This window comes from Mustelus asterias, chromosome 3 (assembly GCF_964213995.1).
Source record: "Mustelus asterias chromosome 3, sMusAst1.hap1.1, whole genome shotgun sequence".
Lineage (NCBI taxonomy): Eukaryota > Metazoa > Chordata > Chondrichthyes > Carcharhiniformes > Triakidae > Mustelus > Mustelus asterias.
In genome coordinates, this window is record NC_135803.1 from 9,696,112 (window position 1) to 9,836,676 (window position 140,565).

General features: G+C 42.8%; 2 protein-coding genes and 1 pseudogene across 5 annotated transcripts; 2 read left to right on the plus strand and 1 right to left on the minus strand.

The window, feature by feature from the left end:
- The first annotated feature begins 12,880 nt into the window (after positions 1–12,880).
- On the plus strand, positions 12,881–80,837 carry LOC144486625 (ski-like protein). Of its 4 annotated transcripts, none has more exons than XM_078204676.1 (7): positions 12,888–15,299; positions 64,373–64,465; positions 65,664–65,764; positions 70,673–70,914; positions 73,191–73,456; positions 74,740–74,967; positions 78,671–80,837. In XM_078204676.1, exons 1-7 carry the CDS (start codon positions 14,184–14,186, stop codon positions 78,851–78,853), a joined length of 2,229 nt encoding a protein of 742 aa, XP_078060802.1. In that variant the 5' UTR covers positions 12,888–14,183; the 3' UTR covers positions 78,854–80,837. The 4 variants fall into 4 exon arrangements, with proteins under 4 accessions (XP_078060807.1, XP_078060802.1, XP_078060804.1 ...); XM_078204678.1 differs by having other exon boundaries at positions 12,893–15,299; positions 64,376–64,465; XM_078204680.1 differs by having other exon boundaries at positions 12,910–15,299; positions 70,745–70,914.
- Positions 80,838–117,031: 36,194 nt separating this feature from the next.
- On the plus strand, positions 117,032–132,134 carry LOC144482838 (extracellular calcium-sensing receptor-like). The gene is made up of 7 exons (XM_078201690.1): positions 117,032–117,061; positions 123,070–123,170; positions 125,913–126,204; positions 127,560–128,396; positions 128,497–128,724; positions 130,845–130,968; positions 131,230–132,134. The coding sequence occupies exons 3-7, from the start codon at positions 125,947–125,949 to the stop codon at positions 132,132–132,134; spliced, it is 2,352 nt and encodes a 783-aa protein (XP_078057816.1). The 5' UTR covers positions 117,032–117,061; positions 123,070–123,170; positions 125,913–125,946.
- Positions 125,252–125,785, minus strand: LOC144485807 (NADH dehydrogenase [ubiquinone] 1 alpha subcomplex subunit 5 pseudogene; annotated as a pseudogene).
- Positions 132,135–140,565: the final 8,431 nt, after the last annotated feature.

A 140,565-nucleotide genomic window follows, 5' to 3' on the forward strand; every position in this document is an offset into this window, starting at 1 on the left:
TGGGTGGGATGGGTAGATTCTCCCCAAGGTGTTCAGCTCCTTTCCGGATGCTTTACCTCCACTTTGGATGGTTTTGGGCCTGGGATTCCAAGGTGTCAACAGGGATATTGCACTTTTTCAAGGAGACTTCGAGGGTGTCCTTGAAGCGTTGCCTATGCCCTCATGAGGCTCGCTTGCTGTGTCGAAACTCCAAGTAGAGCGCTTGTTTTGGGTGTCTCATGTTGGGCATGTGGGTGATGTGGCCCGCCCAGTGGAGCTGATCCAGTGTGATCATTGCGGGCATGTTGGCCTGAGTGAGAACACTGATAATGGATTTTCAGGATCTTGCGAAATGCCATCTGATCTCACTGTTGCAGGTTCCATTCCCGGGCCTGAGCACAAAAATCAAAGCTGATTTTGCTGGTATTGAAGGAGTGCTGCACTGTTGATGGTGCTGTTTTTCTGATGAGATGTAAAACTGAGACCCCACCAATTTACTCAGGTGAATGGAAAGTTCCATGGCACTGTTGTGAAGCAGAGTTATCCCCAGTGTCCTGGCCAATATTTATCCCTTAATCAGCATCACTAAAACCAGATTATCTGGTCATTATCGCATTGTTGTTTGTGGGAGTTTGCTGAGCTCTTCTTAAGTTATAAGTGACGACATGTTACAGGTAATTAATTGATTGTAAAGCACTTTGAGACCTCTGGTTGTTGTGAATACCATTATATTAATGCAAATCTTTTTATTTTTATGCAGAAAATTCTGCACCAAACTGTTTATTTGCTTTATTTTCTGCACCTTTACTTGCCAGACAGATTTGTCTTTTTCACTGACACACTGATTTTATCCTCCCCTCACATTTTAATTTAAGCACAGCTAATAAGAACAAAGACCAAAGAAAATTACAGCACAGAAACAGGCCCTTTGGCCCTCCAAACCTGCACTGACCATGCTGCCCAACTGAACTAAAACCCCCTCCCCTTCTGGAGACCATATCCCTCTATTCCCATCCTATTCATGTATTTGTCAAGAGTGCAGGCTGTTTGCTTTAGTTGCACCCACAGATCTTTCTCAGTCACTGGGAAAACTTTTGGAGTTTATTTTTGTTTAAAGTTGCAATTTCTTTTATAATAAAAAAAATTAGAATATACTTTACAGCTAAAATGGTGATTAGGAGCTTTACAATTGGTTGGAATACATTTGGAGAAAGTAATGAAGTCAGTTAGTCTTCTGTCTGCTGACTGTTACAGAGGAACTCTATCCAGCCCAAAACATCAATGTGTGGATACCTGCTGAAGGAGTAAAATGAAAGGAGAGGCTTGCATTTATAGCGCATCTCTGAATGTCCCATAGTGCTTGACAGCCAATCAACTCTTTACGTAGGAAACACGGCAGGCCATTTGCACACAGCAAGATTGCACAAATAATCTTCATGACAAGACAAGGCGGCATGGTGGCACAGTGGGGGGCATGGTGGCGCAGTGGTTAGCTCTGCTGCCTCACAGCGCCGGGGACCTGGGTTCAATTCCGGCCTTGGGTCACTGTCTGTGTGGAGTTTGCACATTCTCCTCGTGTCTGTGTGGGTTTCCTCCGGGTGCTCCGGTTTCCTCCCACAGTCCAAAGATGTGCGAGTTAGGTTGATTGGCCAGGATAAATTGTCCCTAGAGTCAGGGAATTAGCAGGGTAAATATGTGGGGTGATGGGAATATGGCCTGGGTGGGATTGTGGTCGATCCAGACTCGATGGGCCGAATGGCTTCCTTCCGCATTGTAGGCATTCGGTTAAAAAAAAGATACTGGGCAAAATTCTCCAGCCCCCCAGCCGTGGGTTTCCCGCTGGCGGGAGGTGGCACGTTGTTTGCTAGTGGCAGGATTTTCTGGTCCTGCCGCTGTCAATGGGATGTCCCATTGAAGTCACCCCGTGCTGACGGGAAACCCACGGGCGGGCGTGCGCTGCTGGTGGCACCAGAGAATTCTGCCAGCGTGGACATCTGGAGAATTCCGGCCAGTATCTCTTTTGGGACATTTTGCACAGCCCGGATGGTTGATGGAATTGAAGTTGGATCCTCTTAACTGTTTGTCGGAGCCGGGGAGGACGACTTTGTTTTTTCCGATAGATTGAGGACATTTCATGGGACTCAGTCTTGTGACAGAACTGTAAGACACAACTAAATTCATGGGAGGTTAAAGCGCTCTTTCAGGTGTTCAGAAGCTTTGAGATATCAAATCTCTCTGTTTATCGATTAAATCAAAGTCATATGAGTAAATTAAGATGCAAAATTCCAGCGAGATTGTAACAGTTTAACAGCTGAGACGGAAAGTTCAAATCCCAAAATGTCAATTTGTGAACCTGAATTCTGTTAATCTACAAGTAAATCTATGGGCCAGTACCAGGAAAAATGACAATGAATACAGCACTGTGCTATAAAACCCAAACTGCTCTATATATTTTTGATGTGGAGATGCCGGCGTTGGACTGAAGTCTCACAACACCAGGTTAAAGTCCAACAGGTTTATTTGGTAGCACAAGTCACAAGCTATCAGAGTGCTGCTCCTTCGTCAGATAAGTGGGAGTTCTGTTCACAAACAGGGCATATAAAGACACAAACTCAATTTACAAAATAATGGTTAGAATGCGAGTCTTTACAGGTAATCAAGTCTTAAAGGTACAGACAATGTGAGTGGAGAGAGGGTTAAGCACAGGTTAAAGAGATGTGTATTGTCTCCAGCCAGGACAGTTAGTGAGATTTTGCAAGCCCGGGCAAGTCGTGGGGGTTACAGACAGTGTGACATGAACTCAAGATCCCGGTTGAGGCCGTCCTCATGTGCGTGGAACTTGGCTATCAGTTTCTGCTCAGCGATTCTGCATTGTCGTGAAGGCTGCCTTGGAGAATGCTCACCCGAAGATCAGAGCTGATTGCCCGTGATTGCTGAAGTGTTCCCCAACAGGAAGAGAACATTTCTGCCTGGTGATTGTCGAGCGATGTTCATTCATCTGTTGTTGTAGCGTCTGCATGGTCTCCCCAATGTACCATGCCTCGGGACATCCTTTTCTGCAGCGTATCAGGTAGACAACATTGGCCGAGTTGCAAGAGTATGTACCGTGTACCTGGTGGATGGTGTTCTCACGTGAGATGATGGCCTCTGTGTCGATGATCTGGCATGTCTTGCAGAGGTTACTGTGGCAGGATTGTGTGGTGTTGTGGTCACTGTTCTCCTGAAGGCTGGGTAGTTTGCTGCGGACAATAGTCTGTTTGAGGTTGTGCGGTTGTTTGAAGGCAAGAAGTGGTGGTCTGGGGATGGCCTTGGTGAGATGTTCGGCTTCATCGATGACATGTTGAAGGCTCCGGAGAAGATGTCGTAGTTTCTCCGCTCCAGGGAAGTACTGGACGACGAAAGGTACACAGTCCGCCGTGTCCCGTGTTTGTCTTCTGAGGAGGTCGGTGCGGTTTTTCGCTGTGGCGCATCGGAACTGTTGATCAATGAGTCGAGCGCCAAATCCTGTTCTTATGAGGGCATCTTTCAGCATCTGGAGGTGTCTGTTGCGATCCTCCTAACTAAGCAGATCCTGTGTATATGGAGGGCTTGTCCCTAGGGGATGGCTTCTTTAACGTGTTTAGGGTGGAAGCTGGAGAAGTGGAGCTTCTTAGGTTATCTGTGGGCTTGTGGTAAAGTAAAGTGCTGAGGTGACCATCCTTGATGGAGATGCATGTATCCAAGAATGCAAGCGATTCCGGAGAGTAGTCCATGGTGAGTCTGATGGTGGGATGGAACTTGTTGATGTCATCATATAGTTGTTTTAGTTATTGTTCACCATGAGTCCAAAGGAAGAAAATGTCATCAATGTATCTAGCGTGTCGCATCGGTTGAAGGTCCTGTGCGGTGAAGAGGTCTTGTTCGAACCTGTGCATGAAGATGTTGGCATATTGAGGTGCGAATTTGTTCCCCATGGCTGTTCCGTGTGTCTGGATGAAGAACTGGTTGTTGAAGGTGAAGTCATTCTGCACTCTCTCGTTTCTTTCTCTATGAACGGTATGTTTTGTCTGTATATCGTGCAAGAAACAGTCGGGGCGGCAAGGTGGCACAGTGGATAGCACTGCTGCCTCACAGCGCCAGGGACCCGGATTCGATTCCCGGCTTGGGTCACTGTCTGTGTGGAGTTTGCACGTTCTCCCCGTGTCTGCGTGGGTTTCCTCCGGTTGCTCCGGTTTCCTCCCACAGTCTGAAAGATGTGTTGGTTAGGTGCATTGACCTGAACAGGCGCTGGAGTGTGGCGATGAGGGGAATTCCACTGTACCTTCATAGCAGTGTTAATGTAAGCCTTACTTGTGACTAATAAATAAACTTTAACTTTAATAGTTTTCACTGTATACTAATAAATGTGACAATAATAAATCAAATCAAATCAAATTCTACAAGAATTTACACTGCGGCAACTCACCAAGGTTGGTGAAAACCTTCCAAGCCTGCACCTATGACTACTTAGAAGGACAAGGGCAGCAGTTGCGTGGGAACACCCCCACCTGCAAGTTCCGCTCCAAGCCACTCACCATCCTGACTTGGAGCTACTTTGCCATTCCTTCACTGTTGCTGGGTCAAAATCCGAGGACTCAGTTTTGAACAACTCTGTGCGTGCACTTATGCCTCATGGACCTGAGCGGTTCAAGAAGGTGGCATCAACGACTCAAGGGTAATTTGAGATGGACAATATATGCTTGTGCGCAAAAAAGAAACAATATCTTAAAGAAATGTTCAGGTCATTATAACATTGTTGTTTTGCCAGGATGACCAAATGTCTCAGTTTTCTGGGGATAGTCCCTTTCGGAGGTACTGAGCCTTCAGGCAAACAATGTCCCTGATTCACAAAATTGGTCCACTAATGAATGGTTATGACTAATTGGTAATTAGCTATTGCCTACAAATAATCAGAGGCAACTGTTTCTGTTAGGGTGAGACAATGTTATATATGGGTGGATTTTCTGGCCCACCCCCATGGCATGTTTATTGGCAGCAGAAGCAGCCTACCGTTGGTCAGTGGCGGGATCTTCTGGTCTCACCACTGTCGATGGGATTTCCCATTAAATCCATGCCCTACTGTTGGGAAATCTGCAATGGGATTGTGCCATCAGCGGGACAGGAAGATCCCGCCAGTGCGGACAACCAGAAGATCTCACCAATAGCTTCAAGAGTACCCTTTCGTGTCAAGCATGGGACAAGACAAGCCTCCACGAAATACCACAGCTGGTATAGGGAGTGAACCTGTGTTGTTAGTGTCCTTTAAAAAAATTTTTTTTGAACCAAATTAACTCAGGGACAAAGTAAAAGGGGCAGATCCCCAAAAGGAGCGGGAACAGCTCGATCAGAACAGAAGTACAAAGGAAACTTAAAACATCAAATCATAATATGTTATTGGGGTCTATGATGCACCCCAGCCCCTGCGGTGCCCAACGGGCACAGAAGACATCAACTGCGCCCGTGGGTTGTTAGTGTCCTTCTAGGACCATGTTCTAGCTAACGAGTCAATTGAGCTAACCGATCTTAACTATTAATTATCATTACTTTAACCATTGATAATCACACAGGTACAAATCAGGAACCATATGACTGCAAGCTCCCGACAGGTCAGTTAATAATGTGGGTGGAATGGCAGGTTCTGATTGGTGGGATTGGAGGAATGCCAATCAATTAACCAGGACAAAGAACAAAGAACAATACAGCACAGGAACAGGCCCTTCGGCCCTCCAAGCCTGCACCGCTCATGTGCCCACTAGACCATTCTTTTGTATCCCTCTATTCCCAGTCTCTTCATGTGGTTATCTAGATAAGTCTTAAACGATCCCAGCGTGTCCGCCTCAATCACCTTGCTTGGCAGTGCATTCCAGGCCCCCACCACCCTCTGTGTAAAATACGTCCCCCTGACATCTGTGTTGAACCTTGCCCCCCTCACCTTGAACCTGTGACCCCTTGTGTTCCCACTGTTCACTCTATCTATGCCCTTCATAATTTTATACACCTCTATTAGGTCGCCCCTCATCCTCCGACTTTCCAGAGAGATCAACCCCAGTTTACCCAATCTCTCCTCATAGCTAAGACCCTCCATACCAGGCAACATCCTGGTAAACCTTTTCTGTACTCTCTCCAAAGCCTCCACGTCCTTCTGGTAGTGTGGCGACCAGTACTGGACGCAGTATTCCAAATGTGGCCTAACCAGCGTTCTATACAGCTGCAACATCATACGCCAACTTTTATATTCTATGCCCCGTCCAATAAAGGCAAGCATGCCATATGCCTTCTTCACCACCCTCTCCACCTGTGCTGCCACCTTTAAGGATGTATGGACTTGTACACCCAGGTCCCTCTGTGTGTCTATACTCCTGATGGTTCTGCCATTTATTGTATAGCTCCCCCTTACATTAGATCTCCCGAAATGCATCACTTTGCATTTATCTGGATTAAATTCCATCTGCCATTTCTCCGCCCAACATTTCAGCCTATCTATATCCTGCTGTATTCTCTGACAACGTTCATCACTATCCGCAACTCCAGCAATCTTCGTGTCGTCCGCAAACTTACTGATCACACCAGCTACATCTTCCTCCAAATCATTTATATATATCGCAAACAGCAGAGGTCCCAATACAGAGCTCTGCGGAACACCACTAGTCACAGACCTCCAACCGGAAAAAGACCCCTCCACTGCTACCCTCTGTCTTCTATGGCTAAGCCAGTTCTCCACCCATCTAGCTAGTTCACCTTTGATCCCGTGAGATTTAGCCTTTTGTACCAGCCTGCCATGAGGGACCTTGTCAAACGCTTTACTAAAATCCATATAGACGACATCCACGGCCCTTCCCTCATCAATCGTTTTTGTCACCTCCTCAAAAAACTCAACCAAATTTGTGAGGCATGACTTCCCTCGTACAAAACCATGCTGTCTATCGCTAATGAGATTATTCAGTTCTAAATGTGCATATATCCTATCTCTAAGAATCTTCGCCAACAACTTCCCTACCACGGACGTCAAGCTCACCGGCCTATAATCACCCGGGTTATCCTTGCTACCCTTCTTAAATAACGGTTGTTATCCTCCAATCCTCTGGGACCTCACCTGTGTCCAGTGAAGAGACAAAGATTTCTGTTAGAGGCCCAGCAATTGCATCTCTCGCCTTCCTGAGGAGTCTAGGATAGATGCCATCCGGCCCTGGGGATTTGTCTGTCTTAATGTTTCCTAACAAACCTAACACTTCCTCCCTTGTAATTGAGATTTTTTCTAACGGGTCAACACATCTCTCTAAGACACTACCAGTCAACATGTCCCTGTCCTTTGTGAATACTGATGCAAAGTATTTGTTTAGGATCTTACCTACTTCTTTTGGTTTTAAGCATAATTCCTCTCCTTTGTCCCTGAGAGGTCCGATTCTGTCCCTAACAACCCTCTTGTTCCTAACGTATGTATAAAATGCCTTAGGATTCTCCTTAATGCTGTCTGCCAAGGACATTTTGTGATCCCTTTTGGCCCTTCTGAGTTCCTGTTTGAGTTCTTTTCTACTTTTTCTGTATTCCTCCAGTGCTCCATCTGCTTTTAGCTGCCTGGACCTCATGTATGCCTCTTTTTTCTTTTTGATTAGACCCACAATTTCACTGGTTATCCACGGCTCTCAAATCCTACCTTTCCTATCCTTCCTCTTTACAGGCACATGCCTGTCCTGCAGTCTTATCAACTGCTCCTTAAAAGACTCCCACACACCAGATGTGGATTTACCCTCGAACAGCCTCTCCCAATCAACAGCCACCAAATCCTGCCTAATCTGGCTGTAGCTAGCCTTCCCCCAATTCAGCACCTTACCCATAGGACAACAGTCATAATTTTCCATTACTATCTTAAAGTTTACAGAATTGTGGTCACTATTTGCCACATGTTCCCCTACTGCAACTTTGATGACCTGACCGGGCTCATTCCCCAGTACTAGGTCCAGTATAGCCCCCTCTCTAGTTGGACTGTCAACATATTGTTCCAAAGAGCCTTCCTGTACGCATTTTATAAATTCTTCCCCGTCCAGGCCCCCAGCCCTATGCGATTTCCAGTCTATGTGAGGGAAATTAAAGTCTTCCACTACAACAACCCTATTTTTTCTGCACCTCTCCAGAATCTCCTTACATATCCGTTCCTCAACTTCCCCTGGGCTGTTGGGAGGCCTGTAGTATACCCTCAGCATAGTGACTGCGCCCTTCCTGTTCCTGAGCTCCACCCACAGTGACTCGTTACCTGACCCTCCCATATTGTCCACCCTCTGTACCGCTGTAATATGCTCCCTAACCAGCATTGCTACTGCCCCACCTCTCCTCACCCCTCCTCTGTCTCGCCCAAAACACTTGTACCCCGGAATATTCAGCTGCCAGTCCTGTCCTTCTTTTAACGAAGTCTCCGTCACTGCAACCACATCCAAGTTTCGCGCAAGCATTAAGGCTCTAAGCTCGTCTGTCTTGCCCGTGACGTTCCTTGCATTGAAGCAGATGCACTCCAGACCTCCAGGCCCACTGAGGTCATCCTCTCCCAGAATGCTCTTCCTCTTAGATAGCCTTGTCTTGGCCCCAACCTTGTCCCCAGCCTCTATGCTTATTGACCTATTGTTCTGATCCTCAACCCCCCGCCACATTAGTTTAAACCCACCCGAACCACACTTGCAAAACTCCCAGCTAGGATATTCGTACCCCTCCAGTTTCGGTGCAACCCGTCTTTCTTGTACAGGTGCATCCTCTCTTGAAGGCTTCCCAGTGATCTACGAATTCAAAACCCTCCCTCCTGCACCAGTCCTTTAGCCACGTGTTCAGCTGTGCAGTCTCCCTGTTCCTAGCCTCACTATTTGTGGTACTGGGAGTAGTCCAGAGATCGCTACCCTAGAGGCTCTGCTTTTTAGCCTACTACCCAACTCCCTGAATTGCTCTCGCTCTTTCTGCCTACGTCATTTGCACCAATGTGGACAATGACGTCTGTCTGGTTACCCGCCTTTTTTAGGATGCTTCCTACCCGCTCAGTAGAAGACAAGTACAAAGGAAGACATAATGTAAAAACAAAACTTGCTGCCTGGCCTGCTGAGTGTTTCCAGCATCTGTACAGTGAAACAGTGTTAAAATTTCAGACCGATGACCTTCCACTAGAAGTGAAGAAAAATAGAAAGATAAGAGTTTTTTAAGCCAGGGGAAGGGGGCAGGAAGAACAAAGGAGAAGGTCTGTTATAGGCTGGAGGTCAGTGGACTTCATAGCATGAGATTTCATGATGCAACATCAAAAGAGGGTGGTCATGGGTGTAGTTAAAAGACAAAGGTTATGTCCACACAAAAAACAAGTCAAGTCGTAAGATCATAACCTCTGCTTTCATCTTGTTCTATGTGTTTTTCCATCTCTCCTTTTTGGTGTTGCTGGGTTGGTCTTGTCTTGTTTCTTTCTTTATTCCTTCATATTTCATTCAGATGGTTTTTAAGTAACCATTCACTCACACCTCTTTTAGACAAGACTTTTACTTTTTACCCCTCTCTCTAGGTACCATGCACCAAGACAGCATTAGCAACCATGGACTTCTAATGTTGACCCTTGCTTACGCTTGGCAAGGTACTGCAGTGGTTTGCTATTACCTCCTGGAGGTTCTGGCTGACCAGGAGACAATTTTGCTTTTACTGTGGGAGTATTGGAAGGATTTGCAGTTGATAGTCAACCTTTTTGTTGGCTATGTTATGGGGCACTGGGTTTTTCCAGCATTGTTTGTTTTTATTTCAAATTTCCAGCAGCCACAGAATTTTGTTTTTATTAAAGAAGACATGCTCACAGAAGAATATCATGTAGAGGCCATACTCTGTGGTCATTCCACAAACATCATACTTGCCCACCCTCAGATAGTCAGATAATTCTTAGATAGTTCCCAAGTATAATTCATAGAATTATACAAGAATTATATAATTATACAAGAATTATATAATTCTTGTAGTGCAGAAGAAGGCCATTTGTCCCATCAAGTCTGCACCGACCACAATCCCACCCAGGCCCTATACCTGTAACCCCAACTATTTGCCCTTCTAATCCCCTGAGACTAAGGTGAAATTTAGCATGGCCAATCCACCCAGTCTGCGCATCTTTGGACTGTGAGAGAAAACTGGAGCATCCGGAGGAAACTCACGCAGCCATAGAGTGCAAACTCCACACAGACAGTCACCTGAGGCCAGAGTTGAACCTGGCTCCCTGGCGCTGTGAGGCAGCAGTACTAGCCACAGTGCCACTTCAGCTGAAGCTGAAACAGCCTCGGAATGAACAGGGGCCTGTGTCAACCAAACTGAGGGGCAGTGACTGGAACCAGTCTTTGTGGGCTTCCCAGGAATATAAGAAACAGGGAAAGGCTATTTGGCCCTTCAGAACTTCTCTGCCATTCAATAAGATTGTTGCTGATCTGGTTGTGGTATGATCTCCTTTTTTCTGTCTAGCTCTCATGACACTTAATTCCCTTGTGTATCAAAAATCTGTCTAACTTTGCCTTGAATGATGATTCAGCTTCCATTGCTTTTGATGGAAAAAAATCCACATAGGAGAAATCCTCTATGAAGAAATAAAATCTCCTTACCTCAGTGTTTAAAGGTCTTATTCCTAAACTCTGTTTAGAATAGAATTAAAAAACCTAAACTGGGAGGGGGATTAGGGCCAGTCAGAGACTCAAATGGTATGGGTACATGTGAGCTGTGTGGTATTTTTAAAAGATAGGTTTCCAGACCACAAAGGTACAAACAAGAGCTTTATTAGAAATGTGTTTACTATACAGACTGTTTGGATAGACTGCCCATCTGTCTGCTTAAACAGCTGATGATGTCATCAATATGTCATGTGATTGGACTCTTAAAGTGACCTTGTTTCAATGAGGAACAAACATGAAGACACAACAGGCTGTGTTTCCATGTCCCCTCCCCACAATCCCACCCAGGATTCAGCTTAGAAAAAAGCAAAATACTGCGGATGGTGGAATCTAAAACAAAAATGGAATATGCTGGAAAATGTCAGCAGGTCTGACAGTGTCCATGGAGAGAAAATAGAGCCAACGTTTCGAGTCAGCTCTGACGAAGTGTCAGTGCTTCCTGTTCTTGGGCAATCCCTTGGGATGGAGGTTGACATTCTTCCACTCCATTCTCAATGGGTTCAGAGCTGGCCGATAAATTCAATCCGATAAGCGATCTGCAGATCCCACCACATGCACGGCAGGCAGTGCTTGAAGGACTGATGGATTGTTTGGATGCTCCCTCCAACACCTTGAGTTTATCTCTGTGAATTTCAAAATTGGCCACATTACAACGAGTTTGAAGAAAGTGGATTGTAAAGCTTTTGGGACATTCTGAGGTGGTGCAGGACACTATATTTTATTCCTTAAGGGGATGTGAGCATTACTGGCAAGGCCAGCATTTTTTGTTGTCTATCTCTCATTGTAGTCAACCACATTGCCATGGGTCTGGAGTCATATATAGATTTCTATCTGTAAGGGGGCATTAGTGGACCAGATGTTTTTCAAAAATAAATTCCAAATTTTTATTAATTGAAGTGTGGCATGATGTCACAGTGGTTAGCACTGTCGCCTCACAGCACCAGGATCCCGGGTTCAATTCTAGCCTTGGGTATATGTCTGTGTGGAACTTGCATGTTCTCCCTGCATCTGCGTGGGTTTCCTCTGGTTGCTCTGGTTTCCTCCTACAGTCCAAAGATGTACAGGTTAGGTGAATTGGCTATGCTAAATTGCCCTCAAGTGTCCCAAGATGTGTAAATTAGCGGGGTAAAGACGAGAGATTACGGGGATGGGTAAGATAAAAAGATGGGTTGGTGTAAACTTGGTGGGCCAAATGGAGTATGAAAGTAGAGAAGCGTTGTTGCAATTGTATAGGGTGTTGGTGAGACCACATCTGGAGTATTGTGCCCAGTTTTAGTCTCCTTATTTGAGGAAGGATGTGGTGGCATTGGAGGCAGTTCAGAGGAGGTTCACCAGATTGATTCCGGAGATGAGCGGGTTGACCTATGAGGAGAGAATAAACTGTTTGGGCTTACACTCACTGGAGTTTAGAAGGCTGAGAGGGGATCTGATCGAGGTATATAAAACACTACAAGGACTTGATAAAGTAAATGTAGATCAAATGTTTCCTCTTATGGGGCAATCTAGAACAAGAGATCACGGGTATGGGTTGAGAGGTGGTAGATTTAAAACTGAGATGAGGAGGAACTACTTCTCGCAGAGTGTGGTGAATCTCTGGAACCCACTGCCCCATAGAGCGGTGGAGTCTGAATCATTAAACGGTTTCAAGGAGATAGGTATATATCTGATTTTTAAAAATTGGTTAAAGGAATATGGTGAACAGGTGGGGAGGTAGATTGAGACAAGGGAGAGATCAGCCATGATCTGAGTGAGTGGCGGAGCAGGCTCGAAGGGCCGAATTTGTCTAATTCTGTTCCTAATGCCTATGTTCTTACTTCTGGAGTGTGGCGACGAGGGGATTTTCATAGTAACTTCATTGCAGTGTGAATGTAAGCCCGCTTGTGACACTAATAAATACACTTTAAACTGTAGGGGGTTCTATGAATTTATATTCCACCAGCTGCCAGAATATTAGGTCAGGCCTGGAGGTTGTCAGTCCAGTGATATCAACATTGCCCCACTCCCTGCAATTCCTTATTGTGAGTGTCCCTTTAATCTGTGGGGGAGGGAGGGGGCGGTGAAGGGGGTGGTCACGTGACAGGGCCGGCGCCTGTGAGTCAGCGCTCCGTCTCGCCGCGTGACGTAGGCGTTTTCTGCGTGGGCGGCGCTGACGTCAGTGCTTTCTGTGTGGCGGTGACGTCATCGGTGTCAGTGCACGGCGGCGGCTGGAGGGAGCAAGAGACAGAGAGCGAGCCGCTGAGGAGACAGACAGACAGACAGACAGACAGAGAGACAGTGTCTGTGTCACAGAGCCGGCGGTCCCACCATTGTTAAAGACTCAGAGGATCCGGAGAGAGGAGAAGGAGGAATAGTGCCCATTAAGGAAAAGCGCGTGTGTGTGTGTGAGGAGGAGGAGAGGCCGCCGGAGTGTGGGGCTGCCTGGCCAGGCTCGAGTGTTGACAGGTTCTCCCCCGTCCCCCTCCCCCTCTTCCTGGGGGACAAGCCAGCGACCACCACCACCCCCCCCCGCGCGCGGGCCTGTCAGCCAACACCAACCACCCGCCGCCGCCGGGACTTTACAACCATTTTTATACCTCAGATTTTCCACACTTCTACAGAGAGGGGAGAAATTAAACTAGGAGCGGGCCCCGGAGTGTGGGATCTGTCAGCCCTCAATCTCCAGCACTTCCCCTCCCCCCACCGCCACTGGGATTGACAAGCTGCTCTCTCTCTCTGTGTGGAGGAGAAACGCCACCGTCATTATCAACAGCCCGGGCTGACTCAGGGGGCAAGGTTTCGGTCGGCAGGCACTCCCACACGTTGATGCAGCAGAGGAGGCAGACAGGAGGGAAGAAAAATCATCGTCGTCTGTGAGGAAAGTACAGCAGTGGCTCCTGTTCTCTCTCTCTCTCTCTGACACCCACACTCTCCCAAAGTAAGGAGCCCAATGTCAGTCTGCTGGTGAGCCGCATCAGACGTGTGCCTCGGACTGGAAATGTACTAACCTCCCAGCCGCCAGAAAGGGAAGGGAGGAAGATTTAAATTGAAGAGGGCAGGAGTGAGGACGGTTTGCCGTGCATTTTGGCACATCCCCCACGTGAAATGGTGGTTCGGATCCAAGTGCTTTCTGGTTAGAAAGGTGTATTTCCTCCCCATCTGGCGAATGATCAAATCAGTGCTGAGGAATTTCAAATAAGGAGAGGTTGTTGGTTCGCCACCTGCCGAGCAGATAGTGTGTGCCTGTGTGGTCTTGGTACTCGTCTGAATATTGGCAAGGAAATGGGACTGCACAACTCGACGCTGTGTACGTGGGATTAATTCGACAGAGAAGTATAAATGTGGAAGCAATCAAAACCTCGTCTTTTGCCTTAAGTAGCTTGGTGATACAGAGACTTCTTCACAACATTCTACTCTTTGTCAGTGGTGTGTGATCAGAATGTGTTGAAATGCACGAAGAAGACCATTCTGTGGTGATTTTTTAGGAGAAAGTCATTTAATCTAAAATTGAGCTGGAAAAAAAAACATCATCTGGCAGTTTTCCCAGCGATGATGGCAAGTGTACAAAGAGCTTTTAGAATGATGGATGGAGTAAGCTTGGGTGAAGTAATGGTGAAAAAAGAACCAATATGCGATGGAATGGGAGAAAGAAGCAATGCAGGAAAGGATTTTGATAGAATTACAAATGTGCTGAAAACCCCAGGAGTAAAACAGGAAAGTGGGCATGGCCTTGGACTGGAGGGGACAGTACACACAGACATGGGTGTATCCAAAGCTTGTCTGATGTCAGGAGTTCGTCCATTGGACCTTAACCCTGCCCTCAAACACACGTTGGCACAATTTCACTTGAGCAGTCAGAGCTCACTGGGTGGGCCAGCAGCATTCTCAGCCCGTTGTACCCAAGAATGTATGTCACCAGGAGGGCTTGTGCCCATGGCATCACCCCCTGTGCTGCCAGGACCGCTGCTTATACCCTCAGACAGTTCAACTGAGCTCACGCACACTTTACTGGAGGGAGAGACCATCTCATGCTTCATGGTTGGTGGGGAAAAGAGGCTGTGTTTGCCACAGGTCCTAAATTCAGTGCTTCGAGATTTCTCACTTCAACAGATCAACACTGTCTGTGATGAATTGTATATTTACTGCTCAAGATGTACAGCAGAACAGCTACAAATCCTCAAGGTCCTAGGCATCTTGCCGTTCAATGCTCCCTCTTGTGGACTTATAACCCAGACTGATGCTCAGAGGTTATGTAATGCCTTGGTTCATCCAGGCATCCTGCCTCCAGATACCAACAAACTCCCTGGCAAAACATACCTTTCCCAGTTACAGAGCACTGGTTCCAGCTTTGAGGTGGAACATTGGTGTCTTGGGAAATGCCAAGGTCTGTTTGTGCCACAGTCTTACAATCACCCTGATGCTGCCTGCATTCAGTGCCTGGACTGCCACATGATGTTTTCTCCCCAGAAGTTTGTGCTACATTCGCACAGGTCTCCAGACAAGAGAACCTGCCACTGGGGCTTTGATTCAGCTAAATGGCGCTGCTATGTGCAGCTGAGTCGTAAATATGCAGAAACATCTGATGAAAAGTTCCTGCAGCAATATCTGGAAGAAATGAAAGAGCGATTCAACATCAATAACCAGCGAAAACGAATGCTTGCTAAGGTAAGTTCCAAAATTGATTTGAAGGCTAAATTTGCGAATGATATAGGTTTTAATGAGCAAATATTTACTGGTCAATGTTTATCTCTTAACCAACATCATTGAACAGGTTACCTGACATGAATCTCGTTACTGTTTGTGCAGTTTCTTATGCTTTAATACGAACTACTACCACTGGACATAGTGAAACATAATGCTTTGGGATGGCTTGATGCTGTGAAGCGAGGCTGTATCAACTTAAATTGTTCCCTTTTTCTTAAGATGACATAATTCTGCACTGTGTGAACCTGAGTGGTACCTTTAGACACTTAATTTTAACTCAGACCAAGTTAAAATTCAGCCCAGATGGATGGGACAAAATTTGCTGCCGAACTGGTCACGATTGAAAAGAGCTTGGATAGTCTCAAACCGATTCTATGAGCTGAACTTTGAAACAAAACTGGCCCTAATTTGGCCCTATAACACACAATGCTGGAAAACCTCAGCAGGTCTGACAGCATCTGTGGAGAGAGACCAGAGCTAATGCTTCAAGTCTGGGTGACTCTTTGTCCGAGCACTGATTGGCAATCTCATTCTGGCTGTACAATTACTGGTTTGGGAAATAGGAAACAAAAGTCACTCTGCGGTAGCTGCCGATGCCATGTTGGGGCTGAGGCATATTAGGGCAGTGTAGAATTATACAAAAACAAAATATTGCTGATGCTGGGGAATAGATTTTGGAGCTAAATTTGAGGCTGTTAGTGCTTGTATATGATGTATGGTACCGTTGGACATGGTGAAACATAATTGAGTGTAAGATTATGTAGATGTGTACAATGTAAACTTGATCACTGGTGCCAGAATAAAGTGTAATTTTATTGTCTATTTTTCTCATCAAATCATAACTTATAAAAATTGTACCGAGATAGACTGAATTTCATCACCTTTGTGGAGACATTCCGGCTGTTAAACTGTGTGTAGTTAACCATGTGAACAAGAAATGGTTGTTCAGTTATTGTCAACCTGTATAAGAAGCTTCAATTGAAGTAACCTGCTTTTGACTTGCAGTCTGGCTTGCAGTGTAAGCTGAACTTTGTTTGGAAAGAAAGGGGTTTCAGTGGTGATCCTGGTTTCAGTGAATTTTATGGCTAATTTTCCCTTGGATTGTTTTGGTAGGAGATAATTGGGGGAATGGCTTTGGCACTGAGAAATGGAAGGAATGTTTAAATTTTAGATTGTGATGACTGGCTCCATAAACTTCTGAACTGGGCTAATGCTGACAGCAATTGTATGTTTTATGCTGCATTTGCTATGTTACACTCAAGCTCTGTGCTGATGAAAGTCTGAATATGTCAGCTGTTTTCAAACCAGTAGCTGGTAGCTAAATGTTAGGACTAGGTACAAAGCATTGAGGCAATATAGAAAATTATACTCGCCCTTAGAGTTTGTCTGAAAGATGCTGATTAAAAATATTTCTTACACTTCCATCTGCAAAGTGAAAAATGTTGTTTTGGCCTTTAGTGACCTTTGCCTTACAGGTCAGGCCTGCTGGAGTCAAACTGCTGAGTCAAACCTTTATGTTTGGGATTTGTTCTGAGTTGGATTATTTGATTCTGTTCAGGCTTGTATTCCACTATAAGCATTTGAATGATATTTGGTGTACTGGTATTACAAATCTTGAAAATGTGATTGTGTGACACATTTTTCTTTCAGCATTGTCTATTTGTCAAGGCAAGCCTAGGACTACCAACTGGTACATCTAAAATTAGTAGTTGGGAGGGTCAGTTTTTGCCAGGCTTTCCCAACTGCTGCTGTACCATGTGGTTTCAGTAAATGCATTGTTTCAGGTGAAGTCCAGCCTTTTTATTGTGATGCCATTATATCAACATGCTGACACACTCAGTGGTTAAGTGTGATGGCTTTTGTCCATGCTCTGCTGCCCAAATGCTGATATCATGGCCTGAATACTTTGCAGATGGACAGTTGCAACCAATGTGTGCGCTATCTAAATACGAGGATTTATATTTTAGGTTGTTATGACAGCAGTTGCATTAAGAATGGTATGCATGAGCCATTCTGCTGTGACCTGATGATATAAAAACAGCATAGGACCTATGTGCCTGGCAGTACAACTGCCAGTGGTGGGAAAGAGAGGAGAAATGAAAAGGAGTTTTTTTTTGTAAGGGTGGAGGATACACACTAGAATATAGAGGTGAAAGTTGCAGATATAGGAAGGAAAAGACTATGCAGGGAATTGTAAATAAGAACAAAAAATTTCAATTAGTGTCTTTTCAATTTAGTGAAATTATGTTGCTGATCAGGTGCTTGGTGCAGAGATCATGGCATATTGAAAGTGTCTCTGCATTTGAAGATGGAGAGCTAATCTAGGTCAGTAAGGATAATGTTGATAAGAGAGCAAGACTTTATTCAGGGTAGGCTGTGGGCAGTGGATCGTTAGGTAAATTGGGGAACAAAGCATTTAGGAAAGGCACAACCTTTGGCCACAGCAATAAGTATATCACTTTATTTTCCCGATAGTTACTATAAAATTAACAATTTCACTACATTTTATGAACTACAATCTTGGAGGAGGAAATGTGGACAGAGTTTGTGGTAAGGGGTGAGGTGTGGTGCCTATTGGTAATACGAACGCTTGGTTCTTGTAAACTGTAAAGTTACAGCTATAATTTTGACCATAGTTGGCCTCCATGACCAAATGTGTGGCAGACATGACTCATTGGGCTGCACTCTTGTCTCCAAGTCAGAAAGTCAAATTTGACGTTCCAGTGCAGTGATGAGTAAATGCTGCACTGTCAGAGGTATTGTCTTTTGAATGAGACATTAAACAAAGGCCCTGTCTGACCCCTCCGGTGGATGTAATCAACCATATGGCATTATTTCAAAGAAGAACGTGGGAGTTGTTGCTGATGTTGTGGTCAGTATTTATCCCTCAATCCACATCGCACAGATTATGTGGCCATTATCACATTGCTGTTGTGAGAATTTGCTGTGGGTAAATTGGCTGCTGTATTTCCTAAATTACTGCAGTGTCTACACTTCAAAAGTAAAAGTATATGTAAAGCGCTTTGAGACATCTGATCGTGAAAGGTAGTAAGTTTTTCTTTTTTTATAGATCATTGCCATTTGTAAATTTTATGAAAATACATGCTTTTTCTTGTTTGAGAAGTGCAGACCTAGTGAAATTAGAGGGGTGGGGGGTGGCGGCAGATGGCTAGGTGATGATGGAGCAAACTCGATTAATTTTGGATAAAGGCAAAATACTGTGGATTCTGAGATCTGAAACAAAAACCAAAAATGCTGGAAAATCTCAGGTCTGACAGCATCTGTGAATAGAGCCAACGTTTCGAGTCAGGATGATCCTTTGTCATGACTCAACATTGGCTTTATTTTCTCCACAGATGCTGTCAATTAATTTTGGACTTCATTCTAAGAAATAATTTGTATTTACATAGCACTTTTCAAAACTTTAGGTCAGAAAAAAACATTTTTGTGGGTGCTTTTATAGATCTGGCTGAAGATACCATAATTCTGTTTTAGAAGGTACTTCAAGTGTGTCACAAAGTTCTTGTGGTTGACTATACGAAAGAACAGGAAGCACAAATGTCAATAAGTAATCTCTGTGGGCCTGATGTGAATCCAGCGGTTAGGGCTGTGACAACCACATTTTATTTTCTTTTACTTGGAACTGTGTGAGTCATAACTGTCCTTTCCCACTCCTACCTGTATCACTGGCATTTCCAGCTCATAAAAGGGGATTGTATCAAGTGTTTCCCTTCCCCTCCCCATCCCGTGGTAATTTGTAGCTGGAATTGGTGACTAACTAATAGATAACTGAAAGATTGGCAGTCATGTCGATTCCCAGCTTGGGTCACTCTGTGTGGAGTTTGCACATTCTCCCTGTGTCTGCGTGGGTTTCCTCTGGGTGCTCCGGTTTCCTCCCACAGTCCAAAGGGTTAGGTGGGTTGGCCATGCTAAATTGCCCCTTAGTGTCAGGGGGACTAGCTAGGGTAAATGCATGGGGTTTTGGGGATAGGGCCTGGGTGGGATTGTGATTGTGCAGGCTAGATGGGCCGAATGGCTTCCTTCTGCACTGTAGGATTCTATGTGAGAGATGAGCAGTACTATCCAATGTGTGGTACCATTCGTTCATGCTTTTTTTTAATAACAGACTTCCCAGGCTTTTGCTTTTAATTAGAATTTCTTAAGTATTCTGCAATTAGACAATTGAAATCCAGTTTTATTTGTTTGACTCGAACAAATTTTGGACTTCATTCTAAGAAATAATTTGTATTTACATAGCACTTTTCAAAACTTTAGGTCAGAAAAAATCATTTTCTGTGGGTGCTTTTATAGTTCTGGCTGAAGATACCGTAATTCACTTCAAAAGAACTTTGGCTGTAAAGTGCTTTGGCATGCTATGGTCATGAATACACAGTTATAAATTCAAATATTTCTCTTTTTAACATGCTCCCAGTAAGTATTCTTTTTTACTAGCCCACAGTGAGGTGGAACAGTGATTAGCACTGCTTCCTCGCGGCGCCAGGGATCCAGGTTTGACCTGGTTCGAATCCTGGCTCGGGTCACTGTCTGTGTGGAGTTTGCACATTCTCCCTGTGTCTGCGTGGGTTTCCTCCGGGTGCTCCGGTTTCCTCCCACAGTCCAAAGATGTGCGGGCTAGGAAGATTGGCCATTCTAAATTGCCCCTTAGTGTCCCGGGATGCATAGGTTAGAGGGATTCATGGGTAAATATGTAGGGATATGTGGATAGGGCCTGGGTGGGATTGTGGTTGGTGTAGACTTGATGGGCCAAATGGCCTCTTTCTGCACTGTAGGATTTTATGATTCTATATAATTGTTTTTAAAATTCCGATTTTTCCACTATGTTATTTATACTGCAGCAACATTTTTCTTGAAATAATCCAGCTTTTTATTGCTGTGCCATGACTTTAAGTTACTTTGTGGTCACAATTTTTAAAGAGAAACGTGTAATTATTCAGTACCCGTTTTGATGCCTGCACTACAGTACCACAACATTGAGCTAACAAATATAATGGAGGTACACATTTTAATTGCATAAAAAGAGGAAATTGTGGAGAAATTCTAATAAGTTAGTATCACCCTGAGGTTCGAACTTACAGCAGAAGGAATCCCAATGAAACCCTTTCCATCACCCCTTAGCCAGAAGGTTAGGGATCCAAGTCCCACTCTAGAGTTGAGCACAAAAATCAAGGCTGACACTCTAGCGTAATGCTGGAGCTCCCACGGACTTTTTTGAGGAAGAACAGGGGAGCAATTTTGGTAGCCAGAGCAATGTTTATCCTTCAGTGTCAAAAAATGGATTATCTGCTCATTATCACATTGCTGTTAGTGGAAGCTTGTTGTATGCCAATTTGCTGCCGAGTTTCCTAATTATTATCCTACACTTCAAAAGGACTTTGGCTGTAAAGTGCTTTGGCATGCTATGGTCATGAATACCCAGTTATAAATTCAAATATTTCTCTCTTTAACATGCTCTTTTTTACTAGCCCCCAGTGGGGTGGCCCAGTGATTAGCATTGGTTCCTCACAGTGCCAGGGATCCAGGTTTGATTCTGGCCTTGGGTGACTGTGTGGAGTTTGCATTTTCTGCCCATGTCTGCGTGAGTTTCCTTCGGGTGTTCTGGTTTCCTCCCAGAGTCCAAACATGTGCAGGTTAGGTTGATTGGTCATGCTATATTGCTCCTTAGTGTTCCAAGATGTGTAGATTAGTGGGGTAAGTACGTGGGGTTGCGGGGGATCGTGTCTGATTGGGATGCTCTATTGGAGAGTCGGTGGAGACTTGATGGGCCAAACGGTCTGCTTCTGCACTGTAGGGTTTGCAAGTATGACTGTAAAAGTGAAGTCCCCATAGTCCCAGAGGACACTCCTTTGAGGTTGTGATTTTAACCTGAGGATCACCGCACCTCTGGTGAGGTTGAGAATGTGGGGCGTTCATGGAGTATGACTGTAGGAACATAGGAATAGGAGTAAGCCGTTTAGTCCCTTGAGCCTGTCCCTCTATTCAATGTGATCATGGTTGATCTGTGCCCTAACTCCATATACTTGCCATTGCCCTTATCCTATGATACCCATTGGCAAATAAGAATCTGTCGATCTCGGATTTGAATGTAGAACTGGCCATCATTTTTTTTTTGTGGAGGAGAATTCCAAACTTCTATCAGCCTTTTATTTCCTAATTTAATTGAATGCTGATTTGACCTTATTGTAAAAGAAATCACCACAGCTGGTCAAACTTTCAGTTCATTTTCACCATCCGATTAACTGTCTTTTTATTAACTTTCTAAGTGTGAATTTTGATAAAACAGTTTGGGATGTTAGACTTCTAGACACCAGGATTAAATTTTTCCCATTTTTCAAATTCCTCTCCCTTCTATTTCAAGATGCTGACTCGTATTCAAATTCCATTGGCAGTCTTTGATATGTGGTACCTTGCCAAAATGGTCATTCTTCATACTTGTATTGGAACAGCAAGTTATTAGCAGACAAGTTGACTGCACTGAACATTTCTGAGCCTAATCCGCCCTCATTCGTGATTCCTCTGATGTCAGTTTAACAATTTCCAGTTTCCTGGCCCTAACCATCGCCTCTTCAGTGTGGATACTCAATCCCTCTGCACCTCCATCCTTCGATGTGGAGATGCCGCGTTCCCCCATTCCTCACCAGGACGGTACAAAGGCTGTCCACTTCTTCCTTGAAAAGAGACTCGAACACTTCCCATCTACCACCATCCTCCTCTGCCTGGCTGGACTTGTTCTCTCATTGAAAGATTTCTCCTTTAAATTGTCGCACTTCCTCCAAATAAAAGGTGTGACTATGGGTACCCACATGGGTCCTGGTGATGGCTGCCTTTTTGTGAGGTATGTGGAACATTCCTTGTTCCAGTCTTATTCCTCCTCCAAAATTCTTTTTCTGGTGCATGGATGACTGTATTGGTGTCACTTCATGCTCTTGTCTGGACCTGGAAAAATTTATCCATCTTGCTTCCAATTTCCACCCCTCTCACCTTCACATGGTCAGACTCTGAAACTTTTTCATTTCTGGTGATAGACGTCTACCAATATTCATTATAAGCCCACCAATGCCTACGACTACTCGTCCTCAAACCCAGTTTCTCTGCCTCTGTCGCATCTGTTCTGATGCTACCTTCCAAAATGGCGCATCTGCCCTCACCCCTTCCCCTCCCTCCCAGAACTATGATAGGGTTCCCCATACCTTCGCTTTTCACTCCACCAGCCTCCACATTCAAAGGGTCATCCTTTGCCATTTCTGCAATTCCAGCATGATGCCACCACTAAACACATCTTCTCCTCACCTCCCCTGTCAGCATTCCGTAGGGACTATTTCTTCTGTGACACCTTGGTCCATTCCTCCATCACACCCAACACCTTCCCTTCTCAAAACACCTATAATCTTAGGAGTGGGAGTGTAACACCTGCCCCTTTACATCCTCCCCCTTGCCGTCCAAAGCCCCAAACACTTCTTCCAGTTGAAGCAGTGATTCACTTTTCAATTTAATCTACTACAATGAGGAGAGTAAATGCAGATTAGCTGACCGCTTTGTGGAACACTGCACAGTCCACAAGCATGATCCCCACTCTCTCATATCCATTTCAATTCACAATCTTACTCTCATGTCCTTAGCCAATTACCATGTTCCAGTGAAGCCCAATGCATAGTAGAGGAACAGCACTTCATCTTCTGATTAGGCATTTTACAACCTTCTGGACTTAACATTGAATTCAGCAATTTCAGACCATGAACTCTGTCCTCTATTTTGATGTATATTTTTCACCAAACCCCTTTCCCCATGAGGACCAGTTTGTAACTTGTTCTTCTACTTTGCTTTCAGAGAGTACTGCGATGAACACATTCTGCTATCTTACCTTTATGTCACTGTTAGCACCTGCCTTTGTCTTTAATACCATAATTACTACTCCCTTTGTCTTGTGTCCATGAAATCTCTGTCAAATCCCTCCTGAGCTCCCACCTAACCCTGACCTATTTTGCTCCATCTGCCCTATTTCTACCACATTTCTATCTCTCTCCAGCTTTGAAGAGTCATACAGACCCAGAATTTTAACTCTGTTTCTCTGTCCACAGATGGGGCCAGATCTGAAATTTTCCAGCATTTTCTGTTTCTATACCTGAGTCGAATGATTTTTCTTACAGGGTATATGCATGTATGTATTTATGAGCAGTGGTTACTGGATATTAATCGTCTGGGAAACTGAGGCTAGTTGTAGCAACTCTTGCTGAGACGTGCAAAATCACCACAAAGCAGGGATCAAAACAAGAACCAACCTTGTCCTTATGCGCAGTACTAGCTGAACAGTTTGAGTGCTGAAGGCTTAGTTCATCTTTAAAGTTGAAAACAAATTATTTGTCTAAGCTGGAGAGGTTCAAATTTCTGTCTTTTGTTGCATCAGTAAAAGTTGTATGCAGCTGCCATACATTTTATAAAGCAACCACACATTTGTTGTGTTTGAAATGGAATTTCAATTGGGAGCAACAAAGAGGCTTAAAAGAGGGAGTTGAAGACGTTCCAGAGAATGGGACTGAGATGGCTGAGGAAGAGGAATGAGGCAGGAGAATGCCCAAGAGGCCAAAAGAATGTTACGGGTAAAATGATGGAATAATATTCGGTGTTAATCATTGGTTCTGCTGTACCGCACAAGAAGTGGGTTAAATATAGTTTGCGTTTATGCTAACAAATATGAATTCATCTATTTTTTTTGTCCTATATTGGTTTAATTGGGTGCTTATCACAGCAGTTTTATTTCAGGGCTGTTGATCATTTTTTCCACTGCTGTCGTCACCAGTGCTTTCCAGTCAGTGTTATATCAGGTAAAGGGTAGCTTTCCGTGAAGGAGTTAAATTTTTCCGATAAAAGCAAAATTTATTGTTTTCTGTGTAAAATAAAATGAGATATTTAGTAGTAATGGAAGTATTATACCTAAATTTTATTGAAAGGGATTGTTATAAGAATTTCAAAGCACAAAAGCCCTTCAGCTTTACAAATGTTAAGCGGTGGGAAACATGCTATAACTTTTACGGTAACAGTTTCAGCATTGCTAAAATGTCAATGTTTATTTAAAAGTATTTTTGATCACTCAGCTGAACCAGTGCAGAGATGAATGCACAACGATTTTTTCAAATTTTAAAGAATTAACAAGCTGGAACAAGCCGCCAGAGGCAGTAGTAGAGGCGGGTACAGTTTTGTCTTTTAAAATGCATTTAGATAGTTACATGGGTAAAATGGGTATAGAGGATATGGGCCAAATGCAGGCAATTGGGATTAGCTTAGGGGTTTAAAAAAAAAAAGGACGGCATGGATAATTTGGGCTGAAGGGCCTATTTCCATGCTCTAAACCTCTATGACTCTGAGTTAATGATTTGTGGGCAAGGTGGGAGCCACAAATAACTTGAGGTAATTTTGGCTTTGCTGTAGATGAGATAATACAGATTCTCAAACTCTGTCTCCCTGTTGGTGCCATTCTGAGGTCAATTTAAATTACCCTGATTTCCCCACTCTACCTGTCCCTGAACAGGTGTCTTTTCTTAGTCTCCCCCTTTATAAATGGTGGCGTATTTTTCCCAATCCTTAAATGTGGAGTGTTTTAATCCTCTATTAATACCTCGCACAGCAAACTCAGGGTAAGATTAAATAAAGAGTGGGTTTATTTTTACACACATGCGAGAGAGATTTTGCAACATCCACCCCTTTTGCACTTGCACGATTAATGGGGATAAGGAAGAAGGAAGCGGGTTCAGGGCATGACCACCATAAAATACAAGTTAGTGTTTTACACGTCCAGGATCAGAGGTCTAATGGATGGTTTCTTGTGAAGGGAGGTTAGACCATACACTAGAAATAGGCCATTTGGCCCATCGAGTCTGCTCCGTCATTCAATGGGAGCATGGTTGATCTGATATCCTCAACTCCACTTCCTGCCTTATCCCTACAGTGTGGAGATGCCGGCGTTGGACTGGGGTAAACACAGTAAGAGTTTTAACAACACCAGGTTAAAGTCCAACAGGTTTATTTGGTAGCAAATGCCATTAGCTTTCGGAGCGCTGCTCCTTCGTCAGATGGAGTGGATATCTGCTCTTATCCACTCCATCTGACGAAGGAGCAGCGCTCCAAAAGCTAATAGCATTTGCTACCAAATAAACCTGTTGGACTTTAACCTGGTGTTGTTAAAACTCTTACTGTGTTTATCCCTATAACCCTTGATTCCCTTACTAATTGAAAATCTGTCTATCCCAGCCTTGAACATACTTAACGACCCAGCCACCACAGCTCTCTGCTGTAAAGAATTCCACACGTTCACTACCCTCTGAGTGAAGAAATTCCTCCTCATCTCTGTTTTAAATGGGCAACCCTTTATTCTGAGCTTATGCGCTCTGGTCCTAGACTCTGGCACAAGAGGAAATATGCTCTCAGCATCTATTCTGTCAAGCCCCTGAGAGTCCAGGATGTCTCAGTCAGGTCACCTCTCATTTTTCTAAACTCCAGTGAGTATAGACCCAACTTACTTAACATCCCCTCATAAGAAAATCCCTCCATACCTGGGATCAACCTCGCGAACCTCCAAAACCTGGGATCAACCTCGCGAACCTTCTCTGGACTGCCTCCAATGCCAGGATATCTTTCCTTAGATAAGGGGACCAAAACTGTTCACAGTAACTCGTGCCAGTTTCAGTAAAACTTTCCTATTTTTATGCTCCATTTCCTTTGAAGTAAAGGTCAACATTGCATTTGCCCCCTCAATTCATAGAATCATAGAAACCCTACAGTGCAGAAAGAGGCCATTTGGCCCATCGAGTCTGCACCGACCACAATCCCACCCAGGCCCTAGCCCCCATATCTCTACATATTTACCCGCTAATCCCTCTAACCTACACATCTCACGACTCTAAGGAGCAATTTTTAAGCATGGCCAATCAACCTAACCCGCACATCTTTTGACTGTTGGAGGAAACTGGAGTACCCAGAGGAAACCCACGCAGACATGAGGAGAATGTGCAAACTCCACACAGACAGTGACCCAAGCTGGGAATCGAACCCAGGTCCCTGGAGCTGTGAAGCAGCAGTGCTAACCACTGTGCTACCGTGCCGCTGATTTGATTTATTATTGTCACACGTATTAGTATACAGTGAAAAGTATTGTTTCTTGTATGCTATACAGACAAAGCATACCGTTCATAGAGAAGGAAAGGAGTGAGTGCAGAATGCAGTGTTACAGTCATAGCTAGGGTGTAGAGAAAGATCAGCTTAGTGTGAGGTAAGTCCATTCAAAAGTCTTATGGCAACAGAGAAGAAGCTGTTCTTCAGTCAGTTGATATGTGTCCTCAGACTTTTGTATATTTTTCCTGATGGAAGAAGGTGGAAGAGAGTATGTCTGGGGTGCTGGCTGTTTTTCTGAGGCAGCGGGAAGTGTAGACAGAGTCAATGGATGGGAGGCTGGTTTGTGTGATGGATTGGGCTTCATTCACAACTTTTTGTAGTTCTTGTGGAGTTTGGGCAGAGCAGGAGCCATACCAAGCTGTGATACAACCAGAAAGAATGCTTTTTATGGTGCATCTGTAAAAGTTGGTGAGAGTCGTAGCTGACATGCTAGCTTTTTATGATTTGTGCACAAGGACCCCCAAATCTTTCTGAGCTGCAGTTTTCTGCAGTATTTCACCATTTAAATAATACGCAGCACCTTTATTCTTCCTAGCAAAGTGTCTAACTTCATATTTTCTTGCATTATCTTCCATCTGCCGAGTTTTTGCCCACTCACCTAAGCTAATTATATCTTTGTATCATCCTCACCATTTGCCTTCCCACCTTTTTTTGTGTCATCCGCAAATTTGGCAATAGTACATTCACTACCCTCGTCCAAGTCATTCATGTATATTGCGAATAATTGTGGCCCCAGCACGGATTCCTGTGGCACTCCACTGGTTGCAGGTTGCCATCCTGAAAATGAACCTCTTGTACCAACTTTAGTCATTCCTCTAACCATACTAGTATACCCCTATACTATGGCCTTTTACCTTATAAAAGGCCTTTTGTGTGGTGTCTTATTGAATGCTTTTTGAAAATCCAATTATATTACATCTACTGGTTCCCCTACTCATTGCCACCTCAGAGAATTCTAATAATTTGTCAGACATGCTTTCCCCTTCGTGAAGCCACGCTAGCGGCACGGTAGCACAGTGGTTAGCACTGCTGCTTCACAGCTCCAGGGACCTGGGTTCGATTCCCGGCTTGGGTCACTGTCTGTGTGGAGTTTGCACATTCTCCTCGTGTCTGCGTGGGTTTCCTCCGGGTGCTCCGGTTTCCTCCCACAGTCCAAAGATGTGTGGGTTAGGTTGATTGGCCATTCTAAAATTGCCCCTTAGAGTCCTGAGATGCGTAGGTTAGTGGGATTAGCGGGTAAATATGTGGGGGTCGGTGCAAATATTGTGGTCGGTGCAGACTCGATGGGCCGAATGGCCTCCTTCTGCACTGTAGGGTTTCTATGATTTCTATGAACTCTGCTTGATTTTATAGTATGTATTTCCAAATGCTCTGCTATTACATCCTTTATAATGGACTCTAATATTTTCCCAATGACAAAAGTTAAGCTAACTAGTCTATAATCATTTGTTTTGTGTCACCATCTTTTTTTTGAATAAAGGACATAGATGTTGACAATTTTCCAATCCTCTCAGACTTTTCCAGAATTTAAGGATTTTTGTAAAATTACGACTAGTACATCCACCAACTCTATAGTTATTTCCTTTAATATCTTCTCTTAACAGGTCCTGGGAGCCCCAATAGTTGCGCCAGTACTTTTCTCTCTCGTGATTATTATTGTATTTATTTCTTCTGCTTCATGATTTGGTATTTTTGGAATGTTATTACTGTCTTCCACTGTGAAGACTGACACAAAGTATTTGTTTAACTCTGCCATTTTCTGATGCTCCATTATTAATTCCCCAGTCCCATTCTCTAAGGGGCCTGTGTTCACTTTGGCCTCTGTCTTCCTTTTTATATATTTAAAGAAGCTCTAGCTGTCTGTGTTTTATATTACCTATTAGTTTACCCTTATAGTTTCTTTTTTTTTGATCATCTTTTGTTGTATTTAAAACTTTCCCAATCCTCTGGCTTACCACTAATCTTGCTACGTTATATGTTTTTTCTTTCAGTTTAATACTATCCTTAACTTCCGCGATTAACCATGGTTGATTTATCCCCATCCTCGAATCCTTCTTTCTCACTCGGATATATTTTTGTCGTGAGTCATGAACTATTTTCAAAAATTGCAGATTAATCCTGCTAAACTCCTTTCCAGTCCACTCCAGCCAATTCTGCCCTTGTTCCTGTATAATTATCCTTATTTAAATGTAGCACAGTTGTTTCTGACCCAAGTTTCCCACACTCAAACTGATTCTACCATGCTTCCTCGGGGATCACTGCTTCCTCTGGGATCTTTTACTCTGTGATTGTTTGTTTATTAATGATGTGGAGATGCCGGCATTGGACTGGGGTAAACACAGTAAGGAGTCTAACAACACCAGGTTAAAGTCCAACAGGTTTATTTGGTAGCAAACGCCACTAGCTTTCGGAGCGCTGCTCCTTCGTCAGGTGAGTGGGAGTTCTGTTCACAAACAGGGCATATAAAGACACAAACTCAATTATAACCACAGCAACCGCTGCAAGACGTGCCGGATCATCGACATGGATGCCATCATCTCACGTGAGAACACAATCCACCAGGTACACGGTACATACTCTTGCAACTTGGCCAACAATGTCTACCTGATACGCTGCAGGAAAGGATGTCTCGAGGCATGGTACATTGGAGAAACCATGCAGATGCTACGACAACGGATGAATGAACACCGCTCGACAATCACCAGGCAAGACTGTTCTCTTCCTGTTGGGGAGCACTTCAGCGGTCACAGGCATTCGGCCTCTGATATTCGGGTAAGCATTCTCCAAGGCGGCCTTCACAACACACGACAGCGCAGAGTCGCTGAGCAGAGACTGATAGCCAGGTTCTGCACACATGAGGACGGCCTCAACCGGGATCTTGGGTTCATGTCACACTATCTGTAACTCCCACAACTTGCCTGGACGTGCAAAGTCTCACTGGCTGTCCTGCCTGGAGACAATACACATCTCTTTAACCTGTGCTAATGCTCTCTCCACTCACATTGTCTGTACCTTTAAGACTTGATTAGCTGTAAAGACTCACATTCCAATCATTATTCATTATTCCGTAAATTGAGTTTGTGTCTTTATATGCCCTGTTTGTGAACCGAACTCCCACTCACCTGATGAAGGAGCAGCGCTCCGAAAGCTAGTGGAATTTGCTACCAAATAAACCTGTTAGACTTTAACCTGGTGTTGTTAGACTTCTTACATTGTTTATTAAACCTGCCTCATTACACGCTTCCAAATGACTGATTGTAGGATGATCCATCTTTCTGGAGCTAGACTTCCACAATGGGGGAAGGCATGATGCGTAAGTTAGAGTGGAGGCATAAGTTTCAGGTTCCAGCAGTTTTTGATGAGGGATAGAGGTCTTTCTGCTGCCACCAGCTTGATGGTGGACAGCACAGAATTTGCCTGGAGTTCTGCTCATGTGGAGGTCAAAACAGTAACAGTCCATAAGTTCCTAAGACTGCATAGTTAGAGGGAGTTAGCCAGCCCAAGTCTCAGTCAAGTGATGTTGATTTAAAGTTGTTAAACGAGGCTGCTTTGTTGAAACCATTGTGTTAGAACATTTAATGTTCAGGCTATTATCACCAGTTTTGGAGATTAAAATCTGTGAAGGTCTGTCTTTGTTTGAAGGTGACTAGAGCAGACCAGCTTTGACAAAGGGTCGTCTGGACTTGAAACGTCAGCTCGTTTCTCTTCTTACAGATGCTGCCAGACCTGCTGAGATTTTCCAGCATTTTCTCTTTTGCTTTCAGATTCCAGCATCCCGCAGTAATTTGCTTTTATCCAAGGTTTGTCTTTGTTTGAAGTTGGCTAGAGCAGACCGGTCGTCTGTGGATCAATGTGTTGGCTGGGTTGGAATGTTTATGCTATGCAAGGAGTTTGAAGTGCTAGCCTTTGTTAATTTTGAAACTTCTGGAAATCAGCAAGTTACCAACTGGAGCCATCTTGTCAGCTCAGCATATGTCCCTTTTGAAAAGCACAAAAAAAATGCTTTATATAAAACAGTCCAGCTGATGAATATATGTATATTTTCCTTCACGTCTCAACTATGACTCGAAGAACTGTAATTTCACCAGCCGTATGATGTATGTTTAGAGTCACAGAGGTTTACAGCATGGAAACAGGCCCTTCGGCCCAACTTGTCCATGCTGGCTTTTAAAAAAAAACCCTAAACTAATCCCAATTGCCCGCATTTGGCCCATATCCCTCTATACCCATCTTACCCATGTAACTGTCTAAATGCTTTTTAAAAGACAAAATTGTACCCGCCTCTACTACTTCCTCTGGCAGCTTATCCCAGCCACTCACCACCCTCTGTGTGAAATAATTGCCCCTCTGGACCCTTTTGTGTCTCTCTCCTCTCACCTTAAACCTATGCCCTCTAGTTTTAAACTCCCCTACCTTTGGGAAAATATATTGACTATCTAGCTGATCTATGCCCCTCATTATTTTATAGACCTCTATAAGATCACCCCTCAGCCTCCTACGCTGCAGAGAAAAAAGTCCCAGTCTATCCAGCCTCTCCTTATAACTCAAACCATCAAGTCCCGGTAGCATCCTAGTAAATCTTTTCTGCACTCTTTCTAGTTTAATAATATCCTTTCTATAATAGGGTGACCAGAACTGTACACAGTATTCCAAGTGTGGCCGTACCAATGTCTTGTACAACTTCAACAAGTCGTCCCAACCCCTGTATTCAATGTTCTGACCAATGAAGCCAAGCATGCTGAATGTTTGAATCATAGAATTCCTACAGTGCAGAAGGAGGTCATTCGGCCTGTCGAGTCTGCACCAACCACAATCCCACCCAGGCCGTATTCCCATAACCCCTCATATTTGCCCTGCGAATCTCCCGGACAATAGGGTTAATTTAGCATGGCTAATCAATGTAACCCGCACATCTTTGGACTGTGGGAGGAAACCCGAGCACCCGGAAGAAACCCATGCAGACATGGGGAGAACGTGCAAACTCCACACACACACACACACACACACACACACACACACACACTGACCCGAGGTCACTGTGAGGCAGCAGTGCTAACCACTGTGCCTCCATTTGCAGTCAGTATTCTGAAACAATTATGCAGGATAGCTTGCAGTGTACTCGCTACTTTGAATATGCAATGGTCAGGTTACCACTACCACATTATCGAAAAGGCCATTAAAGTCAGAGAGATTATACAACATAAATTCACCTGGATGATATTTGGAATGAAAAGTTGTATTTATGAGGAAAGACTTGCGAACGATGGGCTATTTCCACTGGAGCAGAGAAATAAGATATAATATTCTAAAAAAATATTAACAGTTTTGATGCAGCAGTTAGGGTCAGATCATGAATGTTTCATACATGGAGTATGTCTCTGGTTTATGAGTTTGTTACTTTGAAAATGGGCTATTTTAAGAACGATGCCATTCTTAATGGTGAATGTTTGATGAATGATTTCCCACATCTCCAAACTGTCCAGTCTTTAGACTTCAGCCTCTTGCACATTATCCTCAATTCGTTTACTAGCAACAGCCATGATTTTAGCAGCATAGGCCCCACAATATTGAATGCCCTCTGTGAACCTGGTTCCAGCTTGATCTTCTTTAGCCCATCTCTCTGACTGAGTTTTTGGGCTTCGTCCTCATATTTCCTCCTTTGGCTTAGTATCCTCCTCTTTAGTTTTCAGGTTCCATCCACAGCACCATGACCTCCTCCTACATGTGTAAGGCAAAGAGGCAGGTCCCAAATCTACCCAAGCTACAACAGGGATCGAACCCTGTGCTGATGGTGCCAATTTATCCACATGGATGTCCACCCAGTTGAGTTGGGCATCAAATTAAGAAGCAGAACTTCAAAGGCAATAATATCGGGATTAATATCTGATGAACATTGTCAGAGAATACAGCAGGATATAGATAGGCTGGAAAATTGGGCGGAGAAATGGCAGATGGAATTTAATCCAGATAAATGCGAAGTGATGCATTTTGGTAGATCCAATGCAGGGGGGAGCTATACAATAAATGGTAGAACCATCAGGAGTATAGACACACACAGGGATCTGGGTGTGTAAGTCCACAGATCCTTAAAGGTGGCAGCACAGGTGGAAAAGGTGGTGAAGGCATATGGCATGCTTGCCTTTATTGGACGGGTCATAGAGTATAAAAGTTGGCATATGATGTTGCAGTTATATAGAATGTTGGTTAGGCCATATTTGGAATACAGCGTCCAGTTCTGGTCGCCACACTACCAGAAGGACATGGAGGCTTTGGAGAGAGTGCAGAAAAGGTTTACCAGGATGTTGCCCGGTATGGAGGGTATTAGCTATGAGGAGAGATTGAGTAAACTAGGGTTGTTCCTCCCTGGAAAGATGGAGGTTGAGGGGCGACCTAATAGAAGTTTATAAAATTATGAAGGGCATAGATAGGGTGAACAGTTGGAAGTTTTTTCCCAGGTCAGAAATGACGAACACAAGGGGTCACAAGTTCAAGGTAAGGGGGGGGCAAGGTTCAATACAGGTATGCGGGGGACGTATTTTACACAGAGGATGGTGGGGGCCTGGAATGCACTACCAAGCAAGGTGGTTGAGGCAGACACACTAGGGTCATTTAAGACTTATCTAGATAGCCATATGAACAGACTGGGAATAGAGGGATACAAACGGATGGTCTAGTTAGGAACACATGATTGGCGCAGGCTTGGAGGGCCGAAGGGCCTGTTCCTGTGCTGTATTCTTTGTTCTTTGTTGTTCTTATTAGCTGAGTTGCGTGCAAACTGGCATAGGAGAAATAAAATTCGAGAAATGAATGCGTGGTTTAAAGACTGGTGAGGGGCAAGTGCGTTCTGGTTCGTGGGGGAAAGTGGAATCTGTGCCATTGGGACGTTCTACACCTGAACCATGCTGGTGCTGATGTTCTAGCGAGTCACATAACTAGGGAGGTAAAGAGAGTTTTAAACTAAAGGGGTCAAGGGATCAAATTTGGGAAGATGTGGTATATACCAAAGAGTAGATGTGAGGCAAGAGAGATCAACACTAATATGGTCGGATCAGACTGAGGATGGGGCAGGGGGGGGCTCGTGTGTGCGTGGGTGTCCCATGCAAGGCCTGGTCTGGGTGTTTAAATGGGTACTCTGGTGTTAGAAGTGATTTTTTTTATTTTTCGGTTCTAACTCTTTCTAAGTAACTATCAGGATAACACTGGCAGAACCATCTAAGTTAGAGATTTAAATTGCTTCTGTCAGATGATTCCCAGCCCAATGCAATTGTCCAGGAGGAATTAGCATTGCTGAACAATTGTTGGGCAAACCCTTGCGTGCAAACTTCCAAGAGGGATTTCCCCAGTGTGTCATTGAGGTATACCCTAAATGTGAAAATGGGCAACTAGGAAGTGATGTGCCAATAAGTATTATCTGGTGGCCATTACAAAGACATGGCTATAGAATGACATAGATTGAGAGCTGAATATTGAAGGGTATGTGACATTTTGGAAGAATAGGAAGTTGAGAATAGGTAGAGGAGTGGCTCATTAATGAGGATATTGGCGTAATAGAGAGGTTTTGACCCAAGTTCAGGAAACCAGGATATAAAAGCAGTTTGGGTTGAAATGAGAAATTATAAAGGCAAGAAGTCACGTGTGGGAATAGTGTATATGCCCCTTATTTGTACCTACGTGATAAGTCAGAGTATAAAAGAATAGATTATGGGAGATAATGGAGCTTGTTAGTTCCGTTGACTCCTTTTATCCACCCTGCTAGTTACGTCCTCCAAACCCCTAAAGATTTGTAAAGCGTGTTTTTCCTTTCAGGAAACAACGTTGAGTCAGTAACTCAGTAATCAGTTAACACCTCTTAATGGATCGTAGTATTTTCTTGACTGATGTTAGCCAAGCTGGCCTTAGTTCCATGTTTTTCTCTCTCTCCTTTCATGAGTGGAGATGTTACACTTGCTACCTTCCAATTCATAGGGACTGTTCCAGAATCTACAAAATTTTGGAAAATCACAGCCAATGTAGTCATTATTTCTGCAGCCGCCTCTTTTGGAACTTTAGTAAGTAGCCCGTCAGCTCCAAGGGTTTTGTTGGCTTTTAGTCCTCTTAAATTTGCTGGAATCTTTTCTTCATTACTTGTTCTTCATTGTCATCAGACCCTTGCTCCTTCACTATTTCTGGTATGTTTTTGTGTCTTCTACTATATGAAGGCAGAGAAAATATTTGTTTAAAGTATCTGCCATTTCCTTGCTCCCTATTACGATTTCTCCTGTCTCAGCCTCTCCTTTTTCTAAAGTGCTGTTGATTAGTCAGCTGACAGGTAAGTAAACAGCTCCAATGAAGGGTCATCCAGACGCAAAACGTTGGCCCTATTCTCTCTCCACAGATGCTGTCAGACCTGCTGAGATTTTCTCGCATTTTCTGTTTTAATTTCAGTATGTGTCCTAGGATGAATCAATTTCCTACTGTTGTGCTGTCTTTGCTGGTCAAAGTAGCAGGTTAGAAATGGGAATGAGTAAAATACGCATGTGAATAAAAATGCCAACATGAAAACTTCTGCGACGGACGCTAGTAAATTTGTTATGTGTCACCTAGGTCCAAAGTTACAAGTCAAATGTTTGTAATCACTTCTGCAGTAGTTTCTATTTCCAGGAAAGGAAAGAGATTTTGGTAAACTACCAAAATCTTTTTAAGAGGAGGCAAATGGGTTGGAACTCAATTGATTGCCAGTGACAAGCGAGAGAGTTTTAGGGTTAAAGAGTTAAATACAGATCTGAGATTCTTACCACACCTCACATTCATCCACTGCTATTTTGTGGTGAGCGGTAAGGGATATTAGGCTAATTGAATTTTGCACTGTGGAGCTGGTTAATTAATTAGCATAATTAAATTGGACTTTCACAGAGCCAGATTTAAAATTGACGACTGCTGCATGGGTTTCCCTTTCAGCACTCTTTGTGGGCCAAGCAGAGCAGGAGTTGTCGTTGTCTTAGGCAGTTTCTCGGGAGTCGAAGATGACTTGCTTCCACACCAAAAATGATTCTCAGGTGACCAATGTGCGACATACAGTCTCTGTCGCAGGTGGGGCAGAAAACGTGGTTGGAAGAGCGCGTGGGTGGGGTGCCCAGGTTGCACTCCTTTTGTTGTTGACTTTTGGCTTCAGCTTGCTCTCGGTGATGAAACTCTAGTTGTTCAGCTCCTTTCCGGATGTTTTTCCTCCACGTTGAGTGATTTTGGGCCGGAGATTCCCAGGTGTCAGTGGAGATGTTGCACTTTTTGAAGTGCTGCTCTACAGGACCACACAACCAGCTCTCCCATCCTACCTTCCAATTGACCCCAACATGTAGTCAATCTTTCATCTTATGATCACTGTTTTTCACATATCTATTGCTGGGTCTGTCAGACATTTTGCCTGGGACTATTTCCAAGATCCCTACCTGTGGCTTTTGATACTGATATTCCCTCCCACCAGCTGGCCAGATTGTTCACTTAGCTGCCTGTTGGGTTGGAAACCAAGCTGAAAATTTTAATATGCACTTGTCATTATGTCTGTGTTCCTGGTCTTTTTCAGCCACATCTGCACCCTCACTTTAAATATTATGGCCATAATAACTCAGATATTGTTGTGTGGCCTAGATACATTTGTCCATGTGTACACTTAATGTAGGAGTGTGCAGATGCTTTTATGGAAGGCAGTTGGCATGTTTTTTATTCTGAAATCACTATTAATGTTTTAATAGCTGTTTTTCTTTTAATACTTTACAATAATTAAATAAGCAACATCCTAAAAGATGTATAAAACGACAGATCTAACCCCTCCATAAGTGCTGCACGGTGGATCAATGGTTAGCTCAATAGTTAGCTCAATAGTAACGGGGATAGAGCCTGGTTAAGATGCTCTTTGAGTGAGTAAGTGCAGATGGACCAAATGGCCTCCTTTTGCACTGTAGGGATCCTATGATTCTGTTATGGTGTTTCCATATGTTACTTTGCAAAATGACCTCAACACAAGACTTTGAAATAGTTGCAGCCAGTCCCAACAACACATGGGGTGGAGAGAGAATGGGGATGTGTTACTGCTGTCACTGTGGATTCACCATATCCATGTTTCAAGATGGCGCTGGAATATGGCAACTCTTTGCGAGCTATGTATGGCATGATTTGTATGGATAGCATACAATGAATAGCATACAGGTGACAATAATAAATCAAATTAAAATAAAAAATGCTGGACGCACATTTGAAGTCACAAGAAAATTCCTCTATCCTACCCATGAAATTCCACATTCACCACTGGGAGCTGGATGACTAGCGCAGGGTTGCTACCGGACCTAATCTGTATAAGAATTGCCTTGTTGGTTTAATCTTTTCTTCAGAATTAAAATGCATTTGTATCAAGTATTGTGATGGCAAGGTGGAAACCATGTTAGAAATTTTGCTGCAGCTTTCTAGAAACATGGAGCTGTATAACAGTGAAAAAGAATAGAACATTCTGGAAATACGCGGCAAGTTGGGCAGCATCTTTGAAGGGAAACCGTTTCTGGACGATGACCTATTCTGACTGAAATGTCAGCTCTCTCCACTGATGCTGTCTGATGTGCTGAGTATTTCCAGTTTCTAATTATTCAGAATTCCAGCATCCAAGGTATTTAGCGACCGTGTTTATTGAAATGAAAAGAGATCACATTTTAACTGCTTTTGATTTTTGTTCTTATTAACTGGGGCTTCATAATTTCTCATCTAGTGTAGCTTTTAAAATTTTCCTTTTAAATCTACAATCTTCAGTATCTATAAAGGAGCTTCATGTGGAAAATTAGTTTTATATGCTGTGATATTTATATTATATCACAGAAGCACAGAGCATTTAAAAGAAGTCTGTTAGAGGTACTTCAGATATAAAGTTGGAAAATGGTAAAGCTAGTAATGCTTGTCCATACATTGATATGCAAGATTTTAAACCCTTTCCCAGATCCAGCTCATAATTCGCTGTAAAGAGTTAAATATTGTGACTGCAAAATGCATGAATTCAAGGCTTGAACCGAAAGAGGAGCTAATCAAAAATATTTACTCAATCACACTTGATATTAAATTTTTAAAGTGTTGGAAGCAAAGTTGTGTCCAGGAAGTCGTCTTAATTTAATATAATTAATAACACACTTCTGACCAGTCGAGAACAGACCATTCTACTTGTATTTCGATTGCAATTTTAAAATTATATTAAAAGACAGTTTACAGAAGTGTAAACATACATTTACAATGTTGGCTAGCATGGGTACTTGATGAACAAAATCTGTTTCTTTCCTGGAGATTGCAATTGCTGAGTTTAATCATAGAATCCCTACAATGCAGAAAGAGGCCATTTGACCCGTCGAGTTTGCATCGACCACAATCCCACCCAGGCCCTATTCCTGTAACCCCATATATTTACCCTGCTAATTCCCCTGACACTAAGGTCAATTTAGCATGGCCAATCAACCTAACCCGCAGATCTTTAAATAGAGGAAGAGCTTAAGGGAGGGCAGGAAAGTGGTGAACACAGGAGAGAGAAGAAGGTGAGACTGGAGATTGAAGTCACCAGGAATGAAGAGTTGCTTAGCACAGAATCGGAGGGATGATATCTTGGTGAGATAACAAACAACTTTCCTGTTGATGTGATGTTTCAGTCTATGTGGTATCTTGCAGTTTGGAATTGTAAATAGACATTCTAAATAGCATTCTAAACTGATTAATTACAATGTGTTACTGGGACAGAGGAACAATGTTGTATCTCTTTAAAATGACATTTCTGTTTTCCTAAAGAACTTAGAAATGAATAATTAAAAATGTGTTAAGACAGTAACCTTGATATAGTTATCACATTCTGGATTTCTTATATCTGTTGAGTACTTTATGATCCAGCATATACCTATTTATAAAATTACATTGTGAGCTATCCTGTAAAGTTCATTATTGCAGCAGTTTCCCAGCGCAGTCTACACAGGTGATACACTCCCGACAGTACATTGTACAACAGCTGACCTTTATTACACTGGGGATTACGTCACCCTCTCGCATTGCAGCAGCGTAGTTGTTTGTGACCGTGTGTAACCTTCTGTTACTTCTGCAGAGCAGAAAACTGCTCTTGGTGGGAGTGATTGAATCACAGCACAAGCAATGAATTCGTAATTTGGACAGCATTTTGCTTTTGGAAAATTACAGCCATTCCAATAGTGTTTCCAAGTAAAAATTATAATATGATTGCAAATTAGTTTAATATCTATCCCTAATTTATTATGTAAGGAAGTTCTATAATACTGTGTACTTTGAAATGGACGTGAACATTTTTTGAAAACTGAAATATTTAGATTCAAAAGCTAATACTGTGGGTGTTCTTTTCATATAAAGCTTTTTATAATTTTAAAATCCTTTGTAAATAACAGCAGCAAATAAGACTTGGGTTATGGTAACATGGTGGTTATGTTACTGGACTAATAATCGAGAAATCTGAATTAATGATTGGAGATATGAATTCAAATTCCACCATGGTAACTGGGGAATTCAATTTCAGTTAATTAAATAAATCAGAAATAAAACTGGAATCCGTAATGGTGATCATGAAACTACCAATTGTCGGAAAAGCCCATCTCTTTCACCAATATCTTTCAGAGAAGGAGATTTGCTGTCCTTGCCTATCCTGACTTGTATGTAACTCTTGACTTATAGCAATGAGGTTGACTCTTAATTGCCCTTGGAAATTACACAGCAAGCCACTTAGTTATATTCAAGAAGGCAGTTCACCACTACCCTTTCAATGGCTGGAAGGGTTGGACAATAAATGCTGGCCCTGCCAGCGACACCCACATCCCTCGGATGAATAAAAAATCTTGCTGTAAATTTATTTGGTTTATCTTGCGTCAAAGTTAGAGAAATGCAGCAAACCACAAAATGTTCTGTATTTTTAATGCATTACAAAATACAGCCTTGGTTACATTTTTGAGTCTGATATTGAAATATTACTCCTTTCAAGGGTTAAGGAGGGGGCTTAAATCTGGACAATGTGTGTTGAAACACTGTTGTGAGTGTTTGGAGAGTGGTGGAATTCATGATCCAGTTTCTTCACTTTGAAGCTCAGTCGAAAGAGGGATGTAAAGGAGGAAAATTAGAGGGCAAAAATTAGAGCTGCCTCGAGGTTCTGGGTCTACTTTGTTTTGGATCCTCGACAAATAAAGCAAATTCAAATGCTCCTGTCACTGCAAGGAACACAGTTTGCTTCCATATGCTTTAATTTTATGGTACGTTGAGTACTGCAGCACTGCATATGGTGAGAATCCAGTTTTGACGCAGTCAGGTCTTGAACCTGTGTGTATAAAATTTTTGATTCAGCGTGGATAATAACTAATGATGTTTCTCAAGTGATAATATTTCACTTGGGCACTACTACTAATATTAAGCACTCTGGCATTTTCAAATTGTGTTGCTTTTTAAACGGATGTATTTTTAAAAAAATAATTCAAAGACCTCAAATTTTACAAGAGTAATTTGTGTTCACGTGCCCAGGATAAATGCCAGCAAAAAAAAATTCAGTGTTCACATCAAATATGTAAAGTACATCAGTGCTAGTTGCTCTCCCACTCGGGCACCCACGTAGTCTGATCAACCCAGTCAATTACTGACACATTTACCTACCTACCCACTGAGTCATCTCAGTACGTAATATCAAAATTCTTACAGAAATTTAACCTCTTCGTTATAAATTTGATTAACATTTGATTTGCTGATAACTCCCAAGTGTACTGAATCTCTCATTGTTGGAGTGTTCATTTGCACATTGTCATGTGTTAAGATATTCTGAAGACAGCAGGGGTGTTCCTTTCTTTAAGAAGGGTAAGTGCCCTATAAGGAAAGGCAAAATTGCAAATGTTTGATCTTTCCATTCTTCCTTCCATTGCTAACAAAATAATCCAATTTAAACAGTGATCTGGTGCACTGTTTGACACCATCATTTTTAGTTTTCATTTTGTACAGCATTGGAGACTTCCTATAAGGTGCAGAGAGCCGTACCAGTTCCAGATGCATAATCTTGTGGTTTCTTCAGGAATTCCTTTCTATCTGGTGTTTCTAAATTTTTTTTAGCCATAAGTGGAGGTCAAGGTTTTGCTCCATACCCCAGGAAGAGATTGTGACAGTATAATGCAGGAAGGGCTGAGCTTGAACGTAAACTGACTAGCCGAATGTGATGCAGCAGGATATTTTAAATGTTGCTAGATTAATGTTTTTAGATTAAGTGCCTGAAAGCTGCACAATTTGTTAATTGTTTGGAAAAAAAACCACCTTGATTATTTTCAACCCAAGGCAGATTTGTGTCCGTCCGCAAGCAGGACCCAGACCTTCCCGTCGCTTGTTACTTCAACACACCACCCTGCTCTCCTGCCCACATGTCCGTCCTTGGCCTGTTGCAATGTTCTAGTGAACTCCAACGCAAACTGGAGGAACAGCACCTCATCTTCCGATTGGGCACTTTACAGTCTTCTGGATTGAACATTGAGTTCAACAACTTCAGAGCATGAACTCTCCCCTCCACTTCCATTTATTTTATTTCATTTCATTTAATCTCATTCTACTTCTTACCACCCTCCCCCACCCCCCTTCAGGCCAACTGCCACATTCCTCAGGCAGTTCTTTACCAAGCCATACCTTTGTTTTGCCATTAACGCATTCTGATCACTTAATGGACACTTTCAACACCTTCTCAGTCTTCTGCATACTCATTTACATTTCCTTTGTCCACCAGCCCTCCCTACCCTCTATAGTATAAATCTCTGCTGACTCTCTTTCCTCTCAGCTCTGACAAAGGGTCATCTAGACTCGAAATGTTGGCTCTACTCTCTCCACCGATGCTGTCAGACCTGCTGAGATTTTCCAGCGTTTTCTGTTTTTGTTTCAGATTCCAGCATCCGCAGGGTTTTGTGTTTATGTTGAATGCTCCTATTTGGGACTGAGTACATACCTACTAATGTACATCAAATTGTTACTTCATACAATATTATTATTGGAAGTTTATGAAATCAGTGGTGAAAGTCATTTGGAATCTGGTTTTATAAGAAGAAAAGCAATTTGAAACTTCCCACAGGTCAGTGTTTTAGTAAGCTTCAAGGTAGGTGGGAGTTTTAAAGAAAAGTGACTGGCCAGATCTTACAAAGCATCATGTCGAGGGTACACAAAATGATTAATTTCCCTGCAGTGAGGCAACATTTTGAAAACTGACCACTGTGTATCTGTGATTAGTTTACTGAAAGTAGGTGGGGAAACTTTTTGGTTACTAGCTTCTGAGATTGCAGAACTCAAGTAGCAGGTCGTAATCCACCATTTATGTGGGGGCCCTCCCAAACTCGAGCATATACAATAATCCAGCATATATAATGCTTGTTAAAGTTTAAAGAAATTACCTAGGGCTAAGTCCAGCTGGCCACTAACTTTCAAATTGCGTGTTTTATTTTATGAAATTTAACTGCTATAATCTAAATGCTGGACAGATGTCTAAACCAAAATTGGAGATATTTTACATGTCTATGGGCATGCGTTTCTTGTAATGTTTCTTGTTTACATAACTTTGTAACAGTTAATCTAAACATTTCTAACCTGGCAAATGCTGCATTGTTGATTACAAAGACCAGAAAAGAACTGCTCTGGAATAGACTGAGGGTGTTATAATGAGTGGACATTTCTGTAATTTGATTGTAAGCTACTTTGTTTCCATACCATAGGTGACATGGCATATTGATACAGGACAGCTATTTTGAAGGATGTAAAATCCTCAAGATTACTGTACTATTGTGGAAAGTAATGGTATACCAGAGGGTGAAACAGACTGACTAGCTTGTGCGTTAGAATAGAAAGGGAAACTTTTCAAGCAGGTTATGTTTAATTCAAAGTTTCCTAATTTACGTTATTTGGTCATTAACATTTTTAAGCAATATATTTTCACTTTGTTGTGTCGTATACATTGCTTAATTTAAGTTTTAAAAAATAAGTTTAAATTCTTTTGCAAAATTATCAGGAGTAGACTGTACTTTAAAAGAGATTGTGAAAGACAAAGAAACATCTAAATTGGTTATGTCAGGATGTTGGGTAATTTGAAAGAATTTTGTCACCCATAAAATTTAAATGACGTATAGAGTCAAAACTGTCTCATATGATCAAACAGAGACAAGTCGGCTGGGCATAGGCAAGGTTTTATCTTGGTTGCTTAGGGTGATTTAGGGAGAACACAGTAAGAAGTCTAACAACAGCAGGTTAAAGTCCAACAGGTTTATTTGGTAGCAAAAGCCACTAGGACTTTAACCTGGTGTTGTCAGACTTCTTACTGTGTTTACCCCAGTCCAACGCCGGCATCTCCACATCATGATTTAGGGAGAGACAGAGGTGTGGAGATTAATCACTGGGCATTTGCTGCAGGAAGATGGCTTGGAATTTCTGGATAATTGAGGACTGGGAATTTGCTGTGATCCTTGACCTTTCGGGGATTGAGTGGATTCACCCACATATTTTCCAGTTAGTAAAAGGAATATGATGAAGCGAAAGGTCACAGCATGATTTTCAATTTCTCTCACGGGAAGCATCAGTCTTGGTGCTGACTTGACTCTTTTAGATGTTTGAATATTACAGTTGCTATGTAATATGGGTTTTGTTGTGAATCTATTTGAGTGGTCCTGTAGTCACAGAATTGAACATCTGAGACTTTAGGGTGGAGGGAGAATTTTAACCTATGTTCTCCTCACCAGTTGCCCTAGCCGTCAACAATCTATTCATGACCTGTGATGATTTTTCAGCAACCCTCCAGGCCCCTTCCCTTGACTCATCTGATTATAGCTACAATCTTCTAGGTCCTCCCCTTATCTACACACACATCTCCTCTCTGCCCCTACCCAGATCTGATGGCTGTACTGAACTATTCAAATCTCCTCCCCACTCCTGCCGCTTATGTCCCTCCTGGCCAAAACCCCTTCCGCCAACTCTTACTTTCCCTGTTGCTGCAGGCCTGACTGCTCAATAACCACCCATTAGTCAGATTCTGAATATTAGCTGGCTGCTGGTCGGGTAACATTCAAAAATAAGATGTGTTGTTTTGTTGTGAAGTTGGGCAGGAACTCCGGAAAACCCGCATATAGGTTTTGTATTGTTACACAGTTCTCATGACCGCGCTGTAAATATTGGGGCCCATGAATCACCAGAGATGGGGGAGGTATTACCTCGTTTCCTGTGAGATTTCACCAAGGGACAGTGTTAACTACCCCCACTCTTGGGTGAGATCGAGAGAAATCTTTCTTGTCCACGGAGGATGAGTTTCAACTTAAAAACCTCTATTTTTACCCTGTTGCAGAACATAGTATTTTAAAAAAAATCTGACTACATAAACCACTTTTGCTGTGCATTTTTGTTGGTAGACTAATATTCTGCCTTTAACTTTAATTTTCCAATTATTTTAATGATTAAAACTAGTTCTCTAAGTGTTACTCTGCACAATAGATTGATAATACTTGGTTTGGTTCTTACTCATTACCTCATAAATATCAGCATATACAAGGTGGCACAGTGGTTAGCACTGCTGCCTCACAGCTCCAGGCCCCTTCAGTTTACACTTGTAAATCTGTGCATGACCTGTGATAACCCCCACAGCTCGCCCCTGGTCTTGCATAATCTCACAAGCTGTTCTGTCTGGAGACAATACACATCTCTTTAACCTGTGTTTAATGTTCCCTCCAACCACATTATCTGTACCTTTTAAGACCTGGCTGGCTGTAGAGTTTTGCATTCTAATTAGTATTCTGTAACTTGATTTCTGTGTCTGTGCACTGTTGGAGAACAGAGACCACTCCATCTGACGAAGGAGCAGCAAGCTCCGAAAGCTTATGGTATTTGCTACCAAATAAACCTGTTGGACTTTAACCTGGTGTTGTGAGACTTCTTACTGTGCCTCACAGCACCAGGGACCTGGGTTCAATTCCAGCCTCAGGTCCCTGTCTGTGGAGTTTGCACGTTCTCCCCGTGTCTGCTTGTGTTTCCTCTGGGTGCTCCGGTTTCCTCCCATAATCCAAAGATGTGCAGGCTAGGTTGATCATGCTAAATTGACCCTAGTGTCAGTGGATTAGCAGGGTAAATATGTGGGGTTAAGGGAATAGGGCCTGGGTGGGATTGTGGTTGGTACAGACTTGATGGGCTGAATGGCCTCCTTCTGCACTATAGGGATTCTATGATCTACACATAAAGGTCTTATTTTAGATCAAGAAAAGAGAGCAGTTGTGTGTATTATTAGCAGCAGCCACATGCATTTATGCAGCAGCTTTAAAGTAGAAAAATTCTTGAGGTGCTTTATGCAGGCAGAATCGGACAAAAAGGACACTAAGCCGAGGAAGGGAGGTGCTGGATGGGGTAATCTAAAGTTTGGTTAAAGAGGTATTTTTTAAGGGAGGCCTTAAAGGATCAGGTGGAGAGGTGAAGGATTTATGGAGGGAATTCCAAAACATTGGGGCTTGACAGCTGAAGGCACAGCTGCCGACGGTGGTTGATGGAGAAAACTGCAAAAGAGTTCAAAATTCTGAAGGGTTGGAGCTGGAGAAGGTTGCAATAATAATGAGGAATAAGACCACAAAAGAGATTTAAACATGAAGATTGATATTTTAAATTGGAAGTGTTGGAGAACAGCAGCAAATGTGATCTGAAGTTGGTAGGCATTAGGATATGGGCAGCAGAGCTTTGGATGAGCTGAAATTTATACCGGGTGCAAGGTGGGAGGCCAGCCAGGTATGCATAAGAGTTTCAGCAGTGAACGAGTTGAATCAAGTCTGAAGATTATGAAGGTGGAAATAAGCCATTTTTTCTGATGTAGAGGCAATAGAATTGTGAACTCTGATCAGTGTCAAATCAGAATCGGAGTTGTCAACAACCTATCTCAACCTAAAAGAGCAAAATAGTGAGCACTTTACACCCCCTACTGGTGGGTTTGTGGGTGGGTGCAGTGGGGGTGAGCCTCCAATTCCTTGGCTGGGCTTCCCACAGGGGTATTGCCTTCCCTGACACCAGTTCTATGCTGGGGCATGCAAGATCTCGGCTGGTCCACCTTGCCCCTGTCCCAATTGAAGTCCTCAAGTGGCCAATTATTTACTACTTAAGGTAGTATTTTCAGGCTGCCGGGATGAGTTCTGGGATATGCGGCAATCCCGAAAATCATAGAATCCTACAGTGCAGAAAGAGGCCATTCGGCCCATCGAGTCTGCACCAACCACAATCCCACCCAGGCCCTATCCACACACATTTACCCACTAACCCCTCTAACCTATGCATCCCGGGACACTAAGGGGCAATTTAGAATGGCCAATCAACTTAGCCTGCACATCTTTGGACTGTGGGAGGAAACCGGAGCACCCGGAGGAAACCCACGCAGACACAGGGAGAATGTGCAAACTCCACACAGACAGTGACCCAAGCCGGGATTCGAACCCAGGTCCCTGGAGCTGTGAAGCAGCAGTGCTAACCACTGTGCTACCGTGCCACCCCTCATCCATCAACCATTATTACCTCTAGACTCAACTATTCCAACACACCCCAACTGCTCTCCCACTCCTCCATAAACTTCAGGTCACCCAATACTCCGCTGCCCATGTCTTAAACTCACCGCACGTCCCATTTCCCCCTCTGCTCGCTGATCTACACTGGCTCCAGTACAAACAACAATGTGACTTCAAAATTCTCATTCTTGTTTTCAAATGGCTCTGTGGCCTTGTCCCCCTCTGTCTCTGTAATCTCCTCAAGCCCCAAAATACATTGGATCAGGCCTCTGGCAGAAAAGGGTGCTTCTATCAACAGCCACCGTTGAACCTCAGTCCCCTCCCTCAAGGTCCAGTATCCACAGGACGTTCCTTCCCACTCCCAGCCAGCCTCTTCACCACCATAACAATCCTCCGCTGTCCACTCTCAAAGCTGCGCTGTTCCTAGAACCCCACGATTTTGGCTCTGTGGACTATTTACACTCCCAGTCCTGGCCACTGTAGCTTCTGGTGCTGCCTGAACTAGAGAGCTGCTGGCCGCTCTTTAAGGCTGTTGAGGATTCCAAAGGCAAATCTCTCCTGACTGTATACCACTCCGTTGCCACCTCTGCCGGGTCTGTCCTGATGGTGCGGCAGGGATGGTGATGGTGGTGTCTGGGTCATTATCTGTACGGTATAATTTTGTGAGTGTGTCTGTCTCTCCTAATTTTGGCAGAAGTCCCCAGATGTCAGCGAGAAGACTTTGCAGAGTCAATGGGGCTGTTTTGGTTTCCAGTGCCTAAGTTGATGCTGGGTCGTCCGTCCAGTTTCATTCCTTATAGACTTTCTAGCAGTTTGAAACTATTGAGTGGCTTGTTTGGCATTTAAGATTCAGCCATCCTCCTGGATCACGAATTGGCCAGACCGGGTAAGGATGAATGGCATTAGTGAATCAGATGGGTTTTTGATGATTGTGGTTTCATGGTCATCATTAGACTTTTAATTCTATATTTTTATTGACTGAATTCCATTTCCACTGTATGTTGCCATGGTGAGATTCAAACCCAGAAACCAAGAACATTACCCTGGGTCTCTGGATTGCTAGTTCAGTGACAATGCCACCACGCCACTGCCTCCCCTTTAAATGCAGTAAGTGATTGGTTTGTAATCAATCTTGATCTGTAGCATAGAATTTCTACAGGGCAGAAGGAGACCATTTGGCCCATCGAGCCTGCACCAACGACAATCCCACCCAGGCCCTGTCCCCGTAACCTATTTACCCTGCTAATCTCTCTGACACTAAGGGGCAATTTAGCATGGCCAATCAACCTAACCTGCACATGTTTGGAGTGTGGGAGGAAACTGGAAAACACGGAGGAAACCCATGCAGACATGGGGAGAATGTGCAAACTGCACACAGACAGTGACCCAAAGCTGGAATTGAACCCGGTTCCTTGGTGTTGTGAGGCAGCATTGGTAACCACTGTGCTACCCAATAAGCATAAATTAGGGATTATATATGAATTTTACAATTTTTGTAGCTATCTGCTAACCTTTGTTGGGAGGGATGTTCTCACAATCCACAATCCCATGTTTCTGCCTTAAAATGGATAAGCTGCAGTGATAAAAATATCACTCGTGCAATAATCCACACTATTAAATTTGAATTTAACCCCTAGTACCAGATTCCTGATTGGCAAAACAAAGGCCCAGCTGCTGGGCACCTTTTCCTTTTTCTCAGTTTAGTTGTTTATATTTGGTCTCGTTTTTCTGTATTCTCATTTTTCTGCACTTTCATGAAACACTCACTCTGCATCTAATTTTCTGCCTTCAACTATTTTATGGTTGTTAATATTAATTCTGTGTGTCCAAGAACAGAAAAAAGTAAGGAATTTATGGGGTGGGGGGGCGCGGGGGGAGAGAATGACGACAACAACATTGGAAATGGAAAATTCTGCTTTTTAAATAAATTTTAAAAAAAACAATGCAAAATTTGAAAAGGTATGCTAAAGCAGGAAGAATAAATTAATGGAAAATAATAAATTGCTTTTGAGATTTCGGCTGTTATTTCGGCTGTTATTTTAATTATCTACAAAAATCTTGTTTAAGCTTTACGGTACTTATTATTTATTAAACTGGTTGATTCGGAACATCAAATACCAATAGAGTTTTGATCATTTGCCATTTAAAAAAAATAAGCATTTAGATTAGGAATTAGTGAAAAAGATTTTTAATGCAACAATAAATAGGCGTCACAGTGGTTAGCACTGCTGCCTCACAGTGCCAGGAACCCGGGTTCGATTCCTGGCTTGGGTCACTCTGGAGTTTGCACGTTCTCCCTGTGTCTGTGTGGATTTCCTCCGGGTGCTCTGGTTTCCTCCCACAGTCCGAAAGATGTGCTGGTTATGTGCATTGGCCATGCTAAATTCTCCCTCACTGTACCTGAACAGGCACCTGAGTGTGGCAACTAGGGGATTTTCACAGTTACTTTGTGATTTTCAGAAACCAGCAACTGGACAATGCCCCCTGCCTGAGTTGATGATGCGTGTGTTTATTGAGGGGTCAGCTAACCACAAAAGGTTAGCTTCTGGTGTGCATCTACTTTATCATGTGTTTACTGCAGAACCTTTAGCTCTTCACTTTCTTTCTGGCATCTTCCCACTATTACTCTCGGAGAGAGCTACTTGTGCATGATTTGCAGCTAGCGGTATACATATCTTATAATGTACAATTTAATACCACAACATACACTGCTGTATGGGGATGGAAAAAACAAGTGGTGCAGAGCAATATTGTTCCACAGAAAAGATCTAGCTACCAAGACAGATTTGCAACATGCCTTTAAATGCCTTTTCAAATTCTATTTAGTCAGAAACAAAAAGTATGGCGGGCGGTGACTAGTGGGAAACTGCAGGATTGGTGCTCGGATCCCAGCTATTCACTACATATTGATTTAGATGAGGGAACTAAATGTAATGTCTCCAAATTTGCAGACGACATGAAGCTGGGTGGGGTGGTGAGCTGTGAGAAGGATGCAGAGATGTTTCAGCGTGATTTGGACAAAGCTGAGTGAGTGGGCAGATGCAGTATATTGTGGATAAAAGTGAGGCTATCCACTCCGGTAGCAAAAGTGGGAAGGCAGATTGTTTAATAAATAATATAATGTTTATATATTTTTGTTTTCATATTTGTATCAATTTCGTTTTTCACAGAGATTCTGAGTTGGTGATGAGGTGAATAGTAGAATCTGACATTGGTTACCATGTTAATGCTTTCAAATAAATATTTTGGCACTGTAGTTGGAAAACAGTTCCAGCTACAACAGTTTGGTACAGTAACCTAGTCTCTGGTTTAGTGCTGAATGCCCTATTGTACTTGCAGTACTACAAATTATAATGTATTTATTTGAAGATATTGATTGGTGTCTAAAATCTTCAAACTTCTTGATCCTAACTCTTAACAGTGTCAAGACAAAATTTCAAGCAATTACTCTTTAAAGGCTAGCAATTTAAAAAAAATGCATATTCATTAATTTAAAAAAATGATCAACTATCTCCCCATGTTGTTCCTTTAGATTTTTGGTCACCAATGGTTATCTAACATATTGGGCATCTTTTTAATCCTTATTGTCTTCCAGCATTCATCACGGATGGTGCTGAAAAATGGTGGAATGCTTTATAATGTTTTTCTGCTCCTTCAACTTCATGTTGAGTGAGTGCATCCCCATTGTTTTCTGGAAACAACATTTCTGATGGCAACAACATAATGGTTAATGAGAGAAACATGATGGTCTATTTGGATCAGCTACATTGTTCCAATCTATTTATATTTACAACCCCAGTGGCAATGGTTGTTGCTGAATGTGTATATTCAGCAACAGGCCCCACCAAGGAAACGTTAGTTTTAGGAATTTTAAAAGATGTGTCTGGGCAGAAGACTGATGGCATCTTTCTCCCAGTGCAACAAGCCACCGAGTTCTCCAGTAGCCTGTTTCCACTCTGAGATGGAGAAATTGTTATGGTCAGTGGGCATCTGAGGTGAACCGAAATGCTCCACTTATGCTTTGGAAGAGTCAGAGTATGTACCCTCACGACATTCTGCTCGGTCTTTAGTGAAAGCCTTAATTTCATGACCTTCTCTGTATTGTCAGACTGCCCATGGACTATTTCAATATGTTTAAGGTGGTATCGAAGCAAGTTGTATTAGGTGGCATATATTCAGTGACAGTATGGAAATGAAAAGTTAATGTGCATTTGTGTAATGGCTATTCAGACTTCATTCACTGAAAACACAGGACGCATCTTTGGTATGCTTGCATTGATTTTCCTTGGACATTCCCACTTCCTCTGGTTTACTCTTATTCTAAACTGTAAGCTCGTTTTTGTCATAAATCCTTCAACTGTCCTTGGTGAGCTTACACATTATCATCTTTATCCCAACTATTTTTAATTCTAACTGTTAGAATAATTTTTAGGATAACCGAGTGCCATGATGCACATGCATCCTTTATTATTTGTTTGTCCATCGACAAATCAAGATGAAAACTGGACTTGGCAATGTGATGCTAATTATGATGATGGAAAGAGGGGACACAGGATGTTTTCTTTGACAGAGAATCTGATGCCTAAACTGCAAAATTCAAGCACATGGGACGGAGGTAATAGAAAGTATGGATTAAAGAGTGGTCAACAGTCAGCTCATTCGCGTGTTGGCAGGGTGTGACTAGTGGGATACTGCAGGGATCAGTACTTGGACCCCAGCTGTTCACAATACATATCAGTGATTTGGATGTGGAGACCAAATGTAATAATATCTTGAAGTTAGGATCATAGAATCCTACAGTGCAGAAGGAGGCCATTCGGCCCATCGAGTCTACACCAACTACAATCCCATTCGGGCCCTATCCCCATAACCCCATGCATTTAATCTAGCTAGTTCCCCTGACACTAAGGGGCAATTTAGCGTGGCCAATCCACCTAACCCGCAAATCTTTGGACTGTGGGAGGAAACTGGAGCACCCGGAGAAACCCATGCAGACAGGAAGAATGTGCAAACTCCACACAGACAGTGACCCAAGCCGGGGATTGAACCTGGGTCCCTGGTGCTGTGAGGCAGCAGTGCTAACCACTGTGCCGGCTGAACAAATCTAGATGGGAATGTGTGTTGTGAAGAAGATGTAAAGCAGGTTCAAAAGGATTTGGACAGACTTAGTGAGAGCACAAGAACATGGCAGATGGAATATAATGTGGAAAATGTGAGGTTACATATTGATAGGAGGAACAGATGTGCAGGGTATTTCTTAAATGGTAAGAACTGAGAAAGTATTGATGTACAAAAGGACCCTATTGTCCCCGTTAGCAAGTCACTGAAGGCTAACATGCTGATGCAACAGACAGTTGGGAAGGCTAATTGTATGTTGGCCTTTATTGCAATAGGATTTGAGGAGAGGAGTGGCAAAGTCTTGCTTCAATTGTATAGAACCTTTGTTAGAATACACCTAGAATACTATGTGCAGTTTTGATCCCCTTACCTTGGGAAGGATATTATTACCATATAGGAGGTACAACAAATGTTCACCAGCTGTGTTCTCGGAATGGCAGGACTGTCCTTTGAAGAGAAATTGGGGAAACTGTGTCTGTATTCTCTAGCGTTTTGAAGAATGAGAGGTGATCTCATTGAAATCTACAAAATACTCAAAGGATAGACAGCATAGATTGAAGTAAGGTGATTGTCCTGGCTAGGGAGTCTCGAACCAAGGGACACAATTTGAAAATGAGGGAGAAGCCATTTAGGACCAAGATGGGTTATGAATCTTTGGAATTCTCTACCCCAGAGGGCTGCGGAAGATCTGTCATTGAGCATGTTTACATCTGAGATTGATAGATTTTTAAATGCAAATGACATAAATGGATAAAGGGATAGTGTGGGGTAAAAGACATTGAAGTGGATGATCAGCCATTATCATATTAGTTGTAGAGCAGGCCCAATGGGCTGAATGGCTTACTCCTCCAATGTTCCTATGAGAGACGTCTGTGAATTCAGAAGCTGGTGGTGAGGGGAAAATATACATGAACGTCTTCACTGAGAAGTATTCACCAAGGAGCATTCTGGGAGAAGTCGTCGCAGTCGAGCTGACTGTGTGGGTAGAGGAATAACCTCTTCAGAGACAAACAAGATAAGAACATCCAACAGAGAGACTTCACCGAGGACCATTCTGGAAGAAGTCGTCGCAGTCACCCTGACTGTATAGTGGGTAGAGTCAGAACACGTGTCAAGGAGCGGTTGGGAGACTCAAATTAGTTACAGTACAATAGTGGAGGAATTTCTGGAATGCATACTGGATGGTTTTCTGGGGCAATACGTTAAGGAACCAACAAGGGAGCAGGCCATATTGGACTGGGTGTTGTGCAATGAGAAAAGATTAGTTGGCAATCTGGTTGAGAGAGAACCCTTGGGGATGAGTGACGATAATATGGTAGAATTCTTTGTCATGGTGATGTAGTTGATTCTGAGACCAGCGTCCTGAATCTCAATAAAGGTAACTATGATGGTATGAGGCATGAATTGGCCATGATGGACTGGGAAACATTATTGAAAGAAAAGACAATGAACAGGCAATGACAGGCATTTGAAGAATGAATAAGTGAACTCCAGAAGATGCTCCTGTTTGACGCAAAAGAGGTAAGGAAATTGTGGCCAAACCATAGCGTACAATGGAAATTAGAGATAATATCAGATTCAAGGTAGAAGCATACAAATTGGCAAGAAAAAGCAATCGCTTGAGCATTCGGATCAGTTTAAAATTTAGCAAAGGAGGACCAAGGGATTGATTAAGAAGGGAAAAATAGAGTATGAAAGTAAGCTAGCGGGGAACATAAAAACTGACCATAAAAGTTTCTATGCATATGTAAAGAGAAAATGATTGACAAAACGAATGTAAGCCCCTTACAGTCAGAAACGGGAGAATTCATAACGGGGAATAAAGAAATGGCTGAGGAATTAAATTTGTACTTTATTCATGTCTCCCTTTGTGAAGACTGAAGCAATGTGCCAGAAGTGCTGAGAGAAACATGTTTTAGTGAGGAGCTGAAGACAATCAACATTCGTAAAGAAATGGTTTTGGGGAAATTGATGGGATCGAAGGTTGATAAATCACCAGATTCTGATGATCTTCATCCCAGGGTACTTAAGGAAGTGGCCCTGGAAATAGTAGATCCATTGGTGGTTATTTTCGAAAATTCTTTGGACTCTGCAATAGTTCCTACAGATTGGAGGGTAGCTAATGTAAACCCGCTATTCAAAAAGGGAGGTAGAGAGAAAACGGAACTATAGACCAGTGAGCCTAATGTCGGTACTGGGGAAGTTGCTCGAGTCTATCAAGGATTTCATAATTCGGCATTTGGGAGGCAGTGGTATAATCAGACAAAGTCAGCATGGATTTATAAAAGGGAAATCACGCTTGACAAATCTATTGGAATTTTTTGAGGATGTAACTAGTAGAGTTGACCGAGGAGAACCAGTGGATGTGGTTTATTTAGACTTTCAGAATGCTTTCGACAAGGTCTCACATAACAGACTAGTATGTAAAGTTAAAGCACATGGGATTGCAGATAATGTCTTTGAAATGGATAGAAAGCTGGTTAGCAGTTAGGCAGCAAAGAATTGGCATAAATGGGTCTTTTTCTGATTGGCAGTCAGCGACTGGTGGAGTACTGCTGGGGATCTGTGCTAGGACCCCAATTGTTCACATTATATATTAATAATTTGGAAGAGGGAACTGAATGTATTATAGAAACATAGAATAGAAACATAGAAAAACTACAGCACAAAACAGGCCCTTCGGCCCCACAAGTTGCAAAACAAAATCTCCAAATTTGCACATGATACAAAGTTGGGTGGGAGGGTGAGCTGTGAGGAGGGTGTAGAGATGCTTCAGTGTGATTTGGACAGGCTGAGTGTGTGGGCATCTATATGGCAGATGCAGTATAATGTGGATAAATGTGAGGCTATCCACTTTGGTAGCAATGATAGGAAGACAGATTAGTACTTGAATGGGTATAAATTGAAAGAGGTGGAAACTCAACGAAACCTTGAAGTCCTCGTGCATCAGTCGCTGAAAGTAAGCATGCAGGTACAGCAGGCAGTGAAGAAGGCAAATGGTATGTTGGCCTTTATAGCGAGAGGATTTGAGGATAGGGATGTTTTGCTGTAATTGTATAGGGCGTTGGTGAGGCCACACCTGGAGTATTGTGTGCCATTTTGGTGTTCTTATGAGGAAGGATGTCCTTGCTATAGAGGGAGTATAGCAAAGGTTTACCAGGCTGATTCTTGGGATGGCAGGTCTGTCATATGAGGAGGGACTAAGTCGGTTAGGATTATATTCATTGGAGTTTAGAAGAGTGAGAGGGGATTTCATTGAAACTTATAAAATTCTAACAAGGTTAGACAGGGTAGATTCAGAAAGAATGTTCCCAATGGTGGGGGAGTCCAGAACTAGGGGTCATAGTTTGAGGATAAGGGGGTAAACCTTTTAGAACTGAGGTGAGGAGAAGTTTCTTCACCCAGAGAGTGGTGAATGTATGGAATTCATTACCAGAGAATGTAGTTGAGGCCAAATTGTTGTCTGATTTCAAGAAGAAATTAGATAAAGCTCTTGGGACTAAAGGGATCGGGGGATATGGGATAAAGGGGGGAATTCGATGATCAGCCATGATCAAGATGAATGGCAGAGCAGGTTCGAATGGCCTACTTCAGCTTCTAGTTTCTATGTTTCTCTGCCTTTTCTTTGTTTTGGATTGACTTTACACTCAGGATCTGCAGTTATCTCTAATGCTCCATTTTTAGTAATGAGAATGCGTTATGCACTTGGTCGGATTGATGTGCAATAGAATTCAAGAATGCAAGCATTATAATTGCAAGAAGCAGCCTGTCAAAATAATCTTATCTTGGTTTGTTGAATATATTTATTTTGAGGATCAGGAATAGTTTTGTTTCGTACTGCAATTTAGATGGGACATCTTTGTTCAAAGTACTCTGCCAAGGTTCTGCAATACAGTCAGTATTTTTCAGCCTTGTGCACTGTGTAATGTGATTCGCCTTCGTGACATTGTTTATTTAGAACATTGACAAGTTGAATGTGCCCGGTCGGTGTCACAGCAATAAACAGCACTGCCCCTTATTGCGTGGCAAAAACATCATATTAAAGCAACTTTTTTCCATAACACAGTACATTGAGACTATTTGATTTAAAAAAAATAAATTCAGGAATATGCAATTAGTTTCAAGAAAAATATTCTATTTTTCATTTTTAACTAAAGTTAGACTGACAGAAATGAAAAGGAGTGTTCTCATTACAATGTTGTCCAGACAGCCATAAAGCTGGACTTTAAAATAACTATTAAGAGCCTGTTTTGTTTAAACAGGTTCAGCACCCTCGTAGAAATGTTAAAAATGCCAATAATGTGACATTATAATGGCCACTGGATGCAATCACAAAGTTGATCTCGGATAATGTCTGTGCGCTGATGTAACACTTGCATTCCAATTTGATAAAATTGCTTCCTCCTTAGATCTTAAAAATTCCAATTGCAGAATTTTAGTAAATGTGAAAATTGAGGAAGTTGAAGATGTAATACATGAGTCTAGTTGCTCTATGGAGGCCGATCTAGTTTAGATTTTAACAATTTTACTTCACTGGGTAGGTCATGTTTAATGGCATATAGTGGATTGAGTGATATTTAGTCATTAATTCTATTTTCAATGCAGAAGATGGGCACTATGCCCACTTGTGCATCCACGGTATGACAGATTATCAAAACATCGTGGTTTTGAAAGGCTGGATTTATGTGAGCTGGTGAAGATACTGACATGAGGAAGTACAATACTTGACCTCAACCTTATTAGAAATCTGTCACAGATGTGTGCCTCTCTGATAGCATTGGTAGAAGTGATCATCGCAAAGAAAAATCTAATTTCCACTGTGAGGAAATCCTCTATCATATAATGTAGAACCACTTCTGTACTAAGTGGGACAGACTTTAAATGTTAGCAGCTCAAAACTAGACATCAAGAGGGAACTGTGGGCCCCACTGCAGTGGAATTGTTTAACATCACAATTTGTTAGACCACAGCTGGAATACTGTGTGCAGTTCTGGTCACCTCACTATAGGAAGGATGTGATAGCAGTAGAGTGGGTATAGCCGAGGTTCACCAGGATATTGTCTGGGATGGAGCATTTGAGCTATAAGGAGAGACTGGATAGGCTTGGATTGTTTTCTTTAGAGCAGAGAAGGCAAAGGGTGGACATGATTGAGGTGTACAACAATTTACAACAATCTCTTTACAACAATCTGAGGTCCCTATCTGCTTCAAGAAGACGACCATCACCCTGGTACCTAAGAAAAACCAAGCAGCATGCCTCCATGACTATCGGCCGGTGGCTCTGACATCCATGGTTATGAAGTGCTTCAAAAGGTTAGTCATAGCACGAATCAATTCCAGCTTCCTGGATGACCTGGATCCACTGCAGTTTGCTTACCTCTGCAATAGGTCCACAATAGACGCCATTTCCCTGGTCCTGCACTCAACCCTGGAACACCTAGATAACAAGGACACCTATGTCAGATTCCTATTTATTGACTGCAGCTCAGCCTTCAACACTATTATTCCCACGAAACTCATCTCTAACCTCTGTGGCACCTCCCTCAACGACTGGATCCTGAATTTCCTAACTCACAGACCACAATCAGTAAGGATAGGCAACAACACCACGATCATCCTCAACACTGGTGCCCCACAAGGCTGTGTTCTCAGCCCCCTACTATACTCCTTATACACCTATGACTGTGTGGCCAAATTCCCTCCAATTCGATTTTCAAGTTTGCTGATGACACCACCGTAGTGGGTTGGATCTCAAACAATGACGAGACAGAGTACAGGAATGAGATAGAGAATCTGGTGAACTGGTGTGGCAACAATAATCATAGAAACCCTACAGTACAGAAAGAGGCCATTCGGCCCATCGAGTCTGCACCGACCACAATCCCACCCAGACCCTACCCCCATATCCCGACATATTTTACCCAATAATCCCTCTAACCTACACATCTCAGGACACTAAGGGGCAATTTTAGCATGGCCAATCAACCTAACCCGCACATCTTTGGACTGTGGGAGGAAACTGGAGCACCCGGAGGAAACCCACGCAGACACGAGGAGAACGTGCAAACTCCACACAGACAGTGACCCAAGCCGAGAATCGAACCCAGGTCCCTGGAGCTGTGAAGCAGCAGTGCTAACCACTGTGCTACCGTGCCGCTCTTCCTCAATGTCAACAAAATGAAGGAGATTGTCATCGACTTCAGGAAGCGTAAAGGAGAACATGCCCCTGTCTACATCAACGGGGATGAAGTAGAAAGGATTGAGAGCTTCAAGTTTTAGATGTCCAGATCACCAACAACCTGTCCTGGTCCCCCCCATGCCGACACTATAATTAAGAAAGCCCACCAACGCCTCTACTTTCTCAGAAGACTAAGGAAATTTGGCATGTCAGCTACGACTCTCTCCGACTTTTACAGATGCAGCATAGAAAGCATTCTTTCTGGTTGTATCACAGCTTGGTATGGCTCCTGCTCTGCCCAAGACCGCAAGGGACTACAAAAGGTCATGAATGTAGCCCAATCCATCACGCAAACCAGCCTCCCACCCATCCATTGACTTTGTCTACACTTCCTGCTGCCTTGGCAAAGCAGCCAGCATAATTAAGGGCCCCACAAACCCTGGACATTCTCTCTTCCACCTTCTTCCTTCGGGAAAAAGATACAAAAGTCTGAGGTCACGTACAACCGACTCAAGAACAGCTTCTTCCCTGCTGCTGTTAGACTTTTGAATGGACTTACCTTGCATTAAGTTGATCTTTCTCTACACTCTAGCTATGACTGTAACACTACATTCTGCATTCTCTCGTTTCCTTCTCTATGAACGGTATGTTTTGTCTGCATAGCGCGCAAAAAACAATATTTTTCACTATGTTAATACATGTGACAAATCAAATCAAAGTATAAGATTATGAGGGATATGGACAGGATGAATAGGAAGCAGCTGTTCCCCTTGATTGAGGGGTCAATCAGGAGGGGGCAGTTTTAGGGTGAGGGGTAGCAGATTCGGAGGGGATTTGAGGAAAAACATTTTCACTCAATGTGGTGGGAATCTGGAATGCACTGCCTGGAAAGGTAGTGGAGGCCGGAAACCCTACAAGCTTTAAAAAATATTAGGATGAGTACTTGAAATATCTTAACGTCAAGGATATGGGACAAGTGCTGGAAAATGGGATGAGTGCGCCTGTAGTGGTAATTATTGTTGGTGCAGAATCGATTGGCCGAAGGGCCTTTTCTGAGCTGTTTGATTCCATGATGTCCATTGTAACCTTTGGCAAAGTTCTGTTGATCACATTCAAGAGGTAGAGCCTAGTTAAATGCATATGTAGAAGGGCAATTCAAGGTTAGTACTGGGCATATGTTAGAAAGAGCTAAAACTTGGTCAAGGTGCTACAAATGGGTAGATTATTGACAAAACAACTTGCAAAGGGTGTCAAAGCTAACAATAAAAGACCTTTCTTAAACGAGCTGAATTCCTAAATAGTTCTGTGAATTCGTCAGGTGTTTGTAATAGGTTGTTTTGTGTTAATTTGATTGCATTCTTTAAAGTAAGCATTCTGATTTGAGATGAATATTCCCAAAATGAAGATGAATGGCAGTCTGGCTAAATCTGCCTCTGGTGATCTGATATTTAGATGCACAACCCCTCACAGCTCTGAATAGGTACGGTAAAATTACTTCCGAAGAGACAGTAATGTAAGAGCAACAACCGATGTGCTGTTGCCATGGAAGTATTGCTGTCGCAAAACTTCTCTCCGAATTTGGCCAACATCTAAATTTATAGGTTGAGTGAGTAAGCTTATCTTATGGTTTGTGATAGCTCTTTCTATTTGGCTCAATGGAGAAGCTTGTGGAGGCTGTAGTTTGTTTTGATTGGAACAGAAAGTGCTATGAAGCTTTGTGATTGAAGGGCAAAATACCAACATGTCCACCAGGCATCTTAATTGGAACTCTCCATGCCACCTTCATTTTATAGCTTTCTCATTGGGGGTACTGAACTTTGGGAAATGCGGCACAAGTTCACTTTCGTAAGATCTGTGTATTTATGTGTACTAGCCAGTTTCTGTGTTTCTAAGCAGTTTTAATGATTAAACATAGGTGTGACTGAGGCTCACAAATAGCAATCCAGACATCCATAATTGTGACGAGCCCATGGACTGCACAATTTTGAAAACTTTAAAGAGACATGAGTCACCTTGTGGCCAATGTCATACATTGCAACAGGCAGTTAGAAACTTCCTCTGACGTTATGAAACCCTGCTGTAGTTAAATTAGGAATAAGGAGTTCCTGCACAATTTACTGTTGTGCAAGTGGGAGTTCCATGCAGCTCATTTGCTTCCAGGTTCCCACTCACCAGTTGATCTGAAACAGGATGATGATGGTTAAGTGAGTTACAATATCAAAGAACAGTCCAGCACAGGAACAGGCCCTTCAGTCCACCAAGTCTGTGCCGACACAGATGCCTCTCTAATGTAATATTTCCTTGCCTCTATGTAGTCCATGTCTCTCTATTCACTGTCTACCCAGATGCCTCTTGAACGTTGTTATAGAATCTGCTTCCACCACCACCTCCGAAAGCGGTTCCAGGCATTCACCACTCTTGCCCCTTGCATCTGTTTTAAACTTTTCCCCTCTCACTTTCAACCTATGCCCCTGAGTAATTGACCCTTCAACCCTGGGAAAAAGACTCTGACTATCCACTCTTTCCAAGCCTGTCATAATCTTGTAAACCTCTATCGGGTCCCCCCTCATCCCCTGATGCTCCAATGAAAACAATCCAAGTTTGTTCACCTTTCTTCATCGTCCATATCCTCCAAACCAGGCAATGTGCTGGTAAATCTCTTCTGCACACTTTCCAAAGCATCTACGTCCTTCCGGCAGCGTGGCGATCAGAATTGTACACAATACTCCAAATGCGGTTTAACCAACAGCTGCAGCATGATTTTCCAATTCCTATACTCAGTGCCCTGACCGATGAAGGCCACCATGCCATACGCTGCCTTGACCACCTTGTCCACCTGAGTTGCCACATTCAGGGACCTGTGGATCTGCATGTCTAGATCCCTTTGTATGCTAATATTTCTAAGGACTCTATCATTTACCATTTACTTTCCTTCTGCAATAGACCTTCCAAATTGTATCACCTCACGTTTGTCTGGGTTAAATTCCATCTATCATCTTTTGGCCCAGGTTTCCAGCTGATTTATATCCTGCTGTATCCTCTGACAATTATCTGCTACTCCCCCAATTTTTGTATCATCTGCAAGTTTACTAATCAGACTGCCTACATTTTCCTCCAAATCATATATATATATATATATATATATATATATATATATATATTATAAACAACGGAGGCCCCAGCACTGATCCTTGTGGAACACCGCTTGTCACAGACCTCCAGTTAGAAAAGTACCCTTCCACTGCTGCTACTCTGCTTTCTATGCCCAAGCCAGTTTTGTATCCATCTTACCAGCTCAACTTGGATCCCATATGACTTCACCTTCTGTATCAGCCTGCCATGAGGAACCTTATCAAAGGCTTTACTGAAGCCCATGTATACAACATCCACTGCCCTGTCCTGGTCAATTTTACTTGTCACTTCCTCAAAGAACCTAATCAAGTTTGTGAGACACTACCTTCCCTTCACAAAACCATGCTGCCTATCACTAATAAGCCCATTCTCCTCCAGATGTGAGTACATCCTGTCTCTAAGAATCTTCTCCAATAATTTCCCCACCGCTGATGTAAGGCTCACAGGCCTGTAATTTCCCAGATTGTCTCTTCTGTCCTTCTTAAATAGAGGAATAATGTTAGCTACTCTCCAATCCTCTGGTACCTCACCCGTGGCAAAATAGGATACAAAGATTTTGGCCAAGGCCTCAGCAATTTCTTCCCTTGCCCCTCTCAGTATTCTGGGATAGACCCAATCTGGCCCTGGGGACTTGTCCACCTTAATGTTTTTCAAAACCTCCAATACCACCACCCTTTTTATCTCAACATGTCCTAGAATGTCAACATCCTCCTTTCTACATGCACCATCCACCACATCTTTCTCGGAATACTGATGCAAATTAGTCGTTCAGGACCTCACCCACCTCATCTGGCTCCCTGCACACATTCCCTCCACTGTCCTTGAGTGGACCCACCCTTTCCTTGGCCTCTTCTTCCTTACATACACGTAAAAAGCCCTGGGATTCTCTTTAATCCTGTCTGCCAAGGACATTTCATGGCCCCTTTTTGCCCTCCTAAATCCCCTTTTTAAGTTCTTTCCTGCTATCTATGTATTCCTCAAGAGCCTTATCAGTTTTCAATTTCCTGAAATTTATGTATGCCTCCTCTGATAACTTCAAACTATCAAATGTGCATACATCTGCCTTCACTATATTTTGAATTATGGGCTGGTACAGTAACCATGGCAATGGGTTTAGTATATTGGAAGAAATTGAGGGCATACTTTAATCTGAGCTACTTAAAACACAGTTCAAGTAATGGAACACTCTGATCATGGATTCATGGCAGACCTATTGCATTATCTGCTTTAATACTGAACCTCTTCCTGTGATTGCTGACAATCTGAGATGGCCTTGCATTTTAAAAGATATGTAACATTTCAATTATCTTTCACCGCCTAAAATCAAAACTGAATCGCTCACTCGTGCCCAGATTGACCATTAATTTTAACCTGTGCGTCAGAATATTTGAGTCACACTAGTCCTGACCATCATTAAATCCATAGGTATTGCCAGTCTATAAAAGATTTATTGCCCACAAATAGTTACCTATCTTCTAATTGCCCTGCACCTCCTGCAAGTAAGAGAACAGAGGTGATTACTCTTGGGACTTTCAAACTCTTTGCGAGAGAGTAGGTAAGCAGCGCTTGATGATGAATGTCTGCACTTTCTTTCCTCACAACACTAGGTTAAAGTCCAACAGGTTTATTTGGTAGCAAAAGCCACTAGCTTTCGGAGCGCTGCTCCTTCGTCAGTTAAGTGGGAATTCTGTTAACTGACGTCACTTAACTGACGAAGGAGCAGTGCTCCAAAAGCTAGTGGCTTTTGCTACCAAATAAACCTGTTGGACTTTAACCTGGTGTTGTGAGACTTCTTACTGTGTTTACCCCAGTCCAACGCCTGCATCTCCACATCACTTTCTTTCCTCTGCAGGGAAAATGGCTTAGAATTTTAAGACAGTGAATGTTTTCCATGAAAGTTTATGGTCACCATCAAAATATTTACCCTTCCCCTATTTCCCCTCGGTGATCTAAGTTAGCTCCCAATTAAGAATCGCCTTGATTTAAAAATTTCATCCATCTTCTAATCCTTCTGTAGTCTCTCCTCTTTTCTCCTCCAGCTCCACAATCCTCAGGTATCTGTGCTCCTTTAATTCTGGCCTTTTGAGCATCCACACTGTCAGCTGCAGAAGTTTCAGTTGCCTATGGCTTAAACTCTGGAATTCCCTCCCTAAATCTCTCTGCCGATATTTCTCTCTTTCTGCTCCTTGACACTCTTTAAAATTTACCTCGCTTGCCCATTTGCCCCAGTCTGCCTCTCACTATTGATTTTGCTACCTCTTTTGCTTCATATTGCCTGCTTAAGGCTACTTGGGACATTTCATTATATTGAAGGCATTATTTAAATACAAGCTATTGTTAGTAGTCCAAATTGCTATTTGTAATGTTTTGGTTCATTCAGCTAAGTACTGAAATTGGATAAGCAAGGGGAATTAGTTTCTGTTATTGTCTGTAAAGTTTAGGATTACATATCCACTTATTTTCTGCTCAACTTCTCCTTCTGAAAAAAGTCCTAACTTTACATTTCAAGTATTTCCCATAGGTGAAAAACACGCAACCTGAGAACTGGTTCATATATTGGTTAGCATAATCTCTTTCAATTCTTGCACATGGACTGAACTAAGGCCAGATTGCTGTAATAGAAGGCTTCCAACAGCCCAATGTGGAAAACATTTGAATCCGTTTCAGTACTGCTGATGGGTGCAGCACCATAAATTTAAGCTAGCTTCCTGAAAACCTTGCAAAGGGAAGCCATTAGGATGTTGTGAAACATGCAAAACTTTTGGCCAGAACTTTCTTGCCGTTCACACCAGCGGGACCTTCTAGTCCTGCCGACAGTGCACCCCCACCACGGGCTTCCTGGTAGCGAGGGGTACATTCAACGGGAAACCCTGTTGATAACGGAACACATTATCAGTAACCCCCACAGCTTGCCTCCTGGACTTGCAGGCTGTCCTGTCTGGAGACAATACACATCTCTTTAACCTGTGCTTAATGCTCCCTCCACCCACATTGTCTGTATCTTTAAGATCTGGCTGGCTGTCGGGATTCGCATTCGAATCCGTATTCTGTAACTTGATTTTTGAGTCTCTGTGCCCTGTTTGAGAGCACATTTCCACTCCATCTGACGAAGGAGCAGCGCTCCGAAAGCTAATGGTGTTTGCTACCAAATAAACCTGTTGGACTTTAACTTGGTGTTGTTAAAACTCTTACTGTGATAACGGAACAACCAGAAGATTCCGCCCCTGGCCAATGGCAGACTGTCTCCTCCACCGTGAAACATGCAACCGGTTGCACAGAAAATTCCAGCTTTAGTATCTGCAGTGGCAAGCAGACTTTTCACTTTAAGATGCATCGTTGAGATAAGTAGGGACTGCTTTAGTGTTGATCTGTGAGTACTTGATGTTGACATTAGATCCCCAAAACAGAAAAAATGTCCCATCCCTATGACTGACGTTTGTTCCCTTCATGAATATGACCTAGTTCCCCTCAAAGCCGAACACCATCCTGGGTGTGAACCACATTGCCCGTTCTTTTACTGTCATTGGGACAAAATCCTGGAACACCCAAATGGGACTATGGGTGTACCTATACCACGTGGTCTGCAGCGGTTAAGAAGGTGGCTCGCCATCCTTTTCTCAAGGTCAATTAGGGATGGACAGAAAATGCTGACCTAGTTAGTGATGCCTGCGCCCCATGAAAGAATAAATAAATCATTGGCTAACATGGATGAGGAGGAGGTGGTGGGAGCTGGGAACTATGGACCATCCATTCATGTGGACTTGATGAATATTTTTTTCTCTTGTATTAATTAGTGTTTTATGGTCACAAAGTGCAGACATTGCAAGTTTTTGATGTTTAAAGAACATATCAAATTTTAATTAAAATGTAATTATTTGTCTCTGTTGCAGCAGTATGGCTCCGAGGAACATCAGCTGAAGAAAACACGGGTAGAGCGTACAGATCCCCAGGATGAACAACCTGAGAAAAGTCTTGACAAAAAGGTACTCTAAAATGCAATGCACTGTACTTTTTTTGGTGGGGTTGGGAGGGAATGGTAGATTTCAGTAGTTTGGAAATGATCCTACTGCATCAATTTTTGTTGGCTTTATTTTAAAATTTTTGAAATAAATATGTTGGAGGAAGAAAACTAACCATTATGACCCTGTGGTTTCCATGGTGGTGCTTTCTATGGACGGGATTTCCAGGTATGTTTCATGGTGGTGGTGGAGTCCCGCCATTGGCTGGCAGTGGGATCCTCTGATCCTATTGTTGTCAATGGGGTTTCCTATTCTATTCATCCTCCCACCGCTGGAAAATATGTGGCGGGGTTTTGCCATCGTCTGGACCAGAAGATCATGCCGGCGCGAACGGCTGGAGAATTCCAGCCAACAGTGTCACTGACTGTGGAATCATCATTATACTCAGCAACAATTTATCATAGAATCCCGACATTGCAGAAGTAGTCCATTTGGCCTATCGAGTCTGAACTGACTCTTCAACAGAGCAGCTTATCCAGGCCCTATCCCAGTAGCCCCATGTATTTACCACGCTAATCCTCCTAACCTACACATCGTGGGACATTAAGGCAATTTAGCATGGCCAATCAACCTAACCCGCACATCATTGGACTGTAGGAAGAAACCGGAGCACCCCGAGGAAACCCCCACAGACATGGGGAGAACGTGCAAACACCACACAGACAGTGACCCAAGGCCGGAATTGAACTTGGAGCCCTGGCGCCGTGAATGCTTTTTCAGCTAACAGAAACCTGTACTTCCATTACCGATTGAGTTTGTTTTGTATGTTCTAAGAGGAATCTTTAAAATACAGCAGCCTCTGTGATCTCTGGAATATCTTACGTGCCTAATTATTAGTTTTCACTGACATGAATTGTCGTTCCATTAAACAGCAAAGGTATTTACTCTGCCCAATACATTTCCTCAGCCTTTATCAAAGCATCAGTATTGTAGCTGCTAAAGCTGTTCAGTTATCATATTAGTGTCTCAGTAAAATACTGCTGCAACATTTAATCTCAGTGTGAATTACTGATAGATTTTGGTGTTACGAAAATTGTTTTAAATGCATGTCATAAAAAGTCCACGTACCCTAGTAAAGGAATTGGTGATTTAAAATGGTAACGACATTGAGTTTATTCTGAATTTGTGGATTTTCTTTTGTTTTTTGCTCCTTTTATTACAGACTGATTCCCAGCAAACTCTGACATTCCAGCACTGGTATCCAGTCATCAAACAAGAAATGGATCATCTGACCCAGCAACATGCATCAGTTATCCATCCAAGGTATAGATGATATGGAACAGATTTATTCCATGGCAGGGTGATTAGCTGCCATACTAGAACCAGAGGGCCCAACCTCAGGCTAAAGGGACGATCTTTTAGAACAGAGATGAGGAGGGATTTCTTCAGCCAGAGAGTGGTGAATCTGTGGAACTCTTTGCCGCAGAAGGCTGTGGAGGCCAGGTCATTGAGTGTCTTTAAGACAGAGATAGATAGGTCCTTGATTAATAAGGGATCAGGGGTTATGGGGAAAAGGCAGGAGAATGGGGATGAGAAAAAAATCAGCCATGATTGAATGGCGGAGCAGACTCGATGGGCCGAGTGGCCTAATTCTGTTCCTATGTCTTATGGTCTTAATTGGGAAGTAAACTTCTCTACTGCTCCATATTAAAAACCTTTTTAAAACTCATCTCTTCAACAAAACTTTCAGTCAGCCTTGAGAATCGTGCCCTTCCCAGCTTCTCATCAATTCCTTTGTGAAAATTTGTGAAGACTTCTCTGCGGGGGGGTTTATGATGCTTTCTGATATACAAATGCAAATATGCTGCTTACCAAATTTGGGTTTAAAAGTGCAAATTAGGGGACACAGATTTAAGGCTTTGGGTAAGAGATAAGGGCGGGGGCAGGCGTGGGATGTGAAGAAGAACTTTGGTGCACAGCGAGTAGTAAAATCTGTTGCTTACAAGGGTGGTGGGGGTGAAGACGATCAAAAGGAGATTAGATGGATGCTTGGATGGTAAATAAAGTTGTAGAACTGGATAGAGCAGAGCAATGGCACTACCCTGTGGGACATAAACTGATACAATCAGAACTTGAAAGTTGAGTAGGTGAATGCAGGACAGGACGCCTTAGTTGCAAGGAAGGTTCACAATCTTTTTGCATATTTCCTGTCCAGACTAATGACACAATGTCTTGTTTCCTTAGCCACAATCAAACTGTGCACTTCTAAACTCAACAAGCTTGCACGTTTTTTTGAAAGCTTAACATTTTGTCTTTGTTAATTCCTGAAGATATTTTTTGCCGGCAAATGTAGTCAAAAACCTTTCACATCAATCTAGGATTTTATAAATGAAATTCACTCATTAATGCAATTGAGTAAAAATTTAAATTCACTTTTTTTAGTTCCATCAGAGCTGTTCTGCCTTGCGAACAGTTAAGAGCTGGAGGTGGTGTTAGTTGAACTTGGACACCACCTAGTGGCTACTATCTAAATGACGTTGGTGAAGCATTCACAGACGGAGATAAATTGCAGCAGGCTTTTCCAAACTTTTCCAGCTGCAGAACCCTGAGTGACCTCCCAAGAGCATTGGGGATCCCCAAATGTTCTCATAATGTCGACGCCCCTTTATTGCTGCAAAATGGGTGCAAACGCTGAAATCAAATGTAAACAAGTCTTTTCAAGCTACAGTATGTCTGTGCATACATTTACCTGGTAATGATTACAAATTCTCTGATTAAAAATATATGTCCCGCCCATGTCATTTTTAATGGGAGGAATGATGCTGGAAAGCTGATTCTAGTTTTGGACACACGCACCTCTCTCTCTCGTAAATATTCCCGCACTCACATGGCATTCTCACACTCACATTGTCATACACTTGTGTGTCTCTCTCACGCTCACACGTGTGTCTCTGTCTCTCATTTACACACGTGTCTCTGTCTCACATTTACACACGCGTGTCTGTCCCACCTTGATGCACTCACGCCTCTCTGTCCCACCTTGACGCACTCACGCCTCTGTCCCACCCTGACGCACTCGCGCCTCTGTCCCACGCTGACGCACTCGCGCCTCCCTGTCCCACCTTGACGCACTCACGCCTCTCTGTCCCACCTTGACGCACTCACGCCTCTCTGTCCCACCTTGATGCACTCACGCCTCTCTGTCCCACCCTGACGCACTCGCGCCTCACTGTCCCACCCTGACGCACTCGCGCCTCACTGTCCCACCCTGACGCACTCGCGCCTCTCTGTCCCACCTTGACGCACTCGCGCCTCTCTGTCCCACCTTGACGCACTCGCGCCTCTGTCCCACCCTGACGCACTCGCGCCTCTCTGTCCCACCTTGACGCACTCACGCCTCTCTGTCCCACCCTGACGCACTCACGCCTCTCTGTCCCACCTTGACGCACTCGCGCCTCTGTCCCGCCTTGACGCACTCGCGCCTTTCTGTCCCACCTTGACGCACTCGCGCCTTTCTGTCCCACCTTGACGCACTCGCGCCTCTCTGTCCCACCTTGACGCACTCGCGCCTTTCTGTCCCACCTTGACGCACTCGCGCCTCACTGTCCCACCCTGACGCACTCGCGCCTCTCTGTCCCACCCTGACGCACTCGCGCCTCTCTGTCCCACCCTGACGCACTCGCGCCTCTCTGTCCCACCCTGACGCACTCGCGCCTCTCTGTCCCACCTTGACGCACTCGCGCCTCTCTGTCCCACCTTGACGCACTCGCGCCTCTCTGTCCCACCTTGACGCACTCGCGCCTCTCTGTCCCACCTTGACGCACTCGCGCCTCTCTGTCCCACCTTGACGCACTCGCGCCTCTCTGTCCCACCTTGACGCACTCGCGCCTCTCTGTCCCACCTTGACGCACTCGCGCCTCTCTGTCCCACCTTGACGCACTCGCGCCTCTCTGTCCCACCTTGACGCACTCGCGCCTCTGTCCCACCTTGACGCACTCGCGCCTCTCTGTCCCACCTTGACGCACTCGCGCCTCTCTGTCCCACCTTGACGCACTCGCGCCTCTGTCCCACCTTGACGCACTCGCGCCTCTCTGTCCCACCTTGACGCACTCGCACCTCTCTGTCCCACCTTGACGCACTCGCGCCTCTCTGTCCCACCTTGACGCACTCGCGCCTCTCTGTCCCACCTTGACGCACCCGCGCCTCTCTGTCCCACCTTGACGCACTCGCGCCTCTGTCCCACCTTGACGCACTCGCGCCTCTCTGTCCCACCTTGACGCACTCGCGCCTCTCTGTCCCACCTTGACGCACTCGCGCCTCTGTCCCATCTTGACGCACTCGCGCCTCTCTGTCCCACCTTGACGCACTCGCGCCTCTCTGTCCCACCTTGACGCACTCGCGCCTCTCTGTCCCACCTTGACGCACTCGCGCCTCTCTGTCCCACCTTGACGCACTCGCGCCTCTCTGTCCCACCTTGACGCACTCGCGCCTCTCTGTCCCACCTTGACGCACTCGCGCCTCTCTGTCCCACCTTGACGCACTCGCGCCTCTGTCCCACCTTGACGCACTCGCGCCTCTCTGTCCCACCTTGACGCACTCGCGCCTCACTGTCCCACCTTGACGCACTCGCGCCTCACTGTCCCACCCTGACGCACTCGCGCCTCTCTGTCCCACCCTGACGCACTCGCGCCTCTCTGTCCCACCCTGACGCACTCGCGCCTCTCTGTCCCACCCTGACGCACTCGCGCCTCTCTGTCCCACCTTGACGCACTCGCGCCTCTCTGTCCCACCTTGACGCACTCGCGCCTCTCTGTCCCACCTTGACGCACTCGCGCCTCTCTGTCCCACCTTGACGCACTCGCGCCTCTGTCCCACCTTGACGCACTCGCGCCTCTCTGTCCCACCTTGACGCACTCGCGCCTCTCTGTCCCACCTTGACGCACTCGCGCCTCTCTGTCCCACCTTGACGCACTCGCGCCTCTGTCCCACCTTGACGCACTCGCGCCTCTCTGTCCCACCTTGACGCACTCGCGCCTCTCTGTCCCACCTTGACGCACTCGCGCCTCTGTCCCACCTTGACGCACTCGCGCCTCTCTGTCCCACCTTGACGCACTCGCACCTCTCTGTCCCACCTTGACGCACTCGCGCCTCTCTGTCCCACCTTGACGCACTCGCGCCTCTCTGTCCCACCTTGACGCACCCGCGCCTCTCTGTCCCACCTTGACGCACTCGCGCCTCTGTCCCACCTTGACGCACTCGCGCCTCTCTGTCCCACCTTGACGCACTCGCGCCTCTCTGTCCCACCTTGACGCACTCGCGCCTCTGTCCCATCTTGACGCACTCGCGCCTCTCTGTCCCACCTTGACGCACTCGCGCCTCTCTGTCCCACCTTGACGCACTCGCGCCTCTCTGTCCCACCTTGACGCACTCGCGCCTCTCTGTCCCACCTTGACGCACTCGCGCCTCTCTGTCCCACCTTGACGCACTCGCGCCTCTCTGTCCCACCTTGACGCACTCGCGCCTCTCTGTCCCACCTTGACGCACTCGCGCCTCTCTGTCCCACCTTGACGCACTCGCGCCTCTCTGTCCCACCTTGACGCACTCGCGCCTCTCTGTCCCACCTTGACGCACTCGCGCCTCTCTGTCCCACCTTGACGCACGAATCGCGCATGCATGTCTCATCCGTACACAAGCAGTGACAATTGGTGTTTTCCAGAGATATTTTCTGTGGCCTTAGCTTTATGCCATATACATTAACTTGAATGAAGAAATGGGGAGCTGTACATGCATGTTTCCACATCACAATCGAGAAGGAGAAATGCCTTCCAACCGAGGGCAATTGGGGATGGGCAGTAACTGCCTGTCTAGTCAGTGTAGCCCATGTCCCATGAATGAATAAACAATAAAGTGACTTACCTTCTTTGCTATTTTTGTTATCTCCACCTAAACTGATTCTACATCTTGATCATTGGAACCAAGATAATTTCTCATGTAATGTACTGATCTCATCCTTTATTGGCAGTTACTCCCCCTGCATTTCCTTTCTCCCTGTCCTTCCTAAATGTCAGATTTGTTGAATATTCAAATCCCAACCTTGATCATCTTGCACCCATGTTCCTGTAAAATCATACAAGTCACAGAAGGGTGTATTAGGACAGATACATAAATTTCACAATGTGATACAAGTGTGTATGTTCTTTTTTACTAAAAACTGTGTTTGAAATTCTGCAGCTGTCTTCTGTACATGTACGATAAAGTGATAGCTCCAAATGTCTCATTGGCTCCACCTTTACAACGATGTAGAGATGCCACTAAATTGGTGAATAAGGAGTCTATGATGAGCACGTCAACATCCTTGGAAGAGGAGGTGAAACAGCAGAGAGATAATGTGAATAAGAAGTTAATTTCCTGTTTTGCATACTCTCCAGAAGAAGAAGGGAATAACATTCCGAGTACAGATTCCTACAATCTCTGTGAGTTCAGCATGGTGATTAGACATACCTTTTATGATTTGTAGGATGATGGGCTATTTTAACTTGTTTCGGGAGTGTCATTTGGATGTTATAATTTACAGAACCTGTTATAACATATGGGAGATGGTGGTGTAGCGATAATGTCATTAGGTTAGTGCTGCAAAGGCCAGAACTAATGCTCTGGGACAAGGTTTCAAATCCCGCTGTGGAATTTAAATTCAATATTCAATACAAGAAAAAAGAGTCTTGGTACTGGTGGCCATGACAACTACTATCCTCACCAGGTCTGGCTTACGGGTAACTGCAGACCCACAGCAATGTGGTTGACTCTTAACTGCCCTCTGAAATGGCCTCCCAAGTCACTCAGTCCAAGGGCAATTAAGGATGGGTAACAAATGCTAGCCTTGCCAGTGAGAGCCACATCCCATGAAAGAGTAAAGAAAAGAGTACGGACATGAACTTGTGCTTTGCTTATTTCACAATATTTAAAGAAAATGAAAATGTGTTTCGGACAAGTTCTGGCATTGAATGTTTTCCACAATATAATGACAGACCAATATATCATCGGATGTTCTGCATACAGCATTATTGGCAAAAGCTAGAAAGCATGGAATTAGAGGTAACTATTGACAATTATTTGGCAGGCAGGAGATTAGGAATAAAAATTCATTCTCTGGTTCACAGGATGTGACAAATGGTATTCTCCAGAAATCTGTGCTGGGCCTTAGCTTGATGTCATATTTATTAACCTGAACGAACAAATAAAGAGTTGTATATGCAAGTTTGTAGATGACACTAGGTTGGTGGACGCAGAAGTTTTGTAAATGAGGGGGGGGGGGGGGGGAGAGAAGTTACAAAGTGGTTGCACAAAAGTGTGGAAGGTGAAGTTCATTGCAGAGAGATGTGAAATCATCCATTTGGAACTTGGAAAGGCAAATCATGATTTTTTTTTAATTGTAAGAGACTAGGTTTTGGAGGGGCAAAGGAACTGAGGTGTCCATGTGCCTAAATCACTAAATCTAGTGCAGAGCGGTGAAAAGTAATCACAAAAGGCGAATGGAATGGTGGTCTTAGCTCAAGGTGGAATTTGAAAATGAAGAACTGATTCGTTACCTGTCTCGAACCTTGGTCAGAGCCCAGTTGGAGTGCTGGCATTCAGTAATGGGCTCTGAATCTGGGGAAGATTTTCTTTTATTCGTTCATGGGATGTGAGCATCGATGGCAAGGCCAACAGCTGCAGTCCATGTGATGTAGCTACACCCACCATGCTGTTAGGAAGGGAGTTCCAGATGTTGATGGTCAGGCTTCAACGATTTTAATACCATTAAACCTCAAGGAAAGATGGTTATATTCACTCCTGTTGGAGATGGTAATTGCCAGGTGCTTAAGCCACAAGTAACACTTGCATGAAATCAGGCAAAGTTTGAATGATGCCTAGGTCTTTCTGCATGCAGGCATGAATTGCTTCATCATCTGAGGAGTTGCGAATGGTACTGAATGCTGTGTAAGTATCAGCAAACATCTCCAATGCTAATGTTGTGATGGTTGAAGGGACATTAAAACAACTAAAGATGTTTGCGTTTCAGACACTACCCGAGGAACTCCTGCAGCAAAATCCTTGGGCAATATTGGTCCTGAAAATTCAGCTCACTAGAATGATAGCTGGGCTTAAAGTGATTAAATTGAATGCAGGTTGCATAACCTTTATTTGTATTCTTTTGAGTTTAGGAGGTTGAGAAGTGATCTAATTAAAGTATTTAAAATTATTCAAGGATTCGGTAGGATAGATGAAGAGAAACAATTTCCTCTCGTGGAGGGGATGGTTTAGAACAAGGGGCCATAATCTTAAAGTTATAACTGAATCATTTAGGAGTGAAATTAGGAAGCATTTTTTCACATACGGGAGAGAGGCATTCTGAAACTTGCTACACAAGTTGGATTGGGGTAGGGGTTAGACATGAACTAATTGAATGGTGGAACAGGCTGAATGGCCTATTCCAGTTTCTACTGTGAGGCATAAATTGCTACTTCAATCTTTTTATTATGTTAAATATGTGCCCTATTTTAATGGTGGCTTAATTAATGATCACTGTCCTTGAAAACTGCTTGCTCGAGATCTTGGATGTGTAACTTCAGTTTATATTTTAATATGTTACTGTAAGTACTGAATTCTGTGGTCTCCCGAGTTCCCCTTTATATGTAGCTCCTTGATAAATATGTGCTTAGGAGCAGCTAGGTGAAGAATTAAAATTTTGTTTTCTTTATCTTCTTCTTAGGTTATCGAGTCCCAGAGTCTTCTGCTGAACATGCAGAAAAATACATAAAATTGGAACATGCCAGTGACAAAAATAAGCAGGGGATTGCCATGGAATTGAACAACAATACAACAGGTACTGACAGAGAAACTGGGAATTCACCTCTGCGCATTGGGATGAGCACGGAAGAGGAGAATGAAAAAATAGTGGAGCAGATCATGAAAACGTACTGTAAACAGCAAGAGAAGCTAAACACCACAATTCAGCAGAAGAAACATCTACAAATGGTAAAGAAACAAAACTGACTATTTTTAAAAAAATGCTTTACACATGCAGATTGATGCATTTGCTTATGAGTGCTACTATACAAAAAATGACGAGGGTTTTGGGTTACAGATGAATGTAAGCTATGAATCTGCTGCCACATTTTCCAGTTTACCAGTTGAAAGAAATTGCAAAGTGCCTTTCATAACATCGGAACATCCCAAAGTCCTATTCAAAAGCACTTTTGTTGACTGTAGTTTGTGTGGTCACTGTTGTAAGAAATGCGGCAGTCAAATTTGCACACAGCAACCTCCCAGACACAGCAATGTGATAAGGATCGGATTGTCTTTTTTTTAAACATTATATCGATTGAAGGATAAGTATTGGCGAGGACACCAGGGAGAGTATTCCTTTGCTTGAGTGCCAGCCCAGATTTTTGTGTTCCAGCCTCTGTAGTGGGACTTGAAACCTACAAACTTATGCCTCTCTGTAGTTAAAAGCACTTAATGTCCTTCACTTGTTAATAATCAGATAGTAAAATAAATGATAATGAGAGCAGCAAATACAGAAATAAGCAAACTTTTAAAAAAATCTGTAGGGATTCTATGAACCTAAGAATTATAAATTGAAATTTGTACTAACATTATACCATGGTGCTTGGATAATTCTTAATCAATAACCCCTGATTGAAAATGAGCACAGGAAAAACTTATGCTGGATGTACTCTGCTTTGAAAACCCCAAATATCTGGGTCTTTTCTATTCCCAGAGCTCTTTGTTACTTTGTCTCATAACTACTTGTGATGATCAATGGCAACATAAAGGTTTAACATGCTGATAATGTTTAAAAAGATAACCAGCAAGATAAGCAAATTTGCTCTAATTTTCAGAATATTAAAGCTAACTTCTTCGAGTGGATTTTGAGATCTTCGCCTGTTAATGTGTATTTGAATGTCAATAACATGACATTTGTGATGACATTGACATATGCGTTCAATGAGTGAAGGTCTTATAAAAATAAAAAGAAGCTGTTTTTCTGAAATAAACACATTATCCCCTTAGTTTTAGCAGTGATAATTTTAAACCTGCTTGATAATATTATACTTTCAATCACATGCAAAATAACATTTTGTGATTTACTGGTCTCAGTTTATGGTCAGGAGTTTCCATTCTTGTTTACACTAGCCCACAATTTTCAAGCATTCACTCTAAAGGCTGGAAATTCCGAGCACAGATGTAGAAAACCTGGATTAAATGACGAAATTTATCAGGTCCATATTTTAAGTCTTCGCTTCTTTTCTGTTCAGGAGGTGGAGTTATTGCAAGTCACAAAGCGGATGAAACTCAAAGAACTGACTGAGGAGAAGCTTGGCTTGCAGCAAGAGCTGAATTCACTGCAGTCTGAGCATGCTCAAAGAATGAATGCAGTCTGCGATGAACAGGCAGAGTTAGAGTGGCGACTAGAACAGCTGAAGCAGGGTTGTTTGTGCGACCATACAACAGAAAGGAGCCAAGAGGCTGAGTACACTGCACAGGTACATATTTATTGAAAATGTTATCTACAATAGGAATTAAAAGAAAACAAAGCATACAAATTTACAGTTAAGCTGAAAGGAATATAGAATCACTTGCAGCTGAAGATGAAGTATTTATGGGGGTATTTATAAATTTGCATAAGGTAATACAGGTCCAACTATACGCAGTAGTTGTCTATAAATTCTCAGTTGAGATACATTTTGGTACTTGCGTAACTGCAAATTAAAATAATATTGCTCGTTACAACATAGAGGCAAAGTAGTATACAGAGTTCAGGGAAGGTGGGAACCACTAATATTAGTGGGTGTAAGCCATATCCAGTATGTATCTAAATTTCTGATTGAGACAAAACAATGCCAGCATTCAAGGTTAGGGTGGATAAGTTGATGAAGGAAAAGAGATTAGTTGCTTGGTGGTACTGAACTTGGTAGCACAGAACAATTACACAATTGTTGAATTTGAGTATTGCTGTCGAAACTTTTTTTCTTGCACTCATCAGGACAGATGTCAGAATACCAAATTTCAAAGGCAGCAACAATGTATACTGCATGAAAAAGGGTGCTAATGATTAGCAAGGGGTCTCTGGTCGTGACATTACCGCGGAGAATACACCAGGGAATAGTTACACCCCCAAACATTTATTTGAATTCAAAATTGTCAAGTTGTCTCTGGTGAAGGTGGTACAAAGGGGAATGCTACCAGGGAACAGCTGTCCCAAGCTTTTGTCGAATTCAAAAAGGTGCAACGCCCGGACATGGTTTTTTTCTGCTTGTATAACAGACTTGCCCTTTTTTGAACTTGAACAAAAGTGTCTGTCCTGATGAGTGCAAGAAGAAAAGAGAATATTGGGATATAGAAGCAGGGTGGATAATTGGATGTGGACTGTGTGCTCACATGGAAGGCAAGCACTGACACAACTGAGGGGCCATTTACTGCATTTGGATTTTTGTGCATTTTTATGTATTTCTGACATACGTTACTGGTGAGCTAGTTAGCATTGTTGACAGTGTGGACATGTGAAATAATTTATTAGCTCTCAATACATTAAACCTTTGGAGTGAAATGTCAAGGCACCACCATTTGAGTCAGATTTTGAATGTATACTTACGTGTACAATGTGTTTTTCTACCCTCTGATTTCTGAGTGACTGATGGAGAAGGATTTTGAAATTAATGAATCGGGGGTGCATTGATAGTGGTGATAGTGATGATGGGGTGATGGATGATGGAGAGGCTTGTGCAAGGCAAGACCGTAATGGCAGAGTTTTGGACAAGTTGTAATTATGGAGGGAGAATGGTAAATCATGTTCGTGGGTTAAGACGTAGTTATTGCACCAAATCAGGGACAGAAGCAAGTAATAATTTTTGTGGTTTGAAGGCTTCAGATTATCCACCTGCTATAATTATAGTTGGTATTACTATTGGAAGTGAAGGTCCCAGAATGGCTCAAAAGATTAAACTTTTTACTTTTTTTCGAAATCTTGGAGAAACAGAGTCATAAGACTGATAAATTAGTTTTTAGCAAGAAGATAAAAGCAGTTTGGTTACAATACAATACTCCTTCACTCCCCCTTTAGCTTCACAAATGTAGGCATATTTCGAGGATAGCATCCCACACTGAAACCAAATGGCCGATGCCACTCAATTGATCTCTCGTGGCTTTCTCTGGTAATTCCCCACAGATGATTGTCATATGAGTGCCTCCAAACTCCTCTCTCAAAAAAACACAAAAACCTTCTTTCAAACAATGCTTTCCATCAGCTATTTTCATCAAGAATCCACCCCCAAATTTTCCAATTTTCCTTTCAAACAAAACTCCCTCTCGCTGTTTAAGTTCTGCCCCAGGTTTTCCAACTCTCCCTTCTTGAATGCTTTGACACAAACTCTGAGATCCAGCCACCGATTGCTTCACAATTATTTAATGTAATGCCTCACAAACTATATTACGAAATCACAAACTTTAGAATCACTTCAGATCTCTTTCTGGCTTCTGATTAACCGTCTGCTTTTCAGCTGTCTGTCTTCACTAAGTGTTATCCTTTTCTAGTCCCCGTTTCCTCTGTTGCTTTAACTTCAGTCTTCTTAGAAGCACATCTTCATTACTCTAGTTTCCTTAACAAACTTTCTTTAGATTTCTGGCAGTGGCTTTCTTAACCATTACTTTATTATCTGGTTTTTCCTCTAGCAAAGCTGAGAGAGATGTTCCCTAGCTGCCTGGCACCAACTGCTCTGAATTCAGTTCAAAACAATCACAAGAAGTCTTCCTATCCTAAAGGTGTCCCTTAGCAATCATTCTTTCCTTCGCCGAGATTTTGTTTGCTTATCATGCCATAAACCTCTCTAAGCACAATAGAAGCACATTTTGAACTGACCTAAATCCTCACACATGCAAACACCTATGTCTATTGTGAATCTAACTCGAGTTTTACAAAATTAAACCCACTGAAGCCTCTACCTTATTTCTAATATTTTAACAATGTCAATATAGATCACTTAAAACCATCTTTATTTTCTGACACACCTCTGTCCAAAATAATGGACAGAGATGGAATCAATCATGTTCTGGGAATAGAACTCTTTAAATTTGAGGATTGAATGTTTTAATACAAGATAAATGAAAACACCAGATTTGAGCAACTGGTAAACAAGTTAATTATAATTTCAAGCATGTTTACTTTGAGTCATTAGAGTCAGAGGTGTTAAAACAATATACAACAGGTAGCCTTGTCTTAGCTTCATAAGACAACCAGTGAGCCTAGTGTGATCACAGTTGTCTCCATTAGAGTCAAACATTTTTCATGTGGATCCCAGAATCAAAGGAATGTTTTGAAGATAAAGTTACTTAGTTTAGATCTCTATCTCGGACATCCCAGGTATGTCATGTTGCCAAAGGGATAGATTTCAGGAATGCTTTTGTTTCTTTTGGATCTATATATTATTTCTCACTGGCGGGTTGTCAGATTTGAGATGGGCAGCTGAAGACTAGGTCTGGAGCTGTACAGAAGCTGTGTACCAGTAGTAGACAGTTATTTAAAAAATAAAGTGTTTTCTGATTTGGAGTAATTAAATCAAGAATACAGTGAAGCCCATTCTTGAGTTGGGATTTCCACAATCCAAATGTGCTTAAGGAGTGGTAGGATGCTAATGGATAGACCCCAAGAAATTGTGGAGAATAGTGGGAACATGGTGGAAGGTTAAAGTGAATTCCTGACAGCTGGAGCAGACCTTGGTTTGATCCCAGGAGAAATGAAGGAACCCTCAGGATCCTGTGAAGTGCAGAGAAACTATTTGGTGGAAACAAAAATAGAACGGAAAGTGTTGAGATTTTCAGGCTTCAATGAATGATTATTTGTGAAATGTAGTGTCAGCTTAGTAGTACGTTGTTTAAAACATGAACTCTTGTGATGCATTTGTTATCAGTTAATGATAGAATTCAAATTTCTTATTAAATGTTACTGGTCACCATTCGGATAACTATGGTGAAAGTCACAGTTTGTGGTGGGGGTTGCTGAGCTGCAAAAAGCTGCGCATAATTCCACACTTGATGTTCATGCACTCTGACAGATTTTTAATCTGTTTTTCTAAGTCATTCCTGGGATATTAAGGCAATTATCAAATAAACTGGTTGCTGAAATAGATCCATACAGATGAGGATTTAACTTCAGTTTGGTTTTTATCCCCTTTCTTCCATTATGTTGTGCAGTTATCAGAGTTGAGACAGAGGCTTGACCGAGCAGAGGCAGATCGCAGAGAACTTCAAGAAGAACTGAGGTGTGAACGTGAGGCACGAGAAAAACTGGAAGCCATGGTTAAAGAACTGAAGCTTCAGATCTTAGAAACCTCTGGAAATAAAGCTGGCACCGAGGTGAATCCTGTAGCAGACTGACAACAGCGAAAGCTCTTCTGAGGCACCAGCAATTTGAAGTGAAGTAATTTTTAGAATTGCTTTAAAAAGGAAGACTGATGAGTTCAGTACTTGAACCTACAGCTGTAAGAAATCTGTGCAACCGAATAACAGCTGAGTTGGAGATGCTGGAGTTAAAATTTTAACTAATCCAGTTGAAAGCAAAATATTGAAACCCTGGTTTAAACTCATTTGAGTTTTGTGTATATGATGCGCACATTCGATACAAAGCAAAATGGCATAGCATGGGTAAATGTTATTTCATAAATCTGAAAAATTTATATGCATGCAGAGCCAGTCAAACTTCATAATCTGTTTTCTGTCCTCTTAATGCCTTTGTAAATGGCTTTTGTTAAAGGCATCAGCAGCATTGGTCCCAGTCCTTTTGTTTATTGCAGAATCTTGTTTACTTTATAAATTGCATAGATATGAAGGAAGCTTGTTTTGTAATTTGTTACCATTTGATAATTCAGAAAACCTCAAATCTGTTGTCTGGATTTGCATGTATTCTTATTGGTGCTCCTATCCCTCATTTCCTCTGAGTTAGTATTTCTAATATACAGGACAGGTCAGGGCTTTAGATTTTGAAAAGAACAGAAGGGTGTGATTTGTTAATGTAACAGTCAGAAAAGTCCCTAGCCAGGTCAATTTCACTTTTTTCAATTTAGGTGATGCCTAAATTGCCACTTCCAACTAGATAATTTCTCGGGACATACAATATATAATAGGCATGGTCACAGTGCCATGTAATTTCTTCCAAATGTTCATTAATATTATAAGAATATTTAATACATTCTACATTTTTTTTTGCCACTTTCTTTCTTGAGGCACTAATTCCCATGGATACTGTTATCCTTTTGGGTCTTGCCAGTTGGAAAATGTAAGCATTGCTAATTAGGCTTTTAAAGCTTTTGAGCCTGATTGTGTCTTCGCTCAATGTCTTTTCCAGTTGGAGGCACTGGGCAGTGATCAGGAGTGAAACCATGACTGGCTTTCAGTTAGTTTCCCTCCAAATCGAGAGGGGTTCGGGCTAATTTTAGTGACCCCTGCTGCCGTCTAGGTTCAGATTAGCCAATGCAGAATCAACTGGCATTGAACCTGAGACCTCCCTGGTCTGTACTGCAAACAAGAGTGTGACATGAGTAACAACCTATTTTAATAGATTTTATATGGTTCTATAAATAACAAAAGCTTGATCAGTTCCCTAAGATATGAGATGGTTCTGAAAGAGGCATATGGAATAAACATACTGATGGAAACTAAATATACCAACACAAACTCTATAGATTTTAATATGGATGTAGAATCTGTTGGTTCACTGGCTTTTCACTTCAGATGCAAATTGCGTGCTTGTACATGTTTAGCATGCACATATAGAAAAAGAGGCCATTTCATGATGAAGTTGTGTAAGGAGACCATTTGAGAGGTTACACATCTACCTCTTTTACTGACCTTTCAGCTGCTATTGTTACATAAATTTAATGCTGCCACCATTCAGACCCAGTATTTGTGTGAAATTACCATGGGTGTATTGCATCATAAAGTACAAATCCTGATGGCAAGATAAGGAAATAATTATTGTTTCAATTCCTGTTCAGAATTGGTAATTTTGTTAATATTTTGTTAGCCATTTATTCAACAGTGCCTATCTGCCCTTGCACATCAGATACAATATCTGTATGTTTTGGTAGTATTAACCCTAACACTGGTGCTAGCATAGGGCTGATATTTGAACTCGTTGACCTGATATCTTGTTTCAGTGTTTTATAGTTTTTGTTCCCAGTTTCTCTACATGTTTTTTTATGTATAGGAGCAGCTGATGGGAAACTGAAATTTAATATTTCCTGGCAGATTTTTATAAAACTGTGTTTCACAGTTTCTTCACCATTGTGAACTTGGTCTTTTGTACATTGAGATCCCAACATCAGCATTTAAAGTTAACACTATTAGTAAACATGCTAGTAGCTATTCCATTTGCGATTGTAATTTTTTGTAACTTACTTGTGGGTAAGGACTTCCTCAAATCTGGAAAGCGATGTGAACTTTAAAAACAGACGAGGAAGTTTAGATTAATAAAATAGTGTAATAAGCATCAAGTATTAGATATGAACAAACTTTGTTCAATCAACTCATAAAATTAGCTTGTGGTTTAGTCTTTAAGTTCAGGATTCTTTGCTTTTGCAGTGACTTTAGTAGAAAAAGTACCATGGAACTATAATTTTACTTGTATTCATTGCCAAAGATTTCCATTTTCCATAATTTCTATTAAATTATGCCAGGAAAAAACTTCAAAAAATCATAGATAAATATATGATGGATGAAGTGAATTTTGGTTTATTTAATCTAGTTTTTTCCCTAGGTGAAATAAATACTTAATGTTGCTTGCAGCAGAAGTCCACAGCATTGAAATTAAAACAAGGGAGTAACTGTCGACCAGGTATCTGGTGTTTGATTCTTAGGCTGCAATGAGTGCACTAGTCCTGCTGGGACATCATAGGGGTGCTACAATTGGCATTTATTCTCTCTTGGTTAGGGTTAGGGTCAGATCAGAACGCTCATGGTTCTGACTCCTGATTACTGTGAATTCTCTCTTCTTGCGACATAAGATCATGAGGGGTGAAAGAGGACAGAATCAAACTTCACTGTGAAACCTTTATGATTGCATAACTTACTGATTCTCATCACACAAGTGTCATAAGTTAAGCGAGGCATTGAACGGTGTCACTAGCATCAATAGAACAGTCAATGGCAGGAGATCTAAGAAAATTGGAGCTACCAACAGTATGATTTCCAAACTTTTATAGTGTTTTGTTGCACAAACAATATTGGTTTGTTTTAGCCATTTGTGTTTCTTCATCATTAATTCGCCCACTACAAAAGCCAAAAGAGCTGAACCCGTTAATGGAATGTCATGCGTCTTCGGCTTAGTCAAGAGCAGTTTTCTTTCAGTAAGTTGAAAATCGCCATTTATGCAATTTACATATCCTCTGTAAACACTGAGGGTTTTGTGTCAACAGATTGTCAACTGGTATGATAAACAAATATTTTTTTTTCCTCTCTGGATTCCTGGTTTAAAATAGCCATGTTGGAAAGCCTCCGTATTTCTGACTATTTGAATGTATGTAGTAATTGAACACTAATTGGCTGCTCAGTGACTTGTTTTATCAGTTGCGAGTAGATTGGAAGACTGCTGTGTGCAAGATGTAACAAAACCGTAAACACATTTTTTTTTTAAAGAATGAAATCGATATTTGGCTGCACTCAACACACACTGAAAATGTTGTCCCGTAGAAAATGAGTTGTGTTGAAAATGGTGTGCCTCTTTATATAAAATGTCAGGTAAATGCACTTGCTACTTCAGCAATTTAATGAAAATATAATCGTATTTTTATAACATTCTCAATTCTCACTTGTTTAAACAGAGGATGATTTTCCTGAATGGGTGCAAATGCTGAGCTGATCTGGTTAAGCAGGCATTCTATTTTGTATCTTTGCACTTTTGGAGCAGGAAATCACAATAGCTTTTACTCAAATTTGGGACAGATCAAACAATATGATTGAAGCAGGGAAGTGGTAAACATTTAGCTGCATTCTGAACCTCCCTCATGCTTTGTCTGTGCTACTGACTTGGCAGAATAGTCCAAACATTTTATCACTTTTTGCTTTGAGTTAAGGAATTCTTCTAGTATCTGTATTAATTTTAACTTTTAACGACTTACACTGATGTTTTATGATTGTTTTCCTGGCTTAATTTGAGGTAATAGTCTGGGGGTTTGTTTGACTGCAGAATTTAATATCAAACTTTGGGATTACATAGATTAATTTGTTGGATGAACAACAGGGCATTATATTCATGATAATTACTATTCTGACAATGAATTTTGGGTTCATCTTCTGCTTGCTGACATAGTTGAACCTGCCCTGTTGTTTATCACTATTATTAATCACATTGTATGCTTGGAAGGCCAGTGTTAACTACAATTTACTGAACTATATGTAAATGCATTGAAAGCTCTTTTGGTTTTGAATACTTTTGATGCTACACGAGGTCCTGATAATCCATCTAATCTATTAATCCTTTGGTCTTTTTCTATTATTTGTCCAACATTTTTTTCTTTCATGTGTGTGTATATATACTTCATTTTTGTTTTGCAATCAAATTTAATCTGGAAAAGGACACTTCTGTCTAAGGTATTCAGCTGTAAATATATTTTTGGAAGTACCTTAATTTTTGAAATGCAGCTTATAGAGAAAATTGTTCATATATTGCTCTTTAATTATGTATGTACTTCAGCTTGTTTAGCTTTAAGTTTTGTTCTGAGCGTTTCAGTTATACTGGAGGTAAGCGTGAGAATCTATCATCTGGCTTTTCCATGATCTAGCTTTGTGATGCTACACTACTGTTTGGCTGAAATGTGAAACCACAAGCTCCTGTGAACTGGAACAATTCTACCCGAATGAGAATTGATTTTGTTGGCAAATTCAGTCTGTTCGGGAAAAAAATCTCCCATTCTCCAGCACATCACTTGAAGTCGTTGGTGTGTTTAGTGTTCGGTTCAGAAACAAGCACTCCTAAAATGCTACGTTTCAACTGGAACAACTGAAATCTGTAATCTGATTTTTTTTGCTTTCTACTTTCCCATTCACACTGCACTTGCCTTATAATTTGGGAGCACTGTGAAAGAACAGTGTCTAGTTTATTCAAATTTAATGGAAAATGTGGCTGGTAAAATTCCTTTCAAAATTGTAGTTGGAGCTGGTAAAATGTCACTGCTTACAAATAGATCCAAGGTGTTCAGCCAGCCTTGTGTTTCTTACTTCCACATTTTTTTTGTTTCATTTCAGTGTTTGCTTTTGTTTTGCTATTTAAGTGGGATAATTTTCTCACAATCGTCTTGTTTCAGATAGGTTTAATTGTCTAGTCACTGTTTTTATTAGGCAATAAGTATTGGCAGTACCCCTGTGATAGTCTGGGTTGCATGTGGTGAGTTGGGTAGAGCTTGGTGCAGTGTTCCAAATATGCTGTTATAAAGCAAGATTGAAATCCACACATCTGTTTCCAGCTGTGGCTATTATTAATGTAGCTGTCAACAGCTGAGTAAAAAGCAGTTATATTACCATTTTTACATTGATTTGTTTTTGGGTGAGCATTTGCGGGAAAGAAAAGAGTAATTTGGGAGACTATCAGAAGTAGCAAAGTGAGGCAAGAGTTTAAATTCACACTGAGTGCACTCTAACTCCAGACATTCTGCAACAAGATGCAATATATACCCAGTCCTAGGTGTAAAGTTAGATGTAGGATGTTGAAACTAGGAGATTACTTCTGCGCTCATTTTCAAGCCTCTAACATTGGAGGAATCTCATTGGTTGTTGCATTAGTTCTCCCACCCCTTCAGAAATATGTCTTTGTGATAGCTACCACTAAATGTCAAAAGCTATCAGCGCTCCACTATTTTGTATCATGTTTGTCTCTCTTTTGATCCCTCAATGTTATCTAATTGGAAAGTCAAGCATTCGCTGGACATTCGCATTCAGTCTGAATTTTAATGTTGCTAAATAGTAAAAATACTATGACAAATAGGTAACCAATCCTGTGGGATACTAGGAGATATTTTCCCACAGCTTTGTAGAGAGGTCTTGATTTGAATATGTATATGCTTAGTATAACCTTAAAGCTTACCCCAGGAAACCTCAGCTCGCCACAGGATAGCAAGATGTACAACAAAATTGACAATAAGAAGTGATAGTGGAAAGCTTTAAATGTATAGAAATTGTGAATTTAACAATAGGAAAAAAGGCACATTATTAAAAAAAATTAACTTGGAGCTTCTTATTCAAAGCAACATAACCCAGATTTATCTCATGAACCTTTGCTTGCACATAGAAGTTGTGGTAAGAATTGGAATGCATGATAGCGCCTCATGTTTTATAAACTACACTGGCGTGCGTTGAGTGAAATTTTAAATCATTTTAGAATTTGCTTTTAAATGGTTATTGTAAATTCAGAGTGCCTGGATTTATCTGAACCCTGACTGGTGATGACCCAATCCCATTAATTATTTTGCCATAGCTACACATTGAAGTGTAAGTAACAGTGCTGTATGGAAAGTAAGAATGAATATGCTTTCCCTTGAGAATTTTTGATATCAAACTTAGTAATAGAGATCTAAAATTTGTTTGCATCCTACCTTTAAACAATTAAAATTCTGGGGGAGGGGATGGGTGTGAGAAGGGTCAGATAATGCATCTGCAGTGTTTGGCCAGTGACATCCCAGTGTATGTTATCCATGGACCACTGGATTTGAACCACACAGCTAGGGACAGTCGGCACGCACATTATGAACAAAGATGAATCCAAGCATGATGCCGTATTGACACAATGAGATGATGCTTCCATTTATGCACTTAACTGAAAAAGGTGTTACCACTCACCCAGTTAAACCTTTGAAAGCTGCAGTGATGTTCCTGCAACAAAAAAAGTATCGACAGTTTAGAAAATACAGTACTGTGAAATAAAGAGCAATTCTATGTTTAGATTCCAGTGATTGTATTTTATAATCCACTTTTGAAATTTACACAATTTCTACAGATACTATAACAGATGATGTGTACAGTAAAATTGTTATATGCAATATGTCACAATGTTACTTATGTCTGAACTTGTACATAACGGGAATGGTTATCTCAATACAGGCAAAGTCAGGAACAGATTTGGAACTGGGTAAATCTTTGCTTTTATCAGGTACTTCCTTATATCAGATTGTATAGAAGTAGATTTTGACTATGTGTACCTGGGAAGCTGAAAAAAGGTATTTGGTACTCAAAGGGTTGCGAAAAAACAAACCAACGAACTTTCTTGATTCGTGTTGACCACTCTTTGCTATTATCACGTAGTAATGGAAGGTGTGCGTTACCAACACCTTAACCCAAAGAGGCTTCCTGTTGAAGTAATCCTGTGATTGCCTGCAACGCATTATTACATGGACGTTTTCCCAGTATTTACCTCATGGAAACGATGCAGATTTTCTATTGTCTTGTCAACATAATTGCAGAGTGGTAAACATAAAATATTTACAGATGTACAGTACCTGGTTATTGTAATGTAAAATGTCTGTTGTATTTATTTTCCAGAATCTTGTATAAGCAGCATACTGAACCAAAATGGTGATGATTGAAGCTGAGCATGTAACTGATAGTTTACATTTTTTGTACATTGTTCACCTTTGTAAGATTCCATATTTAAACCATGATAAAAAAATCATCTGAAACCAAAACAATTTCAGACAAAACTGCATGAACAGTCAGTCTGAAGCACAATGATTAAAAGTTGCTGAATAACTACAGTAGTCAATTTCTGTGTTTTGTACTAAAATGGTAAATAGTTCATGTGCCACTGGAAACTAAAATGCAGGTGCAGCGAGCAGTTAAGCATTTGTATAGAGCATTGGTGAGACGGCACCTGGAGTGTTAAGCACAATTTTGGTCCGACGGAAGGATATACTTGAGAAAGTTGATGAAGGGAGGATGTTTCCCCCTGGCTTGGGAGGGTGTATTCTAGAATCATGAGAGAATCTCAGAATAATGAGTAGGCCTTTTAGGATTGAAATGAGAAGGAATTCTTTCACTCAGAAGGTGATGAAAATTTTTGGAATTCTACTCCAGAGGGCTGTGGAAGCTTAGTCATGGAGTTATGTTCGAAATAGAGATCCATAGATTTCTAGATAAAGGTGTCTGGGAATATGGAGATGGTCCAAAAAGTGGCATTGAGGTGGAAAATCAGCCATGATGTAGTTGAATGGGAGAGAAGACGCGACAAGCTAAATGGCTGCTGGTGCTCCTATTTCCTATGTACCAAACCAGGAACAGTGCAGAGGAATTTGGGAAGACTATTCATCCAAAGTTTTTATTTCAAGATGAACGCAGCACAGAATAAGGGATTGCAATAGTTTGTTCTCTTAATTATTTAGAGTTCTACTAAATATGGAAAAAGTAAAATTATAGCTTTGTGTTGGTAATCGTATCTTTTGACAAAAGTAATTTACTGTTACCTCTCTCAAAATCAATATAGCCAACTATCTCAGATTTTTAGATGTCACCTTTTATTGTCCATGACCAAATATATTCATATGTGGATGTGTATTTTGTACACTCGAGTCAATGATGACATTATTTTCAATGTGTATGCTGCATATTTCTGCTCAGTGATGTTAGGACAAGCTTATTTGGCATTTGAGCCTTTAACATTTTCTAGTTGGTAGGAATGTGCAGTCTTTGGATCATGGTTAGTTTAAATATTACTGCAAACTGTAATGGTGATGTTAGGGATGGCATTAAACAGGAAATTAGAGACGCGTGTGATAAAGGATAAATCTGTAATTATGAGAGACTTTAATCCACATATAGATTGGCCAAATTAAATTAGTCACAATACTGTAAAGGGGAAATTCCTAGAATGTATTTGGGATAGTTTTCTACACCAATATTTTGAGGAACCAACTAGAGAACAGGCCATCCTTGACTGGGTATTGTGTTATGAGAAAGGAATAATTGGCAATCTAGTTGTGCGAGGCTCCTTTGGGACGAGTGACTATAATATGTTAGAATTCTTCAAGATGGAGAGTGGTGTAGTTTGGGTCCTGAATCTACGTAAGGGAAACTACGATAGTATGAGGCACGAGTTGGCTGTGATGAATTGAGGATTGTTACTTCAATGGCTAGAAACGGGAATTGATAATGGAGAACAAAAGAAGGCTGACCAACTAAATACATACTTTGAACTATGTCTTCACGAAGGAGGAAACAACGTACCAGAAATGTTGGGGAACACGGAGATACTGAAGAAAACCAAAATTTGTAGGGGAAATGGTGTTGGGGAAATTGATGGGATTGAAGGGTGATGAATCCCCAAGACCTGCCTGATAATCTACATCCCAGAGTGCTTAAGGAAGTGGCCCTAGAAATATTGGATGCATTGGTGATCATCTTCCAAGAATCTATAGACTCTGGAACAGTTCCTACAGATTGGAGGATAGCTAATGTAACCCCACTATATAAAAGAGGAGGTAGAGGGAAAACGGAATTATAGACCAGTCAGCTTGACATTTGTAGTGGGGAAAAGCTAGAGCCTATTATAAAGGATTTAATGGCAAAGTACTTGGAAAAAGAACAAAGATGTGCGGGTTAGGTTGATTGGCCATGCTCAAAATTGCCCTTAGTGTCCTGAGATGTGTAGGTTAGAGGGATTAGTGGGTATATATGTAGGGATATGGGGGTAGGGCCTGGGTGGGATTGTGGTCGGTGCAGACTCGATGGGCTGAATGGCCTCTTTCTGTACTGTAGGGTTTCTATGATTCTTTCTATGATTCTATGAAAACAGTGGCAGGTTCAGACAGAGTCAGCATGGATTTACGGAAGGGAATCATGTTTGACAAATCTACTGAATTCTTCAAGGATGTGTCCAGTAGAGTTAATGAGGGGGAGCTAGTGGATGTGGTTTATTTGGACATTGCGAGAGACATCCAGGAGACATGTAGGGAGCAAGCTGCAGCCATGTGGCTGCTGAACAATTCTTAAATCTTTTATGCTGTTTAATGTGTCTTTGAAAATGCACAGTTACACAGCTTTAATATGAAGTGTCCCATGGTGCATCATGAACATTAGGCATCAACGTTTAATACCAAACTAGGAAGATATTAGGACAGGCAGCCAAAAGCTTGGTCAAAGTGGTTTTAAGGCATTTCTTAAAAGGTGGATAGAGAGGCATAGATATTTGGGGATGGAATTCAGATTTTTGATCTTAGGCAACTGATTGCGTGGCTGCTAATAATCGAGTGGTGAAAATTGATGATGTGCAAGAGGCTAGAATTAGAGGAGAGCAGAGATCCTTGAGTGTTGAAGACCAGGAGGAAACAGAACATCAGAAGGTCGTAATGCCCTTTAGCCTGCTGTGCAATTCAATGAGATTGCTGAACCTCACTTACCCACTTTATCTCCATCATTCCTTGATGTCATTGGTGAGCAAGAATCTATTAATCTCAATTTTGAACATTAACTTATCATCCACAGCCATCTTGAGTAGGGAATTTCAAAAATTCTCTGAGGGATCCACTGAGGGAAGAAGTTTCTCCTTTCAGCCATAAATATCCATCCCCTTATCCTGAGATGCGGCCCCCAGTTTAGACTCCAAAGACTGAATATTTGTTCCCAGAATCTAATCTTGCCATTAGGATCAAATGCATATGAGGAACCCACAAATGTCAATGGCGGGACCCAGAGGGAGATTTGGAGGATACAAGTGGCCGGAGACCTATCCAATTATGGACCAAATACAGTTCTGAGTCTGAATGTCAGAACTGGAAAAACGGCAGACCCTCGAGATGGAGGCACTCTCTGAAGACTTGAATGCCTGAAATTAAAGTTGGTCACTGGTATGTGGCCATCACAGAATGGCATTTGACTTCAGCTGTGGTCTCCTCGTAATACTGAAAAGGAGACAGTTATAACAGAAAAGTCCCGATGAGTTATGATCATCGGAGGTCGTTGGGACTCTTCTGCAATTCCCATTTGAAGGTAGGTTGCGATAAGTCCATCTTTGAAAATTTCTTCCCTCCTGATAATCCACTAAATATGTCCTCGATCAGAGAAAATGGATACTGGTCTGCACAGAGTGCTGGGTTTATGGTTACCTTGAGGTCCCCTCAGATTCTCACTGTGCTACCAGTCTTCAAAACTAGCACAGTTGGGGTGGCATATTCACTGGTTGAGACTGCTTCCAGTGCCCTTATGCTCAACAGATATTCTAACTCAGCCTCCCCTTGGGCCTAATCGCGTGTGGCACCGGATGTGCTTGCAGGCTTCTTGAATGAGCCTCTGACTTAAGTTGAATCTTTATCTCGACCCTTTCATCCCATCCAGAATCCCTTTGAGTACATCCTTATAACTCTCCAGAACATCCTATAACCTTGTCTTTGAATTTGCCAGCCTGTTTACTATGCTCCAGTTTAATAATTTCTGCAGCTAAGAGCGATCAAACAGAGTAGCATAGTTACCCGTGACCACATAAAATGGTAACACTGTAGACTTATCTGTCAGTTGTACCTTTATCATCACAAATCCTCTCTGTGGCACCGCTTGCTCTGTATAGGTACGTAAGGTGATTTCAACGACAGTGTTTTCAGCTTGTCTCTGTATACTGAGTCCAGAATCAGTGATACTGCTGCCACTGTATCTACTTCCATTTTCATGACCTTTCCTTCCATCTTTGGAAAGACCCAGAATTTCTCGGCTTCTCCTCCAACCCCGGTAAAATATTCAAATGAAATTCTGTCGATTTGGGTCCTGCCTGTCTTGGCAGATCTGGTGGACTCTCTGTCCCTTTCTTGGCTGGTGGCATGTACATTGTGTCTAGTCTTCAGGTTTGTCTCTCTCTGAATCCCCTTTTCCTCTTTTAATTGTGCCCTATAATTCTGGGCAACGTGCCCCACCCATTTACACCAGCGACATTAGGCTTTGCAAGTGCAGCATGTGGGCTCTTTGTGGCCAGACTTGCCACTGTGGCAGCATTCTATGGTTGACATCACATTCTGTTGCTCTTCAGCTGCTTTGTGTTTCAGGCACTGACACCCAACTGTGTTGCTTCCTTTGCAGCAAGTTCCATGGAAGTAGCTATCTCAAAAGCCACTTTAAAGTCGAGACTTTTTTTGTCTGCAGTTTCCGTTGTATCGCTTTATCGTGAAGTTCACGCACCAAACGATCCCTCAAGGAATCCTGCAGGAAAGTGTCAGATTCGCAGAGTTCAGCTTGGCTCTTCAACATAGCCGCACATTGCACAATGGATTCACCTTCCAATAGCATTCTCTTATAAAATTGGAAACATTCTGCTATCATAAGTGGCTTCGGGGCACAATGATTCCTTTGTGCTTCACACAGGTCTGCTCGGGGTCACTCTGCAGATTTCTCTGGTTGTATGAGGCTTCTTAATGTCGCAAACATTTTATTCCCTATTTGTAGTTAAGAGAACTGCTACTGTGAGTTCATCCTCTACCATTTTGCTTTTAAATAAGAGTTAAAATGCTCCATGTACAGCATCCAACTCTCCATATCTTTGTTGAAAGTTCCCATATACCTGAACCAGAGTCATAGAGTCAGAGGTTTACAGCATGGAAACAGGCTCTTCGGCCCAACTTGTCCATCCCGTCCTTTTTTTTAAACCCCTAAACTAATCCCAATTGCCCGCATTGGCCCATATCCCTCTCGACCTATCTTACCCATGTAACTGTCTAAATGCTTTTTAAAAGACAAAACTACTACTACCTCTGGCAGCTTGTTCCAGACACTCACCACCCTCTGTGAAAAAATTGCCCTCTGGCCACTTTTGTATCTCTCCCCTCTCACCTTAAATCTATGCCCCCTTGTTTTAAACTCCCCTACCTTTGGAAAAAGATATTGACTATCTAGCTGATCTATGCCCCTCATTATTTTATAGACCTCCATAAGATCACCCCTCAGCCTTCTACGCTCCAGAGAAAAAAGTCCTAGTCTATCCAGTCTCTCCTTATAACTCAAACCATCAAGTCCCGGTAGCATCCTAGTAAATCTTTTCTGCACTCTTTCTAGTTTAATAATATCCTTTCTATAATAGGGTGACTAGAACTGTACACAGCATTCCAAGTGTGGCCTTACCAATGTCTTGTACAACTTCAACAAGACGTCCCAACTCCTATATTCAATGTTCTGACCAATGCAACCAAGCACTCTGAATGCCTTCTTCGCCACTCTGCCCACCTGTGTCCCCACTTTCAAGGAGCTATGAACATGTACCCCTAGGTCTCTTTGTTCTGTAACTCTCCCCAATGCCCTACCATTAACTGAGTAAGTCCTGCCCTGATTCAATCTACCAAAATGCATCACCTCACATTTATCTAAATTAAACTCTGCCATTCGTCAGCCCACTGGCAAAATTGATTATGATCCCATTGCAATCGGAGATAACTTTTTTCACTATCCTCCACGCCACCAATCTTACTAACCATGCCTCCTATATTATAATTAATATATTTATTAATTATTATATTAATGTAAATGACAAATAACAATGGACTCAACACTGATCCCTGAGGCACACCGCTGGTCACACGTCTCAAGTTTGAAAAACAACTCTCTACAACCACCCTCTGGCTTCTGTCAAGAAGCCAATTTTGTATCCATTTAGATACCTCACCCTGGATCCCGTGAGATTTAACCTTATGCAATAACCTACCATGCGGTACCTTGTCAAAGGCCTTGTTAAAGTCCAGAGACAACTGCACTGCCCTCATCTACCTTCTTGGTTACCCTTCAAAAAACTCAATCAAATTTGTGAGACATGATTTTCCACTCACAAAGCCACGCTGACTGTCCCTAATCAGTCCTTGCCTCTCTAAATGCCTGTAGATCCTGTCTCTCAAAATACCTTCTAACAACTTACCCCCCACAGATGTGAGGCTCACTAGCCTGTAGTTCCCAGGCTTTTCTCTGCAGCCCTTTTTAAACAAAGGCACAACATTTGCCATCCTCCAATCTTCAGGCACCTCACCTGTGCCTATTGATGATTCAAATATCTCTGCCAGGGGACCCGCAATTTCCTCCCCAGCCTGCCACAATGTCCTGGGATACACTTCATCAGGTCCCGGGGATTTATCTACCTTGATGCGCTTTAAGACTTCCAGCACCTCTTTCTCTGTAATATGTACTCCTCAAGACATCATTATTTATTTCCCCAAGTTCCCTAACATCCATGCTTTTCTCAACAGTAAATACTGATGAGAAGTATTCATTTAGGATCTCACCCATCTCTTTTGGATCTGCACATAGATGGCCTTGTTGATCCTTAAGAGGTCCTACTCTCTCCCTTGTTACTCTTTTGCCCTTTATGTATTTGTAGAAGTTTTTTGGATTCTCCTTCGCCTTATCTGCCAAGACAATCCCGTGTCCCCTTTTTGCCCTCCTGATTTCTCTCAACTCTACTCCTACACCCCCTATACCCTTCAAGGGATTCACTTGATCCCAGCTGCCTATGCATGTCATGTGCCTCCTTCTTCTTCTTGACCAGGGCCTCAATATCCTGAGTCATCCAGGGTTCCCTACTTTATTATCGAATTATAGAAATTTTTTTTATTATAGAAACCCTACAGCGCAGAAGGAGGCCATTCGGCCCATCGAGTCTGCACCAACCACAATCCCACCCAGGCCCTACCCCTACATATTTACCCACTAATCCCTCTAATCTACACATCAGGACTCTAAGGGGCAATTTTTAACCTGGCCAATCAACCTAACCCGCACATCTTTGGACTGTGGGAGGAAACCGGAGCACCCGGAGGAAACCCACGCAGACACGAGGAGAATGTGCAAACTCCACACAGACAGTGACCCGAGCCGGGAATCGAACCCGGGACCCTGGAGCTGTGAAGCAGCAGTGCTAACCACTGTGCTACCGTGCCGCCCTTCTGCCAGCCTAAGAGGAACGTGTTTACCCTGAACCCTGGTTAACAAACTTTTGAAAGCCTCCCACTCACCAGACGTCCCTTTGCCTTCCCACAGACTCCCCCAATTAACTTTTGACAGTTCCTGCCTGATACCATCAAAATTGGCCGTGCCCCAATTTAGAATTTTTACTTTTGGGCCAGACCTATCATTCTCCATAGCTATCTTAAAACTAATGGAATTATGGTCACTGGTCCCCAAGTGATCCCTCACTAACACTTCTGTCACCTGCCCTTCCCTATTTCCCAAGAGGAGGTCAAGTTTTGCCTCCTCTCTAGTCGAGCCATCCACAGACTGAATGGGAAATTCCTCCTGAACACACTCAACAAATTTCTCTCCATCCAACCCTCTAATACTATGGCTGTCCCAGTCAATGTTGGGAAAGTTAAAATCCCCTACTATTACCACCCTATTTTTCTTGGAGCTATCTGTAATCTTATATATTTGCTCTTCAATTTCCCGCTGACTATTTGGGGGCCTATAGTACAACCCTATTTCCCCCTTCTTATTTCTCAGCTCTACCCATGTAGACTCAGTGGCCGCACCCTCAGATATATCCCCTCTCAGTACTGCCGTGATGTTTTCCCTAATCAAAAGTGCAACTCCACCTCCTCTCTTACCTCCTGTTCTATCTTTTCTATAGCATCTGTATCCTGGAACATTGAGCTGCCAGTCCTGTCCCTCCCTTAGCCATGTTTCAGTAATTGCTATAATATCCCAGTCCCACGTACACATCCATGCTCTGAGTTCATCTGCCTTGCCCGTCAGGCCTCTTGCATTGAAATAAATGCAGTTTAATCTGGACTTCCCTTGCTCTCTGTCTTGCTTTTGCCTTATCCGTCTGGTACTAGGAATACGAACACTGCCTTTACAATTTAATGTGCTCTCTTTAACTTCTGTGCTGTCCTCAACCTTCTCTTCTGTACTGGCTCACAATTTCCTGGTTCCTTTGGTGGGAATAATTCCCGCCTTTGCATTCTGTAGCTGCTTTTCATGCGCTTTTGTCTCTCTTCGCACGCTTCCTGCTGCCACTCCTTCGCCGACTGTGCTCCCCTACTCTTCTCAACAGTTGCCATCTGAGTCCTCTCACGACCGTTTCCCTCCCGACGGTCTTGGTGCTCCTGCTGGAGAGATCCATCTCCGATACCTGGCCTCCAAATGTAGCCTGAGTTGCCTTGAAACCGCTACGTTCAGCCTTCCCAGTGAGTACCTCTGCGGGGTCGAATGCAGTCCGAGTCCCCTCGCGACCATTCCTCTCGATGCCTAGGCCTGCTCTCTGGGGTTTATCCCAGTACTTCAGCGATTCCTGCCATTCTCAGAGTCCAGGATGATGATGTCAATCTTCCTCCCTCTCTCTCAAATCGGCGGTGAATTGCAGTCCACGGGCTGTGACTCCACCCCATCGCCAGTTGTTATATATGTGGTCTGCTATTGCAACTAATAATAAACCACGTGCTCAGTGGCAGTAAGCTAACTGGAACAGTTTATTAACACATCTCAATCCTAGCACAGTCAGCACCCAGGGCAGGGCCTGAGTCCTGGGTCAGCTGACCCGTTCACTTAAAGGGGCATGCCCCCAACATACATAATCATTGTAATCTGTGACCTTAAGAGATATCAACTCACAATCAATGTTGGCAGCATTGTTACTCATGCACTAATCCACTCAGTCATTGAGATGGCTCGATTGAGGGTTACAAGTTAGCAAGGAATGAGCTGAAAAAGGGGCTTAGGAGAGTTAGGAGGGGACATGAGAAGTCCTTGGCGGGTCGGATCAAGGAAAACCCCAAGGCTTTTTACTCTTATGTGAGGAATAAAAGAATGACCAGGGTGAGGTTAGGGCCGGTCAAGGACACTTGTGGGAACTTGTGTATGGAGTCAGTAGAGATAGGCGAGGTGATGAATGAATACTTTTCTTCAGTGTTCACCAAGGAGAGGGGCCATGTTTTTGAGGAAGAGAAGGTGTTACAGGCTAATAGGCTGGAGGAAATAGATGTTCGGAGGGAGGATGTCTTGGCAGTTTTGAATAAACTGAAGGTCGATAAGTCCCCTGGGCCTGATGAAATGTATCCTAGGATTCTGTGGGAGGCAAGGGATGAGATTGCAGAGCCTTTGGCGTTGATCTTTGGGTCCTCGCTGTCCACGGGGATGGTGCCAGAGGACTGGAGAATGGCGAATGTTGTTCCTCTGTTTAAGAAAGGGAATAGAAATGACCCTGGTAATTATAGACCGGTTAGTCTTACTTCGGTGGTTGGTAAATTGATGGAAAGGGTCCTTAGGGATGGGATTTACGACCATTTAGAAAGATGCGGATTAATCCGAGATAGTCAGCACGGATTTGTGAAGGGCAAGTCGTGCCTCACAAATTTGATAGAATTTTTTGAGGAGGTAACTAAGTGTGTTGATGAAGGTAGGGCAGTTGATGTCATATACATGGATTTTAGTAAGGCGTTTGATAAGGTCCCCCATGGTCGGCTTATGCTGAAAGTGAGGAGGTGTGGGATAGAGGGAAAGTTGGCCGATTGGATAGGTAACTGGCTGTCTGACCGAAGACAGAGGGTGGTGGTCGATGGAAAATTTTCGGATTGGAGGCAGGTTGCTAGCGGTGTGCCGCAGGGATCAGTGCTTGGTCCTCTGCTCTTTGTGATTTTTATTAATGACTTAGAGGAGGGGGCTGAAGGGTGGATCAGTAAATTTGCTGATGACACCAAGATTGGTGGAGTAGTGGATGAGATGGAGGGCTGTTGTAGGCTGCAAAGAGACATAGATAGGATGCAAAGCTGGGCTGAAAAATGGCAAATGGAGTTTAACCCTGATAAATGTGAGGTGATTCATTTTGGTAGGACAAATTTAAATGTGGATTACAGGGTCAAAGGTAGGGTTCTGAAGACTGTGGAGGAACAGAGAGATCTTGGGGTCCATATCCACAGATCTCTAAAGGTTGCCAGTCAAGTGGATAGAGCTGTGAAGAAGGCCTATAGTGTGTTAGCTTTTATTAACAGGGGGTTGGAGTTTAAGAGCCGTGGGGTTATGCTGCAACTGTACAGGACCTTGGTGAGACCACATTTGGAATATTGTGTGCAGTTCTGGTCACCTCACTATAAGAAGGATGTGGAAGCGCTGGAAAGAGTGCAGAGGAGATTTACCAGGATGCTGCCTGGTTTGGAGGGTAGGTCATATGAGGAAAGGTTGAGGGAGCTAGGGCTGTTCTCTCTGGAGCGGAGGAGGCTGAGGGGAGACTTAATAGAGGTGTATAAAATGATGAAGGGGATAGATAGAGTGAACGTTCAAAGACTATTTCCTCGGGTGGATGGAGCTATTACAAGGGGGCATAACTATAGGGTTCGTGGTGGGAGATACAGGACGGATATCAGAGGTAGGTTCTTTACGCAGAGAGTGGTTGGGGTGTGGAATGGACTGCCTGCAGTGATAGTGGAGTCAGACACTTTAGAAACATTTAAGCGGTTATTGGATAGGCACATGGAGCACACCAGGATGATAGGGAGTGGGATAGCTTGATCTTGGTTTCAGATAAAGCTCGGCACAACATCGTGGGCCGAAGGGCCTGTTCTGTGCTGTACTGTTCTATGTTCTATGTTCTATGTTCATTGGTAACATACCGACAATAAGAAATCTAAACAAAACCAAAGCAAATATGAAAATCAAAGTAAACTGATAAAAGTTTGGAAAGTAAAAATTTGTACTACTGGCATCCTTGACTAGGAATTTTTAAAAAGGAGTGAACATCTCTGGGGAAATTAAGAAAACTATTCAACTGAATCCATAGAATCAAATTATGTAATCTTGCATCACAGAAGGAGGCGATTTGGTTCAATGGACTCTCTAAAAATGCTATTTAGTCTGATTGCACTCATTACATTGTTTCCCTCAAATATTGATCCACTCCATGTTGAATAGCTTTTATGGATACTGTTTCCACCCTTGGTTCTGGAAATGCATTCCAATACCTAATAACTATTCGTATTTAGGTCTTTCAAATTTACTCTAAAACCTCTCATAATTGTACATAGGCTTTCGCTTTTACCCTTCTAATGGCAAAAGTAATTTAAAACAAAACTCTACTCAATTAAAATCTGTCTTCCCAAGCGTTGTCTCCTCAAATCCCTTCTTGTATCTTCTCCATTTCCTCGGTCTTTCTAAAGTGAGGAGAGAAAGCCAAGAGAAGTGGTGAATGATTAGCTTTTCAAACTGGAGGAAAGTATATAGTGGAGTCCATCAGTACTAGGCACTTTTTTTGATATCAAGGAGATTTGATACTGAGGTATTAATGGCCTGGACTTCATTCAAAGTTTGCAGCTGATAAGAAATGTATTAATAAATCCATGCTGGCTGTCCTCAGTCAACCTTCATTTGGCCAAGTGACTATTAGTTTTGTCACAGGTCACAGGTCATTGTTTCTCAAAGCTTCCCAGGCCTGTGGTTAATGGCCTTCACACCCTTTTCTGAACCAGGGTGTAACATTTGTAATTTGCCAGTCTCTGACACCATTATGCCTAGTGCTGTCACAATTTCTACTCTTACTTCCTTCAGTATTCTTGTATGCATCTCAAGGTTCTGGTGCCTTGTCAAATTTAAGTGCCTAACACCTCCTTGGCATAACTCAACCTGGTCTATTTAAAGCCCATCAAGTCTGAACTACCTCCCCTTTCACCAAGACCTGTACAGCACCTTCTTCCTTGATAAAGACAGATGCAAAGTATTCATTTGATATGGCAGTCATGCCCCCTACCTCTATTGAATGACAGAACAGGCTCGATGGGCTGAATAGCATACAACTGCTCCCATTTCTTATGATCTGAGCCAATCAGGAAGTGATACTGGAGAGGACCACCATTGGTTCCTAATCAGCCCCACTTCTCCTCTTACCACCCACTTATCATTTATATGTCTATAGAAGACATAAGCTGCTTAGCTGCCAGTTTCATCTCAAGCTCTCTCTTTGCTTTTCTTATTTGCTTTTGCAATTTCCCTCTGAACCTTCCATATTGAGCTAAAATCTCTCATTATAATTCTTGTGTATTTCTTGCACTTCCCTGTACTTTTCCTTTTAAATTTTGTTCCTCTATATCTTTCCTATTAGTTGATGACTACACCAAGCAATGTAATTGTACCTCTTTTATTTTGTAGCTCTAGCCAAATAGATTCTGTCCTTAGCCCTTCTGGGCATCCTTTCTCTACAGCAATGTTCTCCGTTAATACTTCCACCCCTCTCATTCCTTTCCCAACCTTCTTGAACACCTTCTATTCAGGAATATTTAATACCCTGTTCCTCTCTTATTTGAGTCAAGTTTCTGTTTTCATCCCAAATTTATGTTTCCATGTGCCTCTGTGGCCTGCAGCTCTCTGACCTTATTTATCACACATACATGAATATTAACTTGAATGCGACTTATAACTTTCCCTCATACTTTGACTCCACCTAATACCTTAGTGTTTCCTACTCTAGTGCTATCTGTCTCCCAGTTCTCAGTGTATGGTGGTCCTCTCCAAGAGGACCAGATTGAGTTAGGTCATAAGAAATGGGAGCAGTTGTATGCTATTCAGCCCATCGAGCCTGTTCTGTCATTCAATAAATGATGTGGCCTCAACTCCACTTCCCTGCGTGCGCCACAAATCCCTTGACTTTGATTTGATTTATTATTGTCATATGTATTAGTATACAGTGAGAAGTATTGTTTCTTGCATATTATACAAAGCATTCTGTTCATAGGGAAGGGGAGGAGAGAGTGCAGAATGTAGTGTTACAGTCATGATGTGGAGTTGCCGCCATTGGACTGGGGTAGGCACAGTAAGTAGTCTCACAACACCAGGTTAAAGTCCAACAGGTTGATTTGGTAGCACGAGCTTTCGGAGCATTGCCCCTTCATCAGGTGACTCACCTGATGAAGGGGCAATGCTCCGAAAGCTCGTGCTACCAAATCAACCTGTTGGACTTTAACCTGATGTTGTGGGACTACTTACTGTGTTACAATCATGGCTCGGGTGTAGTGAAATATCAACTTAATCCGTGGTAGGTCCATCCAAATGTCTCATGGCAGCAGGGAAGAAGCTGTTGTTGAGTCGGTTGGTATGTGACCTCAGACCTTTGTATCTTTTTCCCAATGGAAGAAGGTGGACGAGAGAATGTCCGCGATGTGAGGGGTCCTTAATTATGCTGGCTGCTTTGCCCAGGCAGCGGGAAGTGTAGACACAGTCAATGGACGAGAGGCTGGTTTGCCTGATGGATTAGATGACATTCACGACCTTTTGTAGTTTCTTGTGGTCTTGGGCAGAGCAGGAGCCATTCCAAGCCGTGATACAACCAGAAAGAATGCTCTCTATGGTGCATCTGTAAAAGTCGTAGCTGACATGCCAAATTTCCTTAGTCTTTTGAGAAAGTAGAGGCGTTGGTGGGCTTTCTTAACTATAGTGTTAGCATGGGGGGATCAGGACAGGTTGTTGGTGATCTGGACACCTAAAAACCTGAAGCTCTCGACCATTTCTACTTCATCCCCGTTGATGTAGAGAGGGTCACGTTCTCCTCTATGCTTCCTGAAATCAATGACAATTGCCTCCATTTTGTTGACATTGAGGGAGAGATTATTGTCGCCGCACCAGTTCACTAGATTCTCTATCTCATTCCTGTACTCTGTTTCATCATTGTTTGAGATCTGACCCACTACGGTGGTGTCATCAGTAAACTTGAAAAGCGAACTGGAGGGGAATTTGGCCGCACAGTCATAGGTGTATAAGGAGTATAGTAGGGAGCTGAGAACGCAGCTTTGTGGGGCACTGGTGTTGAGAATGATCGTGGAGGAGATGTTGTTGCCTATCCTTACTGATTGTGGTCTGTGAGTTAGGAAGTTCAGGATCCAGTTGCAGAGGGAGGTGCCAAGGTCCAGGCCGTGGACTTTGGAGATGAGATTCAGAGGAATAATGGTGTTGAAGGCTGAGCTGTAGTCAATAAATAGGAGTCTGACATAGGTGTCTTTGCTATCTAGGTGTTCCAGGGTTGAATGTAGGGCCAAGGAGATGGCGTCTGCTGTGGACCTGTTGCGGCGGTAGGCAAACTGTAGTGGATCCAGGCAATCTGGAAGGCTGGAATTGATTCATGCCATGACTAGCCTTTTGAAGCACTTCATAATGATGGATGTCAGGGTCTCCAGATGATAGTCCTTAAGTCACCAGCTTGTCTTTTCCTTGGTACTGGGATGATGGTCATCTTCTTGAAGCAGATAGGGACTTCAGATTGGTGTAAAGAGAGGTTGAGGATGTCTGAAGATGACTTCTTTGTAGATCGCTCTGCCTTGAATGAATACTGCTCTCTGGGGAAGAGAATTCCAAAGACTAACAACCCCTTGAAAGAACATAGGTGTATAAGGAGTATAGTAAGGGGCTGAGAACACAGCTTTGTGGGGCAGCAGTGTTGAGGATGATCATGGAGGAGATGTTGTTTCCTATCCTCACTGATTGTGGTCTGTGAGTTAAGAAGTTCAGTATCCAGTCACAGAGGGAGGAACTGAGGTCTAGGCCACAAAGTTTGGAGATGAGTTTCGGAGGAATAATGGTGTTGAAGGCTGACTTAAATGGGAGAATCCTTATTTTTAATCAGTGCTCCTAAGTTATAAGTTGCCCCACAAGGGAAATACCCATTTTGCATCCACTCTGTCAATCCCCCTGATGAGTTTTATATGTTTCCATAAGATCACCTCTCATTCCTCTAATGGTTTGAACTGCTCAGCTTTTCCTCATAAAACCCCAGGATGCAGGCTACCAAGTCCAATGTACCTGCCATTTTAAACCCTCCTCAGTAGCACCAGCAAATCACCCAGCAATGAAATTGTTTTAGACTTCATTTAGGCATACCCCACCCAATCTGTACAAGTCCTATCTCCCTCAGAATTGGTCCCCACATTCCCATCTAAAGCGCTCTATTTAGCACTATCTCTCCAGCCATGAATTGATTTGTCCTATCCTTTGATTTCTATGCTCCCTTGGTCATGGTATCGGGAGGAATCTGAAGATTACTACTTTTGAGGTGCTACTAGCTAATATTCTACCTAGCTCCCTATATTCTGACTGCAGGTCAACATAGTGCTGTCTTCTATGTCATTGGTACTTGTGTGGGCTGCTAACTTGCTTGAGTTTTTTGATGCAGTAACAAAGAATGATGGCTTTGCCCTTACTGACAATGTAATGTACATTTGATAAAGTGCCACTTAGGATTTGGTACTTGGATCATTGGGACCTCTTTAGGGGCAGGTGTGACCTGTTTAAAAAAGACGGGTGGCACTTGAATCCCAGGGGGACCAATATCCTGGCGGGAAGGTTGGCTAAGGCTACTGGAGAGACTTTAAACTAGAAAGGTTGGGGGGAGGGAATCGAAATGAGGGGACTGAGAGCGAGGAGGTTAGCTCGCAAATAGATAAGGAATGTAGACAGTGTAAGAGGGAGGTTAGACGAGTGATGGAGAAGGGAAGTGCTCAGGCTGAAGGTCTGAGATGTGTCTATTTTAATGCCAGGAGTGTAGTGAATAAAGTGGATGAGCTTAGAGCGTGGATTGCTGCTTCGAATTGTGATGTGGTGGCCATTACGGAGACTTGGATGTCTCAGGGACAGGACTGGGTGCTTCAGGTGCCGGGTTTTAGATGTTTCAGGAAGGACAGGGAGGGAGGCAAGAGAGGGGGGGGAGTGGAACTGTTGATCAGGGATAGTGTCACGGCTGTAGAGAAGGTGGACGCCGTGGAGGGATTGACTACGGAGTCTCTGTGGGTGGAGGTTAGGAACAGGAAGGGGTTGGTAACTTTGCTGGGTGTTTTCTATAGGCCGCCCAATAGTAACAGAGATGTTGAGGAGCAGATGGGGAAACAGATCCTGGAGAGATGTAGGAATAACAGAGTTGTCGTGATGGGAGATTTTAATTTCCCAAACATAGATTGGAATATCCCTAGGGCTAGGGGTTTGGATGGAGAGGAGTTTGTTAGGTGTGTCCAGGAGAGTTTCCTGACACAGTATGTGGAAAAGCCTACTAGAGGAGAGGCTGTACTTGATCTGGTGCTGGCTAATGAACCTGGGCAGGTGGAGGATCTCTCGGTGGGTGAGCATCTTGGGGATAGCGATCATAATTCTATCTCCTTCACGATAGCATTGGAAAGAGATAGGATCAGGCAGGCTAGGAAAGTGTTTCTCTGGAGTAAAGGGAAATACAGTGTCATCAGGGAGGAAATTAGACGGGTAAATTGGAAGGAGGCATTCTTGGGGAAAAGTACCGAAGGAAAGTGGAGGATTTTCAAGGAATGTTTGTCTGGAGCTCTGCATGACAACGTTCCGATGAGACAGGGGGGTGTTGGTAGGGTACGGGAACCGTGGTGCACGAAGGTTGTGATGAACCTGGTGAATAAGAAAAGAGAGGCATACAGAAGGTTCAGAGAGCTAGGAGGTGTTAAGGATTTAGAGGAGTATACGGGATGTAGGAAGGAGCTTAAGAAGGAAATTAGGAGAGCGAGAAGGGGTCATGAGAAGACCTTGGCGGGTAAGATTAAGGAGAATCCCAAGGCTTTCTACAAATATGTCAAGAGTAAAAGGATGAGATGTGAAGGCATAGGACCCTTGAAAGGTGAAGGGGGAAAAGTTTGTGCGGAACCGTTAGAAATGGCGGAGGTGCTTAATGAATACTTTACCTCGGTATTCACGGTGGAAAGGGATCTGGGTGGTTGTGCTGCTGGTTTGCGGTGGACAGAAAGGATCGAGCATGTGGACATAAAGAAAGAGGATGTGTTGGAACTATTGAATGGCATCAAGGTTGGTAAGTCGCCGGGGCCGGATGGGATGTACCCCAGGTTACTGTGGGAGGCGAGGGAGGAGATTGTGGAGCCTTTGGCGATGATCTTTGCATCGTCGATGGAGACGGGAGAGGTTCCGGAGGATTGGAGGATTGCAGATGTGGTTCCTATATTCAAGAAAGGGAACAGGGACAGCCCGGGAAATTACCGACCGGTGAGTCTAACCTCAGTGGTTGGTAAGTTGATGGAGAGGATCCTGAGAGACAGGATTTATGATCATCTAGAGAAGTTTAGTATGATCAAAAGTAGTCAGCACGGCTTTGTCAAGGGCAGGTCGTGCCTTACGAGCCTGGTTGAGTTCTTTGAAAATGTGACCAAACACATTGACGAAGGAAGAGCGGTGGATGTGGTCTATATGGACTTCAGCAAGGCGTTCGATAAGGTCCCCCATGCAAGACTTCTTGAGAAAGTGAGAGGGCATGGGATCCAAGGGGCTGTTGCCTTGTGGATCCAGAACTGGCTTGCCTGCAGAAGGCAGAGAGTGGCTGTGGAGGGGTCTTCCTCTGCATGGAGGTCAGTGACCAGTGGAGTGCCCCAGGGATCTGTTCTGGGACCCTTGCTGTTTGTCATTTTCATAAATGACCTGGATGAGGAAGTGGAGGGATGGGTTGGTAAGTTTGCTGACGACACCAAGGTAGGTGGTGTTGTGGATAGTTTGGAGGGATGTCAGAAGTTGCAGCGAGACATAGATAGAATGCAAGACTGGGCGGAGAAGTGGCAGATGGACTTCAACCCGGATAAGTGTGTAGTGATCCATTTTGGCAGATCCAATGGGATGAAGCAGCAGTATAATATGAAGGGTACCATTCTTAGCAGTGTAGAGGATCAGAAGGACCTTGGGGTCCGGGTCCATAGGACTCTTAAATCGGCCTCGCAGGTGGAGGATGCGGTCAAGAAGGCGTACGGCGTACTAGCCTTCATTAATCGAGGGATTGAGTTTAGGAGTCGGGAGATAATGCTGCAGCTTTATAGGACCCTGGTTAGACCCCACTTGGAGTACTGCGCGCAGTTCTGGTCACCTCATTACAGGAAAGATGTTGAAGCCATTGAAAGGGTGCAGAGGAGATTTACAAGGATGTTGCCTGGATTGGGGGGCATGCCTTATGAAGATAGGTTGAGGGAGCTTGGTCTCTTCTCCCTGGAGAGACGAAGGATGAGAGGTGACCTGATAGAGGTTTACAAGATGTTGAGAGGTCTGGATAGGGTAGACTCTCAGAGGCTATTTCCAAGGGCTGAAATGGTTGCTACGAGAGGACACAGGTTTAAGGTGCTGGGGGGTAGGTACAGAGGAGATGTCAGGGGTAAGTTTTTCACTCAGAAGGTGGTGGGTGAGTGGAATCGGCTGACGTCGGTGGTGGTGGAGGCAAACTCGTTGGGGTCTTTTAAGAGACTTCTGGATGAGTACATGGGATTTAATGGGATTGAGGGCTATAGATAGGCCTAGAGGTAGGGATATGATCGGCGCAACTTGTGGGCCGAAGGGCCTGTTTGTGCTGTGGCTTTCTATGTTCTATGTTCTATGTTAACAGATTTGAGAGCAAAGTTAGAGTTCATGGAACAAAAGAGACAACAGCAACATGGATATGAAATTGGTTGAGTGACAGGAAACAGTGAGTAATGATAAATGCTTCTTGTTCAGGTTGGAGGAAGGTTGTATTTGAATTCCCCTGGGATCTGTGTCTGGACCCCAGCACTTGCTGAAATATATTAATGACCTTACTTTGGTGTCCAGACACCATTTCAAGATCTGGGATTGACATGAAAGTATCTTTGGGTTAAGACTTCATTCTGAGTCAACCACTGTCTCTGATTACTCTTTTAAACAGTTTAATTCTCAGCTTATTGATGAAGGATTCAAGGCTGAGGGTGAGTTGTAACCTTTGATAATTGGACTGGATACTATTCTGTCTCTGACTGCCCAGGTGTGTCACTGTAACTAATCCCAATGTTTTTTATTGTTCGAATATTTTGTTTTGTCCCCCTTGGGTAATGGAGATGAGTGTCATATGGAAGTATGTTGAACTGTGAGAGGCAAGTGTAGAAAATCAAAAGGACAGAGATAGGTTGATTATTTGATTTGATTTGATTTGATTTATTATTGTCACATATATTAACATACAGTGAAAGGTATTGTATCTTGCGCACTGTATAGACAAAACATACCGATCATAGAGCAGGAAACAAGAGAGTGCAAAATGTAGTGTCACAGTCATAGCTAGGGTGTAGAGAAAGATCAACTTAATGCAAGGTAAGTCCATTCAAAAATCTGACAGCAGCAGGGAAGAAGCTGTTCTTGAGTCGGTTGGTGCGTGACCTCAGACTTCTGTATCTTTTTCCCAAATGAAGAAGGTGGAAGAGAGAATGTCCGGAGTGTGTGGGGTCCTTAATTATGCTGGCTGCTTTGCCGTGGCAGCAGGAAGTGTAGACAGAGTCAATGGATGGGAGACTGGTCTGCATGATGGATTGGGCTCCATTCACGACCTTTTGTAGTTGCTTTTGGTCTTGGGCAGAGCAGGAGCCATACAAAGCTGTGATACAACCAGAAAGAATGTATTCTATGGTGCATCTGTAAAAGTTGGTGAGAGTCGTAGCTGACATGTCAAATTTCCTTAGGTGAAATGGGTGGCCAAGTTGCAGATGAAAATTAAAGCAGAGAAGTGTGAAGTGATTCATTCTGGTAGTGTCGTGAATCAACGCAATCACCAGCAGAAAAACCTCAGGAACAGGTTCCAAAGCTTTATTCCAATGCATGAAGGGAGAGACAGCCTTAAGCAATCAAAGACTGACTGAAGATTTATAACAAAGTCACCTTTTTATACACAGATAGTCACATACACATACTATCATCCACTTCTAATATTGTCACTTATAGTCACGTGTGAAACACCGCTGGCCTTGGAAAGTGAAGTGGGAAAAATAAACAGATGGGTACACATAAAATGGCTGCCTGGCACATAAACAGTCTAAAGTGTGTGGCTTTTGCTACCAAATAAACCTGTTGGACTTTAACCTGGTGTTGTTAAACTTCTTACTGTGTTTACCCCAGTCCAACGCCGGCATCTCCACAACATAAACAGTCACCTGGGAAAGAGACATTAAACAGGCACTGACTTGCAGTACAGACAGCCACCTGAGATTAAAACATAAAGGACAGACAGCTATTCAAAGTTAAACATGCAGGAATCAAATCCTACAGGAAGCCAGCCAGGGCTTGAGGCACTCTTTAGGATCAGGAATATAGGGGTAGTTAACGAAATTAGCTACAGGTGGGATCGGGAATACATAACTGCAGGAAAACCAATTACTGTAAATTACTATATGAATAGACCGAAACTAAAACCATTGATGGTCACTGATGAAGGAAATGTATCCGTTCATAGAACAATCCGATGTTAACATGCTTATGTCTGTATCTGTCTGTATTTGTCTATAACAATGTGTTAACAATCGATCACCTACTTGATTACAACGATGTGATAATGGCTAGATGACCGGTCCATCTATTGTGTAAAGGGTATAAAGATGGACCGCTCCTATTGTCTCATTGAGAGAAGGTTTGCTGCTTGTTAGTGCCTTTTCTCCATGAAGCTTCGTTAAAATAAAACTGTATTCTTGAAACCTTCAAGCCTGACTCAGTGGTACTTTTCCCACAACAGAAAGGGTCCAGAGGAGGTTCACGAGAATGATCCCAGGAATGAAAGGCTTGATGTATGAGGAGTGTTTGAGGTGTCTGGGTCTGTATTCGATGGAGTTTAGAAGGATGAGGGGGGACCTCATTTGTACTTACAGAAAACTTAAAGACCTAGATAGAGTGGATGTCGAGAAGATGTTTCTGTTAAGTAGGAGGGACTAGGATCCGAGGGCACAGCCTCACAGTAAAGGGACAATCCTTCACAACCAGGATGAGGAGGGATTTCTTTAGCCAGAGGGTGGTGAATCTGTGGAATTCATACACTGAAGGCTGTGGAGGCCAATTCATTGAGTCTATTTAAGACAGAGATAGATAGGTTCTTGAGTGGTAAAGGGATCAAATATTACGGGGAAAAGGCGGGAGAATGAGGTTGAGAAACATATCAGCTACGATCAATTGGTAGAGCAAACTCGACAGGCCAAATGGCCTAATTCTGCCCCTTTGACTAATGTTTTTATATGCCTCAGGCTTCAATTATTGAGTTCTGTTGCGTTCATGCATCCAGACTTGTTCTCCTAAATGCAAGACCCCATATCTTGCCTGACCTTGTCGTTCTGTCCCAGTAGCTGTTGCCCCATTTCTTATCCTGTCTAAAGCACATAGAGTCACAGAGGTTTACAGCATGGAAACAGGCCCTTTGGCCCAGCCTGTCCATGCTACCCAGTTTTTACCACTAAGCTAGTCCCAATTGCCCGCATTTGGCCCATATCCCTCTATACCCATCTTACCCATGTAACTGTCTAAATGCTTTTTAAAAGACAAAATTGTACCTGCTTCTACTAGTACCTCTGGCAGCTCATTCCAGACACTCACCACCCTCTGAGTGAAACAATTTCCCCTCTGGACCCTTTTATATCTCTCCTCTGTCACCTTAGACTTATGCTCTCTAATTTTAGACTCACCTACCTTTGGGAAAAGATGTTGACTATCTGCCTCATCTGTGTCCCTCATTATTTTATAGCCCTCTATAAGATCATCCCTAAGCCTCCTACACTCCAAGGACAAAAGTCCCTGTCTATGCAGCCTCTCCTTATAACTCAAACCATCCAGTCCCGGTGGCATCCGAGTAAATATTTTCTGCGACTCATTGCCTACTCATCAATTTTGCCTTCTTCCTGCTTGGTAGTTTATTTTGCTAAAGATCATTTTTCAACTCCAACTGTTTAACCTATTCAGTCGGAAGAACTTGGAGAGGCAATATAGATGAAAGGTTCTACTCTAAAGGGGGTACATGAGCAGAAGGACATGGGAGCATGTATGTGCAAGTCATTGAGGGTGGCAGGACAAGCTGGGAGAGCAGTTCTTAAAGTATAAGGAATCCTGGGCTTTATAGGGCAGCCATGATGTGGAGATGCTGGCGTTGGACTGGGTAAGCACAGTAAGAAGTCTCACAATACCAGGTTAAAGTCCAACAGGTTTATTTAGTAGCACAAGCTTTTGGAGTGTCACTCCTTCTTCAGGTGAGTGAGGAGTTTTGTGTTCACAAACAGGGCATATATAGACACAAACTCAATTTACAAGATAATGGTTGGAATGCGAGTTTTTACAGATAATCAAGTCTTAAAGGTATAGACAATGTGAGTGGAGAGAAGGTTAAGCACAGGTTAAAGAGATGTGTATTGTCTCCAGCCAGGACAGTTAGTGAGATTTTGCAAGCCCAGGCAAGTTGTGGGGGTTACAGATAGTGTGGCATGAACCCAAGATCCCGGTTGAGGCCGTCCTCATGTGTGCGGAACTTGGCTATCAGTTTCTGCTCAGTGATTCTGCGTTGTCATGTGTCATGAAGGCCGCCTTGGAGAATGCTTACCCGAAGATGGGAGGCTAAATGCCTGTGACTGCTGAAGTGTTCCCCGACAGGAAGAGAACACTCCTGCCTGGTGATGTCGAGCGGTGTTCATTCATCCGTTGTCTTGCGTCTGCATGGTCTCCCCAATGTACCATGCCTCGGGACATCCTTTCCTGCAGCATATCAGGTAGACAATGTTGGCCGAGTCACAAGAATATGTACCATGTACCTGGTGCAAGGTATTCTCATGTGAGATGATGACATCCGTGTCAATGATCCGGCATGTCTTGCAGAGATTGCTGTGGCAGGGTTGTGTGGTGCCGTGGTCACTATTCCCCTGAAGGCTGGGTAGTTTGCTGCAGACAATGGTCTGTTTGACGTTGTGCAGTTGTTTGAAGGCAAAAGGTGGGGGTGTGGGGATGGCCTTGGCAAGATGTTTGTCTTCATCGATGACGTGTTGAAGGCTCCGGAGAAGATGTCGTAGCTTCTCTGCACCTGGGAAGTATTGGATGACGAAGGGTACTCTGTCCGCTGTGTGCCGTGTTTGTCTTCTGAACAGGTTGGTGTGGTTTTTCGCTGTGGCGCATCGGGACTGTCGATTGATGAGTCGAATGCCATATCCTGTTCTTATGAGGGCATCTTTCAATGTCTGGAGGTGTCTGTTGCAATCCTCCTCATCTGAGCAGATCCTGTGTATACGGAGGGCTTGTCCGTAAGGGGATGGCTTCTTTAACATGTTTAGGGTGGAAGCTGGAAAGGCGGAGCATTGTGAGGTTATCCGTGGGCTTGCGTTACAGTGAAGTACTGAGGTGACCGTCCTTGATGGATGTGCGTGTGCCCAAGAATGCAACCGATTCCGGAGAGTAGTCCATGGTGAGTCTGATGGTGGAGTCTGAACGTGTTGATGTCATCATAGAGTTGTTTCAGTGATTGTTCACCATGAGTCCAAAGGAAGAAAATGTCATCGATGTATCTAGTGTATAGCATTGGTTGAAAGTCCTGTGCGGTGAAGAGTTCAAACCTGTGCATGAAGATGTTGGCATGTTGAGGTGCGAATTTGTTCCCCATGGCTGTTCCGTGTGTCTGGATCAAGAACTGGTTGTTGAAGGTGAAGACGTGTGGCCCAGGGTGAAGTGGATGAGTTGTAGAATTGCATCTGGAGATTGGCAGTTGTTAGCATTGAGAACATGGAGCAGTTGAACCAGGAGCACTCCTCATCACAATGGATGTCTCGGCACTCTACACCAGCATCCCCCACGATGACGGCATTGCTGCAACGGCCTCAGTACTCAACGCTGACAACTGCCAATCTCCAGATGCAATTCTACAACTCATCTGCTTCATCCTGGACCACAACGTCTTCACCTTCAACAACCAGTTCTTCATGCAGACACACAGAACAGCCATGGGGACCAAACTCGCATCTCAATATGCCAACATCTTCATGCACAGGTTCGAACAAGGCCTCTTCACCGCACAGGACCTTCAACCGATGCTATACACTAGATACATCAATGACATTTTCTTTGGACTCATGGCGAACAATCACATTGATGAAGCGTTGGGAACCAAAGGTCACAGACCTAAGCCAATTGGTAAAACAAGTAATGTGGAGATGAGGAAATTCTTTTTTATGCTGTGATTGGTTAGGAGCTGGAATGTGCTACCCGAGAATGTGATGGATGCAGATTCATTTATGACATTAAATCATGAAGTGGGACATTATCTAAAAGGAAAACATTTTGCAGGGCTGCAGGGCAAAGATTGGGGAGTGGCACTAGGTGAATTACTCTTGGAGGGAGTCAATATGGACATGATAGGTGAAATGATGGCTTCTTGTACTGTGACCATTCTGAATAAAAAGGATAGTAAATAACACAGGAGGGTATAGACAGAAGCATTGTAGGTGCAATGTGACACTGAGAAGTGTGAAGCAATGCATTTTATTAGGATGAACAAAGAGAATCAACATAAACAAAATGGTTCAATATTAATGGATGAGCAAGAACAGAGAGATTTGGAGTTATGAATACACAAGGTGGCAGAACATGTATTCTGTTAATAAGGAAATTGGATCCTTGGAATTTCATAAATGGAGATGCCAATACAAGAAGCAAGTTACCTTTCCAGAACATTGTTAATGTTCCAGCTGGAGTATTTTGCCCAACTCTGGGCACTACACTTAAGGAATGATGCCAAGGCCTGATGGATGGTGAAGTGAATAGTATGAAAATTGTTCTAGGTATGAGGGACTTCAGTTGCATGGAAGATCTCAAGAAACTGGGGTTGTTCTCCTTTGAGTAAAGAAGGTTAAAACAAAATTTGACAGAGGTATTCAAAATCATGAAGGATTTTGATAGAATAAATAAGGAGAAACTTTTCCAGCAGTCATCAAAAAAGAGCTAAAGACTTTTAAGATTGAAAAGTGGAAAGTAGTTTACAAATTAATCAAACATTGAGAGGATTAAACCCTATTCCAGATGAAATAAATCCCACATCCATTTAGAAGATCTCTGCATATGTGTTGCATCCAGAGTCATTAAATCATGTAGCTTTCTTTAATGGTGCATATGGGCATTATCACTGGCTATTCATCTGGATGATGTTCCTTTCCCAGAAGAAGTGTTGTTCCCATGGCAGTTTGTGCTGCTGTGGTAACTGCTGTTATTGTTCCATTCCTCTTGTTGGGGCCCGGTGGACGTCTGGGAGTGATGACTGCTCTGTGCTTTGTGCAGCTGATGAAATTCCATCTTCCTGATTGGCTGCCTGCAGTGATGGAACAGCTCCTCTTGTTCATCAATGGCTGTCCAGCTTGTTTAGTTTGATATTCATTACAAGTACTGCACAGGCTGGTGTGGTTCTTAATGTCATTGTTCATGGCCAGTAGACCATTTCTTTTTCCTCCTACAGACTTGATTCAATTCTTCCATAGCTTGTATGGATGTGCTTCGGCATCTCTCCTCTCAGCTCCTTAGGGAAAATACCCTATTTCCTTTGTACAAGCTGCCATCTTTGACTGTCCATTCATCTTGGTTTGCCGAATATCTTCCTGTGACCACAGGTGTGTCCTTCATGCTGTAGCCATCCTTTTATCAGTACTTTATCAGTACTTCTTATAACACTTAAGAGAGTTGTATCTTGTTGGATAATTTGCTTGATTTGAGCAAGGCAGTCTATCAAATTCAATGTCTCTGCTGGGTTGATGACTTCCAGAGCATGTCGGACTGCTGTCTCATGCTGAAGATTTCACATTCTGTTGTAGCCTCCTTAACTTTCTTCATTGGGAATGCTGCTCTCAACAGCATGTTGGTGATGTACATTTCTTTTGCTTGCTTGTATGTCATGTCCGGATGATATCTCTGTAAATGAAGTGACATTCGTTGTAGTCACTTTGGAGCAGATGGCAGTGGCTTGAGGTCAGACACCACTGTGACTTTGTTTATCCCAATCAAGAACTGATGAAAATGTGAACAAGCAAAAGCAATAGCCAAGCACTCTTTCTTCACCTGAGCATAGCGTTCAGTTTGCATTAACATCCTGCTCATCCTTAGACCTGACTTGCTGGCGACATGCTGCAAGATGGATGTCATCATTGACATCAAAGTACTTCAGCACTGGAATTGTCATTACTAGTTGTTTGATTTTAGTGGACACTGTTTCTTGTTTTGTCCCCAACACTACTGTACATCCTTGGAAATGAGCTTGTGTAATGGTTCACACTCCAATGATAAATTAGATAAAAGTCTTGCTCGGTAATTAACAAAACCAACAACTTGCTGCACTGCTATCACATCTGTTGGTTTCTGCATCTTGGTCACAACTCTCACCATGTCAGGATTCAGGTGAAGATGTTTTGCTGTCATTATATGATGTAGGTACTTCACATCATGCATTTTCAGTTGCAATATTTTCTTGTTTAGCTTCAGGTTCATCTGATGATCTCCCTCCAGCAGTCAGACTAGATTCTAATTGTGGCCAGCAGTGGCTACTTTCATTGTATCTCCAGATATATAGGCCATCCACTATGGCTACCAGTTCAGGAAAATCACTGAATATCTCTTGTCTGCGTTGATACTCTTCTGGAGATACAGAAATGTCACATGGTATGCACAACAATCTCTATCTCCCGGAGGGCATCTAGAATGTAAATAGAAAGCTGCTGCCTTCATCCAGCTTCATTTGCCAGTAACCATCCTTCACATCCAGGGTAGTAAAGCTCTTTGCCTTAGGAAGTTCTGGAAAATTTCCTTGATTGTTGGCATGGGGCATGAGTTCTCTTTGGTGGTTTAGTTAGATATTTTGGGTCTATGCACACTCTCAGCTTTCCCAGTTGTTTCACTGCTACCATGCTGCTAATCCAGTTCATAAGAGTTATCACTTTTTGATGACTCCTTTCTATTCCAGCTCTTCTATCTTGCTTTTTAGGCTTGACCGAAGGACAGCTGGAACTCTTCTTGGCAGATGTTGAATTGATCTTATGCTCTCATCTACTTTGAGATGATATTCTCAAGATAGACATAATCTGTAAATTCATCTTTCTAATCATCTGGGACCTGTTCAGTGGCCAAAGGTTTATTGTGCTGTGATGTGGTAAATGTCTTCTGGCATGTGAAGGGTTACCATTCGAAGCTTTAGACTTGCTGTAGCTGAGGTAAATGACTTTTGCGTACCTTCTCTGATCTGGAATTCCTGATCTTCATTCTTGCCATTGCATTGGGCGCTCATACTAACTTGTCCTCTCAGTATGTGTATTATGCCATCATATGACCTCCAATTACTTCATTTTCGGATCACAATGATGAACCACTTCACTAGGTCTGTGAAATTCATGATGTTGCCGAATGCACCTTGTCTATCTGATACTTCTTGTTCACTTGATACTCTCTTTCTGTGGTCATCATTCCAACAGTCACAAACCAATTATCACCTGTAGCCTTGATGGAAACAACATGTTGTATGATATATGGAGATTTGTCAAAGTCTTCAGCTGATAGCTCTCCCAGTTAGCATCTCCATAGGTTTCCTTTGCATCAGCATGCACTTAAACCTCTTGCAATTAAAACACTGGACAATTAATCTTTTCCTTTATATGATGTCCTCTGCACTGTTTGCATCCTGCCCTTTGGCCATCATTATTCTGCTTTTTCATCCTGGAACATCTATCAGCATAATGTATCATCTGATCTGCTCCGCTATGCTTGTGCTTTAGCTGATGTTTTACAACCTCTGTAATTCTTCATGTCTATTGCTTTCTTAAAAGTAAGTTTATCCTCTCTCAGTACACTTGCACTCACTGCAGGATCTCTTATGCCTCAAGCATTTCTACCTTTAATGAGACTACCTTTTAGTTGCTCGAAGCCACAGGATTCTGTGAGCTGTCACATACTGAATAATTGATCTTTTTTTCAACATGAACCCTAGTGTTGCACACATAGCATTCATAAGTTACATTCACTTGGGCTTTGAAGCATGCTTTTAAGTCTTTCAAGATTTCTGCTGTCTATTTTATCTGTTCTTCAGTGAGATTTTGGGTGGAATCCAATTTGTAGGAACTGCTCCCCAGCAGTGTGTTGCTACTTGTATCAGCTCCAGCTTGTTAATTAAGTTTATTGTAATCTCATAGTTTTGGCCATTACAAGTGGAAAAACTGCCACTTCAGCCGTATATCATCTTTCATTTCGACAGGAGTGGTGAGAGGATGTAAGTTGCTGAAGCAAACTCTAACATTTATAGATGATCCTAGTAACTACAATTCAACAATACCCAAAAATAGTTGTATATTTGAGAAGCTGGACAATGAACTAACTGCATTAACACAGTGTGAAAACCCATCAAATTAAAATAAAACATTGGATTGGCTTACTCAAAATAGAAAGTATTGCTGCAGTGAAAGACATTGGGTAAGGTGCCTGCAGTACAGTGTGAGGCGCTGATCCACATCGTTTAGTAAGCAATGAACAATGAATCTTTACAATGGAGAAGGAGGCTATTTGGCCCATTGAGTCTGCTCTGACTCCCCAAAAGAGCATTCTACCTACCTAATTCCACTCTGCTGCTGATGCTACATGAGAAAAGGTATTGGTTAGCTCGCCCAAGCTTGCTAAAAGCTATATGTGTCCATTTGCAGGAACTTGTCCTTTGCAGGCAAAGGGAATATGCCTGGTTATTGCACCTTTCTTGAGTTAAACAAAAGCATGGGGGAAATTGTTTTCTGGTGCATTCTCCATGGCAACACCAATCAACAACCTTTACCCGTGCAATCTGAAATGTTAATCCCTTTGAAATTTAACATTCCTGCATCTGCCTATGAATGGAAGCTGAAAAGCTGAGACAGCAAATTTGTTTTTTTTAATTCTCTAGTTCCATACTGCCAAGCAATAGGCCAGTTCTATAAGAATCAGGAGATCTGCTTGGCCTCTTTCTTGCCCATTATCTGTCCTGATGAGTGTATGTTGAAAAGCTTCGACAGCATCTCACTTTTATCAGCAAAGCTAGCCGAATTTTTAAAATTTATTTATTTGTGGGTTGTAGTTATGGCTAGCTACGTCAGCACATCTAAGAGTCTTTGAGAAGGGGGTGATGAACTTGATTCCTGAACCAGAGCAATCCATGCGGTGTGGGTATATCCACATTGCACCCAGGAAGAGGGTTCCAAGATTTTGACCCAGCAACAGCAAAGGAACAGCAATATAGTTCTAAGTCAGGATGGTGTGTCTTTGAGGGGAACTTGCAGCTGATGCTGTTTCCACGTGCCTATAGCCCTTGTCTTCCTAGGTGGCAGAGGTTTTGTGAATGGAAGATGCTGTTGAAGAAACCTTGGCAATTTGCTGCAGGGAAACCTGTATGAACAGGTAAAGCCATTGTATAATTGAGGACCCGTTGGATTCCAATTGTCTTTTGTGCATCCTCTTCAGATAAAAACAATCTGTCCCACTATCTGGTTGGCAATGGTCAAATCCAGAAGAGAATCATATGACCTCCACATATTCTCTGTTGAGTTACAGTCCATTTTAACAATGTAACCATTTGGCCATAGCTATTGCCTGATATTCCTGTGGAATAAATCATATCCACCATTCACTAGTTCAAGTTTCGATGCTGTCTATGTCTGCCTGCAGCATGCAGTGATGTGCTTCATTCTCTGATGAGTTGTAAATAAATGGAACACTATCAAATTAAAGTTTAAAGTTAATTAAATTATCAGTTAAATCGATAGCAAGAAGTGATATAGGATCAGAAGGCATAGAACCTCTGTGGGTAGAGTTCAGGAATCGCAAAGGTAAAAAGACCCTGATTGGAGTTATGTACAGGCCTCTTAGCTGTAGTCAGGATGCGGGGCAGAAAATAAATCAGAAGATAGAAAAGGCATATAAAAAAGGCAATATTACAATAATCATGGGGGACTTCAATATGCAGGTGGACTGGGAAAAGCAGGTAGGTAGTGGATCCCAAGAAAAGGAATTTGTGGAATGTCTGAGAGATGGGTTTTTTGGAGCAGCTTGTGACAGAGCTTACTAGGGAACAGGCAATTCTGGATTTGGTGATGGGAAATGAGGCAAAATTGATTAGAGAACTTAAGGCAAAGGAACCCCTCGGGAGCAGTGACCACAATATAATAGAATTTACCCTGCAGTTTGAGAGGGAGAAGCTGGAGTCAGATGTGTTGTGGGAAAAATCCACTAGTAGTCAGACTTCGAGATTCAGAAAATACGATTTATTTAACGGAGCTCCGGGAGTCAAGGCACAAGTTCGTAGAATACCTTTTCTCCCTAGAATGTCGGGAGCGGTCCATTTTTATACCCTTTACACAATGGGTAAACCGGTGATTCGAACATTATCACATCATTTAAGCAGGTACAAACAGATATAGACGTTTAACATAGTATTGTTCTTATGAATGGGTACATTTCCTCATGTCTGTATCTATTAATGGTTAGTTTCGGCTCATTCAGGTGTTAATTGATTTCCTCACATTCATATTTTCCCGCTCTTCCTATGGCTAATCTATTCTCTTTGTTTCGGGTTTTCCTTATCTTAAAAGATGTCTTGACCCTTGGCTTGGCTTCCTGAGGTGATTGTTTGCTATGAGTCACTGTCTGTGATTAAGAAATGGCTTGTCTGTTATGTTTTGATTTAAAGTGATTTCTGATAAGTGGGAGCCGGTGTCTGCTTTTTGGCTCCTTTCCCAGTTAACTCTTTATGTGCCAGGCAGCCATTTTAAAGTGTGTTCTCCTTGTATTTTTCCCTTCACAGATGTAATGGTATTACAATTAAACAACAGTAACTACAAAGACATGAGGGAGGAGCTGGCCAGAGTTGATTGGAAAGGGAGCCGAGCAGGGAAGACAGTGGGACAGCAGTGGCAGGAGTTTTTGAGAGTTATTCGGGAGGCACAACAGAAATTCATCCCAAGGAGGTGGAAACATGCTGAGGGGAGGACGAGGCATCCATGACTGATGAGGGAAGTCAAGGACAGGATAAAAGCAAAAGAAAAAGCATACAAAGTGGTGAGGATTAGTGGGAAGCCGGAGGATTGGGAAGCCTTTAAAAGCGAGCAGAGGGCAAATAAAAAAACAATAAGGGGGGAGAAGATGAAATATGAGTGTAAGCTAGCTAGTAATATAAAAGAAGATAGGAAGAGTTTTTTCAATATATAAAAGGTAATAGAGAGGCAAAAATAGCCATTGGACCACTGGAAAATGAGGCTGGAGAAGTAAAAATAGGAAACAAAGAAATGGTAGAGGAACTGAATAGTTACTTTGCATCAGTCTTCACCTTGGAAGACACCACTGGGATGCCAGAGCTCCAGGAGAGTCAGGGGGCACAGATGAGTAGAGTGGCCATCACTAAGGAGAAGGTTCTGGGGAAACTGAATGGTCTGAAGGTGGATAAATCACCTGGACCGGATGGACTACACCACAGGATTCTAAAAGAGATAGCTGAGGAAATTGTGGAGGCATTGGTGGTGATCTTTCAGGAATCACTGGAGGCAGGGAGGGTACCAGAGGACTGGAAAGTAGCTAATGTAACACCACTGTTTAAGAAGGGAAGGAGGCAGCAGACAGGAAATTATTGGCTGGTATCCTGACTTCGGTCATTGGCAAGATTTTGGAGTCCATTATTAAAGACGAGATCGCAGAGTACTTGGAAGTACATGATAAAGTAGGACTGAGTCAGCACAGCTTTGACAAATCTGTTAGAGTTCTTTGAGGAGGTAACAAGGAAGTTAGATAAAGGAGAACAAGTGGACGTGATTCATTTAGATTTCCAGAAGGCCTTTGACAAGGTGCCGCATAGGAGACTGTTAAATAAGTTAAGTGCCCATGGTGTTAAGAGTAAGATCCTGGCATGGATAGAGGATTGGCTGACTGGCAGAAGGCAGAGAGTGGGGATAAAGGGGTCTCTTTCAGGATGGCTAGTGGTGTGCCTCAGGGGTCAGTGCTGGGACCACAATATTTCACAATATGCATTAATGATTTGGAGGAAGGAACTGAAGGCACTGTTGCTAAGTTTGCAGATGATACAAAGATATGTAGAGGGACAGGTAATATTGAGGAAGCAGGGGGGCTGCAGAAGGACTTGGACAGGGTAGGAGAGTGGGCAAAGAAGTGGCAGATGGAATACAATGTGGAAAAGTGTGAGGTTATGGATTTTTGGAAGGAGGAATGGAGGCATAGACAATTTTCTAAATGGGAAAATGCTTAGGAAATCAGAAAAGTGACTTGGGAGTCACTGTGCAAGATTCTCTACAGGTTAATGTGCAGCTTCAGTCAGCAGTTAGGAAGCAAATGCAATGTTAGCATTGATGTCGAGGGGGCTAGAATACAAGAGCAGGGATGTACTTCTGAGGCTGTATAAGGCTCTGGTCGGACCCCATTTGGAGTATTGTGAACAGTTTTGGGCCCCATATACAAGGAAGCATGTGCTGGCCTTGAAAAGAGTCCAGACGAGGTTCACAAGAATGATCCCTGGAATGAAGAGCTTGTTGTATGATGAACGGTTGAGAACTCTGGGTCTGTACTCGTTGGAGTTTAGAAGGATGAGGGGGGATCTTATTGAAACTTACAGGATACTGTGAGGCCTGGGTAGAATGGACATGGAGAGAATGTTGCCATTAGTAGGAAAAATGAGAACCAGAGGGCACACCCTGCGGGTGAAGGGAAGATCTTTTAAAACAAAGATGAGGAGGAATTTCTCAGCCAGAGAGTGATGAGTCTGTGGAACTCTTTGCCGCAGAAGGCTGTGGAGGCCAGGTCATTGAATGTCTTTAAGACAGAGACAGATAGGTTCCTGATTAATAAGGGGGTCAGGGGTTATGGGGAAAAGGCAGGAGAATGGGAATGAGAAAAATATCAGCCATGATTGAATGGCAGAGCAGACTCGATGGGCTGAGTGGCCTAATTCTGCTCCTATGCCTTATGGTCTTATTGTCTTAAATGATCAGAAAACATATATCCTTAAGACACCTGAAAGCTTTCTGAGACAACAACTGAGTTGTACAGCTATGAACAATTTTGTATGATTCTGGCCAATCACGATCTATCATGGTCATTACTTGAAGCTGTAGCTAAATCGAACAGGGTTTGAACATATATTGACAAGATATCTTCATAGTCATCATAGAAACCCTACAGTCCAGAAAGAGGCCATTCGGCCCATCGAGTCTGCACCGACCACAATCCCACCCAGGCCCTACCCCCATATCCCTACATATTTTACCCACTAATCCCTCTAATCTATGCATCCCAGGACACTAAAGGGCAATTTTAGCATGGCCAATCAACCTAACCCGCACATCTTTGGACTGTGGGAGGAAACCGGAGCACCCGGAGGAAACCCACGCAAACACGAGAAGAATGTGCAAACTCCACACAGACAGTGACCCAAGCCGGGAATCGAACCTAGGTCCCTGGAGCTGTGAAGCAGCAGTGCTAACCACTGTGATACCGTGCCGCCCCAACTCCACACAGACAGTGACCCAAGACTTAATCTTAAGTTATTCAAAGAGCTAACATAGGCAGGATGGACTGAATTGTCTTCTGTGCTGTGTAATTCTCTTAAAGGTTGCTGTAAAAGGATGCATGCCATATTGTCAATGAAGATGCCCTTGGTTAGGCCTTCATTCCATCAATATGCCCAGTTTTCATCTCTATGCTGGGGAATATTAATGCATCAGAAAGGATGCTGAGATGTGCCTCAAGATTAATGCCTTGTATAAAATGCATCAGGTAGCCTCAACAAGCTGATTCTGTGTTTGTTAGGGAAGGATAGTCATTTGGTTGATTTGATGAAAGTTTTAAGAGTAATGAAACCACTAGATTGTGATTATATAAACCAGTTATTTCAACTCCGTAGGCTAAGGAGGACCAGCATCACATTTCCAAGTTATGTACGAATAGAATTAGGTTGAATGTTGGATGGCCCTCTCTTTTCAGAAAATACAGTCGGTGTGGAAGTTTCATCAGTGAAAGGAGAGCAGGACCTCTCTCTGACTGGGCTGAAGATCACCTCATCTAAGGGATAGGCACTCATAATGTCTGCCTGGAAAGTGTAATCTTCTGTAAGGTTTAAGTTCAGGAGTCACTGACCCAGAAATGGGGTCAGGCTGCTGAGTGATTTTTCTGTTCTTTATTAGGAAGCAACACTTCAAATATGATGCATCAGCTAAATACAGAGGAAAAGCATATCCCCAATGAAAGGTAAGGATGGCTTGAAGGTCTCAAGGACAAAGGGACAAATGAACCAGATTTTGGAAGCTGGAGGGTGGTAGCCTATTGCTGCTGCAGTTTGCAATCGCTTTCTTCTCGACTAACCAAGGTGCTAGGAATCTCTCTTTTCCAGATTTCCTTCATCTGAAGAAGACTGACCTGTATGGGTCACTTTTGAAAGATGCAATGTATGCTTAGCCCTGTTTGCTTCAGTCATCGCAAAGGCTTCATTTGTGCAAAGATTTCATGTTAATATACTTCTGCCTATGTAACTAACTCTGCTTAGCTTAAAAAAATTCACTGCTAAGCTTGACTACCTTTTAAAACTCAGAAGGGTTAACTAAAAATTGACTGCATTCCTGAAAAGTACACATCAGGTAAATAACCACAGCTGATAGGATTGCTTTCCAGACAGAGATAGACTGCAAAAAACATTTCCAATAATGAGATAAGAATTGATATATTGTGGAACTGTGTGTTCAGTTTCCAGTTTGTTTTTGAGGTTGGTGCTCAGTGTGATCAGTACAGAGGATGGCAGTAAAAGCCAGTCTCCAAGTTCGCTTTTTCTTTTCTGTTTCTGTCATGTTAATTTAATTCTTTTAACTCCTGGTCAATAAAAGAAATTAATTAAAAAAAACCCATACCAAGTGCTGTCTCCTCATCTGTTCAAAGGAATGAATGGACCCAACAACTTTGAAAAACCCTTCCTGTCCAAAATGATATTTCCCCACTCAGACAGTTGGTATATATATGGGTCATGAGATCCAACTTTATCAGGAATGTTTGTGCTTGAGACATATCCTTAGCAGAGAAAACAGTCATATCCTATGTTTTCAAGTGGCCATGGAAGCTTTCTCCATAAAATTTCTACATTACTCATTACATTTCTTAAGACTTTTAAGGTTATTGAGCAATAATTTCTTACACTTCTAGTTACGACCCCCGAATGAGGTTGGAGGTGAATACCCCCTTATCCCTAATTTATCTCAGTTATACAGTTTTTAACATTTCCCTGGAGATGACATGGCTCCAGGTGGGTTGGGAAATTTTATGCATTGTGATCCATATGGCATAACAATTCTGTTGGAGAGGCTGGATATCGGGAAGAATATTCTATTCTTTAGCGTCATAGATAAATAGTGGCCAAGCAGTAAGGTTGCCCCTGTAAAGGGTAAATCAGTCCTCAGGATGGTTGATGGGAGCAGCTGAGGCTCATTGATGGCTGGGGCTCTGGTGGGGGAGGTGAAAACGGAAGGCTTCTGGACCAGCCGCGAGAAAGCCACCTCCAGGTGCTAGAAGATCAACCAGCCCAAAAAGGGACAGTTAACATCATAGATGGGCTAACTGGCACAGCCAGGGGATTCCTTCTGCATGCTGACCTGCCGCTGGGATGGTCTGACTGCCCAGAAGCAGGAAGGGGATAGGTAGTTCCATTTTGAGACACATTACTCCTGGATTGGGAAGATTCCTCCCATTTTCTCCTCCTTCAGATATCATGCCCCAGAGAGGAGGGGTGTGAGGGATATTTGTGACCATGGACTTTCATTTGATTAATCTATGATCATGCTTGGTCAGGTCTGTAGTGGTTTGTCATTGCCCCTGCAGTATGGCTAAGCGGGAGACTCTCCCAGTCTTACCACCTGTCAGGATTTACAGGTTGGCAATCAATCTGTTTGGCCTCTTTATGATTGCAGCATTTGTGGCCAACTTAGGTGGAACTTGAACCCAGAACTTCTGGCCCAGAGACAGCCACACTGTCACTGTGCCACAGGACTGTACGCTCTCATTTTTTGTAAACTGCCCAGTTCCTTCACGGTGGCGGGGCCAAAATCCTGGAACTCTCTCTCGAACAGCATTGTGAGTGTACCTACACCATGGACTTGCAGCTGTTCAAGAAGACAGCACCTTCTCAAGGGCAATTAGGGATGGACAATAAATTTTGGCCTAGCCAGCGAATGAATGAACTACTTTTAAAAATTATTTTGATAGAACAGGAGGAACATCCATTAAACGTGAACTTTACCACAATGTCCCTTAATTAAAGCCAATAAGCAAATATTTTCGCTTGCACAGAAGCGGCTACTGACGATGTTAGCCTGATGCTTTGGCGCGCTCCTATCAAAGTCTTCGTTTTTTTTTAAAGCAAAGATGTAAATTTATTTAAAATAAAATCAGCTAAAATCACCAATAGCTTCAGGAGAGAGGAATTTAATAGGAATGGGTTAAACCTTGTTCCGCGAACATTGCCAACAATAACATCTGTCCTTTCAAAGCCAGCTTTGAGCTGTCTCTAATAGAGCTGTTTAATCCTGAAGGATCCGCAGGGCGGTGCTAATGTATTTGTTGTTTGTATTGTGTTGGCGGAACATAATTAATTGCCGTTGTTCTTCCCGCTGGATAGATGACAGTATATTGGTTTAAACCCCCCTCCCGGGGGTTCACGGATATTTTTAGTTCGGAAGAACAAAATTATTCGATCATCCATGAAATGCGAAAGTATATGACCCCACAGAATGTCTGCGGTAACAGTCGCTATGAACGGCCAATTGCTTTGGGGGCTATTGTTAACGGCGAGTGTTACCATGTCGAGGACAGACACCCTAACATGTAAACACCGGGAAATGTATGATCTGTTCAGTCTGTCCAAGGATGGGGACATCATTATCGGCGGGATTTTTGTCCTGCATTCCGGCGTGGATAAACCAGACCTTTCATTTGAAACGAGACCCAAGGCAGTGAAATGCAAAAAGTCAGTTAAGTGAACTTACTGATGAGCTGTTTGGGCGGATGTTTGGGCGGATGGTGTTAGGCGCGGTGCAATCTTGTTCACTGACTGCCTTACTGTTGCTTCGTTCCTCTCAGATGTAGTTCGGCATTTATCAATTCACAGATTCCGGTGTAAACTAGGGTTGTTTCTACTTAGCACTGGGATGAGGGGGAAGGAAAGATAGAATAAATACCGTTGTATTTGACTTTAACCTGGTGTTGCGAGACTTCTTACTATCATATTTGAAAAGTAACGTGTTTCAAAATAATCTAAAACGGAGAAGGTAGAAACAGCAACATAAAAAGAAACCTATTTTACAAACCGACCCGATGAAAATGTGAGCTTATTTTCGGAAATTGTAGATGTAACCACATATGTGTTAAGTTGTGACTATTCCGTATCGAAATATTGAAATGATTCCTGATAACAATGCACATGCCCGAATTAATAAAACATTAAACGCAGTCACCGTTCCCACATTTCAAAATAAGGAAATACGACTAATTATTAATCGTCAGTAAGATAATTTAGGTCTATTGAACGAACAGTGCGCCCTTTCTAACTGACGCAATAGATTAATGATGTTAAACTGCATAATAATCTCGCAAATGAAACGAGGATCTGAATAAACAATTTGGGCAGATCGTCTGTGTTGCTTTGATTCTGAGACGGAGTTTCTAACACAGTTGCAGCTTGTAAGTATGAATGGGGTCGAGTTTAAATACCATCCTGACTCGAAACGTTGGCTCTATTCCCTATCCATAAGTGCTGTCAGACCTGCTGAGATTTTCCAGCATTTTTCTGTTTTCGTTTCAGGTTCCTGCATCCGCAGAAATTTGCTTTGATCTTAATATGGAGTAAATTCTGTTTCAGGTGAGCAACATTCGAGTATGTTTTTGCTGCCGCAGAGGTAAGTGTTTGGGGAGGCAGCACTGCTAGAGCCACCAGCGCCGAATGGTGACCTAGTGGTATTATCGCTAGACTATTAATCCAGAAACTCAGTTAATGCTCTGGGGGCCGAGGTTCGAATCCCGCCAGGCAGATGGTGGAATTTAAATTCAATAAAAAATATCTGGAATTAAGAATCTACTATGACCATGGAACCATTGTCGGAAAAACCCATCTGGTTCACTAATGCCCTTTAGGGAAGGAACTCTGCCATCCTTACCTGGTCTGGCCTACAAATGACTCCAGAGTCACAACAATGTAAGAGAAGTGGCAGTTAGTTAAACACTGGATTAACGCTTTGACAAAGGGTCATCTGGACTCGAAATGTCAGCTCTTTTCTCTCCTTGCACATGCTGCCAGACCTGCTGAGATTTTCCAGCATTTTCTCTTTTGGTGGTTGACTCTCAACTGCTCTTTGGCAATTCTAACTTTCTGGGAGGAGCGGGAGATGGCCAGTAAGAGCATCTATATGTCCAAGATCAATTTTGTAAAAAAAAAAAGCAGAGTGCGTTCCAATTGCTGGAATTTAGAATATCTGAAACTCTCTCTAAATTTATTTTCACGATTTAAAAAAAATATTATTTAGAGTTGGTTTTAGGACGAAGACCGAACACAGATATTTCTGCAACTCTTGATTTGTTTTTTGAAGATTTTCTCTCTCTTTCTTTGATCATCTTGTGGTCCCAATCTTCAAATTAGACCCCCAGTCAGAGTCGGGAAGGGCAGTTGTACTCTTTTGCCAAACTCCTGTCAATGTCGCTCTGCCCATTAGTCGCACCCAGAGTTCTGGATCGACAGCTTCCTCGAAATCTCAGTCTTGCTTGCGGTAAAACACCACAACTTCAAATAGGAACAGGCGATCCACATGTTATGGGAGGGGTCATTCTCCACTGATACCGAAAGAATCACATTTAAACACAGCTTTGCAAAATCTCAGCTTCTCCCGAAATGCATTGAGGCCAATGTATTACTTTTGAAGTGGGGTCATTTGTTCTATAGAAAAAAAAACCTCAGTCAGTTTTGTAATGTTTCGGGAATTCATTTTAATGACATGTATACAGGTTAGAATTGACAGAACAGACAATATGGTTTGCTAAATAAAGCAAACATGAAGTTTAAAGTGTCCATTTCCATTGATTGTGAGGTGCTTCTTCTATTAATGGTTCCCAAGGTTTCCACTTGGCCATTTTATATGCCAGAGAAAGTTCATTCTCAGCCTATGAAATGACTTCCTCTATCTGCCCACAGTTGATTTTGTCTTCTAGATTTTGAACAGCACGCTCCGATTTTGCAAAGTTAAACCGTTCATTGATGGTCTGCTTGGTGTACTTCCTACTGGCTGCATCCTGAGGGATGGGTTGCAGAACAGTAAGAATTCTGCAATACAAAATTCTCAACGTCTCACCCAATCCAGTCGTTTTCTTCAGGATTCCGCGGTGCACTGTTCCACAACTGGATTCCACTAAGACAGTGACGTGTTAATTAGTTTGAAGGAGCTAGTTGGTAGATAAATATTGACCAGGACACTGGGCTAATTCTAATGCTTCCCCCCCCCCCCCCAATATTATCATTCTTTCCCTGGCCAAGTGAGCAGGTTGGTTTATGTAATTGAAAATACAGTATTTCCAGCAGCTTTGCGGCTCCTCCATCTTGTGCAATCATCCAATTCCAAACTGGACTATATTGTGAGTGAAGTCAGAATGCATGCCAATAAAAAAATGGTCGGAAAAAATCGATTCACATTAGTCATAACCTGAAAATATTTCTGTCCTGCAGTTTTGAATTTCGAACACTCCGTTTCATACAGGCGATGATCTTTGCCATAGAAGAGATAAACAAGAACCCAGACCTCCTTCCAAACCTTACACTGGGCTACAAGATTTACGATTCCTGCAATCTGCCTCATTTTTCTGTTAAAGCTGCTTTCGAATTGGTAAACGGTCAGGAACTAGTAGCCTCAGACCAGACGTGCGAACAATCCTCCTTGGTCCCAGCCATTGTTGCCGAGTCGGGATCCTCACAGTCTTTGGCAGTAGCTGCGTCAATCGGCCCTTTCAGGGTCCCCATGGTAAGGCAATTTTGCCACTTTACTGCCCGTTACTTTTAAGGTAATTCGGTAAATGATCTGAAACTTGTCTGGTACCCTGTGTGTGACAGCAAATAGGCTAGTACATAGGCTGTAGCATTAGCCAACAATCCTGTTTCTTTCCGTTTGAAGAAAAAAGTTTTTCCCTAATTTCTGTTGGAAAATAATAATTTGTTCTGCGCCAAACATTTCAAACCACATATCCCCAACCTGCAGTTATTACTTGTATCCTAAAGACAACAAGAAGTCTCACAACACCAGGTTAAAGTTCAACAGGTTTATTTGGAACCACGAGCTTTTGGAGCGCTGCTCCTTCTTCAGGTGAGTGATGAAGGAGTAGCGCTCAGAAAGCTCCTGATTCCAAATAAATCTGTTTGACTTTAACCTGGTGTTGTGAGTCTGCTCACTGTCCCCAGCTCAGTCCAACGCCGGCATCTCCACTCTATGCCTAACCACAATGTTTAACAATTACCTGTGCAGTGAATGGGAGGGAATGTTTTCCATCCTTAAGCATATAAATTCATTGAATCATAGAATCCCTGTAATCCAGAAAGAGGCAATCCGCTATCTCCACCACCTAGAAGCACAAGGGCAGCAGACGCATAGGGACAGCAGCACCTGCAGGTTGCCCTCGAAGCCGCACAGCATCCTGGCTTGGATGTATATCGCCCTTCCATTACTGATGCTGGGTCAAGATCCTGGAACACCCTCCCAAGCAGTGGTGTACCTACACCATGTGGACTGCAGCAGTTCAAGTAGGGGACTCACCACCATCTTGTTAAGGGCAACTAGGGATGGACAATAAATGTGTCTTCGCTAGTTTTTAAAGTTTATTTATCAGTATCACAAATAGGCTTACATTAACATTGCAATGAAGTTACTGTGAAAATTCTCTGGTCGCCACACTCTGGCGCCTTCTCAGGGAGAATTTAGCATGGCTAATGCATCTAACTAGCACGTCTTTCAGGCTGTGGGACGAAACTGGAGCATCCATAGGGAACGGGGAAAACGTGCAGACTCTACACTGACAGTGACCGAAGATGGGAATCGAACCCCGGTCCCTGGCGCTTTGAGGCAGCAGCACTGTCCAACGGCCCGCCCATAATTCCCTGAAATAATAAAAAAGTGGAGCATTTGGTAATGATCTCAATTAGAGTTTGTTGTTGATTTCATTGCAATAGTGACTGCATTTCAAAAGTACTTAAAAGGCGGCGAAGCACATGGGACATCTTGAGATCACGATAGGCGCTATATAAATACAAGTTTTTAATTATAATTTTCGCTACAAGGTATTATTAATTCCCTTTTTTTCTGTTTCCAATTTGTTTGTATCGCAGGTGAGCTATTTCGCCACTTGCGCCTGTCTCAGCAATAGGAGAGCATTCCCTTCCTTCTTTAGAACTATCCCAAGCGATTACTTTCAGGCGAAAGCTTTAGCCCAACTGGTCAAACGGTTCGGGTGGACTTGGATTGGAACGGTTAAAAGCGACAACGATTACGGTAACTTTGGAATGCAGGCGTTCACGGAGATTGTCCAGAAGCTTGGAGTTTGTATTGCTTTCTCCGAATCTTTCCACAGGACGGATCCGGAAGAAAAGTTGCTTCGCATTGTCCACATTATACAGACATCTACGGCCAAGGTTGTGGTGGCCTTTCTTGCTCAAAGGGATATGGCCATGCTCCTGAAGGAAATTGCGCGGCAGAATATATCTGGCGTACAATGGGTGGGGAGTGAAGCCTGGATTGCAACCTCGCTTCTCCCGCCAGATCAAAATAAAAGGTTCCTTACTGGAGCGATCGGGATTGCGATTCGTGGAGTGAACATCCCAGGGTTTAAGGACTTTTTAATGCGCCTCCATCCTTCCGTTTACCCTGGCAATCCCATAGTGGAAGAATTTTGGGAAAAAACATTTAGCTGTAGCCTGAGGATGATAGAAAACGGTACAGGGAACACCCCGCCTGCCTTTCAGAGCAACCAATGCACTGGAAGAGAGAAGCTACAGACAGTGACTAACGCCTATACACATGCAACTCAACTAAGGGTTACCAATAAAGTTTATGAAGCTACTTATGCTGTAGCCCATGCACTTCAGAATATGTTTTCTTGTGAAGATGGTAAGGGCCCATTTATCAATAGATCTTGTGCAAGTATTTCCAATTTTCAGCCTTGGCAGGTAAGTCCAGCACAAAGAACTCGGGAATATTCTATTGCAAATTAACACTGCTGGCACGCACCTTCAGTTGATTTATATAATGTTCACTTTCTTTTCGAAGCTTTTGCATTACATGCAAACAGTCAATTTCACAACTAAAATTGGAGAGAGGGTACATTTCGACGAAAATGGGGACTCGGTGGCAACATACGACATTGTCAACTGGCAGCTGAATGGTGAGGACTCTGCCGTTGTTCTGACAGTCGGGCACTATGACGGATCTGCATCACCAGGAAAACAAGTGATGATAAATGAAGGATCTATTGTTTGGAGCGGCGGTCAGAGCAAGGTAATCTGTGAAAAGGCGGCTGCAATTTTAACCCAGAAATGATGAATTTTAAAGACGGCAGTGATGCACAACAATTTAATTGGAGAGTTCACTGCCCATGTGTGTGTGAGAGAGAGCGAGAGTGTGTGCCAGAGAGCGAGAAAGTGTGTGTGTGTGAGTGTGTGAGAGCGAGAGTGTGTGAGAAAGCGAGAAAGTGTGTGTGTGAGACGAGAGTTTGTGAGAGAGTAAGTGTGTTTTTGTGAGTGTGATAGAGTGAGTGTGTGTGTGTGAGTGTGTGAGGGACCGAGAGAAAGTGTGTGAGAGAGTGTTTGTGAGATAGTGTGTGTGTGAGAGTGTGAGAGCGAGAGTATGTGAGAGTGTGTGAGAAAGCGAGAATGTGTGTGCATCACAGTGTGTGAATGAATGAATGAATGCGTGCGTTATTGTGGGTGAGTGAATGTGTGTTTGCAAGCGTGTGTGTGAGAGAGAGAATGAATGTTAGTGCGTGTGAGTGTGTGTGCGCGATTGTGTGTGTGAGTTTGTGTGTGCGTGCAACGTACGAACACAGATACTGGAGGAGGCCCTTCAGCCCCTGGTGTCTGCCACCATCAATTCGATCGGCTGACCTGTACCTTAACGCCGTTTGCTCACCTCAGCTCCAAATCCCTGATAGCCCAAATCAACACAAATCTGGTTTCTTTTCAAACCTGAATGCTCAAATTTTCCAAACATCCACAACACTTTGGGGAGGGAATTCCAGATTTGTGCTACCCTTTGTCTGTAAAAACGTGCTTCCTGATTCTATTCTAACTGGCCTAGCACTAATTTTAATATCATGTCCCCACGTGTTCGATTGTCCGGCGGACCAAATAGATTCTCAGTATCGACTCGATCACAATCTCTCTGCCTGTAATTATTTCTACTACACCACTAGAATCATAGAAACCCTACAGTGCAGAAAGAGGCCATTTGGCCCATCAAGTCTGCACCCACCCAGGCCCTACTCTCATATCCACCCGCTAATCCCTCTAACCTACGCATCTCAGGACCCTAAGGGGCCAATCAACCTAACCCGCACATCCTTGGACAGTGGGAGGAAACCGGAGCACCCGGAGGAAACCCACGCAGACACGAGGAGAATGTGCAAACTCCATACAGACAGTGACCCAAGCCGGGAATCGTACCCAGGTCCCTGGATGTGAAGCAGCAGTGCTAACCACTGTGCTACCGTGCTACTAGTTTGATGAATTGTCGCAGGGATAAGACAAGGCAATGCAACTGCTTTCGGATAATTTTAAGAAACGCGAAGTATAAACAGAACTAAAACCGCAACATGGCTAATTACAGAGAGACAGTGAAACAGAGGATAGGAACAGGCAACTATTGGTTATGTACACATTAGAGACCGTGCAGGAAACTCCTGAAGATTTGAGTTGTGTGATGGATATGCACAGCTGTATAGGTGTAACGTAACGCAAGAAAGTGACTCGGGGAGGGGAATTGGGAAAATTGCCGCAGCCCAGTGGATTATCTGATTATTCAATAGAATGGGAGTGATCTTGAAAATGGATAGTTAAATAGTCTTTCATTCATGTAGCCGCAACCAGGGATTTTGACTCATCTGTGCTCTCTCAGGTCAGGAAAATAATTGAAAATATTGAAGAAACGCTGAGAATTTTAAAACAGGACATTTTGAGAGATGAGCGGTGAAAGGGCGTGCAGTACACGCAGAATAGAGAAATAATCAACAGAATGAAGAGACAGAGAAATCCGGGGGGCAGATATACAGGTGTCCATAGTGTAAACTAAGTGGTTTCAATGAATGTAAGATTGGCAGAGATGTAAGACGCGCGGGTAAGTGGGTTAGGTGGGAGGTCAGGTGTTTGTCGTGTGTCGATACAGACTCGATGGCCGAAGGGCTTCTACTGCACTGTATGATTCTATGATTTCGCAATGGCCTATGGATCTTATCGCACAGTTAAGCCTACCCCACAATATGTTCAAATAGCATTTCCCAGGAATTTTTCAAGAGGTTTGTGTGTCCTGTTGCAATATGCATGTCACACAAACTCCGAATGAAGGAAGAACATGTTATTGGAGAGAAGTAGAACTGTTTGTCACCCTCATATATTTGCCAACAGGTCCCTCGATCAGTTTGCTCCGACAGTTGCTTGCCCGGAACGAGGAAAGCTGCTCGGAAGGGACAGCCGATTTGTTGTTTTGATTGCATACAGTGTGCGGAAGGAGAAATGAGTAACACCACAAGTAAGTGTCGACATCAATCATAAAAGCAAATTACTGCGGACGCTGGAATCTGAAACCAAAAGAGAAAACGCTGGAAAATCTCAGCAGGTCTGGCAGCATCTGTAAGGCGAGGAAAGAGCTCTTTTCTCTCCTTACAGATGCTGCCAGACCTGCTGAGATTTTCCAGCGTTTTCTCTTTAGACATCAATCATTATCTGTTTTGCATGCATTGTTCTCAAATTTTTGTTTTTATCAAATCTAATTCCTGTTTCTACTTTCAAGATTCAATTGATTGTATAAAGTGCCCCAGCGAGTCCTGGCCCAGCGCACAGCAAGATCAGTGCCTGGAGAAGAAAGTTGACTATCTTTCATTTGAGGACATCATGGGAATTGTTTTGACCGCAATCGCGTTGGTTGGAGCTTCCATCACGGCGAGTGTCGGCGGCATTTTCTTGTTTTACAAAGACACTCCAATCGTGAAAGCCAATAATTCGGAGCTCAGCTTCCTTCTCCTCTTCGCATTGACGCTCTGTTTTCTGTGTTCCCTTGCATTCATCGGCCAACCCTCTGGATGGTCTTGTATGTTACGCCACACAATGTTTGGTATCATTTTCGTCCTCTGCGTTTCCTGTGTTTTGGGGAAAACCATTGTGGTGGTGATGGCATTTCAGGCGAAACTTCCCAGCAGTAACGTGGCCAGGCTGTTTGGTCCCGTACAACAACGCCTGACTGTGTTTAGCCTTACCCTGGTACAGTGCTTAATCTGCATCGCCTGGCTAATGGCAGCGCCGCCCTTTCCTGTCAGAAACACCAAATATTTTCAAGAGATCATCATTCTGGAGTGTGATGTGGGATCTGAAGTAGCATTTTATTGCGTCCTTGGCTACATCGGTTGCTTGTCTGCTGTTTGCTTCGTTGTTGCATTTCTAGCTCGGAATTTGCCGGATAGCTTCAATGAGGCTAAATTCATCACATTTAGTATGCTAATATTCTGCGCCGTTTGGATATCATTCATTCCAGCTTATGTCAGCTCCCCTGGCAAGTTTACTGTAGCGGTGGAAGTGTTTGCTATTTTAGCATCTAGCTTTGGTTTATTGTTCTGTATTTTTGCTCCTAAATGTTATATAATACTGCTGAAACCAGAGATAAATACAAAAAAGCATTTGATGGGTAGAATGCTCTCTTAAAAATTCTAAGGGACATTCGTAACGGTTACACCAAAACATACGAATGGTCCTTTCTCTTTCAGTCGATAGATCCTTTGATCTCATATTTCAAGGTTTCAATGGATAAGGAATGTAACTCAGCAATGCTTGTTCTGTATTTATGAATGTATACCACATACGGCAATATGTGTTGTAGTTTGTCGGTATCTAATAAATATTTGCTGACCTGTTCGCATTGTTATGGCGTTCTTTATGAATATCAAGTTACAAATTGATTTATCTACCCCAAAAAGGAAGCAGATTCAGAGAATCATAGAATCCCTATAGCGCAGAAGGAGGCCATTCGGCCCATCGAGCCTACACCGACCAAACCCCACCCAGGAGCTATCCCCGCAACCCCAGGATTTATCCCACTAGTCTCCCTGACACTAAGGGGCAATTTAGCGTGGCCAATTAACCTAACCTGCACATCTTTGGCAATAGTAACTTTCAAAAGGGAGTTAGGAAAGTGCTTAAAAATAAAATAAAGGCGGGTCCGTGGGGAAAGAATACGATGGCTGAACAATTGGGCTAGTTCTTTTGGAGGGACGCCACAGGCATGATGGAGCAAATGGCCTCCTTCTGTGCCATGAAAGACAAGTACATGACCGGAATTTCACCATCTCGCCCGCCACAGGAATCGGAGTGGGCGAGGGGTGGAACATGGAAAGGTCTGTTGACCTCGGGCGGGATTTTCTGGCCGTCATCGCCCGGAAACAGGAAAATCTCGCCTGAGGTCGGCGGACCTTTCCATGGTCCGCCCCTGGCCCGCAACGAATCTGTGGTGGGCAGAATAGGAAAATTCGCCCCTATGAATCTATGATTGTAGTTATCTTAAATAAATATTTATTTCTTCATCTCTGTAAATATTTGCTTTTAGCAAGTAATACCTGTATTATTTGTCAGTTGAACTTCTCAGCAATGGCCACGCACGTTTTCAGATGTGCCTTCTATCCGGATCAAAACAGTTTTCACAGACAATGCAGTTTTATTCTCACTTGCTTACTCATAAATGCAAGTGGCCTGTTTTACTGCTACTCAAGATTTATAGAACAAGTCTGGAATTTTATTTTTGGCAGCGGGCTGTGAGAGTGTCATAGAGCCATAGAGCTTTACAGCACAGAGAGAGAGAGAGAGAGAAGACCTTCGGTCCATCGTGTTTGCGCCGGCCATCAAGCTCCTATCCTTTCTATTTCCATTTTCCAGCACTTGATCCGTAGCAAAGAACAAAGAACAGCACAGCACAGGAACAGGCCCTTCGGCCCAACAAGCCTGTGCTGACTCAGATGCCTCTTCAATCCAATATTTTCTTGCCTCTATGTAGTCCATATCCCTCTATTCCCTGCCTATGCAGATGCCTCTTGATCGTTGTTATAGAATCTACTTCCACCACCCCCTCGAGCAGCGCGCTCCAGGCTTCCACCACCATCTGTGTTAAAAACCTGCCCCTTACATCTCTTTTAAACTTTCCTCTCTCACTTTCAACCTATGCCCCCTGAGTAATTGACCCTTCGAACCTGGGAAAAAGACACTGACCATCCACTCTATCCAAACCTGTCATAATCTTGTAAACCTCTATCAGGTCCCCCTCATCCTCTAACGCTTCAATGAAAACAATCCAAGTTTATTCAACCTTTCTTCATAGTCCAGATCCTCCAAACCCCAGGCAACAATCAGGTAAATCACTTCTGCACCCTTTCCAATGCATCAACATCCTTCCAGTAGTGTGGCAACCAGAATTATACACAATTGTACAGAATTGTGACCTTGTATGCTATGGCATTTCAGGTGTTCCTGCAAATGCTTCTTAAACGTTGTGTGGATTCCCGCCTCTACCACCCTTTCAGGCAGTGAGTTCCAGATTCCCACCACACTCTGGGTTAAAAGGCTTTCCTCAAATCCCTTCTAAATCTCTTGCCCCTGACATTGAATCTACTAAGAGGAAACATTTCTTCATATTTATGACCCTCATAATTTTGTACTCCTCAATCAGGTCCACATCCAGTCTCAATCTTCTCTGCTCTAAGGAAACGCCCTGGTCTAACAGCCATTTTTCATAGCTGAAATGCTCCAGCCCAGCTAACAACCTGGTGAATTTCCTAGAGTCATAGAGGCATACCACGTAGAAAAGACTCTTTGGCCAATCGAGTCTGCACTGACAATAACTACCACTAAAATCACACTTATCCTATTTTCCTGTTCTTGTCCCATATCCTTGAATATTATGATATTTCAAATGCTCATCCAAATATTTTTCAAGGTTGTAAGGTTTCTGGCGTTGACTACCTTCCCAGGCAGGGGATTCCACATTTCTACCACCCTTTGGATGAAAAAGGTTTTTTCTCAAATCCCCTCTGAATCTCCTGCCCCTTACCCTAAACTATGCCCTCTCCTGATTGACCTCTCAACCAAGGGAAACAGATGCTCCTTATCCTATCCATGCCCCTCATAATCTTACAGACCCCCTTGTTTCCCGTTAGCTTTCTCTGCTCTAAAGAAAACACCTCTGCACACTTGCCAGTGCAATCACATCCTTCATATAGTGTGGCGACCAGAACCACATAAAGTACTCTAGCTGTGAGTGAATGAGCCTTTTATACAGTTCCATCATAATCTCCCTGCTCTTACTCTCAATGCCTCAGCTAATAAAGGCAAGTATCCCATATGCCTTCTGAACCACCTTATCCACCTGTCCTTTTGCCTTCAGTGATCTTTGGACGTGCACCCCAAGATCACTCTGCTCTGTGCTTCCGAGAGTTTTACTGTTCATTCTGTATTCCCTTGCCTTGTTAGTCCTCCCAAGATGCATCACCTCACACTTTTCTGGGTTAAATTCCATTTGCCACTGTTCTGCCCATCTAACCAGGCTGTATATATCATCTTGTTAATTAAGGCTTTCCTCCTCACTATTTACCACACCATCAATTTTCGTGTCATCTGTGAACTTAGTGATTTTACACCCACATTCATGTCTAGATCACTAATGTGCCATCATCATCTTTTATCAGTGGTGGGAAAGGTAGCTGATCCCACCTGCTGGCCCACCCTGAGCTCAATTCAGCCACTTCTTCTCCTCTATTTGCATTTACTAATGATGATGGACTATTGGGGATGGTTGGGGTGAGGGTTGGTGAATACAGGAGCAGTACAGCATGACAGACCATCCAGTAAAACCTGGCTACATCCCAACTGGCTCAGGGGTGGGATGATCTAATTTTTTGTCACTCCATGGGCCATGGAGGGGCCTTTCAGTGGCAGTGGTCCCATTTCTAAAAAAACCAGTCATGGGACTTGGGTGTTACTGGCCGGGTCAGCATTCATTTTCCATCCCTAAATGCTCTTCAACTGAATAAGCTGCTAGGCCATTTCATGCAGCATTCGGGTCCAGGAAAAGATGGCACATTTCCTTCCCTAAAGGGCATTAGTGAATCAGAGGGGTTTATACGACAAATCAACATCAGAATTATAATTCCCCCATTATTATTGTTATTAAATTCAAATTTCATCATTGTCATGGTGGCATTTGAACCGATCATTGCTCTGGCTCTTTGGATTACGGGTCCATTATGCCACCATTCCCATCGCCAAGGCATTGCATGTGCTTCACATGCCATACCACCAACACCTCCACTCCAAATCCCACCATAAGACTATAAAACGTAGGAGCAGAAGTAGACCTTTGGGCCCATCAAGTCTGCTCCACATTCAATGAAATAATGACTGATCTGATGTAATAATCCTCAAATCCATTACCTTATCTCCATACCTTTGATTCCCTTACTGATTAACAAAAACTGTCTATTTTAACTTTGAACATACTTAACGACCCAACAGCTACAGTCCTCTAAAGTAAACAATTCAACAGCTTCACTGCCTTCTGAGTGAAATATTTCCTCCACATCTCTGCATTAAATGGACGACCCCCTTACTCTGAGATTATACCATCAGGTCACAAGAGGAATCAACCTCTCGGCATCTACTGTGTCACACCCCCTGAGAATCCTATGAGTCTCAATAAAGTGGCATCTCATTCCTTTAAACATGAATGAGTACAAGCCCAACCAACTCAACCTCTCCCCTTAAGAAAAATCCTTCCATACCTGGGTTTAACTGCCCCTAATGCCAATATATGTTTCCTTCACCGTATTCCAGGAATGGCCCAACTAGTATCTTGTATAGTTTTAGCAAGATTTCCTGATCTTTATACTCCATTCCCTTTGAAATAAAGGCCAACATTGCATTTGACTTCCCAATTAACTGCTGAACTTGCATACCAGCCTTTTGTGACTTATGCACGAGAATCCCCAAATCCCTCTGTGTTGCAGCTTTCTGCAGTCTTTCTCCATTTAAATAATATTCAGCTCCTTTATTATTCATGCTTTGAATTCCAAGGAGGGATTTAGAAACATGGCTGAGAATTTTAATATCAAGGCATTGCTTGACTCGGAGCCAGTGGAGGTCAGTGTGATCTGATAGGTGAACATGACTTGCTGTGAGTTAGAGCATGGGCAAGCAGAGATTTGGATGATCTCAAGTCTCCAAGAGTAGAATGTGCAAGGGCAGCCAGGAGTGTATTGGGATAGCTGCAATCATTGCTATTACTATCAATGGACATTTTATGGGTCATCCTGGAGAGGACTAAAATATCTTAAGCTGCATATTGGTTTTGCAGACATGAAGGTGCTGATCAATATTTATTCCTCAACCTGTCACCTAACTTCAACACTCCCATCCTTCAGATTATCTGGCCATTATCACATTGTGGATTTGGGGGAAAGGCTATGAGCAAAGTTGCTGTCGCATTCCCTACACTGTAATATGATTCAATTACATAAGAAATAGGAGCAGGAGTAGGCCATCTAGCCCCTCAAGCCTGCTCCGCCATTCAATAAGATCATGGCTCATCTGATAGTGGGTTCAGTTCCACTTACCCGCCCGCTCCCCATAACCCTTAATTCCCTTAATGATTAAAAATCTATCTATCTGTGACTTAAACACATTTAACGAGGTAGCCTCTACTGCTTCATTGGGCAGAGAATTTCAAAGATTCACTACCTTCTGGGAGAAGTTCCTCCTCAACTCTGTTCTAAATTGACTCCCTCGTATTTTGAGGCTATGCCCCCTAGTTCTTGTTTCCATTGTAAGTGGAAATAACCTCACTGCTTCTACCCTGTCTAGCCCCTTCATTATCTTATATGTCTCTATAAGATCTCTATAAGAATTACAGCAAAGTTCTTTGTGAAGTCTTGAGTTTGGGAAAGGCGCTCTATCAATGCAAGTTTCTTTTTTTAGCTGGGGTAAAAATCACTTGAGTTATCACTTGTAAAACATAAAACTTATGTTTTACCCCATATGTTTTAAGGAATAAAATAAACTCAATGATTTTTACCCCACCTCAATAAATTGTATTGCAGCAGAAGGCCTCCGTTATTGCATTATTGCTCCTGAGCACTCTTTCTTTGCCTTCGCTCATGAATAGCATGATCTGCAGACATTCTACATTTTATTCTTCTCCTATAATTTCAGTGTCGATTCCATAACCCAGATAACTACTGATGATGGAAAATCCTTTTGTCTGTTGCAACTTCAATGACACTTTCCAGATTTAACATTATCTCCCCACCTGCAGATCACCTCACCCATGAACACATCACAGGTCTTATTGCTTTACAGGAAATGATCGTTCCTAAACTATTAGCATGTAAGTACATAGAATTATAACAACAGATTATGCATTTTCGCATGCACATTATCTTAGATAACATTTAACTCATTATAGGTAATCCAAAAAAAAACTTTTATAAAAGTTGCCCCAAATTTAAATAGTGGCGTCACAAGGTTCAAGAATATGTTCAATTTATCCCTCTTCAAACAGTTACTTTTTCCCCTTGATGTTCAAAACCCATGAAGACTGTCTTTCCAATACCCTTTGTTTGTCAAAAAATAAAACGTATTAATCTCTATACTTCAGGCACCTTTCCATTTTATATGAGTTGCTATTCCATGAACTCAACTTATTTGAACAATTCAATATCAGAAGCAACTTCATCCAGTCTTGGTGTTTTTAAAATCGAGTTATCAGAAAGAGTAATGTCTACAGTTGTTATGGAAGTTAACCAGAACTAATTACAAACACTTTAACTCAAAAGTTGATGAAGAATAACATACAACTCTGAATGAGTTAAGGCCAATTCTTTCTTTTTAATAAAACAAAGCCTTTAGTCCAAATTGTCACTATGCTATGTAAACATTTTTGAAGTCTTGAAGTTGCCAGAATCCCTGTTGTCTGTGATTCATGATCAACCTATTTTACCAGCATAATTAAGGACCCCACACACCCCGGACATACTCTCTTCTACCTTCTTCCATTAAGAAAAAGGTACAAAAGTCAAAGGTCGTGTACCAGTCTATTCAAGAACAACTTCTTCTGTGCTGCCACCAGATTTTTGAATGGTCTTACCTTATATTGAACTGATGTTTCTCTACCCCCGAGCTATGAATGTAACACTACATTCTGCACCCTCTCCTTTCCTTCTCCCTTATGTACTCTATGAATAGTATGCTTTATCTGTATAGCGCGCAGGAAACAATACTTTTCACTGTATCCCAATACATGTGACAATAATAAATCACATCAAATCAAATTTAAAAAACCACAAAAACACAAGATGCATTTGGCTTGCAGCCAAGTGAGTTAATTTGATCTATATATAACCATCCATTAAAAAATAAAATTTCTAATCTTCACTATATTTAACTTTCCATTCAGTTAAATGTTTGAAATTATTTAATCTTGGGTGTGGTTACTGGCCATAATCCATGCTCATGTATATAAAGTTAAAATTTATTTATTAGTCAAATGTAGGCTTACAGTAACACTGCAATGAAGTTACTGCGAAATTCCTGTAGTCGCCTATTTTACCAGCATAATTAAGGACGCTATTTTACCAGCATAATTAAGGACCCCACGCACCCTGAACATACTCTCTTCTACCTTCTTCCATCAAGAAAAAGGTACAAAAGTGTTAAACAATTGAACAGAAATAGTTACATTTCTGCAGTTTAAGAAAGTAAAGTAAAGTTTATTTATTAGTCACAAGTAGGGTTACATTAACACTGCAATGAAGTTAATGTGAAAATCCCTAGTCGCCACCCTCTGGCACCTGTTCGGGTACACTGAGGGAGAATTTAGCATGATCAATTCACCTAACCAGCACGTCTTTCAGACTGTGGGAGGAATCCACAGCACCCAGAGGAAACCCATGCAGACATGGGGAGAACATGCAGGCTCCACACAGACAGTGACCTAAGTCGGGAATCGAACCCAGGTTCCTGGCGCTGTAAAGCAGCAGTGCTAACTACTGTACCACAACAAGAAATTTCAAATGGAATGACATCATCACTACACCTTAAAATTAAGGACAAAGAAACACAGTCTCTCCTTTAACAAAAAACTTTAAACTGTTCTTCCAAACTCCAAACTTTAGATCTTTTTTATACTATAAACTAAAAATATTTGGGATTATCCCAAACTCAAACTGTTTATTTTCAAATCCCAATTTCTATTCTTTCATCTCAAAAAAATCCCTTTTATTTTATGAGAATTATGCTCAAAGCAACTTTCCAAATGTTGCACATAATACATATACGGCACGTTGGCGCAATGGTTAGCACAGCGCCAGGGATCTGGGTTCGATTCCTGGCTCGGGTCACTTTCTGTGTGGAGTTTGCACTTTCTCTGTGTGGGTTTCCTGCGGGCGCTCCGGTTTCCTCCCACAGTCCGAAAGACGTGCTGGTTAGGTGCATTGACCTGTCCAGGCGCCGGAATGTGGCGATGACAGGAATTTCGCAGTAACTTCATTGCAGTATTACTGTAAGCCTACATTTGACTAATAAATAAATTTTAACTTTATATGCATGAGCATGGATTATGGCCAGTAACCACACCCAAGATTAAATAATTTCAAACATTTGTTTCAAATCGCTTTTAATCCAGCTCACAACTTTCTTTTTTTAAATCAGTGTTGAATCTATTGTTACAAAATCACAATTTAGGGGACAAAACATTAAAACTATAAACTGACAAACAAAAGAAATCCAAACAAATTCTTGATCATGCACACAAACACTCATGAACTCATTGGAAGCTTCCCATACATATTCAAACAGCATTTCCACAGCATTTCATTTTGCTTTCATTCAATCTTAACAATTTCAGACTGAAATCAAAATAGAATATTCAAATAAAACAAAGGGATTAGATTAAGGGTTTTGTCTCATGTTTTCTTCAAAAACTGTGATTAGAAATAAAAGAAAAAAGTTAATTCTCACAATAAATTATTTAAATGTTTGTAAGGTTAACAATCAGTCTTTCACAACCATAGTGGGCCTTTGAGGAAAGATATAGTGGCAT

Excerpts from the sequence above, each read along its gene's own strand:
- LOC144486625 (XM_078204676.1), top strand. The coding sequence starts at position 14,184 with ATGATGGCAAGTGTACAAAGAGCTTTTAGAATGATGGATGGAGTAAGC. Across the intron at positions 64,466-65,663 it reads AGAAAAGTCTTGACAAAAAG|ACTGATTCCCAGCAAACTCT; the intron begins GTACTCTAAAAT and ends CTTTTATTACAG. Across the intron at positions 74,968-78,670 it reads AGGCTGAGTACACTGCACAG|TTATCAGAGTTGAGACAGAG; the intron begins GTACATATTTAT and ends TATGTTGTGCAG.
- LOC144482838 (XM_078201690.1), top strand. The coding sequence starts at position 125,947 with ATGATCTTTGCCATAGAAGAGATAAACAAGAACCCAGACCTCCTTCCA. Across the intron at positions 126,205-127,559 it reads GCCCTTTCAGGGTCCCCATG|GTGAGCTATTTCGCCACTTG; the intron begins GTAAGGCAATTT and ends TTTGTATCGCAG. Across the intron at positions 128,725-130,844 it reads GGAGCGGCGGTCAGAGCAAG|GTCCCTCGATCAGTTTGCTC; the intron begins GTAATCTGTGAA and ends ATTTGCCAACAG.